The sequence below is a fragment of the Lynx rufus genome, unplaced genomic scaffold, assembly GCF_022079265.1.
Source record: "Lynx rufus isolate CCGP_SWC_20201006 ecotype Redwood Valley unplaced genomic scaffold, mLynRuf1.p SCAF_50, whole genome shotgun sequence".
Classification (NCBI taxonomy): Eukaryota; Metazoa; Chordata; class Mammalia; order Carnivora; family Felidae; genus Lynx; species Lynx rufus.
In genome coordinates this window covers 23864-160547 of record NW_025814868.1, presented here as the reverse complement: position 1 = coordinate 160547, position 136684 = coordinate 23864, and the positions used below count along the sequence as shown (strand labels likewise).

General features: G+C 52.4%; 9 protein-coding genes across 21 annotated transcripts; 3 read left to right on the top strand and 6 right to left on the bottom strand.

The window, feature by feature from the left end:
• Positions 1-14717: 14717 nt before the first annotated feature.
• On the top strand, positions 14718-16012 carry IFITM5 (interferon induced transmembrane protein 5). The gene is made up of 2 exons (XM_047100612.1): positions 14718-15000; positions 15500-16012. The coding sequence occupies exons 1-2, from the start codon at positions 14812-14814 to the stop codon at positions 15710-15712; spliced, it is 402 nt and encodes a 133-aa protein (XP_046956568.1). The 5' UTR covers positions 14718-14811; the 3' UTR covers positions 15713-16012.
• Positions 16013-18371: 2359 nt separating this feature from the next.
• Positions 18372-25126, bottom strand: PGGHG (protein-glucosylgalactosylhydroxylysine glucosidase). 3 transcript variants are annotated; one of them, XM_047100635.1, is made up of 14 exons: positions 24993-25126; positions 24058-24341; positions 23544-23754; positions 23033-23468; positions 21997-22116; positions 21432-21563; positions 21145-21256; positions 20828-20900; positions 20599-20735; positions 20340-20473; positions 20130-20225; positions 19855-19952; positions 19568-19779; positions 18372-19475 (listed from the first exon to the last, which is right to left on the bottom strand). In XM_047100635.1, exons 2-14 carry the CDS (start codon positions 24314-24316, stop codon positions 19420-19422), a joined length of 2076 nt encoding a protein of 691 aa, XP_046956591.1. In that variant the 5' UTR covers positions 24317-24341; positions 24993-25126; the 3' UTR covers positions 18372-19419. The 3 variants fall into 3 exon arrangements, with proteins under 3 accessions (XP_046956591.1, XP_046956590.1, XP_046956589.1); XM_047100634.1 differs by lacking the exon at positions 24993-25126 and adding an exon at positions 24658-24950; XM_047100633.1 differs by lacking the exon at positions 24993-25126 and having other exon boundaries at positions 24058-24950.
• A 2298-nt stretch (positions 25127-27424) lies between these two features.
• Positions 27425-33985, bottom strand: NLRP6 (NLR family pyrin domain containing 6). The gene is made up of 8 exons (XM_047100571.1): positions 33957-33985; positions 32867-33147; positions 32555-32593; positions 30544-32290; positions 29661-29753; positions 28353-28523; positions 28081-28248; positions 27425-27610 (listed from the first exon to the last, which is right to left on the bottom strand). Exons 1-8 carry the CDS (start codon positions 33983-33985, stop codon positions 27502-27504), a joined length of 2637 nt encoding a protein of 878 aa, XP_046956527.1. The 3' UTR covers positions 27425-27501.
• A 26684-nt stretch (positions 33986-60669) lies between these two features.
• Positions 60670-73579, bottom strand: PSMD13 (proteasome 26S subunit, non-ATPase 13). Of its 2 annotated transcripts, none has more exons than XM_047100598.1 (13): positions 73425-73579; positions 71526-71604; positions 68215-68294; positions 68075-68130; positions 67794-67837; positions 67518-67604; positions 65173-65344; positions 64124-64203; positions 63920-64045; positions 62311-62373; positions 62001-62081; positions 61697-61813; positions 60670-61129 (listed from the first exon to the last, which is right to left on the bottom strand). In XM_047100598.1, exons 1-13 carry the CDS (start codon positions 73517-73519, stop codon positions 61034-61036), a joined length of 1176 nt encoding a protein of 391 aa, XP_046956554.1. In that variant the 5' UTR covers positions 73520-73579; the 3' UTR covers positions 60670-61033. The 2 variants fall into 2 exon arrangements, with proteins under 2 accessions (XP_046956554.1, XP_046956555.1); XM_047100599.1 differs by having other exon boundaries at positions 68215-68249; positions 73425-73578.
• Positions 73580-73704: 125 nt separating this feature from the next.
• Positions 73705-92740, top strand: SIRT3 (sirtuin 3). 7 transcript variants are annotated; one of them, XM_047100552.1, is made up of 8 exons: positions 73705-74184; positions 78202-78349; positions 79348-79536; positions 79632-79864; positions 81431-81531; positions 86766-86927; positions 90606-90815; positions 92239-92740. In XM_047100552.1, the coding sequence occupies exons 1-8, from the start codon at positions 74130-74132 to the stop codon at positions 92257-92259; spliced, it is 1119 nt and encodes a 372-aa protein (XP_046956508.1). In that variant the 5' UTR covers positions 73705-74129; the 3' UTR covers positions 92260-92740. The 7 variants fall into 7 exon arrangements, with proteins under 7 accessions (XP_046956508.1, XP_046956512.1, XP_046956510.1 ...); XM_047100554.1 differs by having other exon boundaries at positions 73872-73948; XM_047100551.1 differs by lacking the exon at positions 73705-74184 and having other exon boundaries at positions 77946-78349.
• Positions 92741-93345: 605 nt separating this feature from the next.
• RIC8A (RIC8 guanine nucleotide exchange factor A) lies at positions 93346-99145 on the bottom strand. Its single transcript, XM_047100550.1, has 10 exons — positions 98970-99145; positions 98697-98744; positions 98022-98609; positions 97475-97566; positions 96564-96714; positions 95401-95496; positions 95171-95315; positions 94952-95096; positions 94485-94604; positions 93346-94133 (listed from the first exon to the last, which is right to left on the bottom strand). Exons 1-10 carry the CDS (start codon positions 99051-99053, stop codon positions 94013-94015), a joined length of 1590 nt encoding a protein of 529 aa, XP_046956506.1. The 5' UTR covers positions 99054-99145; the 3' UTR covers positions 93346-94012.
• A 1558-nt stretch (positions 99146-100703) lies between these two features.
• BET1L (Bet1 golgi vesicular membrane trafficking protein like) lies at positions 100704-104983 on the top strand. 3 transcript variants are annotated; one of them, XM_047100560.1, is made up of 5 exons: positions 100704-100855; positions 101995-102086; positions 102366-102422; positions 102566-102665; positions 103119-104983. In XM_047100560.1, the coding sequence occupies exons 1-5, from the start codon at positions 100837-100839 to the stop codon at positions 103139-103141; spliced, it is 291 nt and encodes a 96-aa protein (XP_046956516.1). In that variant the 5' UTR covers positions 100704-100836; the 3' UTR covers positions 103142-104983. The 3 variants fall into 3 exon arrangements, with proteins under 3 accessions (XP_046956516.1, XP_046956517.1, XP_046956514.1); XM_047100561.1 differs by having other exon boundaries at positions 100710-100855; positions 104828-104983; XM_047100558.1 differs by having other exon boundaries at positions 100714-100855; positions 102566-104983.
• Positions 104984-106429: 1446 nt separating this feature from the next.
• Positions 106430-109498, bottom strand: ODF3 (outer dense fiber of sperm tails 3). 2 transcript variants are annotated; one of them, XM_047100547.1, is made up of 6 exons: positions 109390-109498; positions 108792-108992; positions 108345-108446; positions 108045-108166; positions 107119-107259; positions 106430-106519 (listed from the first exon to the last, which is right to left on the bottom strand). In XM_047100547.1, exons 1-6 carry the CDS (start codon positions 109496-109498, stop codon positions 106430-106432), a joined length of 765 nt encoding a protein of 254 aa, XP_046956503.1. The 2 variants fall into 2 exon arrangements, with proteins under 2 accessions (XP_046956503.1, XP_046956504.1); XM_047100548.1 differs by lacking the exon at positions 107119-107259.
• Positions 109499-111188: 1690 nt separating this feature from the next.
• Positions 111189-112511, bottom strand: SCGB1C1 (secretoglobin family 1C member 1). The gene is made up of 3 exons (XM_047100569.1): positions 112457-112511; positions 111651-111850; positions 111189-111221 (listed from the first exon to the last, which is right to left on the bottom strand). The coding sequence occupies exons 1-3, from the start codon at positions 112509-112511 to the stop codon at positions 111189-111191; spliced, it is 288 nt and encodes a 95-aa protein (XP_046956525.1).
• Between the last annotated feature and the right edge of the window lie 24173 nt (positions 112512-136684).

Genomic DNA, 136684 nt, shown 5'->3' with positions numbered 1-136684 from the left:
TGCTGTATTTTGTCAAATGCTTTCTCTGCATCTATTGAGAAGATCATGAGGTTTTTGTCTTTTCTTTTATTGATGTGATGAATCACGTTAATTGTTTTGTGGATATTGAACCATCCCTGCATTCCAAGGTATATATCCCACTTGGTTGTGGTGAATAATTTTTTTTAATGTATTGTTGGAACCGGTTGGCTAATATCTTGTTGAGGATTTTGCATCCATGTTCATTCAGGGAAATTGGTCTATAGTTCTCCTTTTTAGTGGGGTCTCTGTCTTGTTTTGGGATCAAGGTAATGCTGGCTTCATAGAAAGAGTTTGGAAGTTTTCCTTCCGTTTCTATTTTTTGGAACACCTTCAAGAGAATGGGTGTTAACTCTTCCTTAAATATTTGGTAGAATTCCCCTGGAAAGCCATCTGGCCCTGGGCTCTTGTTTTTTTGGCAGATTTTTGATGACTAATTTGATTTCCTTACTGGTTATGGGTCTGTTCAAATTTTCTATTTCTTCCTGTTTCAGTTTTGGTAGTGTATATGTTTCTAGGAATTTGTCCATTTCTTCCAGATTGCCCATTTTATTGGCATATAATTGCTCATAATATTCCCTTATTATTGTTTTTATTTCTGCTGTGTTGGTTGTGATCTCTCTTCTTTCATTCTTGATTTTATTTATTTGGGTCCTTTCCTTTTTCTTTTTGATCAAACTGGCTAGTGGTTTATCAATTTTGTTAATTCTTTCAAAGAACCAGCTTCTGGTTTCATTGATCTCTTCTACTGTTTTTTTGGTTTCGATAGCATTAATTTCGGGTCTAATCTTTATTATTTCCTGTTTTCTGCTGGTTTTGGGTTTTATTTGCTGTTCTTTTTCCAGCTCCTTAAGGTGTAAGGTTAGGTTGTGTATCTGAGATCTTTCTTCCTCCTTTAGAAAGGCTTGGATTGCTATATACTTTCCTCTTATGACCGCCTTTGCTGTGTCCCAGAGGTTATCATGTTTCTTAATGAAAGTGCCTTTTAAATCAGAAAAAAAATTATAAACAAAAATACATTTATACCGTTTTTTTACATTTCCAAATATAGTTACTTCTATGGATGCCTATACTTCTTCCTGTGAATTTGAGTTAGTGTCTACTGTTCTTTAATTTCAGCCTAAAGAACTCCTTTTAGTATTTTTGTAGGCCAGTTCTGCTAGCCTAGAATTCTTTCTGGTTTTGTTTATCTGGAAATGTCTGAATTCTCCTTCACTTGTGTGGCTACTTTGGCTGGACATAGAATTCTTGATTGACTGTGATGCATCATGCCACTGCCTGCCGGTCCCTGTTGTTTGGGTGGGACATCACTTCTGGTCTTCCTGGGGATCCTTATACAGGATGGGTTACTTCTTTCTTGGGGCTTTCAAAATTCTCTGATTTTTCTCTCAGGAGTTGATTGTGTTGTGTCCAGGCCAGATTTCTTTGCACTTACCCTTTGTGGGCTTGTTGCACTTATTGGATATGTTTTTTTACCACATTTGGTAAGTGTTCAGTCCTTACTTGTACCTCTCTTCTATCACTCCTCTCCTTAGGGGATACCCTTATGCATGTGTTAGTATGCTTTATGGAGCCCTCCTCCTTCTTCTCCTCCTCCCCATCTCCCTCCTCCTCCTCCTTCCCCCCATCCTCCCCTCTTCCTCTTTCTCCTTCTCCTCCCTATCTCCCTCCTCCCCCTCCTCCTTCTACTCCTCCTCTTCCTTCTTCTCCTCCTCCTCCTCCCCATCTCTCTCCTCCTTCTTCTCCTCCTCCCACTCCTCCTCCTCCCCCTCCTCCTCCCTCCTCCTCCTTCTTCCCTTCCTCCCTCTCCTCCTTCTTCCCCTCCTCCCTCTCCTCCTCCTCCCCCTCCCCTCCTCCTGCCCTGTCCTCCTCTTCCTCCCTTCTTCCCCTCCTCCTTCTTCCCCCCCTCCTCCTCCCTCCTCCCCTTTTTCTTCTCCTTCTCCTTCTCTTCTCCTTCTCCTTTTCCTTCTCTCTCTCCTTCCCTCCTTCCTGTTTCTCAGGCTGGATAATCTCCATTGACTTACTTTCAAGTTCACTGACTCTTTGTCTACTGCCTCTATTATGCTGCTGACCTCTTCTGTGAAATTTTCATTTTGGAGGATACTTTTCCACTCCATAATTTCTATTTGTTTCTTTTTTGATGACTTGTATCTCTTTACTGATATTTTCTATTTGGTGAGAGTTCCTGCCCATGCTTTACTTTGTTTGATATGGTTTCTTGTAGTTCTTTAAACAGATTTCAGATAGCTGATTTATAGTCTTTTTTTTAGTAATTACAATATGTGGAGTTCCTCAGAGACAGTTTCTTTCTTTTTTAAAATATTTTCTTTTAATTTTTTAAGTGTTTATTTTGAGAGAGAGACAGAGAGTGAGCAGTGGAGGGACAGAGAGAGGAGACACAGAGTCCAAAGCAGACTCCAGGCTCTGAGCTGTCAGCACAGAGCCCAACCCAGGGCTCGAACCCACAAACCGGGAGATCATGACCTGAGCCGAAGTCAGATGTTTAACCAACTGAGCTACCGAGGTGCCCCTAAATATTTTTTTAATGTTTATTTATTTTTGGGAGAGAGAGATAGCATGAGCAGGGGATGGGCAGAGAGATGGGGAGGCACAGAATCTGAAGCAGGCTCCAGGCTCTGAGCTGTCATCACAGAGCCTGATGTGGGGCTCAAACCCACAAACTGTGATATCATGACCTTATAGCCAAAGTCAGATGGTTAACTAACTGAGCCACCCAGGCACCCCGCTCAGAGACAGTTTCTATTGACTACTTTTTTCCCTTGTGTATCAGCCATAGTTTCTTGTTTATTTGCATTTATCGTGATGCTTTGGTTGAAAACTGGATTTTATTATTTCTTTTTCACAAAAATTGGACTTTTAAACTAATATAATGTGGTAACTTCGGAAACCAGATTCACCCCTTCCCCAGGGGGGCTATCTCCCCCTTTTTGTTGTTATTATTGCTGTTGGTACTATTGTCTGAAGCAATTCTGTTAAGTCTATTTGCTTTGTCCTCTACGACCACAGATGTCCCTGATGAAATCTGTGGTGAGGTAATGTTTGGACAGAGATTTCTCACACTTCTGGAGCCAGTAGGCCCCCTGTCTTTGTCAGGGGCCCTGGGAGCATGCTGGGGCCTGCCTGGCTCCACCTTCACTTCCTCCTTGAACACAGGTGAGAGTGCGGAACCCTGCCAGGTCTTTCTTGAACATGAACATAACCCTACCCATGTTCCTGGCTTCTAAAATCCTTGGAATATGTTGGAGATTTTGTTGATTTTTCTGTTTTTTTTTTCAACGTTTATTTATTTTTGGGACAGAGAGAGACAGAGCATGAATGGGCGAGGGGCAGAGAGAGAGGGAGACACAGAATCGGAAACAGGCTCCAGGCTCCGAGCCATCAGCCCAGAGCCCGACGCGGGGCTCGAACTCACGGACCGCGAAATCGTGACCTGGCTGAAGTCGGATGCTTAACCGACTGCGCCAGCCAGGCGCCCCTCTTTCTGTTTTTTTTCCCCATTGAGGTGAAATTCACATAACATACAATAACCTTTGAAAGTGAACAATCTAGCAGCATTTAGTGTATTCACAATGTTGTGTAACCACCACCTCTCTCTAGTTTCAAAACTTTTCATCAACTCCAGAAAAACATCTTATACCCATTAAGTATTCAGTATCCACTCCCCTTTTCTCCCATCCCCTGATAACCACTAACCTGCTAGAAAGGTCTCCATGGAGTTGCCTGTTCCAGAGACAGCACATAAAAGAAATCATACAATATGCAACCTTTTGTGTCAAGCATCATGTTTTTGAGGTCCATCCAAGTTGCAGTACGTGTCAGGATTTGTCCCTTTTTATGCTGAATAATGTTCCAGTGGGTATATGTATCATGATTTGTTTATCCCTTCATCTGTTGTTGGGCATTTGGGTTGTTGTCTCCACCTTTAGGATAATGCTGCCATTGTCACGGGTGTATAAGCTTCCTCTTGGGTAATTACCTAGGGCTGGAACTGCTGGGTCACATGGTGACTCTATGTTAGGGTTAATGGCACTTTACATTCCCACCCACAGGGCATGAAAGTTCTTGTTCTTTCACATCCTCATCAACACATGCTATTTTCAGTTTTACTGGTAAAAGTCATCCTAATGGGTATGAGGTGGTATCTCATTGTAGTTTTGATTTGCATTTCCTTAGTGAGCAGTGATGCTGAATATCTTTTCATGTGCTTGCTGGTCATTTGTTTATCTTCTGGGGAGAAGTGTTGGTTCAAGTTCTTTGCCCACTTTAGAATTGCTGGAAGTTTTCAAAAGATCTCCTATAGACATCTCGTCCCCCAGCTTCTCCTCTGAAGCTCTCTGGTTACCTTACTGTCTGCCCCCTAATACTCTGTGCTGCCTCAAGCAGCCATGATGTTAAACAATTGATTGCTCCTGAAGTTTTTAAACAAACATCCAGGGAGAAAATGTGTTCACACTGTGCAAACTCTGAGTTAGGCCAGAAGAGAAGACCACTGTGACTAGTGTATCCCAGGGCGTCATCACAGTGCTCAAATAGTGCCAAGTCTCTGGAAAGAAACTCCAGACTTCTTTCCAGGTGCTATGGTCACCTGGGAGGTTTGGGGGCTGTTGGATTTTGTGAAACTGGGCAAAGGCAACCTCACTAACCTGGCCAGCAGGGGGAGCTCTCGCCACCACCCCCACTCTGGGCGGCCCTTGGCATTCCCAGAGGAAGAAGGGCACCTTGCTTGTGGTTTTGACATAACTAGCTGTCCTAGATTGCAATTCTCTGCTATTTTGCTGGTAAAATAACTGCTAGTTTTATTTTTAGGGTCAGCAGTTTTAAGTTACCAAAGGGTTGGTAGGAGTGGTTGATGGGATTATGGAGAGTTTAAACACCACAAAGTTCACTGTTCTTATAAAGATTCAGATTTTCTTTTATTTTTGTTTATTTATTTATTTTGAGAGGGAGAGGGAGAGTACACTAGCATGGGAGGGGCAGAGAGAGAGGGAGAGAGAATCCCAAGCAGGCTCTGCCCTGTCAGCACAGAGCTCGATGTGGGGGCTTGAACCCACAAACTGTGAGATTGTGGCCTGAGCTGAAGTTGGACACCTAACCGACTGAGCCTCCCAGGTGCCCCAGATTCAGTTTTTTTTCTTGATTAAATCATACCCAGATAGTGCAAACATTTTGCTAATTTCCAGAGTCCTAAAAAGTTTTATTCTTACAAGTTTTGCTTTTGCTCCTTCTTTTACGGCAGAGAGGATTTGGAGTGGAAAGTGTGTTTTACTTAAGCCTTCTAGCTGAAAGCACCCTCTATACGTTTGTAACCGTGTCCACCTTCAAATAACAGGTACTACTTCACTGATGGTGCAGGGAACTCATACGATGTGTTCCTAACTCCTCCCTCCCATCCCTCAAAACATTGCCGTCATTCATTTTGCCTTGTTTATGCAATAATAACCAACTATTGTCACCATGGTCACCGTAACCTAGGAGCTACTCTTGGTTTTAAGTTTATTCATTTATTTTGAGAGAGAGCGTGCATGTGAGCAGGGGAAGGGTAGAGAGACGGGGAGAGAGAGAATCCCAAGCAGGCCCTACACCATCAGCACAGAGCCCCATGCGGGGCTCGAATTCACGAGCTGCAAGATCAAGAGCAGAGCCGAAACCAAGAGTCAGATGCTCAACCGACTGAGCCACCAGACGCCCCCCCCAACAGTAGCTCCTCTCAATTTTCATTCAACTAAGAACAAGAATTAATGTTTTGTTTTACCTTTGTTTATTCCTTCTCTGAGGTACTTTCTTCATGGAGATTAAAGTTTCTAACCTATATAGTTTTATTTCTGCCTGAAAATTTTCTTTTAACGTTTCTTACAGGGTCTGCTAACAAATTCCTTGTTTTTGTTTGAGAAAATACATTTCACCTTCACTTTCGGGGAATAATTTCACTATATGTGGAATACTCCAGGTAAACGGATTTTTTTTTTCTTCTTTCAATGTTGTCTTTTCTATAGATAAGGTGTATTGGTTGTTTATCTGGCTGCTTTCAATACCTTTGCACTTTGAATATGATATGTCTTGGGCTGGGTTTTTTTTTTTCCCCATCCTGAAATATCCCCTTGTAATGCTTCTCCCCTTAAAGTCTATGTTGTCCAGTATTAGTACAATTTTTTTATTTTATTTTTTACATTTATTTATTTTTGAGAGGCAGAGAGAGACAGAGTACAAGTGGGGGAGGGACAGCGAGGGAGACACAGAGTCCGAAGTAGGCTCCAGGCTCCGAGCTGGCAGCACAGAGCCCGACATGGGGCTCGAACCCACGAGCCGAGAGATCTTGACCCGAGCCCAAGTCGGACGCTCAACTGACTGAGCCACCCAGGTGCCCCTCGACTTTTAAATGGAGTACTCCCTCAATTTACATTTAATATAATTATTATTATTTTGGGTTATGTTCCTTATGGTCTGCCTTTTCACATTATGTGTATCGTTTCATTTTAGCTTGTATTTTTATATACGATTTTAGCTATTGCAAAATAATGCCCCTTAACAAAAGCCTCAGTAGCGCAGGAAGACACATTCACTTCTGGTGTACCACACCGTAGGTCAGTAGTCATGGCTTTGCCTTAGGGTTGGTGCCGGCCGGGGGCAAGCCGCCTTCCTAAAGCATGTTTGTGGCCACAGCAGAGTTGCAAGAGGGCAAACCCCATACATAAACACTTTCAAAACACTGCTCACTTCACATCTTTTGATTTTTCATTGGCCAAAGCGTGCCCTGTAGCCAGGCCTAATGTCCGGGACAGAGCACCCAACTAGGTACCCCAGGCCATGAGGCTCGGGCCAGCTGGTTGGCAGCTCACTCGAGCCCCAAGGGTCCTCTGGCCTTTCTGTCCCACGGTCCTGCCATCGCCATGTCTGGCAATTATGGAATGAACGCCACTTTGTTGTATAAACCCTTGTCGGCGTTTTCTCTCCCCAGAGTGGACTCCCATCAGGAAGGCCACCAGCCGAGGACTGAGGGGCACGTGGTCAGGCCTCTGTCCATGTGCTTCTGCCAGATGTGTCCTTGGGCCCCTGGTGGACCCTGAGCACCGACCGGGGTCCTGCGTGACGTGCTGCCTGCTCCTTGCTGGAGGCTCTCTGCTAATGTCACTTGCCACCTACCAGTGCAACCTCCAGGTCTACTTGGACAGGGTCAAGTCCACTCTGTCCCTCCTGTTTACTGAAGCCTAGTGGAGAATCAGTCAAAAATGACATCATGGGGGCTAAAGAGAAGGGTTTTCTAAAGACAAAGAATTGTATTATGCGACAGTTTAGACTTTGGCTTATGAGCTGGTTTCAGTCATTTTTTTCCTTTTTCCCATCCTTCAGCCCTGGCTAGTGCATAGATCGACTAATCCTACACCAACGGAAAAGCCACATGGTGAGAAGAGCTTCTGGGGTGTTTCCAGGTAGGAAGCCTGCTGTGGCCCACAGGACAACGTCTGAGGAGTGGCCATGTTAAGGGAGCAGTTTACTACACAGCACAGCGTGGGGCCACACTTAAGCCCCCCACTGGGGCTGGGGCAGGAGCGGCTGGGAGACCCTTCAAGCCTCAGACGGGACCGACGTGGGCCTGAGAAAGGCCCCGGGGACAAGCATGGGAACAGTCTGGGCACCAGAGCAACTCCCAGGCCCCGCTCTCATCCCTGCCCTCCCACCTGCAGCGCCCAGCCCTGTGTGCCCAGACCGCGGGCCAGGGGACGGCACTTGTGGGCGTGGGGAGCCTGTGTCAGCAGCAGCGAGCGGGCTGTACGTAGCGCGGAAAGGGCTCAGGCGGTGTTTGTGGACACAGTGGCTCCGGCCGGAGCTGAGAGAGACGAGGGTCCACACGGGAACTGATCCAACTGTGAAGGGCTGAAGGAGCTTCAGCCTCCCTCCTGACGGGATCTGGACCCAATGTGACGGAGGACCCACGGGAGCCATGACCCACGGGCGCCGAGCAGTCACTAGGAGAGGGAATAGCTGGGCTTCCTCACGTTTCCATCCACGAGGAGAGCGCAGGCGTGTTTCACCTACATTTTCTCAGCGTGTGGAAGAGGCCCTGACTGCTAAGATCTGAGGTGTTTCCCATCTTGTTTGGGCCTTGACACGAAGCCGGCTCCTACATTCTCTCCTCTGTGCTCCAGATGAGCTGATGTAATTGAACCCGTGGAAGCATTTTAAGCCTGCGTACCGTGTGGCCTTAGCATGAGGCGGCTCTACCCCGCGAGTTCCCAGAGCCGCCAGCCGGAAGCTCGCTCTGGTTCCCGGGGGGAGGTGAAGATCTCAGACTGCCACTGGGCACAGGGCGGGCTCCCGGAGCCCCAGCTTCCCCAAGCACCAATGAGTGGGAAGGAGAAAAATAGCGAAATCTCACAGAGAGCCTGTTTTTGCCGATTCTGCTGGTGCGCCTCCTCCCATGTTCACCTGCATTTTGGATAACTAGCCTGTAGGTAGAGACACTTAGCTGTATGCTTAACCAAAGTTAAAATTTTAAACGTAAATAAGGTGCATTTTATGTTATATACACTTTACCACAATAAAAAAATTCAGTTGACTTTGGCAGTTTATTCATTGATTCAGTGGGGCGATAGATTTTGGAGTTCCTAACAATTTTCCCGCATGATTTAATTTTAACAACAACTGTGTTTCACAATTGGGACAAAAAAATCCCTTGATATTTAACAGTCAGCTCTTACAAGTTGGTAGGAGCTAAATGCAACACACTTCGCTACAGGACATTCATCAGACCATAGAAGACTCATATTCAGGGACCAACACGTTGACATCTTTGTGCTTGCCCCTAGATCCTGGGCGGGAGCAGAAGGATGGGTGTCGGGCATCGGTGGGTAGATGACATGGGGTAGTGTAAACTGTTTGATGTGGAATGTTGCGCTCCATCCTCTAATGCATCGGTGCTGGGCCCACTCAGAGCTCTGACTTGGCAGGTCTTGTACAACCCTGGTCACGTGGGCAACTCTGCCGCCAGGTGACCTGGTGGCCCACGTCCCCACCTGGCTGGCCCCACCACGCGATGGCTCTTACCCAGGAGGCCACTGATCCAGTGCAAGGATGAGCCAATCACCGTTTACTTCTATTCCCTTTCCTGGCCTGAGGAGCGGAAGCAGCCTGTTGGGACGGCCTGGGGGCCCACTGAGAGTTTTGATTTGGGTCAAGACCCCTTTAGAACTTGGCTTCCGTGTGCCCTCATGCAGTAACATTCTGCCAGTTTGTCATCTGTCATTCTTTTTGTCATTTTTTTTGTCCTTCTTAGCCCCCATTTTGTTGCTTTTACGTGTTTTGGCTGGTGTTTACACTGACATGCACAAGTCTTAGCTGCTCAGTTTTTTTTTTAATTTTCAAATGTTTTTATTCACTTTTGAGAGAGCAAGAGAGAGAGACGAAGCACAAGTGGGCTAGAGGCAGAGAGAGAGGGAGGCAGGGGGTCTGAAGCAGGCTCTGCACTGAGATATAACTGATGTGTCCCTTCTGACCATAGATGGAAAACACTCAGTGAATTTCCAGCACTCTGAATCCAGCAACATATCAGAAAGAGTACACACTGAGACCAAACGGGATTTCTCCCAGAAATGTAATGATAGTTTAAGAAGTAAAAAGCGATTATTATATTCCTCAAAATAGCAATTAATTACTATTAATTACTAGTATGAATTACTAGTAAGTAATTAAAACAGTAATGGCATGTGATCCAGTAAGTCCCCTGGGATCCCACTGGGTACTAACCCAAAGAAAATGAAAACACTAATTCAAAAAGATACATGCACCCCTACGTTCATTGCAGCATTATTTACAGTAGCCAAGTTACGGAAGCAGCCCAAGTGTCCATCTGTAGGTGAATGGATAAGGAAGATGTGGTGTGTATAGATGATGGAACATTCCACAGCCATAAGAAAAAAGAAATCTTGCCATCTGTGAACATGGGTGATCTAGAGGGTATTATACAAGTGAAATAAGCCAGACAGAGAAAGACAAATAGCATCTGATTTCAATTTCACTTACATGTAGCAGCTGAAAAACAAAGGAGGGGCACCTGGGTGGCTCAGTTGGTTAAGCCTCTGACTCTCGATTTCAGCTCAGGTCATTAGCTCACAGTTTGTGAGAGTTTGTGTCAAGCCCTGTACTGACAGAGCAAAGCCTGCTTGGGATTCTCTCTTTCCCTCTCTCTCTGCCCCTCCCCTGCTCTCTCTCTCTCAAAATAAATAAACATTTTAAAAAATAAATAAAAAAATATTTTTTTTATTCATTTTTTGAGAGAGAGAGCGTGAGCAGGGGAGGGGCAGAGAGAGAGGGAGACACAGAATCCGAAGCAGGCTCCAGGCTCTGAGCCGTCAGCACACAGCCCAACCCCAGACTCCAACTCATGAGCCACCAGATCATGACCTGAGCTGAAGTGGGACACTTAACTGACTGAGCGACCCAGGCACCCAAATAAAAGAAAATCTTTAAAGAAATAAAATAATAAAATAAGATAACATACAAATGAACAAATAAGCAAAGAGCAGAAACAGACTCATAAATACAGAGAACAAACTGATGATTGTCAGAGGGAAGGGAGGTGGGGGGTACAGGCTTCCACTTATGGAATGAATGAGTCACGAGGATGAAAAGCACAGGATAGCGGATACAGTCAATGACGTTGTCATATGTTGTGTGGTGACAGATGGCAGCTACACTTGTGCTGAGCCCAGCATAACGGACAGGTTTGTGGAATCACTACGTTGTACACCTGAAACCAGTTAACATTGCGTGTCAACTCTCCTTCAGCTTAAAAAAAATCAATCAGTATAATACTCCATATTAAAAGAATGAAGTAAAAACATCATGGGATCATCTCAGTTCCTGCAGAAAAAGTATTTGACAAAATCCAACAACCTTTCCTGATAACACACACACACACACAACTAGAAATAGAAAGGAAATTCGTCAACCTGATAAAGGATGTCTGTGGACAACTCACAGCTGACGTTACACCCCACGGTGAAAGACTGAAAGCTTTTCCCCTAAGATCCAGAACGAGGCCTCATCCTGGCTTCTTTTTCAGGTCGGGCACATCGGGTCCAAAGAATCAGGGGCTCCAGGCCCAAATCAAACTCTCACGGGGGCCCCTGGAACTCCCCAGGACGGAGGCAGTTTCCACTCCTCAGACGAGTTACCGGAAAAGAAAGAAAGGGTGGTTGGCTCATCCTCACATTGGATCAGTGGCCCTCAGGGTCAGAGCCGTGGCGGTGGGGCCAGCCAGGTGGAGACGTCTGCAATTGCCCCCCGCCCCCACCGGGAGAGAAATAAAGAACAGTGTCTCATCCCGAAGGGCAGCAGAAATCAGTGCCACCCTCAAACCTAACGGGTGCAGCGGTGCTGGCCCCCACCAGAGCCCCATTTCATTCACCAGTCTGACCCCCGGACCCAGGACCTTGGCAGAGACAGTGGAGTGCTGCAGACCGGCCCGGCGGGAGCCCCGCGTCGTCAGCTGCTGTGCCAGATGTAGACCCAGTGGTCCTCAGGGCTGGGGTGTGTGGACAGTGACCTGCCCAGATCTCTAAAGACGGACACGGGCCACCAGGTGGCAGACGTGCCTACCACGAGCAGGGCTGTCTCAGCCCCGCCAAGTCAGCAGGGATGCGTGAGAGGGTGGAGGTGGAACGTTCCAGATCAAACGGGCAGTTTGCACCCCCGTGTCACCCACCACTGCTGTGCACGCCTGTCCCTCTGCTCCCACCAGGGCTGCGGGGAGAGCCCCCGCGAACCCGATGATGGAGAAGGAAGATTTCCCAGCCCGGTGCTCCAGGGGCCAGCTCAGTGTGAGCAGAGCTCTGGACGGAGCTGGGGCTTGTACCCACACCCACCCAGGGTGTCCTGCGGTCTAATGCTCTACATACCCCCTCGCTCAAGGGTGTCCTGAGGATCCACGGGAAGGGAATGGTTCCTGGGAGCACAGCTGCAAGCCAGTTACTTTCTTTGGGCCCTTCGCTCAGAGGGTTCAACGTATTCCCGGTGTGGTTTCCTTCCCTGTTCTCAGTCTTCAGCTGGCACCTCCCGAGGTCTCAGAGTGTTGACCCCGATACAGGGTCCCATAATGTGCATCATACTCCACGTTGGGTACGCAGGCTCGGGTCTACCAGTAACACACCTCTCCCCGAGCTGCCCACTTGAGCAAGCAGAGCGGAGGTGATGATCCAGAAGGTAGCCACCAGATCAAAGAAGGGTATGAAGTGCTGTGTCGCCGTGGGTAGACTACACGGGGTAGGATGCAGGGCCCAAGGGCAGGCCTGGCGGTTCTGCCTTTCCACGAGTACACAGCCTCCATCCTGCTACCGTGGGCTCTGTGAGTTCAGGGCTTCCGTTTCCCAAAGTGGGAAAGCTTCCATCACATGACCCAACCAGGTACTGTTGGCCTACTGGCTCTAGATGCCACATGGACACCGGCTTTCTCCCAGCAGGGCCACGGACAAGGTCCCGGAGACGAGGGAGGGCTGCTGCTCTACATGGGGGTGGGGAGCAGGCCCCCTCTTGCCCAGTTTTGATGGTAAATGGGCATGTGCAGCACTCCTGCCCCAGGAAGAGTGTGCTGACCAGGCCCCAGGTCTGCCGGAGAAGGGCTCACATCACACAGTCATCTGCTGGGCCTAGCAGAGGTGGTGGCCGAGGGTGAGGTGAACGTGGGACGGATTCCAGCGGAGAGAGACGATGGCTTCTGTGTGGCCCTGAGACCAGCGGCAGCAGCAGAAGACAGCCCTTTCCACTCACCTCCTTCTGAGTCCCCCCCCCCCCAGGATGAGGGGACTACTGAGACCCTGGAAAGACCGCCCCAGAGCCTGTACCAACACCATGATGCACATTCAGACCCACTATGGGGAAGGAAGGGCTCACTGCCCCGGCTTCTGGGGGGGGTCACACCTCCTCTGAGAGGTACCCTGCTTCCCATGTCCAATTAACACGGTGGTGTACACACGGGGCCCTTTGCCCTGCTCCGGACATCTCGCAAGGGCCACCCGAGCTCCAGAGAGCCTGAGGGTTAGCTCTGGGCTTCACTGTGGCTTGGCTTCCCCTTCTCCTTCTGCCCTACCCTGCTGCAGCCCCTCCCTTCCAAGGGCTCGACCCCAACAACGTTTCTGTGAAGCATCCTACACACAGATCTCCTTGGGGTCTGCCTGGAACAACCTCGCAGGGCCTTAGCCATTAGCTATTAATCAGCCAATGGCCATTAGCCGTTGCAATGACTTCGGATCTCACTGGGAGTGAGGTGGGAGCCACTGCAGTGTTCTGAGCAGAGGGAGGATGTGACCTGTCTTCTGTTGTAACAGGATCACTCTGGTTTCAGTACTGAGAAGGTGGGGGGGGGCGAGTGTGACCTGGTCTCAGAGGTCATTCATCACAGGGTGATGACACTCGGCCTGCCCTGGGAGACGGGCCACATGGACTTGGTGTGGGCGACAGAGGGAGAAGGGGCGTAAGCCAATGCTTTTTGCCTGAACAGCTGGCTAGGCAGAGCTCCCGTCACCTGTGCTGGGAGACTGGGCAGAGGGAGAGCAATGGACTGAATGTGTCCCCCACAATTTATTTGCTGAAATCCCAGTGTCCAAAGTGATGATATCACGAAGCCGGGGCTTTGGGAGGTAATTGGGTCACGAGGGTGGGGCCTCATGATGGGATTGATGTTGTTATAAAAGAGACCCTACAGAGTCCCTAGCCCCTTCCAACACAGGAGCACACCGTGAGAAGTTGGCCATATTGTAACCGGGAGGGTGGTCTCCCCAGAATCTGTCCACACCGGCACCCTGATCTGACCTCCAGCCTCCAGAAGCATGAGGAACAAATCTGGTGTTTATGAGCCACTCAGTTGGTGGTACTTTGTTGTAAGGACTCCCACTGATGAAGACAGGAGGTTGGGGGACAGGAACCTGTGGTCTCTTGAGGAAAAGTTAGGTTGGAGACCTTTCTGAAAGCCCTGTTCCCAGGGTCAGCACTTAAGCATTGGAGTGGGGGGGGGGGGGTGGTTCAGCAGTGAAGTCTGGTCCTGTGATGAAAATGCAGGTCATTGGTACACAGATGGCATTCGGGGGGCTGCTGGACCCTCCAGAGGGAGAGCAAAACAGTCCTCCAAACTTCTGAGGACTCATGAGGACACCAGCAGAGGAGGCTGAGGAGCAGCTGCGTGCCCACCAGGGGAGAGGGTTCACTGTGGCACGTGATGCAACCATACGGCCGGTGCTGGGGCCTCCTGCATGCCTGACCCCCTAGCATGGCACAGCCCCTCTTGCGTCCCCCTGTGGCTCGTCTCCTCCCGCGGGTACATGGGCAGCGACTTCTGTATCCCCCCCCCCCCCCCCCGCGCCGCTGGACACTGGCGGCCCGAGGTGACAGGGCAGCGCCTGAGCTCTGGGTTCTGGGGATAGAGTCCAAGCCCGGTGGGTCTCCAGCCCGGCTCTGCAGCTGAGGCGGCATCGCGCCCACCCACAGCCCCGAGGTGGCAGCAGCTCCGAGGGGCGGGGTGGGGGGCGCGGTCTGCAGCCGGCGCTCGCCCCTTCCTTTCCGTAGCCCCGGGGGGCTCCCGGGGGCGGGGGGACGGGGCTCGCGCGGGGGGGGGGGGGGCGGGGCGGGGCCGCGCTCCCGGCTGCGCCGGGCTGTAATTTGTCGTTATATTTAGCGGGCGGCGCCGCGCCGGGCCGCGGGAGGGTGGCGGCGGGGCTATAAGCGGCCCTGGGCGCCCACCCTCGAAGCGGGAGCCCGAGCGAGGAGGAGACGGCGCTGGAACCCATGGACACGTCGTACCCCCGCGAGGACCCCCGGGCCCCGACGCCCCGCAAGGACGGCGCCGCCCACACGGCCCTCACTGTGGGGGCGCCGCGACCCCCACCTCGAGACCACCTGATCTGGTCGGTGTTCAGCACCCTCTACCTGAACCTGTGCTGCCTCGGCTTCCTGGCGCTGGCCTACTCCATCAAGGTGGGCTGGCGGGGAGGGGTGGGGCTGGGGGGGCGCTCTCCGGAGGGCCTGAGGGGCTCGTGGGGGGAGGGGGTTGGCGGAGGGGGAGCCGCTTGTCAAAGGGCCACTCCATGAGCGAGGCGCTGGACAAGCTCTCCACCTCGTGAGGGCTTCTCCTTTGAGGTCCCTCAGTAAGAGTCTGTCCTGCGGGGGGGGGGGGGGGGAGGGTCTAGTCCACCCAAAAGAACACAGAGTGGGTGGGGGCTTCCCAAGGGCTTCTCTTTCATCAGTACTTTCCCCATGCTGAGGGCTCCTGTAAGCAAAGCCCCTAACCCCCCCCCCCTCCGGCTTCACTGGGGGGGGGGGTTCTCGGCGTCCAGGGACTCCCCACCCACAGAGGGTCCTTGGAGCCCCACGCGGGCCTGGGATGGCTTCTGGGTCCACAGCTGCAGTGGGAGGGGCAGGAGGCAGGGCCCCCAGCGCGTGTAGAGACCCGGCCCTGCCACTCACTGGTCCACAGGCCCGAGACCAGAAGGTGGCTGGAGACCTGGAGGCAGCCCGGCGTTTTGGCTCCAAGGCCAAGTGCTACAACATCCTGGCCACGATGTGGGCGTTGGTACCGCCTCTCCTGCTCCTGGCGCTGGTGGTGACCGGTGCCCTGCACCTGTCCCGGCTGGCCAAGGACTCTGCTGCCTTCTTTAGCACCAAGTTCGACGACTCGGACTATGACTGACAGGCTGGGCCTTGTCCTCCTGCTGACCCACGGATCCTGACGCCAGGACCACCCCCCCAGGGGCTGCCCCAGGGGCTCCACCCTGACCCCCTGGAAACCTGACTCCGCCACAGGGCCTGATGCCCACTCCTCCCACCCCAGCCTGGGCACCTAATGCTGACCCTGAAGAGCCCTCATTTGGACCCCAGTGGCCTCACTCTAACCCCAGTGGTCCCCGCCCCCCTGACTCCTTGCCCCCAGGCCAGAACCTCCTGCCCCACTCACCAGACTCAGCCTGGATTTCACAATTAAAGCGTCTGGTTCTGGACAGTGCCTCCTGGGTTTCTTGCAGGGGAGAGAGAGGGTTTCTTCCTGAGGGGAGCTACCCCAGGGACCACCCAAGCCACCCTCCGCCCTGGACTGACCCCAGCACGATGGCAGGGTGACCTGTTCTGTCTGCTGGGCCCCAACTGTCCCCTTCACTCAGGCACTGGGTGGCTTGTGGCTTCTGGGGTGGAGGCCCCAGAGTATTTTAGAATGAAGTTTGGGAACTCAGGCTTTTGATCTCTGCTGCCCTGCCGGGCACTGTGGTTTAGCGGCCCCCCTTCCAGAACACGTGTGCCCTTACCCATGTGTGTGCACGTGTGTTAAGTGGGAGTCCCTGGGAGGACATCTTGGGTCCTCGCCCTGCATGTTTCTGTCAGTGGGTTGGGGGGAGTCACTCTGTCTGTCCCTGTGGCCCCTGCACTCCTCGCACTCTGAGAAAGCTTAGTCCCCACGGTGGGTTTCCTCCCTCCTGGGTCAGTGGGGCTGGACACAAAGACACACGAGCACACAGGCATGTCCTTGTCACCCATGCACACACTTATCACACAGACACACACTTGCATGAAGGGAGGAAACTGGGAGTGAGGACACTTTCTGGGCATCCTTGGTGTTCCCCCCTTCCCGGAAACCAGCAGAGCCTGGCAAGAGGAGGTTGCTAAGCACATGCACACACCCTGTGTGGCTGGGGATGAAGTCCCTTAGGCCTCACTGTGGCCGGTCCAATGACAGGGCAGGCTAATTGCAGGGGCCTTAACTGCCGGGCGGCTCAGGGTTTTGAGCACCCCACCCAGGGTTCCTTCCCCACCCAGGGAGCCCCCTTTGCCTACCCATCTGCCTGGGTTGGGGGTAGGGGTCTGTCTAGCTGCTGTACTTGGAGCCTCAGAGTCCCCTCTTCTCCCGTGACAGCCGACGACTTACCTAGCTGTCTCCACAGTGTGCCCGTAGGGATGGTGTCCTGGCGGCATGCCAACAGTAGCCCAGCTGTAAGCCGGAGCATGTGCTGCTCTGAGCCGGCCCCTGCAGTAGGGGTGTGAGCAGCCTGGGGCCTGGCCCCTGCTGGGTGCCGGTCCCAGGTTGTGCCAAGGACAAGGGCAGCGTGCCAGTGATTGGACCAGGATGGAGAGAGCGTGCCGACCCTGAGTACCAGGTTTGGCCCAAGAAGGGAGTGACCTGTGCTGGGTGCACAGGTTGGGAGTTGGCATCAGCTTGCATGTGGCCAGGTTGACGTCCCTAAGCATGGGATGGTCTGCTGCCCCCTTTGGTCATGGGGGAAGGTCACCAGCAGCCCTCCCTATCCCCAGACTGTCTCCTGGCGAGGCTGAGGGACCCTGACCAAGTTTAGGCAGTTGGCTGCCACCGGACCCTTGACCAGCCATGCCAGCACATGGGTACTGTCACCCTACCACGGCCCCCTCAGAGGGTCACCTCACTATGTGTACAGGGGACTCGTCTCCTGGCGAGGCTGAGGGACCCTGACCAAGTTTAGGCAGTTGGCTGCCCCGGCCAGCCTTGACCAGCCATGCCAGCACATGGGTACTGTCACCCTACCACGGCCCCCTCAGAGGGTCACCTCACTATGTGTACAGGGGACTCGTCTCCTGGCGAGGCTGAGGGACCCTGACCAAGTTTAGGCAGTTGGCTGCCCCGGCCAGCCTTGACCAGCCATGCCAGCACATGGGCACTGTCACCCTACCACGGCCCCCTCAGAGGGTCACCTCACTATGTGTACAGGGGACTGCATACATACATGGCTTATACACACAGGGCCACCTACCGCCCCACCTGATGTCTGCGCCCACATCTGGCTCCAGGGCCGCAAAGATAAGCATCTGCTCTGCTGGGCCAGTCCCCAGCCACCCGACATCAGCAGATCCACTCTGGCCTTTGCCGCACAGCCAGCAGTTGAGGGAGAGCCTGTGGGCGGCCAAGCGAGCCCCACCAAGGTGTTGGCTCTGTTCTCTGAGGTCACGTACCCTTGGGAACCAGCACTGCCGTGCGTGCAGCTCCACAGCTTGGAGGCCACGCTTCTTCCCATGTGCTGCTCCCTGCAGTAACCCAGAGACGAGCCTCGGGATCCCCGACGCCTCTGGCCACCTGCCTTCCCCCCCCTCCCTCACGTGGCTCTGTCCCTCACAGCTTGTCTGCCGGTGTCTGCTTCTTGGAGAACCTGCACTAACTCTCCACCGAGAACAGAGAGCGCACAGGGGTTGGCCAGAGCGAAGTGAGAGTGAAGGGAAGTGGCTGGCCCAACTGCTTGCTCTAAGTGAGCAGGTCCCTGCGCCTCTCGATCCGACCCATCCATCATGCAGCCCTTGCTTCCAGAAGGAAGGAGCGTACCAGCTTCTGAGGGCAAACTTTTCTCAGCACGCAACTTTAATTCCTCGGGCTCTCACCAAGACTGTGGTGGCAGATCTCATCTCACTCTTGAGAAATTCCCAAGGACCCAACGTGGGAGTGCCAGCTGGGGGGCTGAGGCCCCAGGGGGAGAGGCTGAACAGAGCCTCGGGCCATGGGCAGCCCGTCAGCACAGATGGGCCCAGGCCTGTGGCCTTGAAGCCATGCACACTTGGCCCCAGTTCTGGCTGGTCAGAGGGAAGATGTAAGGTCTCGCTCTGCAGCCCATCCCCCTCTCTTCTTGGCTGAGGAAAGGCCTGTGATGGAGACCATCCAACCTGACCGAAGTGGCCCAGGGGCCGGAGCAGCCAAGGGCTGAGGATGCGGAGGGTCCACGACAGCCCGAGAGCCCCTCGGCCCCACCGTGCCCGACCCCATCTGTCGGACACACCAGGTTCCTTTTTGGTCTGCAAATGAGAATCCTGAGGGATTCTGCAGGGGACTGAGCAATTCTGCCTCATGCCCCACCCCTGCCATCCCGCACACTGAGGCCCGCATCTGTCTCTGCCTCCTCGGCAGAGAGGAAGCCACGCCCCCAACCCACCCTGAGGCATCCTGGGGAAGGGACAGGTGCGGCAGGTGTCAGCCACAAAGGCAGGCACAGATGTGGCTGAGGAGGCCATTGGGGGAGGGGCTCAGGCTGGAGGCAGACCTTCTTAAACTTTGGGCCAACGAATTCAGACCTTCCCTGTAGCCTGTGAGCCTGAGTGCTGGTTGGAGAATGGGCGGGAGGGAGGGACTCAGCCGACCAGGAGGGTGTTGATGAGGGTGCAGCCAGCTGGGGGCGCCCACAGAGGGAGCGGGCAGATGGGAGGACCCGAGACATCCCCGAAGCCCTGATCAGTCAGGTGCAGTGGCCAAGACAGCGCCAGGGCAAGGGAACTGGTGGGGGTTGGAGGACCCAATGGTGTCCCACAGGGGGTCCTGTGGGTTCTGGGGCAGGTGTCTAACGTCTTCCAAAAATTCTCCTAGGAAACTCTTGGAGAACAACTTGCTGCCTCTGCTTCCTACGAGAGTGACCTCTGTATCCGTCCAGCTGAGGAGGGAAAGGAGACTCTGTACCCTGCAGGGGGAGGAGGGCATTTTGAATGGGGGGTTACCCTGGGGAGGTGACGTGCTCTGCACCCTTGGGTGAGTCTGGGGGTGGCGGCCTACCTGGGAGCAGGGGGAGTCGAGTGTGTGATGGCCACAGCTCAGCCTCCAGCAGGGGGGCCCAGGGCCCTGCCCGGGTTTTAACCTCGATCGTCACTGAGTCCTCGGAGAAGGAGAAGTCAAGCTTGTTCCCTTGGTAAGAGATGCCGTAGATGCGTACCCCAGAGACCTCTGCCAGACACATGGGGTCGAAGGTCATGCCAGCCCCTGTGATCCTGGGGGGAGGGAAGAGTTTCATGAGGAGCGGGAAGGTAGGGGGCTTGCGAATGTCCTGTCACAGCCGCACTCACCTGAACCCCGCGAATCCGAACAGTGCTGCCTGCAGGAAGCCCCCCATGCCCGTCAGGAAGTTCACAGCGCCGGACCCATCTGCATTCTCTGTCCACACCTGCCCGTGGAAGGCAGTTAGTGCACTGACTCCCAGGACATGGGCGCCACGAGGCTGCTGCCCCTGTTCCAGAAGGGTCCTGACCCTGTGGTGACTCCCCCGTCCCAAGGCTGGGCTCCCACTCCTACCGCCAAGGGGCCCGGGTGGGAGGCAAGTGGGGTCAGCTTGTGAATTGACCTTGAAGGGCTCCGTGATGTTGGCAAAGCTCCTCTCCAGGAGGTCCTGCGCCCGCCGTGGCTCCTTCAGCTCCATCCAGCCCACTGCAAACATGCTCTGGGGCCAGAGGTCAGAGGTCAGAGAACACACTGGGTTGAAGCCCACTGCGTGGGGAGGGAAGACAGAAGCTAGTGAGGACCGCCCCTCCCCCACACCCTGCAGTCTCCTTACCCAGGTCATGGCAGGGCCCTTTGGGGACGTCACGGCCTCATAAATCTCTAGGTTTTTCCTGCGGGTATGAGGACTCAAGTGGAAAGGGATGGGGTATCCCAGGAGCACGACATCTGCCTGCTTCACCTCTTCTCCTGTGGAGGGACAGGTGCTGCTCACGGGGAGACAAGCTGGTGGGGGCTGCTCAGTCAGGTTGGGGGCATCCAGTCCTGTGGAGGGGGTGGGGAAGGGGCCCCAAGGCAGCTCCAAGTACACTCACCAGGCTGGTACCCGTCAAACTCAGGGTGGAAGTTCCGCCTTGGGTCGAAGGGCACCTTGATCTTATCGGCCACCGCCAGCCACTCACTGGGGACAGGCTGAGCCAGGTCCTGGGCCAGGGCAGCCGCAAAGCGCAGGCTAGGGGTAGACGTAGGAAGGGGGGGCTCTAGCCTTAGCCCTCCAGGCTGGCTCCCTGCACGTGGAACTTGGGCAGGGGTCTTGGGTCTGACCTGTTCTGGACCAGGACGTTGGTGTACGCCGAGTTGTCGACCCCCGGATGGTACTCGTCGGGGGGCATGACTCCTGGGCACACGAGTGCAAGGAGGTGCTCAGCGCAGGGTCTCGGGGATCTGCCCCCGATGCCGGTGGCCAGGGTGCGGTTGGCACCATCGGCCGCCGGAGATCACACGCTGAACTAAAGAGCATCCCCCTGGCCCACCGGTCTGTGGCCACCCACTCTCCCTGCCGTGGACATCCACGCCTCCCCTCCCCCATAAGCAACCCCTCCCTGTGACCGTCCCTCCCCCCCCCCCCGCCGTGCCCTCACCCTTCAGGTGGTACTTCTCCTCCTCAGGGCTCCACTCCACACGGCTACACCAAAACTCAGCCACAGCCCTGACAACGTCCCAGCCACCGGCCTCTCGGAAGAGCTGCAAGTCCTGGGAGAGCGGGAGAGGGTGGGACAGAGGCCACGCCATCCACGACTGCGGTCCTCACTGGTCCCTGCATGTCTTGTCAGTGCCCACCCTTCTGAGTGCCCAGCAGTGAAGGCCCGGCTCCAGGCAGGAAGTCATGGCCACGTCGGGGGGCTGGTCATACGTGCTGACGCCTCACCTGGGTGGCGTGGTAGTAAAGCTGGAAAGCCAACACCACAGCTCCGTTTATGTGAATTTCCTGGGTCCCATAAATGTCCTCCGGACACACCTCCAGACCAGAGCCCGCGCTCTCCCAGGCAAACTTGGCTCCCTGCGGAGTTGGGGGGATGGAACAGGCTTGACTGTTCTGGGCGTGGGGGCACAGGGGTAGTCCACCATTGCCAATACTCAGCCTTCAGCCAAGGAGAACGGGGGGTCACTGACTGTCCGGGTGCCCTCATGGGGGCCTGCAGGCTCTGAGTGCCCAGTGTGTGCCCCTATCATAGGCCAGGTGGCTTTGCCCAGTTTCCCTTTGTGCTGACCCTGGGCCAGGGCAGTAAGGGGACTCTAGGTGAGCCCCGGCCAGGCTGTTGTTGCTGCCTCTACGGCACAGGCTGAGGGGTGCCGTGAGCCTGTGTAAGAATCTGGGAAACCCAGCCCCACCCAGAGAGGAACCTGAGGTGAGGGGTGCAGGCCTAGGAGGGATGCGGGGACATCAGGCCCTTCAGGGGGCCCTGTAGCGTGGGCACCCAGGTCCCCCTCACCTGGTAGCCCAGCCTCCGGGCATTGTCTAGGGCCCCACCCAGCGTCCGGATGCGGTACTCCAGGAGGGCCCTGGCGGCCTCTGGGTGGAACATCAGGATATTTGGGAACATCCAGAGATCCTAAGAGCACAGCCAAGGGCCCCTGGTTCAGGAGCTCTCGCTCCCTTCTCTCTCCCGTCTGCCCACACTCTGCCCTGGCCAGAGTCAGCACTGCTCCATGCCGCCTCCCCAGCAGCCCCTCTGTCTCCTTCCAGCTTCTTCCTCTGCTGCCCACCCTGGCTCCATCCTGGGCCATCCACACCTGCCCATCCCACGGCCCAGTCTCCAGGCCGAACGCTCCCCGGGCCCGGGGCCCGGCGCAGCACTTCCCCTCCCCAGCAGGCCTCTGGGTCTGCCCCGGAGCTCAGGCCAGAACCTGGGCATGGGCAGCCTGGACGGGAGTCTGCTCTGTGGCTCACTAGCTGCCCGACCTAGTGAGCGACTCGGCTTCTCTAAGCCTCACCAGAGTGGGCCACAGCATTGGCTGCTGAGGGGTTAGCACCCTGGGTCCCTCCCGTGCCCAACGTCCGCCAAGTCCCAGCCTCTCCTGGCTCCCACTCCTGTCTGAGGCCTCGCCCTCTTCTACCCATGCTCCACTCAGCAGCTAGACTACACCTCTGTCAGTGTCACTCCCAAGTTAAAGTCTCCATGGCTAACCCTAACTACCCCCCCCCCCCCCCCGCCCTGCAGCTGCTCCTCTTGCCGTGGTGAGAGCCCCTGTTGCCCTGGCCAGATGGCACACACCCTCTGAGCTCTGGTGTTTGTACCTTCTGGTCCCTCTGCCCGAGTCACTCTTTTCCACCAAAGTCCTGTACGTGCCACCTCCTCCAGGAAGGCTCCCCTTCTGCCCTGGCCTCTGTGCCTCTCCAGTCACAGTCCCCATCCCAGGTAGGGCAGAGACAGCAGCCACACCTGTGCCCGCAGCCACGGGATCCCCCGCACCCGTGTGCTGCCCCACCTGTGCATGCTGTGTGTTGGGAGGTAGAACAGTACATACCTGGTCCCAGAAGACATGGCCCCAGTAGCATTCCTCTCGGCTCCCATTGGACAGGCCCCCAGGGCTGAGGCCATGGCTGGCGTACCCTGGGGCCCCCGGCTGGGGCAGCGCACTGAGCAGGTAATAGAGGGCACCACGCAGGGCCTGGCGCAGAGGTAGGGGCCCCACCACGTCCAGGCCACAGCCAGCCCAGAGCTGGGCCCAGGCCTGGGCGTGGGCAGGGTACAGAGCGGCCCCCGCCTGCAGCTGCAGGGCCTCCGTGAGGCAGGCTTGGGCCTCCGCCTGGCTGCCGCCCACCACGGTCAGGAACTCCCAGGTCCGGTCTTCTTCGCTTTCCCCGAGGGTCAGGGCTGGGGGCACTGGTGTCCATAGCATGTGTACCTCCTGCTGCGGCCCCCCAGGTTGCTCTGGGGTGAGTGTGTGGCCACAAAGGTACCTGCAAGAGTGCGGCCATGTCTAAGGGACCAGCTCCCTCCTCGGTCTACCTGGCCAGCCCTGACGGCCTCCTCACCGGGCTCCCTGGAAGTCAGGACCCAGATGCAGGTGAAGGTCCGGGCTTTCTGGGGAGAAGGTCGACTGCAGCAGCACCGTAATGGGCCGGCTCTCCCCGGCCATGCGGGTGATGGACACACTGAAAGCCAGGACGTGAGGCAGCGTGCGGTGGGCGTAGAGGCGCTGGGAGGCCCGGAAGCTGGGGCCCTCTAGAGTGTGCAGAAAGGAGCCTGGGGAGGGGCAGAGGGGGTCAGGGCAACTCACACGCCCCACTTAGGACCCCCGAGGACAGTTACCAAGCTACCAGCCCCTCGGCAAGGTGGATCCGCCCTCTGAGCCCCAGCTGCCCCATCTGGGAAGCTACAGCTGCAGACGGCCCCACGCGCCAGTGCCAGCCAGGTCGGGAGGCCGGCAGGGCTGAAGCCCTCGTCTTCTCTGTGAGCCAGCATCCTGAGTTAGGAGGTGCTGGGATGGGACTGCTGTCGGTTGCCGCACTCACCTCGGGTGTGGGGGAGCGGGACAGTGGTGGCTACCTGTATTAGTGTCCAGGGCAAAGGTCTTGGTCAGCTGATTTCCGGTCTCTGCAGGGGCCTCCAGCTGGACGTTGAGGGGACTAGGCAGAATGGCCCGGTGTGTGTCCCCACAAGCCCCATTGTACACGCCGCTCACATGCAGCGTGTCGTGATACACACGCGTGCCCAAGTATGTGTTGGTCACGGTGGCCAAGAGCCGGGGGTCACCGGGCAGAGAATGGGCACTGAATACGGTGGGGTCCTCGCTGGCATCCTCCATGGAAAGCCTTGCTCAGCAGATTGGCCTGGAAAAGGGGGAGTCAGGGGCCCCCACAATTGGCCGGCCTTGTTCCCTCTTCTGACTGTAAACCCCCAGGCACCCGCTGGAACTTGGCGGATGCCTCCGAGAGCTGGTGGGAGGGGTGTGGGCCACCCGCACTCAGCCCTGATTTTCCATAGCCCTTACTTTTGAGCCACCCCTGGAAACACCTCCAACCCTGAGAGACGCTCAAACCCCTGATGCTGATCTCCAGAGACCCAGTGAGTCCCCAGATTCCCACCTTCAGACTTCAATTCGAACCCTGCCAGCTCTCTCCAAGCCGCGCCCCCACAAGCCCAGACCTGTTAGTGGGGAGCTCGGAGGCCTCAGTCTTCCGGGCCTGGGGGAGGGGCGCCGTCGCCGGGCGGGGAAGCGGCCCGAGCTCTGCGGCGCGGGCTGGGGAGGAGGGTCTCTGGGCCACACCGCAGCCGGCGTATCCCCAGGCCCCAGCTCGCTCGGCGCCGCCCCTTCCAGGCCGGAGGGAGAAGTCGCGGGCGCCGCCGTCTCGGCCGGAAGGCCCCGCGATCCCCGCCCCCGGGCCCCAGGGCGGAGCAGCCGGTGTGCGGACCCGGTGCCCCCGGCGCGCCGGCGGGCCTCCCGGGGAAGCCGCGCGGGCCCGCACAGTTTGAACCCTGACCTCAAGGACGCGTGGAGGGACGGCTGTGAGAGGGGCAGGGGCCTCTGGTGTGCGATCGCCCCTCGCCGGCCGCGGCTTCCTCCCTCCCGGGTCTCCCCTTCCGGGGAGTGGCGCGGGTGGTCCTCCTCCTGCAGAAGTCCTTCTCTTCGCTCGCTCCGGCTCTTCCTCATGCCCTGCCCCGCCCGTCGTACCCCCAGTCTGCATCCCCCGCCTGGGCCCTCTAAGGCGGCTAGGCCACGGGTCGGTCTCCTAGCCTCTCTGGCCCCGCGCCTGACCCAGATGTCTGTGCTCCACCCCTGGGCCCAGCAGGAGATACTCAGAGCCAACGTGTGCCTGGAAGTCTGCTCTTCCTGTGGCCTCCCCCACTGTCGGCGATGGGGACTCCACCTGTCCAGGTGCTCAGGCCCCCGTGGTCCACCCCCTCCACTTCTGTCCACAAATCCTGTTGTTCTCCACTTTCCACGGCTTGTCAGCTCCATCACCCCCACTGCCACCCGGCCACCTCTGAGAGCAAGCCCTCCTCTTGGATGGACAGTCCACACACCCTACTTATGCTCCGCCCTATATGGCCCTTGTTAACACAGCCACAGCCACCCTGAGAGTGCCTTCTGCTCAGAAGCCTGCAACGGTGCCCGCCCCCACCCAGAGGGCAGGCCAGCTAGCATCCCTGACCACCTGCTCCCCACCGGCCCCCCTCACACCTCTGCCAGGCCACTGCTGCCACTGTGGCTTCCTTGCTGCCTCTGCAACAGTCCAAGCATGTGCCCTGTTATGGGCTGAATGTTTGCGTGCCCCCAGATCATCCATTGAAATCTAATTCCCAGTGCGACCATTTTGGAAGTGGGGCCTTGGGGAGGTTATTAGATCAAGAGCTGTCAAGAGTGGGATTAGAGCCCCTACGGGCAAAGGCCTGAGACCTAGCCCGCTCTTTCCACCCTGTGGGGACACAGCAAGAGGAGAGCGCTCTGCAGACGGGAGGAGGGTCCTTGCCAGACACTGGGTTGACTGGCACCTTGGCCTTGGACATGCCAGCCTCCGGAGAAATGAATGTCTGTGTTTGGGAGGCCCCCCGGTTTGTGGTCTCTTCCAGCAGCCTGAGTTGGCCAAGACACTCCTCTTCATGGCTTTTGTACTGTTCCTTTGCCGGGAACACTTTCCTTCGAGGTACCCTCAGGGCTTGATGCCTCACTTCCGTCCTGTCCTGTCCATAAGACATCCCTCCCTTGTAACGGGAAACCCTTGGCTCCACGGTCTCCTCCCACTTTGCCCTGCTTTGCTTTCCTCCAAGCATTTGTTGGTGGCTGTCTATACCTGTTTACTATCTGTCTTCCTGCCAGTTTCAGGAAGGCAGGGATTTTTGTCTGTTTTGTGGAATGAAATGACTGGACTTGAGCTATGATTATGGAAGGAAATTTCCCCTAGAAGTGAAGGGGCTGACTCCCATGCTTCTTTCCCACCTGGACTGGGGTCCCAGGAGCTGGCTAAGCCCTGCAGTGTTGAGCAGAGAAGACCTGAAGATTCAGGGCCTGTCTGCCTCTCCCCCTGTCCATCAAAGACAGGCCTCACCTCAGAGCTCCCTGTAGTAGGCTGTAGCCCTGAGTCTCAGTTTCCTCATCTGGGAAATGGGGAACACAACCCCACCCCACACAGATGGATTGGGGACCAAAGGAAAGATTGTGAGCACCCGTTAGGATGCTTGGCCGCATGCAACACAAATCAACACCAAAGAATCCAAAGGAGAATGTATTATCAGCACATGGACGTGGGGACAGGCTGCTTGCCGCCCCTTCCACCACAGCTCCTACCCGGAGTCCAGTCTGCTGTGGTCTCCCCCCTCCCCTGGTCTCCATCTCTGAAGACCTAGGCAGTGAACGGACACCATTGGGCTGGCACCACACAGCCTCGGGGATGGCTTCACTTCCGATGCCAAGACCCAAGTTCCTGGGGAGGAATAGTGACCTGCCTGCCTTTGGTCAGGGGTCAGCCTCTGCTTGATCCCTTGTGGCCAAGGGCAGAGTTGTGGGGCTGTGAGGCCCACAGTGCAGATGGGGATGGGATCAGTGAAGGAGTTGCTCTGCACTGAGCACACCAGGTCAAGGCCAATACGTGGCAGAGACTTGATGACTGGGAGCTGTCAGCATTATTGTTGCCGGGGGTATCTGCAGGGTGATGGCTAGGGGGCCCCAGGAGAGGTAGGTGGGTGGAGCAGTTGGTGGGGGGGTTGGGGCAAGAGGGCTCCCTGGGTGTAGAGAACAGAGACAGAACCTGTGCCCAGGGTATGGGGGGAGAGGCATGGCCTGGGACACCTGTCCCCGACCAGGTAAGGGACCATGTGTGTCCTTGCCTCTCACCTGCCTGCCCAGGGCCCCTCAGGCTCAAAAGGGCGGCCCGGAGCAGACAGCAACATCCTCCTGCCCTTGGGATGAGGACATCTATTCCACAGGGCTGACCAGAGTCCTCCCCCTGGCATTCAGGGCCTCAGAGGACACAGTTGAATCCCGTGGGAGGCTTAGGGGTGACTTTCCAGCAGGGGGTGTGTGATGACCAGACCCGGCTTTGCCTTCTTCACCTCCCGCAGCTCCTGCAGCGACTGCGCACTCAGCTTCACAGAGGTCAGACTGCGGCCATGTGTATGGACAGAAGTGGGAGTCGGTTGGGGAAGCTGAGGTCAGGGCTGGGGGGACAGTGACAGGAGAGCAGTGTGGGGGCAGTGATGGGGCTGTCAGCCTGGGCTGTGCCAAAGGCACACAGTGACAGAGGTGGTTAGTCAGGGGTGTCAGAGGTTGGGGAAAGAGGTTAGGCGGTGGGGGCCAGAGCCCTTGGGGGAGTAAAAAGGTGTTGGGATCATTGGCCCAGACTTGCCATGGGCCCCGGATGACAGATGGACATTTGGTCTGGCAAAATGGTTGAAGCCGAGGGCTGGGGCTAGGACTTTTTGGAGCATGGGTCTCCAGGGGCTGGGTTTGAGTGTGGGCACTCGGGGAGCCCCGGGAGGAGTTACTCTTCAGGGTCTAGGGGAAGTCCCCAGGCACCCAGCCCAGTCGTTGAGAGGCCGAGTCCCCATCCCCCTTTCCGCCCCTGTGTCTACCTGAGGGTCTGTAGGCGGCATCCTGACTGCTGTAGGACTCTACACAGGTAGGTCACCACGGGTTCCGGCAGCTGGCAGTCACTTAGATCCAGGGAGGTCAACGCGGAGCTCTGGCTGAGCGCGCCGATGAGGTAATGAAGCGCCTCCTGGAGGGTGGGCTGCTGCACCCTGGGAGGGACGGCCACCCTCAGAGGCTGCTGCCAACCGCCCCCCTACTGTACCGTGTCCCTCCCCCTCCCCCCCCCCCGCCCCCCACCAGGCCAGGTCCTCACCTGAGCTTCCGCACCCGGCACTGGGGCCAGGCCAGGCCCTCACTCAGCACACGCAGGCCGGCCTCACTGAGCCCGTTTTGCAGGAGGCCCAGCTCAGTCAGGGCGGGGGCCGCCCGCAGGGCCTCAGAGAGGTCTCGGCAGACAGAGTCAGACAGTTTGCAGCGGCACAGCCTGTGGTCAAGAGCACATGTGTCTGTCTTCAGTCCCCTTGGCCGCTTTACTGTCCCCACCTCTGCAAACTGCCCGCTCCTTGGGCGGCTGAGGCTCTGTCTGGAGAGGCGCTGGCTCGACAGGAAGTTTCCACTGTCCTTTGTTACCCACCACACGTGTCCCTGGGGAGCCTTGGCCACATGTGCCTGTGCATGCTGGACTGCACTCCACTTTTCCTTAGGACACTATTCTCTACCAGCTGTTGGATGAGCCAATGCGGATCTTACTGTCAGCGTGTTTAACTGCATGTAGCTGAGCATCGGGTTAAGGTGGCCATGGTTTATTCATCCAGCTGGTCCCTGACGATGGGGAATTGGGTGTTGTTTCCACCTTTGTTGCCATTATAAATACTGCTGTGATGAACACCACGCGTTCAGTTTAGTGGCAGCATTGATGGGCCAAACGCGCTGATCACCTTCTTGGCTCCCAATGTTTATCTCCAGGTTGCTGGAACGTCATACCAAGCGAGGTGACCGTGTCACCGTGGCCATAGGCTGTGCCCATCTCACTGTGCCCCACCAGCACTAGCTCCTACAATTTCTCTTACCTTCTGCTTACTTGGTGATAAGGTCACATACTCAGTGTTGTGCACCCACTGCTACATTAACTCTCATACCAACCCTCTGAGGCGGAACCTTCCATTCCATAGAGGAGGAAACGAGTTCAGACAGACTGACTCGCCCAAGGGCTCGGAGGCAGGCAGCCTGGACTTCAGAGCCTGTGCCCTCAACACCTCCCTCCACTGCTTGTAAGAGCCCAGAGGGACTGCCCATCACTTTCCAGTAGCAACTAGTAGCCTTCCTTCGGAAGGAAAATTTATTCTGGTCTTCTTTACCTCCCCACCCCCAGAACACTCAGCAGCACCATGCTTCGCACTCTAACGGGGCCAAACCCTCCCTCCTAGCCCCGGGCCACACCGCCTCCTCGCTCCTCCGCGCTACGTGGGCAGAGCCCATTGGCCCCAGCACAGGACGCCAGAGGCCACAGGCTCTCAGCCTGTCCCCTCTGCCATGTCCAGACAGGGCTACCCCTCTGCCCCTGCCCAGAGTACCCTGCTCTGCATCCCTCCAGGGGGGCCGTGGGGGCCTGGTCACTCACGTCAGGCTGCTCAGACCGCAGTGTTGGTCAGTCATGGCCTCAAAGAGCGAACGCAGTGGAGAGGCCTGGGTTTTTTTCATGGTGGCTCGTGAACTGCCAGGAGAGACAGCAAGGTGAAGCCCACTCGTCCCCTCCCAGTCCCCACCTCTTTCCTGTGGCCCTGAGTGTCAGAGCTGCCTCCGCTCTCCACCTCAAGCTGAGCCAGGACCCCTCCACCCTCTTTGCTCCAAACCCAGAGTGAAACCACTCATCTGTGGCCCCATGCAGCTCCCCGCTGAGGCAGTCTGCCTGAGTCCAGTGGGGGGCATGTCACCCACATCCCATGTGGGTCTGTATTGCGCCTGCAGTGGGCGTCCCCAGCCCCGGCCCGTCAGCATCCTGACATTCATTATTTCAACAGATGCTGAGCTCTGGGTCAAGTGCTGGGTTGGAGTTAAGTACACAGAAGACTTAGCCCTGAAGGAGCTCAGGATCTGGCGAAGGGTAGACGTCATGGCATACAGTGGTTAGTGGGGCACTTCTGGGGCCAAAGGGGTCCCAGGCCAGCTGAGGGAGGCTGGGAAAGCATTGAGGATAGGCAGCAGACAGAGTGTTCTGGGTGCACGGCACAGCAGGTGCAAAAGCTCAGGGCACAGCCGGCGTGGTGTATTCCATGCTAGGAATGGATGTGGATGGCTGGGGGTTGGCATGGCAGGACAGGCGGGGGAAGATGGACATAAGGAGCCGCCTTGCAAGGGGGTGGGCGTAACCAGCCCTGAAGTCCTGCTCTCCTCTGGGGGACAGGCTTCCCCTGCTCAGACGGAGACTCGGCTGCACTGGCACACGCGCCCCCCTGCCCCCGCCCCGCCCCCTCCCCCAGGACAGTCTTGCCCTGTAGACTCACGAGCTTCCGCCCAGGCTGCCATGCAGTCGTTTCATCAGGTTCTTCTTCTTTTTCTTCTCGTGTGCGGGGGCCAGTCCACAGCTAACCAGCCGCAGGGCCTGCCCCTCCGGGCAGCACCTTATGCAGTAGCTCAGGACCACCACATCCATGCGGCTTAAGCACACCCGCTCCAGCGCCAGCTCAGGGAGGCCACGCAGGGCCTGGCTCACAAAGGCGCCCTCCTGAGTCTCGTACAGGCAGTACAGCAGCTCCAGCACGTAGTTGAGCTCGTCCTCGTCCTCTTCCAGCTCCTCCCTGCCCTCCGGCGCTTCCGTCTCTTGGGTCCCCTCCGGTGCCGCCCTCTGGTGGCCCTGGTCCTGCACCCACCGCAGGACGTCCTGCTTCACGCGCTCTGAAACCACGCAGCCGAAGTGGCGCTCGACGTCGCGCATCCGCTCTGTGTTCAGCAGCCCGAAGAGGAAGCGCGTGGTGAGCGCGAGGTGGCCGTGCAGCTCGGCGTTGCCCCGCAGAAGCGCCCCGACGCTGTCAGCCGGTGCCCGGTCTCCCTTGTCATCCAGCAGGTAGGACAGCGCGGCGAAGAATTCCTGGAAGCTCTGGTCCATGAACTGGTAGGTGACCTCGGTCTCCAGCACGCCCGGCAGCTCTTTCTTGCTGAGAAACAGCCTCTGGATTTTAGAGCCGCGAAGTTGCAGTCTTTCCAGGTCCTTCTCCGCGAACTGCGCCCTGTGCCCGAGGAGGCCTTCGCGGGCCAGGCGGCACAGCTTCCGCAGCTCGCCCTGCACCTGGGGCCCGTCGGCGGCGGGCGCCGAGCTCAGGAAGCTGGCGACGAAGAACAGGTACACGGACGTGGTGGTCTTGGAGGTGCGCGACAGGTCCTGGCCGAGGTCGAGCTGCTGGCGCAGAACCGTGCACACGATCCAGCACACGAAGGGCACGAAGCACAGCGCGAACAGCGTCTCGTTCTCCTTCACCGAGCGGTAGGCCTGCTCCGCCAGCCACTCCTCCCGGAAGAACTTGTGGAAGTACTTCTTCTTGTCTTTGTCGGAGAAGCCGCACACCTCGGCGCACTGCGGCGAGCACAGGCGGCTCTGCAGCCTCCCGGGGGCCGTGGCGCGGGCGGTCACCAGCAGGCGGGCCCCGGGCAGCAGCGTCTTGCCCATCAGCCCGCTCAGCACCCGCGCGCCCTCCGCCTCCTCGAAGGGGTCGGTGCAGGGCGCCGCGTCGGCGGGCGCGGGCGGGGGCAGCTCGTCCGCGCCGTCCAGGATGAAGAGCAGGCGCTCGGCGCGGGCGAGCAGGAGCCGCACGGGGGCGCTGCGGCCCGGGCACTGGTCGAGGATCAGGCCGGCCAGGCTGCACGTGCCCGGGCGCTCCAGCAGCTCGCGGCAGGGCAGGAAGAAGGCGAAGTCCACCTGGCCGTGGTACAGCTTGCCCGCCGCCCAGTCGTACAGGATTTTCTTGGCCGCCATGGTCTTGCCGATGCCCGCCGGGCCCTGCAGCAGCACCGTCAGAGGCCGCTGGCCCTCTCCGTCGCGGCCGAACAGGCGGTTGAAGGTGTGCGTGTCGGAGCGCCGCGCGCGCTGCGTCTCCCGCTCGTCCGCGGGCCCCAGCGCCCCGTCCACCGACGCGGCGCCTTCGCGCGCGATGAGCAGTTTGGTGAAGCGCTTGTTGATCTTCACGGAGCGCGCGTTCCTCTCCTTCACCTTGGCATGCTGCTGCAGGACGTGCTCTCTGTACTTCTTCTTGTACTCTGGCGGGGGTGGGGGGGTGGGGGGGCGTGTCCGCTGACCCTCGCCCGCCGCCCCAACCCCCTGGGCTCAGGTCTCAGCCCTCCCCCACCGCCCCCCCCCCCCCCCCAGCCAGCCTTGCCACACAACTCTCCCCCGGGACCGGCTGTCGGGAATCTCTGAGCGGTGTAAAGGACCCTCGTGCTGCAAACCTGGGGGTCTCCCCCCACCCCCGCCCCCGCCCGCCGACAGCTTGGGTCTTGTGCTTCCCGCCGACAGAGACCTACCGGACACGGAGAGCAGCGAGGAGGAGCTGGGGCCGAGCCCTGGAAGGGAGAGCTGTGGTGAGGCCCTGCCGAATGTGCAGGGGGCTGGGGGGGGGCGCAGTAGGGAGTTGGGGCTACCCCTCAAGAGCGCCCGGATCCGAGAGCCCTGGGGCCCCTGGATGTGTGGGTGGCGTGCTCTCGGGCGCGGGGGAGGGGGGCGCGCCGGGACTTTTCTGGGGAAGCGGGAAGGACGGCGGCCGAGGCCCAGACTCTGCCTCCGGCGGGAGCGAACGGAGGCGCGGGGACCCTGGCGACCCTCCAGCCCGCGCTCACGCTTCAGCCGGTCCTCCTTGAGCTGCTCCGCCACGTCGCGGATGTCAGCCCTCTTCAGAGTCTTTCGGGTCACGTCCAGCGCAGGCTCCGGCCCGTAGAATTGGATCAGCTCCTCCACGAGGTTCAACGCGTCCGCGCCCTGCAGCCGCCCCCACGGGATGCTGCGGCCATCCTGCGGCGCGTCCCGCAGCTTGTGGCGGAAGCGCTTCAGGTGCTCCTGGCTCAGGTTCTCCAGCGCGCGCTGGAGCAGCTCTCGGGCTGTGGCGGCACGGAACTCCGCGCTGGGCGCGGTCGGGAGGGGTCAGCACATCTGCGGCGACGGTGACCCCGGCCTTGCCCCGCCGCCCCCCACAGCCTCGGCCCGGGCGTCGGGGCACCCACGACGGGCAAAGGCTCAGATGAGCCCCCATCTCCCCAGCTGACTCCAGGCCAACGTTTGGTAGCACCCAGCCGGGAGAGAAGTTCTTCCCTCCCAGGACCTCGGTCGGGGGCGGGGGGTGGGGTGGGGGCAGTGTGGGGGCGGGCGGTGCTCTGTCCTAAGGCTTTGCCTCTGACGGCGGCGCTGCCCCTGGTTGTGACAGAGGTCACTGGGGGCAGGCGCTGGCCACCGCTGACCCAAGCGCTGGGGGACCGCCTTCCCGCCCTGCACCCTCCTTCCTGTGTTCTTCCACACACCTGGCCAGGCCGGCTCAAAAGCCTAAGATGAGGGTGCCTACAAGGGCCTGTGCTCTGCCCTTTCCTCCCTTCTTTCCCTTCCCTTCCTTGGGAGCCTGGGCGGAGAGCCACACTCACCACCCACACCGCCCACTCTGCGTGCCTGAGTTCCCCATCACACCCATCTCACTGCACCCTTTGGTGGCCCAGGCTGGGCGCCTTGCACCAGGGGCTGAGTCTGAGTCCCTGGTGGGGAACAGACACCGAGGGTGCCTTCTGTGCGAATAGAGTCCCTAGAATCCTGAGCCTGGGAGGTACTGGGGGAAAGCTGTGGATCAGCTGTGTGAAGCCCCAGGGAGTGGGCAGAATGAGGTGAGGCCCCCACAGGCTGGGGCCAGCCGCTTCCCGTGTGACCACCCTGAAAGCCAGCACTCACCCGGACTGGAAGTCCTCTGGCTGGTCCATGGAGTCTGGCCCTTAGGACTGGCACTGAGGGGCAGGTGTGGGGATCAGAGAGGTTATTTGTCTCTCCCTAGGTTGATTAGAGCCGTGTTCTAGGGGAGCTGTCCAGCCCCACCCATGCCCCAGACCCGAGTGGCCTAGCTCAGCCAGCGCCCAGATGTCAGTCCACCAGTCACCAAGCTCCCAGACTCAGGCACTGGACGCACTCCCCCTTTAAGAGTTCTGCGTGCTGACCTTTGATTTTCCTCTAATCCTTGTTTCAGTTGGTGTTCTCTGAGAACCCATAGGGCGTGGCAGTGAGGCACAGCTGTGAGCAGGTACCTGCAGAGTAGGGTGGATGGTGTGAAGAAAGGGGCTGGCTCAGAACTAGGCCTTCAGCTTGGAGGCCTCAAGGTGGGTTAAATTCTGAAGGCAGGAGTGAGGAAGGGCTTCTTAGATGGAAGGGACACTGGGAACGAGGGAGGGACTGGCACAATGTTATCGGAAAGGAAGCTGTCATGGGGGAAAGGGAAGAGTTGTGTGGCTTCCCAAGCCTGGCTTGAGCAGGCTGGTGGGAAGAGGTTTGGAGGTGAGGAGTGTGTGTGTGTGTGTGTGTGTCTGGGTCTGTCTATGTGGCCACTTTATACTGTGTTTGAGTGAATGTGTCTGTGGTCAGCTGAACAATAGGCCCCAAAGATATCAGGCCGTAACCCCCGGAATCTGTGAAGGTCCCCTCACGTGCCACAAGCAGCTTTGCAGATTGAACTCGGGGGCTAGAGATGGGAAGATCGTCCTGGGTTACCCAGGTGGGCTGTGAAGGCCATCTCAGGTGTCACACGATAGAGGCGGAGGGAGATTTGGCCCAGGAGAAGGCAACGTGACTGTGACCCGAGATGCTAGACTGCTGGCTTGGAAGTTGGAGGAAGACGCCATGAGCCTAGGAGCGCCAGGAACAGAGCACTGGAGGCTGGAAATGCGAGGTGAGGACACACCCTCTAGAGCCTCCACAGGAGTGTGGCTGAACCAACACGGGGAACTCAGCCCAGTGACACTGATTTTGGACTTCTGAACTTTGGAGCTGTGAGACAATAAATGTGTGTTGTTTTAAGCCACCAACTTTGTAGTATCTTGTTAGAGCAATCATAGAAAATGAACACAGTATCTCTCTGAGCATTTCTGTGAAACTGTCTGCAAGAACAGGTGTTCTGGAATATTCACTGCCTTCCACCCATTGTTTTTAATTAAAAAAATTTCTTAATGTTTATTTATTTCTGGCGGGGGGGGGGGGAGAGAGAGAGAGAGAGAGAGAGAGAGGGGGAGAGAGAGAGAGAGAGAGAGGCAGAGGGCAAGTGGAGGGGGGTAGAGAGAGAGACAGAATCTGAAACAGGCTCCAGGCTCTGAGCTGTCAGCACAGAGCCTGACGCAAGGCTCGAACTCAAGAACCACAAGATCACGACCTGAGTCGAAGTCAGACACGTAACCAACCAAGCCACGCTTTAAAAAAAATTTTTTTTAATGTTTATTTGCCATAAGCCATCCCTGTGTTCAGTCCTGCTTCCACAGGAGCCTTGAGAGCTGCTCCCTGGGGAGAGAGCCCAGAGTCCTGGGAGCCTCTATTGCCCTACCCCCTCCACCAGGAGGGGACCCACAGAGGCGCCCATTTAGCCCTAACTTTTTTTTTTTTTTTTGTCTATTTAAGACAAATAGATCCCACGTCTCCATGAGGAGGGCTCAGGCTTTCAGAGGTATGGATCTGTTTAGCCACACTCACATCTACCCCAGGTAACCCCCTCCCTCTCTTCTACTCCCTGAATCCCCCCCTTGACTGCCCTCCACACCAGGCAGCTGCCTGGACAGGGCGAGGTTGGCAGCAGAGAGGCTGGAGGGGCTGCCGCCAGCACACGAGGGTGGCACTTTGTGCTTTTAAAGGATGTTTGTGAACATGAATACATCTCACTGTTCCCACAGAGCCAGAGAGGTGGGGCCAGTGTCCAGGCCTTCTGTGTTGAAGCAGCCTCAACCGGGTCCAGCCCAAAGCAGGGACAAGACCCTCACTCCGGGCCATGGTGTGGGTAACACCCAGCAAAGCAGAGGAGTGGACTGGGTCTCCTGGGGGTCAGGGTCCTGGGAACAAGCCCTTAGCAGAGTTCGGCCTCAGCTCTGGGAGAGGTTGGGGTGTGTGTGTGTGTGTGTGTGTGTGTGTGTGTGTGTGTGTGACTGTCGTGAGTTCTGTATGGGGTCCCAGCTCCCTTGACCTGCGGGCTCCTGACTTAGCTTCTGCAGCGTGCTGGGATTCTGCACAGGCAAAACGGCAGCAGGTGTGGGCGTGTCCCGGCCTGTGGACAGACTGCGGGCCCCGCACAGCTCGGTGGGCATCGCAGGGCCCTGGGTCGCAGCCTCACCGGCAAAGACCCCAGTGTGCCCCCCGTGGACGCCTCACTGAGCCCCACTCCAACCCTGAGGCACTGCATACACGTTCCTCCAGGCAGAGAGAGATGTCCCATGTCGGCCCATGCTGTGTTTCCCCTAAACGCACATTCACTTTCCCTCTCCACAGTATAATTTCTCAAAAGCAAGTTCTCTACAACCGCACTATCTGCTTTTCATTATCACTTCAGACAGAAAGTGTCACCATCAAGAGCACAATCTCCTAGCCAGACTGTCGGGATCAAATCCTGCTTCCACCATCCCATAGCTGGGTGACCTTGGACACTACGTAACCTCTCTGTGCTTCCGTTTCCTCATCTGTAGAATGGCATGGTAAAGGCACGTCAGTGCTGAGGGCAGAGAGGAGAAAGCCTAGCCCATTCTAGGCACTGGCTATCACCACCTCTCAAGTTCTGTGGAAGGCCCCTCACAGTTTTCTGTGTCACCAAGAACATCCCAATTTCTAAATCCACTCCAGTTCTGACCGTGAACTCTTCCTTGAAAGGCATGCTCTTTTCCTTTTGTCAGAGGAACTGAGGGGGGCATGTCAGACAGAGGGAGGGTGTGCATCTGCCATAACCAGCATGGGAAGGGCCCTGAGGCCGCTGATTTGGGGATGTCAAGGTCATCCCCATACCCTAAGATGGACCCTCCGTGAGTGCACTCTGTACCCCATAAACTCTCAGCCGCTGCTGATAACAGCCCTGGAAAAAGCTTTGATGATGGGAGCCGGTATCAGGGAGCCTTGCCACGAACTGAGCCACGGAAGTATGGGGATGAGGAGGGGACATTGGGAGCAGGTGTACGGGTGCAGATGGGGGGTGGAGAAGGCCAAGAGAGAAAGGGAGAAGCAGGTGAGAAAAGGAGATACAGGTGGCAGCGTGGCCAGCAGTGATACTGGACTTGTGTCACTCCAGCTTCAGCTGCTGAGCAGGGCCACTCCCAAGGGCACAAGTTTTGAAATCTTGAACAAGTAATTAAGACTGCATTGTGAAATTCCTCAAAGGTCTCTCGCACAGGGATTTTGCCACCCAGGAAACCTTTGATCATTTCTTCCTCACTCCCGCATTTTGTCCTCACGGCAGCTGCGAACGAGGTCTCTCAGGAGTTGCCCACACTGCCCACTCCTTCTTCGGGGCCTCCTGTCCCCTTAGTTCTCCTGCCTTTGAAAAGCCTCGCTCTAGAGCACTGGTGCCCTCAGCAGAATGCTTCCTCCTTCCCTGTTCTCAGCATTCCCCTTCATATCTTGACCTCAGAGAAAGAACCATTTCTGGAGGAATGGGTAAGATGAGGAAAAAATGAACCTATAGCTGACCCCCTCCTCTTGTGCCAACAAATTAGATAACTTGGATGAAATGGACAGATTCTTAGAAAGTCACAAACACACTGACTCAAAAGAAACAATCTGAATAGATCTACAAGAAGTAAAGAGATTGAATTAATAATATAGAAAAATTCCCACGAAGAGAAGGCCAGGCCCAGATGGCATCACTAACGATTCTGTCAAATATTTAAAGCATTACTAACACTCCTTCACAAACCCTAACAAAACATGTAAATGAAAAGAATATCCCTCCCCCCCCCAATAAATAAAATAAGGAAAAGAAAAGAATACCTCCCAATCCATCCTGTGAGGCCATACTACTCTGATACCAAACCAGGCAAACACATCGCAAGAAAACTAAAAGACCAATATCCCTGATAAATATAGACACAAAAAAATCTCCAACAAACTCCTAGCAAATAGAACCATCAATGTATAAAAATAATTATAAACCATGGCCAAGCGGAACTTATCCCAGTAGTGTAAGGTTGTCTTGACATTCCAAAGTCAATTAGTGTAACAGGGGAGTCCTCTCTGTACCCACCCAATAGGAGCTGGCCAGGCAGCCTGGATGGTTCTCACTCCCCTTTTGTCTGATGAGGGTTCTCATTGCAGTGAGTCTGTTCCTTTTATACCCTTGGATGCTGGGGGTTCTGGCGGTGGATGTCCTGTCTCTTAGCCTTCAGCAGGTCTGGTGGCTACGAGCTCAAGACCAAGGAGTCAGCAGGGCTGGTTTCTTCTAAGGCATTTCTCTCAGACTTGTAGGTGGTTGTAGGTGGTGGTCTTCTTCCAGGGTGTTCACATGGTCTCCCATGTGCAAAATCCAATACAGATTTTAATACATCCTCACCTACTGAGGGAAGGAAGATATCCAGCCCCAGCCCTCTCTAGCCTTCCTGTCTCACTCAAAGAAGAATTTTGAAAGAAGGCAGAGGGGAAGAAAACACTCACCTTACCAAAAGAAGAACAAAGGTATGAATTACATCAGATCTCTCTTAGAAATCATGCAAGCAAGAGGAGAGTGGAATGAAATATTTAAATTGTTGAAAGAAAAAAAAAATCCACCTACCTAGAATTCTGTATCCAGTGACATTATATTTCAAAAGTGAGGGAGAAATAAAGACTTTCTCATATAAACAAAAACTGTGGAAATTTGTCACCAGAAGACCAGCCTTGAAAGAAATGTTAATAGAAGTTCTTTAGAGAGAAGAAAAAGGACATGGGTCACAATTCAGCTCCACATAAAGAAATGAAGACGATTGGTGAAGGGACAAATGAAGGTAAAATAAAATATTTTATTTTTCTTATACTTAACTGATCTATCAGTTTATTCAAGATAACAATTGCAATATATTGGATGAAAATAGCTCTCGAGTAAGGGAAATGTGTGATGGCAACGTTATAGGGGATGGGGGTGGGTCGGAATTAGGGATACCCTGTTGTAAGATACTTGCACTACTGGTGAAGTGGTATTGTGAAAATATATGAAAGCAGATTTAGATTAATTATAAAGGTAAATTGCAAAATCTAGGGCCACCACAAAAGCATTTTAAAAGAGTATAATTGATATGCTAAAGGAAGAGAAAAATCAGAATAATATAAAAATACTCAAAACCTGAGAAGCCAGAAAGAGAGTGGAAGGAAAAAAGAACAAGAAAGAGAGACAAAGGCATCAAAATAGCAGACAGTCACAAATATGGTAAATACGAATTCAACTATATCAATAATCAGTTTAAATGTAAATGACCTAAATGCCTATTAAAAGAGAGACTATCAGAGTAGATAAAAAACATGACCCAACCCTGTGTTGTCCACAAAAAGCCCACATTAAATATAAAGACACAGATAGGATAAAAGTAAAGGGAAAGAGAAAGACACACCAGGCTAACACTAATCAAAAGGAAACTGGGTGGGTGAAGGTGGCCAAAGGTACAAATTTCCAGTTATGAGATAAACAAGCACTAGGGATATAATGTACAACATGGTGACTGCCATGAACACTTCTGGATGGCATATATAAAAAATGGTGAGAATAAATCCCTAAGAGATCTCATCACAAAGAAAAAGGTTTCTTTTCTTTTCTTTTCTCTTTTCTTTCTTTCCTTTTTTCTCCCTTATTTTGTATGTACGTGAGATGATGGATCTTAACTAAATTTATGTGGTGATCATTTCACAATATATGTAAATCAAATGATTATGCTGTACACCTTAAACATACAGTTTGTAAGTGTGTCAGTTATATCTCAATAAAACAGAGAAAACTGGAGTAGTTTTATTAACTTAAGACAAAGCAGATTTTAGGACAAGGAAAATCATCAGAGATAAAGAGGGACATACATAATGATAAAAGGGTTAATTCTCCAAGTAAACATAGCAATCCTTGATGGGTAGGCACCTAACAAGAGTGTCAGATACCTGAGGAAGAAACTAATAAATTTCAGGAGAAATAGATGAATCCAGTTTTACATTTGGAAACTTCAACACCCCTCTCTCAGAAATGGACAGACCCATAGTTGGACTCAACACCATCAATCAACTGGATATAGTAGACATCTATTGACTGCTTCCACCACCACCAACAGAACACACATTCTCCTCAAGCTCATGTGAAACATTCATCAAGATAGACCACATTCTGGGCCATAAAACATACCTTAACGGAATTAAAATAGCAATCAATAAGAGAAAGTTATCCATAAAATCTCCAAATATTTGGAAATTAAACAACACACTGCCCAATAACACAGTGGTCAAACAAGAAGTCTTAAGAGAGTGTTTAAAATATTGCTGCCTAAATGAAAATGAAAAAAAAACTTATTAAAATTTGCAAGATTCATCTAAATCCATGCTTAGAGGAAAATTTATAGCATTGCATGCATATATTAGAAAAGAAAAATGTTCCAAAATCAATAATATAAGCTACTACCCTGAGAAAATAGAAAAAGAAAAGCAAATTAGATGCAAAGTAAGCAGAAAAAAAAAAAAGAAATAGTAAAAATTAGAGCAGAAATCAATGAAACTGAAAGCAGGAAGTTAGTAGGAAAAAAAATCAAAGAATGAAAAGTTATTTCTTAGAAAAGGTCAGTAAAACTCATAAGCCTCTAGTAAGACTAACCAGGAAGAAAAAGAGAGATAATGTACAAATTATTAATATCAGAAATAAAAAAGGGCCATCACTACAGATCCTATGGACATTAAAAGGATAATAAAGGAATATTATGAACAACTCTATGCTCACAAATTTGCCATTTTAGATAAAATGGATCAATTCCTTGAAAGACACAATATACCAGAACTCACACAAGGAGAAGTAGATAGTATGACTATGTGTGTATCTACTAAAAAAGTTGAATCACAAATTAATAATGTTCCAAAACAGAAAGTGCAAGGCCCAGATGTGTTCACTGGTGATCTATTAAACATTTAAAGAGGAAATGATAACAGGTCTACAATCTCTTCCAGATAATACAAGCAGAGGGAATACTTCCTAGCCCATACTATGAAGCCAGCATTGTTTTAATACCAAGACCAGACAAAGACATTACTAAAAATATTTTTTTTAACAAATCTCTCATGGACATAGATGCAAAAATCTTCAACTAAATATTATCAAATTTAATCCAACATGTGTAAAATTAATTATACACCACAACCAAGTAAGATTTATCCACATACGCAAGGCTGATTTAATATTAAAAAATCAATTAGTGTAATCTATTACATCAACAGGCTAAGAAAGAAAAATCACATCATCATGTCACATCATCAAATACGGAAAAAATATCTGATAAAACCCAACACCAATTCATGAGAAAAAGTTTCAGCAAACTAGGAATACAGGGGAACTTCCTCACTTAATAAAAAAAGATCTGCCAAAAACCCTACCACTGATATCCTACTTAATGGTAAGAAAGCAGATGCTTTCCCTCTAAGGCTGGGAATGAGACAAGGAAACTCTCGTTCACCACTCCTAATCAACCAAGGAAGTCTTAGCTTATGCAATAAGACCACAAAAGAAAATAAGGGTATACAGATTGGGAAGGAAGAAATATACTCTTTTTTTCCCCCACACATGACATTATTATGTAGAAAATTCCAAAGATTAAAAAAACTGCTGGACCTAGTAAGCAATTATTGTGAGGTTTCAGGATGCAAGGTTAATATATATGAGTCACTTGCTTTCCTATACACCGGCAATGAACAATTGGAATTTGAAATTAAAACATAACATTTACATTAGTACCAAAAAAGGTAAACTACTTAGGTATAAATCTAACAAAATATGTACAAGATCTGTATGAGTTGAAAGATTATGTGCACACAAAAGCTGCACACAGATGTTTATAGCATCTTTATTCATAATTGCCCAAACTTGGAAGTATTTGTTCTTCAATAGGTTAATGAATAAACAAACACTGGGACATCCACACAATCGAGTGTTAATCGGTGATAAAAAGAAACAAGATATCAAGCCATAAAAAGACATGGGGGAACCTTCAAGGGTATTTCTAAGTGAAAAAAGTCAGTCTGAAAAGGCTACATAGTATGACTTCAACTCTATGACATTCTAGGAAAGGCAGTAAAAAGACCAGTGGTTGCCAGGAGTTGGGGGGAGGGAAGGATGAATAGGAGGGAACAGATTTTTATGGTGCGTGACACTATCGTGGTAGACACATGACATTATGCATTTATCCAAACCCACAGAATCTTCAGCCAAGAGTGAACCATAGGGGCACCTGGGTGGCTCAGTCAGTTAAGCATCCGACTCTTGATTTTGGCTCAGGTCATGATCTCATGTTACAACATGGAGGTGCCTTGAAAACATGTTGCTCAGTGAAAGAATCCAGACACAGAATGACAAGTATTGTATGATTCTACTTGTACGAAGTGTCCAGAACAGGCAAACCCACAGAGATAAGAAGTAGATTAGAGGTGGCCAGGGGTTAGGGGAGACTGGGAGTGACTGCTAATGGGTAAGGGGCTTCTTTTTGAAGCAATAGAATGTTCTAGAATGGACTGTGGTGATGCTTGCACAACTCTATGAATATACTAAAGACCACTGGATTATATACACGTTAAATGGGTGGATTTTATGGTATATAAATTATATGTCACTGAAGAAGTTTTAAAAACATTAATTCCAGTTTGCAACCTCATAAGGGGTCTTCTAAGCAGCCTTAGTTTGGTGAGCACATGTGGTGTGGGTGAGCCTGGCTCTGTCTGGACCCCGTCAGCTTGTTGGATCCCAACAAGGCCTGAGCAGTGGGTGGCAGGGCTGCCCCCTCCCACAGCCACCTTAAAAGACCATGTCACCACAAGCCCATGGGAAGTGAGAAACATGAGGGCACGTCCCCTCCCTCCAAGGGGGAGGCCAGGGTTTGCATGTGTCACTGCCACTCACTCTCTGGGCCACTTTCTCGCGGGGCCACACTCAGCTATAGGGGAGTTTGGGGCATGTGCCCGGCCTAAATCTCATGACTGAACACACTCCATCGTAAGTTTGTTCTCCCAAAAAGTTATGATTCCAAGCCACTATTCCCCTCAACCTTGAGTGTAATCCAGGGACCGCTATGGCTCACGCTGGATGAATTGCCTCCAGATCCAGCAGCTGGTCGTGCTGGTGCCGTGTTCCCTGGCTCGGGTGCAGGACGATTTCAGGTCGAGGTACCTCGGGTTATCTAAGTTAGGTTCAATTCTCCAAGAATCCCCTAACAAGACCCACATTCATCTGAATAGCCTCATGATTCAGGGCTCACATCCAGTCCAGAAACCATCAGTTCAGCCTGGAAGCCTCCAAGAAACAGTGTTGTTCCGTGTTTCAGCTTCTCCGGAGGAGCAACACAAGGGTTTATGCCCATCACTGAGCAACCTTTTTCTTGAAGAAACTCTTTGGGTAATTTCTCTCTCTGCCTGAAGTTCTAAGCTCAGGGCAGTAGCTGAAAATTCCCCTCTGGTCCTCTCTCCTCCACTCTCCTGTCCGAGGCCCCCAGAACCCGTTCTGTCCCGTTCACTTCTGCAGCCCCTCCCTCCCTCCTCTCACTGCCCCCTCCCCTGCATGCTGATACCCACACTCCTTCCCTGCTAGGTCTCTCTGTCCTTGGACTACATTTCTCTTGAGGGGCGGCACAGAAGCCCCAGCATCACCACACCTCCAGATGCCCCTCCCAGCAACCTTTCCGACACAACTGACCTCCTGGAGCCCCAAAGGGAGTCAGATGTGGCAGGCCCTGCCAGCTGCTGGCTCAAGACCCATTCTGCCCTTCTTCCCCACCAACAGAGCCCCACTTTGTGTGGGTGAGTCACAACAGTGTGAATGTGCTTAGTGCCACTGAGCTGGGTGCTTGGAGTCGGTGAAGACGGTACTTTTTATGTTGTGTGTATTTTATCACAGTTTAGTAAGACAAAGAAAGTGAATGTATCTATAATCCGATTAATTATTAGCACATTCTCCCAGATGGGTCAGGAAACATGGTCTCTGTTGATCTGGGAAGGGCTGTTAGCAGGTCCTTGAGAACAGCAATGCTATCTCTCCTTGGCAGAATAGGGCCCATAAAATGTTATCAGGTTTTTCACGCACTGACCCTTACCACCTTCAGAGAGCAGGTGTCTGCCAGGTGCCTGCCCCAGACCCGCCCCGCGCCCACAACCCACCCAACCCCCATCAGAGCCTGGGCTGGTCAGAACCCTGGAATCCTCCCCAGGCCTAATTAATCACTGCCTTGCTGACAGCTAGTGGGGCGCCTTCCACCAGCCTGGGGCTCCCAACCTTTGGCCACAGCACCCCCCTTGGGGAGGGAAAGGCAGCTTTCTACTCTTGCCTGGCTCCCAGTTTCCTGCTGATCTCCGCTGGCGGAGAGGTCTTGCCCTGGGGCCTTCTGTGGGCAGGGTTTGGTGGAGAGTGGAGGGTTATGGATGGGGTACAGCTTTCTTATGAAAGGTGGCCTGGACCCACAGTTCTAGGGGACAGACCCCACTTTGTTGCCTCACCAGAGGGATGAGAGGGGGTGCCCACCTTTGCCAAGAGAACAGGAGGCCTGGCAGAAGCACAGAGCTAGGTGACCCCTGAAACATAGAGGCAAGAACCCCTTCCTTGAGAGCTTTCATGGCTGCTGAGGCCATGGAGGGGGTAGACACAGCGAAGTTCCTGGGGCTTAGCTGCTGCACGTGGGGAGCCCACCCAAGGCCTAGCTCTTGGCCTCCTCCTATCGCAGACCCGTGAGGGGCCCCTGCCCCCACCTAAGGATTACATGCTGCCTGCGGTGAAGGGCGGATGGCTCACCCTCTCCTCTCCCACGACAAGACCCACGATGTGACTCGCGCAAGCACACAGCGGACAGAGGTACAGCACTCTCTGCCTCCTCTGCTCAAATGACACTCCCCAGAGGCCACAGGCCCTTCCCAGCTACCACCCCCTGCCAGGAGGGTCTGGCTCTCCCAAGTCAGGGTCAGAATCTCAGGGAAAGGGGACATGTGCAGTTTGAAGAAGCTATGTCAACATTTCACCATGCTATTCATAACAGGGGAAAACCACCCATCTGGCAAACCCCAGAAAGTGAAGCTTGACATAACACTTGTGGCTTGTGGGGGCGAATGGCAGGGTCCTAGCTCCCCTAGGAGCTGTCACTGCTCCCAGTTGACACCTGCCATGCATGACAGGGGCATGACAGGGGCATGTCTTCTCCTCAGGAGCTTGGTGGAGGTGGGGGACAGTCCCCAGAAGCCCTCCCCGAACCCTCAGCAGCCACCCTATAGCACAGCTGGGCCTGTCTGCTGTCCCACACCCACCTCCTTGCTTCTCTCTTCTCCCAAATAGCCCAGCTCTGAACTTGCGCATCACAGCACATCACCTGCCACCCTATTTCCAGGGTCCACTAATCTCAGGCCCTTCTCCTTTGCTTCTTTGACATTTTAACTGCTGGACCACTGTCTTCTCAAATTCACTCCTGTGTAGCTTTTGTTTCAAAGTCAATGCACACCATCTTTCCAGTGCCTTTTCCTCCACCATTTTGACCTCTCTTCCCACGGTCCCATCTTTGGCCCTCAGCCCTCAGGTCCCTGGTAACCTTCAGACGGAACCCACAGCTGCTCCCACAGTCCCTCCCCCACCCCTCACCCCCCCCACCTTTTCACAACCCTCACAATACCCCCTATCCCCACGGCCCTCACACTGCCCTCCCCCCATCCCCAGGTGGCTCCTCCCAGCCCTGTCCCCACTGCCAGTTCACTCCCCACGGACTACTTCACTTACCAGGACCTCCGTGCCATGAATCCTATGCCACTGGCCCTTGCCACTCGTGTTCCCCGCCCCCCACGCTCACACCCCACGACAGTCCTGGACCTCTTCTCCCATGGTTCTCATTCGGCAAAACTGTAACTGACCCCACGTCTGGCCAGTGCCACTGAGCACCGAGCAATTATTGAAAAGTAATCTAGTTTAAAGCTCTGATAGACCCACTCACCGTAGTGACCAGGAGCCTTGAGGGCCACAAAGCTCACTTCGTGGCTCACTGGCCCCTGGCTCCTCACCTGTGCTGACCCTGTGCACCTGCGACCCTCACCCGCTGCGGTGGTCACATCCCCACCTGCCCCAGGGCTGGGCTCCCGCAGCCTTTCTGACCCCCTTGCTCTTCTGGGCCACCCACTAGCAGGCAGATGCTCTGCTGATTCGCTCCTCCCCCTGCTGCAAACACCCCCTCCCCACCCCGCACCCCACCTGCACCCCAGTCTCTAGGCGGAGCTTCTGTGTACCTCCCCGCCACCTCCCCAGGCTCGCCCCCCTCCCGCTTTGTGCCCTCTCCCCTGGCTGCCCCTCCCCACTTTCACTCCTCAGACCCCCACCCAGACTCGTGCCTTTAAACCACCCCCCCCCCCCCGTTTCCGCCCAAACTCCACCCTCTCTCCTAAACTCCAACCTCAGCCCACCCCCGCGTCCCGCAATTTCAGTCGTGTCCCAAAGCGAATTCTGAGTCTTCCTCCCAAAGTGTGCTTCACCTGTAACCCTCGCCATCTCAGATGTTCCGGTCGCTGGGCCAGAGCCCCGGCTTCGCCCTGGACCCCTCTCAGTGTCCAACCCATCGTGACGTTCTGTCGGTTCCAGGACCCCCGCCCGACCCCCACGCTGCCCTTCCTAACTCCAGCGGCCTGTTGCCGGAGCCCCCGCCCACCAGCCACAGTGGGCTCGTGAAAGCCCACGTGAGGTCACACCCTTCAGCGTGGTCCCCCTCGTGCCCCAGAATGGAATCTACGGGCGCCTCCGCGGACCTGCGCGCTGCAGTCCCACCCTAGCGGGCTTCTCAGACGGGTACGCGCCCTCGCCCCCCCCCCCCCCCCCCCCGCTTCCTTCCGCCTTTGCTCAAGCGCCCGTTCTCAGTGACCAAACCCTGCCTGCGGGCCGGCCCTGGTCACTGGCGCTGTCCCCCCCGTGTCCCCCACAGACCACACCCCCCTCTAGCGCGCCGCATCCCTCAGTACTGCTGCAATCACTCCCGTTCGTCGCCCCGCGTTGGGACGGTCCGTCCCGCGCACGCGTGCTGAGCGTCTGGAACGGAGCCCGACACGCAGTAGGCGCGCACGCCGCGTGTCCGAGCGCGGGAGCGCGCACGCCGTGGTTTCCAGCAGGCGGAGGCCGCGCGAGGGGGGGGAGGGCTGCGGTCTACCGAGTTGGCGGCTGTCGCTTTCGCTTTCTCGGCTCGTCCGCCTGTGTCTGTGACCTGCAGCTCGGTCCTTCTCAGAGCTGATTAGTCCTCCATTGCTGGGTGTGACTTGCTGGTATTTTCCCGAGAATTTTCGTGTCTATGTTCATGGGAGAGGTTTGCCTGTGCTTTTTAAGTTTTTAAATCAATGTCCTTGTCGAGTTTGATGAACAAGGATGTGTTTGCTTCACTAAAAAAAATGGTTTTTGCATTCTCTGGGAAAGTTTGTGCAAGGTTAGTACTATTTCTTTCCCAGAAGTTTGGCAAAATTCACCAGTGAATTGGACTGGGGCTTGAGTTTTCCTTGCGCGAAGGTTTGGGTAGAATTCACTGGTGAAGCCATTGGAACCTCAAAATTGTTCTTATTTTTCTTCTGTTGGTATGTTTCCTCGCGACTCACTGTGTTGAGAATTTTTATCTCAAGTGGGTGTTAAATTTTGTCAAGTGCTTTTTCTGCATTTGTTGAGATAATCATATAATTTTTATCTTTCATTTTGTTAAAGTGGTGTACCATACTGCTTATTTTGGATGGTGAACCACCATGGCATCCCTGGAATAAATCCCACTTGGTCGTGGTGTGTGGCCCTTTTAATGTATTGTTGACTTTGGTTTGCTAATATTTTCTTAGCATTTATGTTTTGAAGGATTTAGGCTTCTGTGTTCATCATTTTTCATTATGGAAATTGATTATTTGTGTCTTCTTTTGTCTTGAATAGTTATACCTGAATTGTTTTTGGCTTTGTTAACCCTCTTTTGTCCATTTATTTTTTTAGTCTTATATATTTCTTTATTCCTTTTACTTTCTTGGAGCTTACTTTGCTATTTTCCACCTAAATTATTGAGAGGAATTCTTAGATCATTGGTTTTCAGTTTTTCTCCTTTTCTTTTTTTATTTAAAAGTTTTTTTTAATGTTTACTTATTTTAGAGACAGTGAGACAGATCACAAGTGGGGGAGGGGCAGAGAGAGCCTGAGACAGAACTGGAAGCAGGCTGCAGGCTCTGAATTTTCAGCACAGAGCCCGACGCGGGGCTCGAACCCACGAACCATGAGATCGTGACCTGAGCTGAAGTTGGACACTCAACCAGCTGAGCCACCCAGGCGCCCCAGTTTTTCTCCCTTTCTAATGTATATATTTAAAACCATAAATTTCCTTCAAGGCATGAGTTAGCTACATCTCACAAGTTTTCATATACTGTATTTTCATTATATTTTATTTTTCATTATTTTTTATTTTTAACGTTTTATTTATTTTTGAGACAGAGAGAGAGCATGAACGGGGGAGGGGCAGAGAGAGAGGGAGACACAGAATCGGAAGCAGGCTCCAGGCTCTGAGCCATCAGCCCAGAGCCCGATGCGGAGCTCGAACTCATGTACCGCGAGATCGTGACCTGAGCTGAAGTCGGCCGCTTAGCCGACTGAGCCACCCAGGCGCCCCTATTATTTATTTTTAAATGTGTTTTTCATATATCCTTTTTCTTTTCTTTATGTTTACTTTTTTATTTTTGACAGAGAGAGAGACAGAGCATGAGTGTGGGAGGGGCAGAGAGAGAGAGAGAGAGGGAGACCCAGAATCCAAAGCAGGCTCCAGGCTCCAAGCTGTCAGCACAGAGCCCGACGCAGGACTCGAACTCACGGACCGTGAGATCATGACCTGAGCTAAAGTCGGAGGCTTAACTAACTGAGCCACCAAGGTGTCCCTCTTTTCACCTTCCCTCCTCTCCCCTCCCCTCCCTTTTCCCTTTTCCCTTTTCCCTTTCCTTTCAACCATTTAAAAATGTAAATAAACATTCTTTACTCACAGGAGATACCAGAATAAGGTGTGGGCTGAGTTTTCTCAGGCCGTACATAGTTTGTCAGCCCTTGAGATGGCATGCAGTTTATTGCGCCCAGCTGGGCTCCTTTCCTCAGTGTGTGAGACTCGTCCATGCGGTAATGCGGCTTGGTAGTTTGTTCCTTTTCTATTGCTGAGTAGTATCCCCTTGTGATGTGATATGGTGTATGCTTTTTAACTTGCTTTATTCATTTAATAACCAATGTGTTTTGGACATCTTTCCATGCTGGTGTATGTAAATATAGTTCATTCTTTTCACTGTCATCATTGTAGAGATGACCACAAGTTATCTAACCAGTGCCCTGCTAATGAAAACTGGATTATTCCCATCTTCCCTTACTATGACATTGCTCTATGAAACAACCCGATGCATGAAAATGTGTACAGTCAGGTCAAGAGCTTATTCATGTCACTTCCACTCAGAATCATGTGGCCAACCCTAACAGCAGGAAGGGGTGGGAAATGTGCTGGGAGCCGATCCATCCAGCCTTCCTGATGGCACAGCCCGGGCAGCCGGCGGAAGGGCAACGCACAGCGACCCTCCGAATGGGAAGCTACTGATATCCCTCCTCTTACTCATCATGGCCATCCCCATGGTCCAATTGGCACTGATGATTCAAAAGAAACCCATGGGGGCAAACTCGGGGATATTTTCTGGGGATGACCCCCAGGACAAAAAAGAAACCTTATATCCAGCCGGTGCCACCCCCGCCTGCCCGTCCCCTACCTAAAGGAAGGATAGCCCCATATGTTTCCCAGCCAGGGAGGGGGGCACACGGGTTCGAAAGCCCCACTCCGGCAACAAAGCAATGTCTCTATGGCTACGAGTTGCTCCAACCCCTAGGCCCACTTGGCCCCCAGGAGGCATTCCAGATGGTAACTGGACCCGGTGGGTTAAGGTACAGAATGGTTCATTAGTTCCCAGGTATACGTTGTCTCTCTGGGAGCGCATAAGGCGTGGGTTCCCAGCCCTCTTGGCTCCCTCCAGGCACCCCAGACCAAAGCGAATACTTTTGTTCCTTCTACCGCAAACAGTTCAAAGGAACAATTAAGAAGTCATGTCCCTGTAAACGTTCCACTCGAGGTGTTGAGAGCTAGATGACCTTTCACGAAAATAGCAAAGCAAATGCTTTATAGACTATAAATAAACGTAGATACATAATGAAAATAATATGAAGAAATTACTCGATAAGCAAAGGCCAGGAGGGAACGTTACAAGAAAATAACCATGAGGTTCCTTGATGGGCGATTACACAAAGGAACGTTTTTAGAGTTAGGTAAAGCCGAGAAGCGTAGGTGACGCACGCTACAAGGAAATCGCTAACAAATATAACGCCAGGCTTGCCACAGTAAGGCGGCCGGTCGGACACACTGCTGTCGTGTCCATTTGTTATTCTCGCCGATGCCGTTCATCCTTCGGGAACCCCTGGACCTGCTGGGGCTGGACTCCGGCAGAAATGCAGTCCAGCCGTGTACCCAGGAAGGCAGTTTGCTACGTTACTCATTAGAATTTTCTGTTGAGTTGGCTTTCTATTGCTATATACTTTGGGGATATACATCTGTCTCCCATGCACCCCTCTGAGGAACTACTTTTCCAGCTAGAGCACCATGCTGTTTGCAGTTTCTTTGCCTTTATTCTTACAGACTCTACTGGGGTCAGTGCCTTTTCCCCACTCCCTTCAGTGAGATTGTTTCATATATGTAGAATATGATTAGATTCTTCTGTCACATACTGCATTCCGTCCTGGGAGTCCCTGACATCCTAATGATACTTTAAAATTTGCATACATTAGGGGCACCTGGGTGGCTCAGTTAAGCATCCGACTCTTAATCTCTGCTCAGGTCATGATCTCATGGTTTGTGAGTTTGAGCTCTGCGTCAGGCTCTGCACTGACCTGCGTAGAATTCTCTCTCCCTCTCTCTCTGCCTCTACCCTACTCATGCTCTCTCCCTGAAAATAAATAAATAAATAAGCTTAAAAAAATAAAATTTGCATACATTAATGTTCACTCTGTACTGTGAAGTTCTATGAATTTTGACAAGTACATGTCATGTGTCCACTGACTGCCCAGGTCTTGGTTTCTAGTGCTAGTCAACCAATAAAAGGGATCAGGGCTCTTGGCTTATTTCAGGACTGGGGCAGAAAATATGCAAGATGAGCCTGGAGCATTTTATCATGCAAGCAAGTAAGGAAGTATCCAGAACAAACAAATTAAAAAAAACCGAGCAAGCTCCATACCGATAAGGCTATGTATGCTAAAAGGACACAGGAGCCAAAAGAAGGAACTCTCAATGCCAAACCTGGAAAAATTTGAGCAACATAATAAAGTAGTATTGATTATGATCCAACACATAAAACAAAGTCCATGAGTTCATACTGATATAAATAACGAATAAACAATAACAAGTGAATAAAAATAAAAAGTAATAATAAGTGGGAGACAATATTCCAGGCAAAAGAATTAAAAATAACTTATGCAGATACTCCACCCTCAGGAGGTGGCGCTCTTTACGTGCAGGCTGTGCAGAGGGACCTCCTTCCAAAGAAAGCACAGGATGGGAGGGGGACACTGAGCAAACCGCGGTAGAGAAACCGACAAGCACACTGCAGCCCAGCACTCCGGGTCAGCATCACGGTGGCAAGTCAGGTGGATCTTGTGTACCTCTGACATGATGTGATGAAAATGGAACTTTGCCTCTGTGGTCATCCTCCCAGACCCCGTAGCCCCAGCCTAACCACGAGGAAAACAGACAAATTCCAATACTGGGGCATCCTACAATATGCCTGACCAGTCGTCCTCCAATCTGTCAAGGTCATCAAAAACAAAGAAAGTCTGAGAAGATGTCACAGCCCCGAGGGGCCACAGGAGACATGACGACTGAATGTCATGGGGGTCCTGGGTAGGGTCCAGGGTGAAGTCCTGGAATAGGAAAAGGACATTAGAGGGAAACGGAGTAAATCTGAATAAAGTGTGGACTTTACTTAGTTTCTGATGATGCACCAATCGTGTCAGGGTTCTCCAGGGAAACAGAATTAACAGGATATAGATGGTTATAGATATAGATTTATTATAAAGAACCGGCTCACACGATTGTGGAAAGAGAATCCCCAAGATCTGTAGCCGACAAGCGGGAGACCCAGGAGACCTGGTGGTGAAGTTCCATTCTGAAAGCGGCAGGCTTGTAACCCTAAGAGAGCTGATGTTTCAGTTTGTATCTGAAGGCAAGAAAAGACCCATGTCCCAGATCAAACAGTCAGGCAGGAGGAGGGAAGGGACAGCATTAATAAGAAACCCACAGGGGGTCCTGGGTGGCTCAGTCGGTGAAGTGTTCTGGGCTCTGTGCTGACAGCTCAGAGCCTGGAGCCTGCTTTGTATTCTGTGTCTCCCTCTCTCTTGGCTTCTTCCGCTGCTCACCTGCTCGCGCGCTCTCTCTCTCTGTCTCTCAAAAAAGAAAACAAAACAAACAAACCGGCACAAACAGCAAAACAGGGCTTCAACTGATTGGATGAGGCCCACCCACACTGGGAAGAGTTATCTTCATTCAGTCCACTGATTCACATGTCAATCTCATCTAGAAACACCCTCAGAGACACATTTGGAAAAACCTTTGATTGAATGTCTGGTCACTGTACTGCTCATTCAAGTTGAGACATAAAGGTAACCATCATGTAAGATGTTAATAATAGGGGGACTTGGATGGGGGTTATATGGGAACTCTGTACTATCTTCAGAATTTTTCTGTAAATCTAAAACTGTTCTTAAAAAATTACTTTTAAAATGCCAGAACAATTTGAGGGGTTCCTGGGTGGCTCAGCCAGGTAAGCATCTGACTCTTGATTTCGGCCCAGGTCATGATCTCACGGTTCTTGAGTTTGAGCCCCACTTGGGCTCTGTGCTGACAGTGTGGAGCCTGCTTGGGACTCAATCTCTCTCTCTCTCTCTGCCTCTCATCCACTTGTTCTCTCTTTCTCAAAAGTAAATAAATATTTAAAAAAAATAAATAAAATGCCAGAAAATTTTGAAATGAGAGATTCTCTTGCTGACCTTGAAGTAGCAAACAGGATGTTGTGAAGTACTTACAGAGGGAGTCATGTGGCAAGGATCTGAGGGAGGCCTCTAGGCGGTGAGGACAGTCTCCGGCCGGCAGCCGGCCAGCAGTCAGGACCTCAGCCCTCCCCCCGCAAGGATCTGGGTCCTGCCAACAAGCAGTGACCCCGGCGGAGGACCCTGAGCCTCAGACGGGAATCGTGGCCCTGTGACCCCTTGACGCCAGCTGGTGAGACCTGCGCGGAGGACCAGCAACCCACACCTGGACAGCTGGCCCCGCCAACACGGAGACAGTGAGCGCCCTGTCCTGAGCTGCCAGGTTGGTGACGATTCGTTACACGGCAAGGGAAACTTACATGTCAGGTAACGATGGTCTGAAATGTTCCTGCTGTTACCATCAATGACGTGTCTGGGCTGCATTAGGCATCACTTAATATGGTGTGCATTAGAGAAAAGAAAGTGTAATAAAGTTTTATTTTCACTGCCAAAGGTGAAAGGACAGAACACCTAAAGGGCTTCTCTTCTGGCACAGTTCTGCCGACTGTGTTAGTCAGGGTTCTACCTGAGAATCAGGACCAACAGGGTTTGTGTGTGTGTAGGGGGAGAGATGGGGTGGGGAGGATTTACTTTAAGAAATTGGCTCCTGTGATTGTGGAGACTTGGTAAGTCCAAACGGTGCAGGGTGGGCTGGCAGTTTGAGTCCAAAGGCCATCTGCTGGCAGTTCCTTCTTGCTTGGGAAGGTCAGTTTTTGTTGTTATGGCCTTAAATTGATTGGATGAGGCCCACCCACACCACGGAGAGTAATCTGCTTTATGTAAAGTCCACCCATTTAAATGTTAATCTCGCCCAAAAATCACCTTCACAGGGACATCCAAAATAATGTTGGACCAGGTATCTGGGCGTCACGGCCCACTTGAGCTGACACATAAAATGAGCGATCACACCAAGGGCTGTGGGGGTGTGAGCTGCTGACTGCTGAGCACCAGTGTCTCTGCGTGTATCCCGCATTGGGTGGGCCTGAGAGCTGAGCTTCCGGGGAGTGAGTGCAAGAGTGGGATGTAGGAAGAGGCAGCTGCCCCCCCCCCCCCCCCGCCCCGCAAGATTCTCTACCCCTGAACTACAAGTTTTCAGCAAATCCTGCTCTACTTACTTAGTGGAAGTGTGTTTTTGTAGGTAAAAGGAAAGGGCTGAGTTTTGCAGCCTGGGTGAGATTTATTTAAAAAAATCTTTAATGTTTATTTATTTTTGAGAGACAGAGCACGAGCAGGGGAGGGGCAGAGAGAGAGGGAGACACAGAATCTGAAGCAGGCTCCAGGCCCTGAGCTGTCAGCACAGAGCCCGGCGCGGGGCTGGAACTCACGGACTGTGAGATCATGACCTGAGCCGAAGTCGAATGCTTACCCCACTGAGCCCTCTCAGGCGGCGGGGTGTACATTTAGTTTCGAATGAATAGCATGAAGCGTCCAGTTTTTATATAACATAAAATGGTTCTCAAACTTGTCTGTGCATCAGAATTTCCTGGGAAGATTATTGTAACAGGCCACTGGGACCATCACAGAATTTTTTTTTTATGTTTATTTTTGAAAGAGACACAGAGACAGAGAGAGAGGGGGGGACACCGAATCGGAAGCGGGCTCCAGGCTCTGAGCTGTCAGCACAGAGCCTGACAGGGGGCCTGAACCCATGAATCGTGAGATCGTGACCTGAGCCGAAGTCAGACGCTCAACAAACTGAGCCATCCAGGTGCCCCTAGAATTTCTAACAAGTTCCCAGGTGATGCTGATGCTGCTGGTCCAGGGACCTTACTTTGAGAACCACTGTTTTATGTGATGAAATAGATTTCCAATGCAAGAAAAACAATATGCAAATGTTTGCGTGCATGTGCATTTTTTTCTGGGTCCCTGAGGCTAAGAACCTTTGTCTCGCTGTCAGTGCCTCTCTGGTTTCTCCAGCAGCTGCTGTGGTTCCGAGTATGGACACAGGGTGGTGCCATGTGCCCACAGTGTCTACCCCAGACCTTGCAGGTGGCCTGGCAGCTTTGAGAGGGAGGGTGTGCACAGGTGTCCCCGGGGCAGCAGGGACAGGTGGAGGGCAGAGATAGGTACATGCTGGATGTGGCTGGATGCAGGACACGAGGCTGAGGATTCGGGAGACAGAGGTACTTCTGTGTTGCCTTCGGGAGCTCTTCCTGATGCTACTTCTGTCCAGGACAGGCCAGGGACAGGCCTGGCTTGTCCCGAACCCTGGGCCCGCTCCCTCTTCAAGCCATGGTTTCTCCTGCTGTTACAGGGGATTCATCCAACCCTCCAGCCCTCAGAGCCTTTTACTTTGTTGTTCAATACGACCCCCAACTTGGCCACCACGCCCTTCTCCATGGCTTGTCTCATTTCCTTCCGGGTGGAAGAAGGCAGCCCAGGACACAGGGCGGTGCTCTGCAGAAGCACTGTGGCCACAGAGCAATGAAGGTAGAAGCCATGCCAGGCTCCCCACCTCTGGTAGCATCTGTGTGGGGTCGGGGCGGCAGGGATCTGTGCAGGGTTTGTTTTGAACAGGTGGTTCTTGGGACTAAAAACCCAGTAAGGTTGAGGCCTGAAGCCCACCACTGCAGGTGGTGGACTCCCCGGAAGCTGCGTGAACACAGAAGCGAGGGAGGCAGGTTTGTGCTCGGGAAGGCTGGGAAGGTTAGGCATGGAGGGTATGGATGGAAAGGAGCTGAAGGTGAAAGCTGGTGTAGCATAAAAGTTTGAGGACATCTCTCTCCCTTGGAGGGCAGCCCCAGCTCCCCTGTCCCAGCCCTCACCAGGGCCTTTCTCATCTGGTGCTGGGCTGCCGTCCTGCAGCACAGTAGCACACGCCCCCCCCCCCCAACCCCCACCCTTACACCCCTGCCTCCTGAGCTGGGAAGGACGGATAAGGCCTTCCTTACAACCACGCCTGGATGGTTGGGGACAGCAGGTCTTTTCTGTGAAAAAAGAAACACCGTAGGCTGGATGATTGATCATCTGACCCGCAGCCTTATTCCTGACTGGACCTATAATTAAAGGTTTAGGTGGAAGGGATTACTCTAGAGGAGGGGCAGAGCCCCCCACGGCCTAAGGCTGACATCGGGACCCAGCTGCTGGAGATAACATTCAGGACACACGCCCGCCTCCAGCCTCCAGGGACTTGGCTCCTCACTGGAAACCAAGGCACAGGGAGACAGTGGGAGGCGGGGTGGGGCGCCCAGAAAAGAGCCCCACAGTTGGAACGAGGGTGGTTTCCAGGGAAGGACAAAAGCGAAACTAGGATCCTCATGCGATGTATTCGGATCATCAACCCACCATTTGTAGACAAGCGGATTGGGGTGTCATCATACCTGGTGAGGACGGTGACCGCAGCCGAGTCTGGGGGCTGAGGGACCGATGTGGTCAGATGGCCTGCTGCTTCTCGGCGACTGGCCTGTGCCCACACTGATCAGGTCTGGGCTGTGACCTTTACTGCCGTCCACAGTAATCAAGGTCCTGCTGACAGTAGAGTAAAGCCCTGCAGTTTCCCCTCTCAATCCAAGCCGATGCCGGCTGTGACATGAGAACTACACCTGTCCTCCCGACCCCATCCATCCAGGCCCCGCTCCCATCCCTCCTTTCCATACCCCAACCTATTCTTCCAACATTGACTGGAAATCTGCCAGGCCCCAACAGTTCTGTGATGAGCCCAACAAAGTCCTTGCCCTTATCGGGCTTGTATTCCAGCTACATAAGCAGACCACCAACCAATAAGATGTGTCTGAGGAGAGGTCGTTTGAACAGGGCCTGACTAATTTGGAAACATGAGGCTGAGGCACCAGTGTGGGTGGGAGTGAGGTGTGGCTGGGACCAGGCAGGCAGTGGTCAGACCCTTTAGGCCTTGGAGGCCATGAGAAGGAAGTGGGTGGAGTCTCTGGGGGGGGGGGCGGCGCTGAGCAGTGGCAGTGGCAGGCCCTGGTTGTTCCTGAAGGGCTGTCCTGGCCACTGTGTGGGACAGTCTCAGAGGACACATTCAAGGTTGTACGGGGGGAGGGTGGGGTGTGGTGATGTTGGTGACCTGGTGGGAGCGTGAGCACCCGAGGGAAACAAGGGTGGTGCTCAGACATTTGGGCTGAGCAGCTGGGAAGGGACAGGGTGGGGCACTCACTGTAGAGCCTCAGGAACCCCACCAAAGAGGGGGTAAGGGTTGGCGTCGGTACATCCTAAATATCGTGACTGATAAGCCGCCGGGGTACAAGGCCAGATGAGGTGTGAAGGTGGGTGGAGAGACAGCGAAAGTCCTGGGGCTGTCAGGGGTCACGCAAGATCCGGACAAGGTGGAAGGAAGAGCAGAGGCTCAGCATCCAGCAACCTAGGAGAAGGGCTGGAGAGGCCGCTGGGGACTTGACCTTGGCATGTGACCCCCTGGGGCTCAGGGCCACGGCACTCCTGGGCGACGGGAAGTGGGGTTGAGCAGCGGGTTGTATCTGGTCACTTCTGTTCTCTCGGAATCAGCAGCAGGGTCTCCAGTGAGGGGGGAGGGTTTGTACAGAGAGAAGGTGTGAAACAATCTCTCAGTAGAACAGATTTGCCAGGAGATGTTTGCTGTGGGAAGAAACGAGTGACCCATTCTCTGTAGAAGGGAAGAGAGGCAGGGAGGCTCCGAGCTCACACAGGGCTTGTGGGTGGGTTACAGGCCCACTACCCCAGGGTTGGTGGGCAGCGCGGACCCAGGACATTTGGCCCTGGGAGCCTTTACCTGCATGTGGGCCAGGAGGCAAGGGCCTGAGTGTTGCCCACCCCCCGCCCCCACGCCACCTCCCCGTCCCCGAACTGGCGTGCACAAAGTATCTGCTGATCTACCGTGTGCCGTGACTAGTGCAATGACGGTGCAATGGTGACTGTCTAGTCTCGGAACAAAGCTGTCAGCGTTAGTGACAACGCCACTGAAATCAGCCGCCAGGCTGCTCTGACCCACCAGTGCCGCGCGCAGGTGGAGTGGGGCTGCATCGGTCACGGACGAGGAGGCTGGGCAGCTCCGCCGGGAACTCCCGAGTTAAGAGAACTTAAAAATAGCTCTATGCACCGTCCTGCCAGCTGACACCCCAGATATTTAAGGCTCACTCTGAAATGATGTCACTTTTCCATTCTTGCGCTCCCAAATTCCCTGACTTCCCTGGCCCTGCTTCTCCGAGCGCCTTTCTCAGAGGAATGAAGGCCTTCTCCAGGTGATGTCTGCCTGCGCTACACAGGGCCCGAAGACCTCGGGGGCCACGGCAGGGGCAGTGCTGGCAGCCGCCGGTCTGCGCGCTGGCTCTCCCCACTTCTGAGCGGGCGTGCTTTCTGCCAAAGCACCACGACGGGAGGGGACAGCTGCAGTGCTCCCTGCCCCCTCCCCCGGAGCTATAAAAAGCCCCAACACCCAAGTGAGCAGAGGACACGCCGAGCAGAAGTGCAGAACTTTGCTGGACACGAGGAGCTCGGCTCAACGGCCATGCTGAGGTTAGCCTCCGCCGGCAGGCTGCTGCCAGCCCCCCGGGGCGGCTGGGTGCTTCCCAAGGCACACGTCTCCGCCAAGCCAGCCAGAACACCCACTTCTCCCATGGTGAGAACCTCCAGGGCAGCAGGGGGGCTGACCCGAGCAGGTGGAATGGGCAGTCCTGCGCTGTTGTGAAGATGAGATAGGTTTGGGGGCAGGGCACAGAAGGCCAGGCTGGTAAAGGAGAGGGGGAATGTCCTCTCAGGGGTGCAGCTTCTGGAGGTGATCCTGGTGCTAGAACTCAGTCCGTGTCTGGGACAGTGTCCCCACTCCAGGAAGGGTCCTTGCGGTCACTACCTGAAGGCCAGGCTCCCAAAGCAGTCAGCGGAGTTAGTTAGGGGAGGGTTTGTTCTCAGGCCCCGACTCGCCTCCTGTCAAATGAGGGGTGCTAACCGCTGAGCTTGAAGGGCGCTCGGTGTCTACTCTGGCTTCACCACTACTGAAGGGGAAGAGTGGGCTGCCTGGAGGGTCAGGAAGCACACAGGGGAAACATGCACCCCAGTCACCCTGGGGCTGCAGGAGAGCAGACAACGACCTGTTTTCAGCGTCAATAAACCAAGGTCTAGAAGGTCATCTGCCCAAGGTCAGACCGTGGGTGTAGCCTAAGGGCCCAGCTCTGGGCTAGCGTCGCTGAGGCTGCTGGGAGGTGAAACCGAGAGGAAGAGTCCAGCCCGGCATCTGACTCTGTTTTAGGAACAGGGAGCGATGACTGGGCCCAGGCTCTCCTTCCGGAGGAAACCAAGTGAAGGGGACATATGGCTGGTTCTCCAGAACCTGGCTCCAGGTGTGCGTGCACACACCTGCACACAGAGCGCAAGGGGTCCCCTCTCCTCCATCCAGGCTTCTGAGCAGGACCACCATTTAGGGAAAAGGGCCCTGCAGTTGTTTACACAACCCGAACCTCTTCCATCCTGCACAGCACCGGACATGCTCTTGTCTCCTGGTAACTGGAAGTGAGGGTGCTTGTCACGCAAGGTCAGAAGGAGTTCAAGGTCGAGGGACACATGGCCTGGCCAGGCAGGCTCTTGGTGCGGGGGAAGGGGGCTAAGATGAGAGGTCCCGCTCCACAGAGACTGGAGCCCAGGGCTGCTAGCCTGGTCTCCACAGCAGCTGTCCAAACTGATGACTACAGTGGTCACTGCTGGCACCCCGCAGGCTTTTTCCATCTGACGCACAGGAAGTCTGGGGCTGGGCCAAGGGTCCCACCGGAGCAGAGGGGGCGGGGCAGGATGCCTGTAACTCTGGACCTGCTGCTCTGGTTAGGACCCGGGCACAGAGGGGCAGGTAATGGCCTTCCTCGATGACCTGGGAACGACCCTGGTAACGGCCCAGTGCACTCACCCGTGCTTCCCTCACCCAGGAGCAAGCCATCGGGCTCTCGGTGATGTTCCTCAGCTTCCTGATTCCTGCAGGCTGGGTCTTACACCACCTGGAGAGCTACAAGAGAAGCTCGGCAGCATGAAGGCTCTGTGGTTCCAGCTCCAGGCACAGGATGAAAGATCGCATTAAACCCTTCCCTTCACCTAGTGGTCACTGGTGATTCTTCTTTGTGTACGAGCACCCCCGCCCCCCGCACACTCAGCACGGGGCTGAGGGCTGGCTGGGTGGGCATCGGGTGAACACCATGTCTGAGCCACAGCAGACAGGACTTGCTCTCTTGGCCACGGGGCCCACGGCCCTCTGCACCTGGCTCTGCCCTGTGCCCTGTGTGTGCAGAGACGCCCCTTGCCCAGGGCAGGAGTGGGGGGCCGAGGCCCACTCCCCACCGAGCCCTATCTCCCCCATCTCCTGCGTTTTAATCTCTCCAGGCCCAGGCTTGACATCAAAGCTAAGACCGAGGAAAAGAGAACCACAAAAAGGACAAAACAAGTGCGTTTATTACAGGAACATTCTCAAACGACACCAGAGATATTCACACAGGTGGATGGGATGGAGACGAACTTCTGAGTGGTGTCCCCACGCACTCAGGGTGGCGCCTTCTCGCTCCTCGGGGCACGTGCACGCTCACGCCTGCCTGGTCACCAGAGACTGGTGACCCCTCCCCACTGCGGGCTACAGGAGACCTCCACAAAGGAGGCTTCTATCTGTGGCCGCGCACCCCATCGGTGACAGTCCTGTTCTCACAGCAGGAAGAACAGTTCCCGTTCCACAAACACAACCCCACCCCCCACCCCCATTAAATGCAGATGGCCTCAGCTGCCACACACGGGCCAGGTGGGGGCGCTAGGTGAGGATGTCGTGGGCCTGGTGCTCCACCAGCATCTCCATGCTCCTGACGTCGGTGCACCAGAACTCCAGGCGGTCCTTCATGCCTGCGATCTGAGGCAAACCAGGACCACACGGTGTTAGGACACTTGGGAATCACAGCACCCGACGGGGCGGCTGTACGTTTCCAGCCAATTCTTTAGGGCAGCACTAACAAACAGGGCATCGGAGCTGGGAGAGTGGGCTACGTGAGACGGGCTTATCCCAGTCAATTCTTATCACCAGGACATTAAAAAAAACTTGCATGAAAGAAAACAGGCAAGAATAGAGGAAATCCACAGGATTAAATTTAAAGCAAATACGAACAAGATGGATCTGAGCTCAAACCACAGAACTAGGAACGCATTTGATCAGAGCACCAATTTGAAGATTAAAAGGCAGCATCAGCACAACCAGCCCTGTTATTACGATAAGCTTTTAAGTGCAGGGTTCAAACCCCAGGCTTGCACTAAATTAGGTTCTTTGAAAAACCCTCAGTCCCTACAGCAGTAAGATATTCTCTGAAATCCCTTTGTCAATACCGCTTTCTTCCTAAATGGCTGCCATCCAAGCGAAACTAAGACAGCACAGACACAATCCAAAACACCCACAAAGGTGAACTATGTATTCCAGTCACATTACCTGTTGCAAATCCAACACGCGGGGCTGCACCCAGGTCATGTGAACCCGCTTATCCACTTCATCAATACTGCCTTTCACCAGCCCCACTGAGAGCGCCTTCATCACCAGCAACTCCACCTGTGCAGAGAGGGGCTCGTGTAAGACACCCTGAGGCCTGCGAGTACACACCAGCCGGCCCTGAAATATGGGGGAACAAGACACTGTCTTTTGTGGTCTGGAGTCTAGGGAGCCGTGCTCACAGGAGCCCTGACCCGTCCAGGTAGCAGCTGTACCACTGGACCATCCAGAGTCCAACAACCTGTACCTCGTTCACGGTGATTTTAGCACTTTTGGCAATTTCTTCAAAAGTGAGTTGTCTGTGATTGGCAGGTCGTGTGAAAGTCATCTGAAAAAAAATTTTTGCTTGTTAACTACTTTTCCAAATAGAAATTGTCAGAGAACTGACTGATAGGAACGTTTTTGTCAATACTTGCTCTGAAAACCTAGATCTTATTAGTGAACCACACACTAAACTCTTCCTTTATGTTAGTCGTGTATCTCATTAAGAACACGCTTTCCACACTTAGCTTACGGCAGTCGTTCGCACAGCGAGCGGTTCCTGGGTGCCTGCTTACCTCCATGAGGCACAACAGCTGAATTTTCCTCAGAAGCTGGGCTTCGTTGGCTGCCAAGTCAGGCTGTAAAGTAGAAAGCATCAGTTACCCAACCTGGGCTTTGAAATTCTACAACAGAGCGAACACAAAGAATCTTTGCAGGTCCAAACACCTTACGCTGAAGATCACGGAGGCTCACTTTTCTTAGGAAACCATTAGAAGGTGCACCCCGGAAATGTCATGCTCCCACACAAGGCATTTACGAGGTTTACAGACACCAGGGGGCACCTGGTTTACAGACACCAGGTGACTTGGCACAAAGAAAGGCAGGGAAGGACCCATCCTGTGCCTGAGCAGGTCCAAGTGTACTGCCTGCTCCGTCAGCTCTGTGTAAGGGGAGCCTCTGAGGAACACACTCCTTACGCTCCAGGGGCTTGTTCTGAACTGAAAGAGCAGGTTATTAATTTATAATGAAAACCGGCCTTATCATGAGAACCATGCCCTCTGCATGACCTGTAGTCACCCTACAGGTAGGTCACAGGTCACTGCTGAGCACAGAGACAAGAAAGGAGAAGGGGTTACCGGATTCAAACATTTAGGAACTCACACCCCAACACAGGCAGAGCCAGCAGGGAACTGGACAGGTCAGGCTTTTCAGAAAGAGCCCACTCGCCCCAGATGGGCTCTTGCTGCCTAGACAGGTGCCGCAGGCACACGGCTCTAGTTTTCTTAACTTTCTACGGCTAGCCATCTTTCTTTCCAAGCGGCACAATTTTTTCTTTCAGAGATCAAAATACAGACTACAGTTAGGATCGACTGGACTTGCTTTCTGCCTCTTCACAGTCCGTTTGTATCTACTCGGCTCTGTTATGTGTGAATTCTACAAGTTTATTTTGAACTTTGAGAAAACTGAAGCTTTAGAAAAGTACGAACAGTAATACAACCATGATCCCTATCACTATGAACATTTTAGTAATTTTCCTTCTCACAGTTTCATTTGAAAAAGAATAAACTTACTATTAAAGCTCAGGTCCTTGTTAAACACCTCTCCTCCCTAATTCACACCTCCCAGAGGCTCCACTCCTTGCCCGGCGCCCTCTCCCCTGCTACCTCTTTTCCTCTGCATTGATTGCCCCGCCATCCCCTGCACTGACCCCTTCCTCCCATCAACTGCTTCTGCCCTGCGCAGACCGTCCTGCCTTTCCTCACCCTGGGCTCTCCCCGACTCTCATCATTCACTCACTTGAGCCTCACATACCCTACTGCAATTCAGCAACATGCTAAAAGCTTCCTTTTCCTCTGCTGAATATACTCTTCTCATATTCTTCCCTTGGCTAAATTCCACTCACACCTAAGGTCAGACACAGAGCATGGCTTCTTTGGGGCAGTCCTCTGTGATAGCCCGTTCACCCAGATGACACTCCCCTATTCTATCAGAGTAGCTGAGTTACTACTCTAACTAGCCACTTAACCATCTGCTCTATGAGAGCAAGACTGGCTCGTCTTAGTCTCCTGTCTCCCCAGCGGCTGGCGTGTAGAAGGTGCAAGTCAACATCTGTTAAATAAACAGACGCAAGGAAGGAGAGCCAGGAGCATGTAGGAGTGCTCAGCCGTCCTTCCCATGGCTGACCTGCTGGCCCCAGGAGGTCTTCAGGGTCTGGAATCTCTCTACGTTGCCACTGTTAAAGGCATAAAGGGTGTCAATCAGCCACTGGCGGTCGGTGTTCCTCAGTGATTCCAGCACAGGGTGCATGAGCTGTGAGGACGAGACAGTTAGCTGGCAAAGAAATCAGTCTCCCCCTTGTTAAGAAATCTGTGACCAGGGTCCACTTACGAGTTCTCCAAAGTTAAAAACTCCCTCGCCAAGAAGTCCTGCTAGTCCCAGCGTGAAAGCTCTCTCCTGCTGCTCAGACACTACGGCAACAACACATCTCCAGTGACACCCCAGTTACAAGAATCAGTCCTGCTTGGCTTTAAAACTCTCATAAAAAAGAAACCATTCCCTGTAATGGTTATATCACAAAGCCTTAACGTTAGTCGTCTCTTTTAAAGTACCGTATCAACTCAAGTTATACCTGGAACCGCATACACAGGTTTTGTGGGAAAGACATTCATTCACTTATTTCTACCTAAATAAGTGAATCGATTTACATTTTCAGCTCATCTACTTCCTGGAGTAGCAGGTTCCTTATACCTCTTGTTTCCTATGGAAGTGATACCTCTCATTTATCTGAAAGTCCCCTCATTCAGCCTCTTTTCAGACTACAATCTTCCTTTCCCATACAACAACTCCCTATTCTCTTGACCACATTAGCTGTGCTTTCCAATATATTTTTCTTGAGCTGCAGGAACTGCATCTAAAAACTGCACTAACATCTTTAGGCGTCGCTGGTCTCCACAGCTTCAATGGTGTACTGTGAGAAACACCCAAGAGGCTCAAATTTCTTCTTTAAACACATACTCCTCGCACTTTCCCCAAAACTCATTGTTCATTTTGCTTTGCAAGTGATTTTCGTAAGTAAGTTACTCCCCTGGGTCTTGTGCGGTTTTTGGAACACGACTCTCAGGTACAGGGTGGCGGCGCGCCCTTCGTGCTGTAGGGGTCGAGGGACTTGCATCGCTGCGCTTCTCACCAAGGCCTCTGACTCAGAGAGCCGGGAAGACTGGGGAAGGGACGGTGAAGGGCTATAGGGTGCAGGCTCATCTCAACTCAACGCTGAAGGCAGACACCTGTAAAAACTAACGCTCTCATGGCTCTTTCCAGCCTATCACCACGTGGGCTTTCCTCAACAAGGGATAGATACACTGGAGGAATTTCTGAGGCCTGCTACCACGCCCCGAGAGTGAGCTCCCATGACACGGACTCTAACGGCCCCATGTTACCTGGAAGATCCTTGATGTCGACACAGCCTAGAAACCGCAGAGCATCTTTGTAGTAGGATGCGTGGTTTCCGATTGTTTGATAGTATTTACTAGAGAGATCGTAGAAACGACTGTGAACTGATGTCACGCCAGGAAGGTTGTTGAGCATCTCTTCAACGTCTTCAATTGTCTCCTACGTGCAGGAAACAAGATCACCTTTCTTTGTAACTTAAGACATTTTTAAAGAAATGTATGACAAGATGAAAAGCATAAGCCACAAAGATCGATAGATTTGAGTACATTAAAATGGAAAACTTCAGTTCACCTAAAACACAGAAAAAAGAACAAAGACAAGCTATAGACTGGGAAAAGATATTTACTGCACGCGAAACCCACGAGGGCATATGGCCAAAGTTATATAAAGAACTCTTACGAAACAACAAGTGGCAAGCAACACAGAAAAAATGAGCAAAAGAAAAGATGTTAATGGCAATTTACAGAAGTGGAGACATGAATGGAGTGGTCAATAAACTACCAGCAATCAAGAAATGCAAATTAAACCCCCAATGAGATGGCATTTCACCTCCATCAGATCGCCAAGAATTAAGTGGTCTGAAAATACCAAGTGTCGAAGATACGGAGCTCTGCAAGTGCTCGTACGGTGCTAGGGGAGTGTGAGCTATCTTGGAGAAAAGTTTGGCAACATCTAGTAAAAGTGGAGGGTATACACCTTATACCTGTAGCCTCACCTCCAGGCATATGTCCCGGTGAGATTCTGCCCATGTACACAAGGAACCAGGCATAGAAATGCTGATAATTAACATCACTATTCGCAGTAGAAAAGAGAACCTTGAATCCCTTCCATAGGAAGGAGACTGGATATGCAGGCTATGAGACAGTTACACAGTGAGGTACCAAACAGTAAAAATGAATTGGTCCCAGGCACCAACACGATGACTCAAACCTCACACTGAGCCACCAACTGAAAACAATACTACACATCACTTAGACCTGCACATCCCCATCTAGTGAGCATCAGGAAACACACAAGTACGAGGAACACCAAGCACGTGTGCGGGAGCACTGCTGGTGCAGAAGCGTGCACGGGGGCCCAGCAGCTCCATTCCCAGGTTGCTTCACTCCCTGGCTGGGCAGGGCACGTGGATGCCCACGACAGCATTCTTTATAGTACTTTATGGATTTCAACACGCCTTAAATATTTCCAAGCAAAATGTAGTAAGTATGAATGCAGGCTAGGACTGGGCAGGAATAAGAAACAGTAAGTACAGGGACACCTGGGTGGCTCAGTCGGTTAAGCCTCCGACTTCGGCTCAGGTCACAATCTTGCGGCTCGTGGGTTCGAGCCCCGCATCGGGCTCTGTGCTGACAGCTCAGAGCCTGGAACCTGCTTCAGATTCTGTGTCTCCCTCTCTCTCTGCCCCTCCCCTGCTCACTCTCTGTCTCTCAATAATAAATAAACATTGAAAAAAATTAAAAAAAACAAAACAAAACAATAAGTAGTATTATTTTAGGGCAATGAGAACATTAACACTTACCCTGATATTTTCTTTAATATTATGGTTACCAAAAAACCCCAAACCAAGACCAAAATAAACACATGTAGTCTCTGGTTCAACAAAGAGGACTGACAACATAAGTTGGTCTTACTGCCACTCCTATCCACATCTGTCTCCCAAAAAGCACTAAAATTAAAATAAAAAAGAGACGGGAAACTTAACAATGATGAGGAGGCAGAGAGGGTGGAGGAGCAGCGTACGATATGACCTGTCATGGTAAGTGGGCCGACACCCGGATAGTGAGAACCTGGGTGCCGGGGACAGTCTGAGGCTGTCTGGATGCGTCCTGCTGATGGCTGTGCTCACCCAGGACAGTGCTCTTTCAAGGGGAACAGGCCTCGTACCAGCAAGTTACCCTCAATAGTTTTGAAAAACAAAAACTACACACACAGAGTAATAGGGCAAAGAAGTGAAATGTCCACAATGGGAGTGTGAGGGAGGGGTATAGGAAAGTTCTTTGTGCTATTTTTGCAACTTTTCTAGAATTTAAAGTTACTTTAAAAGTTAAAATGGAAAAAAAGGATTTTTCTCCTATAGCTCCAAACAACTTTTTATTTATTTATTTTAAATGTTTAATTTTTGAGAGAAGGTGAGCACAGCAGGGACAGAAAGAGAGGGAGACAGAGGATCCAAAGCAGGCTCCGTGCTTTTAGCAGACAGCCCGATGCGGGGCTCAGGCTCACGAACCATGAGACCTGAGCCCAAGTCGGACGCTCAACCGACTGAGCCACCCTGGTGCCCTTCTAAACAACTTTTTAAACCCAAGGGAATCTCTTATGGCAACCTTACCTTTGTAACCTGTAGGTCCCCGATGTTTAATTTCAGAGCTCCGATTGCGGTTTTACACAGGATCACTGCCTCATCACTGCTTTTCACCTGAAGACGTCAGAAACAAAAGAACCTGAGAAGTGTGGGCAGGAGACTAACAAAGCAAGGCCATCTGCGTACTGGCTTAACTGACATGATCAGAGACACAGCAGTCTCTAAAAGGTGTGCACAGCGACCACAGACACAAGCTGTAAGTCACACGTATTCTAAAAGTCTTGGCCCAGGCTTCACATTTACCTTTTCACGAGTCTTTTCCAGAAAAGTAAGAGCCACATTGGGATCTAGAAAAGGCAGAACAATGTCAGAAGAACCACCATCATAGTATCTTTAGAGACCGGTTCCTACCAGTGAGGACACTTAGGTAGGACAACCTTTAGGGTTAGACCATAACTATAATAAAAACCTAACTTAGAATCTGGTATTTTCTATCAAAATGTAAAAGTTCAATTAACTTACATTTCAAAATAATTTGAATTACCACTTGGATCTGCTCCTTTATGAAATAAAGTCAGACTCACCAGTCATCTGTCTAACTACATGAAGAATGATTTCTACCAGGGACAAAGGATTCACCCTGAAATAAAAACCACCGGTTTTTGAGTGTCAGTAGTATCAATGTTTCCATGTTCAAAGTCAAAAACTGACAAAGGTATTTTACCTGTGTTCAAATTCACTGATGAAGTTTTCATAAAGCTGTGGAACCAAAACATGCAGAGTAATTACAGGATGTCTTTCATTCTGCAAAATCAAACAACCAAAATGCCCACCATATAGCAGGCGTTGCAGAAATGTTTGCGAGTTGATAGGAGACCCATATTTGGGCTTATTAATCACGAATGGATTACTGAAAACAGCTGTGCTTTTTTTTTGGAATTAGATACCTGACCTATAAGGATCTCATAAAGACCAATTCCTAGATTCTTTCTCCAAAGTACTCTAAGCAAAACAAACTATCTGTTTAAAAGATTCACTAACTTTCAGATTTTAGAAGATTTTAGGCTATATTGCCAAATTTACAAGCCATTCAGCAAACACTTGATCACTTACTCAGACCTTTTGCCAGGTACTGCAAACACAGAATATGTAAAATAAAAGACAGGCTTTCAAGGATTTCTGGCTGAGGAGAGCAGACTCATAAACAAAGAACTGGCAATATTGTGAGTTTACAAGCGAGGAAAAAAACAGCACACAGGTGGACCAACCCAAAGGAGAGGTTCCAAAAGTTATTCCAGAAATGGTGATAACTGAGTTTTAGGGAAGGAAGAGCAGTTAGACAGGTGAACAGATTTGGTACGGGGGAGGAGGCAGTTGGGAGAACATTCCAGCAGGAACAAACGTGTAGAAGCACTGAAGAAAACACTGCGCATGTGTTAGCAGCACTCTGATGGACACAGAATGGAAGGCACTGGGGCTTGTCCTTGCCCTGAGGTCAAACCTGAACCAGTGGAAACACATGATCACACTTCTGCTTTATAACAAGACTGGGGGGAAGGCGGGGGGAGGGAGGGAACAGAGTGAGGGAGCAACGGCAGTTAGGGTGGACAGAGGGTCTGAGAGGTTTGCTGGTCACAGGGAAGGGGAGCTAAATGACTTCTGAGCTATGGCTGGGTAACTGGGCAAACGGAGCACCCCATGTGGGCAAAGTGGGAAGAGGGAGCCTCAAGATGAGGTCAACTTGGAGAAGTAGAGTCCACAGTTCCTCTGGGTTATGAAGACAGAAAGATGGAAATGTCCCCGTGAAAGAAAATGTGGGTATATGCCCACACACTGTGGGATATTATTCAGCCATAAAAAGAAGGAAATCCTGCCATTTGTGACAACATGAATGAAACTGGAGGGTGTTTTGCTTAGTGAAATAAATTAGAGACAAATACTGTATGACCCACTTCTAAGTGGAATATTAAAAAACTGACCTCATAGATACAGAGAACAGATTGGTGGTTGACAGAGGCAGGGGGTCGGGGGGTGCAAGAAATGGGTGTGAAGGTGGTCAAAAGGTACAAACTTCCAGTTATAAGAGAATTCCTGGGGATATAACTTATAGTATTGTAACTATAGTTAACAACACTGTGTTGTACGTTTGGAAGTTACTAAGAAAAGCAGATCATAACAGTAGCCATCACATGGGGTGCCTGGGTGGCTCAGCAGGTTGAGCATCTAACTCTCGATTTTGGCTTAGGTCTTGATCTCACAGTTTGTGGAATCGAGCCCCGTGTCAGGCTGTGTGCTGATAGCGTGCAGCCGGCGTGGGGTTCTCTCCCTCTTTCTGCCCCTTCCTCGCTTGTGCTCTCTCACTCTCAAAGTAAATAAACTTAAAAACTGTCATCACAAGGAGAAAAAAAGTGTGAGATGGATGTTTAGTAGACTCACTGTGGTTATTTTCCATATAAACATATACCAAATCATTACGTTGTATACCTTAATAATGAAGAGAAATATGCCAATTATTTCTCAATAAAACCTGGTGCGGGGGGTTATGTGTGTGTGGGTGGGAAATGTCCCTGAAGCAGCCAGTGAGTTATTTAAATCTGGCACCCAGCAAAGAGCCATTTAAATAAAATGGCTTTTTCATTACAAAGGACTATTTTAAAGATATCTTCTCCAATAAGAGAGTATTTTCAACTTTTCTGATACCCATTTTAATTTATGGAATTACCTAAACCACAAACCCCTCCAAAGAAAAAAGAAACTCAAAATTACTACTGGTGACTGCAAATTCATGAATACTATCTCTCTGAAAGTTAGCTGGGCTGGGTCCCAACAATTTTTAAAGGTTTACTTGCCCACTGAAATAGTAAACTCAAATCTGCTGACCTAAGTGTTACGTTACCATGGGGTTGAGGAAATATTTTGCTCCGGGTAGAAAGTGATTTAAAGACAAGAAAGCAAAGGTTGGAGAGGAATAATCATGAATGTCCATTGCTATGATATAGAACCTTAGGAAACAAATTGTAAGATAGCTCTAATTTATCATTTTTTCCACATAATCCAGAAGACAGAATGCCAAGCAAAATCTTTAGGTTTACAGATGAATATAAGTTCCTTTGAGTAGTAAAATGTCCAATTGGCAGATATAAAACACAGGAAAATCTTTAGATCCCCAGTCGTGGAGTAAGAAGGTGGTAAGCTTCACTGTAAACACATATAAAGTAATGTATCCAGGGCAAATAACTCAAGTTATCACGAACTACCTTTTGGTTTCCATGCAGGCATAAATCTCGGATTCTTTCAGAATCCAAGAGAAAGGCATCAAAGAGAAAGATGTCAGCGAGAGATTTCCAAGAGGAAGAAACTACCAGTGAACAACTGGTGGGGGTTTGTCAGGGAGTGTGGGGAAGGCTGGGGCAGAGAATATTTTTCTTTCCTTTTTCTGTTGTCAAATGCTAAAAGTGCTACACTACAGAGGATTCCCCCCAAACCTCCCCACCTCCAAGTGAAGCAGGAAAGGGGCTCGATCTTCCACACTACCCAAGAGAAAGCCTCTGGGCAAGCAAGCAGAATCAGTGGGAGTGGAGGAAGAGGTGCGATCAACCGTTACCCGTAAGATTCCTGCGGTTATCTTCCACTACGTCCTACCCTACCCCCCAAATGATTCTGAACTTTCTATTTCTGAATAAGTTTCCAAACGCACAGTAAGATACAGGGCATGCTATGCTATAAGACGGCATTTCAAGCTGGGATTTCAGAAGAAGCGAGACTGTGTTTGAAGCCTCTTCTACCACTTGTTAGCTGTGATATCTGGCAAATCACTCAATCCCTTAGTGTTAGCTTCTACATCAAGTAAGTAGGATTATCTCCCAAGTTGTCACGAGGAATAAACAAGTAAACGTACAAAGTCCTTATGAGACTACCCGACGTACAGTGCCTGCTGAATAGTTATAGTGTGTTATTACTACAAAGCCCACCTATTATTTTTGAAAGTCCTTGAGCAAGTTTATATAGTCTGACCTAGCATGGCAGATCATTTACCTTAATGAGGCCATCTCCTTGGGCAAAGCATGGGTCCTGCACAAAATCAAGCACCTGAAGTGTCAGTTGATGCCACAACCTGAAAAACATAAGGCTCTTAAGACCTATGAACCAATATCCAGTCACAGACACCTTCAGCCTTGATGGTCCTATCACATAACACATATTAACTGGTTTCTATTTGTAACAGGAAGACAGCTAACACAGATGCTACTAAACCTGAGTTCTTCTCTTGGTTCTGCTGTTCAGTGGTGATGTCACCCTGGAGAATATCTTAGATTACCTCAAAGAGTTATTGTGAGCTTTGACTGAAAACAAGAATTTGGGATCACACACATATAAGCTGAAATCCTGGCTCTTCTACTTAGTAGTTGAGCATCTCAGGGAAGGAGTTTAGGTGAAATTGTTTCCTCTCTTGTAAATGGGATGAATGAAGGATTAAATGGGCAACTGAAGGGCACCTGAGTGGCTCAGCTGATTAAGCATCCGACTCTGGATTTCGGCTCAGGTCATGATCTCAGGGTTCCTGAGTTCAAGCATCACATTGGGCTCTGTGCTGACAATACAGAGCCTGCTTGGGATTCTCTCTCTTTCCTTCTCCCTCTGTTCCTCCCCCGCTTGTGTTCTCTCTCTCTCTCTCAAAATAAATAAGGGGCGCCTGGGTGGCGCAGTCGGTTAAGCGTCCGACTTCAGCCAGGTCACGATCTCGTGGTCCGGGAGTTCGAGCCCCGCGTCAGGCTCTGGGCTGATGGCTCAGAGCCTGGAGCCTGTTTCCGATTCTGTGTCTCCCTCTCTCTCTGACCCTCCCCGTTCATGCTCTGTCTCTCTCTGTCCCAAAAATAAATAAACGTTGAAAAAAAAAATTTAAAAATAAATAAACTTAAAAAAAATTAAAAAAGCAAATGGACAAATCAATAAACCCTCTGGAAAAACGACAGTACATTCGAAACCAAACTCTAATTTTTAAGAATGCACAAAAAAAAAAGAAAAAAGGAAAAAAGAAAAAAAAAGCTTTGAAAAATACAAAGTGCAATTATTTGCCAAACACTAAGAATTTTCTCTCAAAAACGCTAATAGCAGAAGGCCACTGAACATCATGCAAACATGTATTCATTTTCTACGTAAAAGGCATTATGCTCAACGCTAGGATTCTTAACAGGGAAGTTATCACAGCAAGTGTGCTCTCCTGTGGAACAATGCTAGCAAATTATTGTAGCCACTTAAGAGGTCAGTGCTGAGCAACAGAGAATTTGTCATAAAACTCATCTCGTTATAAAACTCAAACTCAGAGCTCTTCTTAGGGGCACAAAGCCCAAGATGAAGTGCAATGGCAAGTAGGAACCGGGAGTGGGGAGAAGCGGCTGAAAGCAGAGTGTAACCACTTGCAGAATCAAAAGGGGAAAAAACTAAAAGTGCACTTGTTTCTGGTTTATCCGCTGCAGACCGCTGAAAAACGGCACGGAGGCCGTCGACTATACGGGGCAAGTGCAAGACACCAGGATCTGTTATTCGGCACGGATGGCAGCCTGACCCTGAAACGGTGTTTGCTTGTTTGACTGGAATCAAGGGCGGAAAGCCTTCAAAGCCCTGAACCCTTTTCATAAGAGCAGGGGAAGGGAGTTCAGAAACCCAAGTCCCAGCCCCTGAGTCAGGAAGGCAGGGAACCCTAGGCCCCAACACTGTGCCTATGGCTCTGCTCCTCAGTCCTCGGGGGCTGTCACCCCGTCTTCCTCCACAGCCTTGCCGCCCCGGGCTCCTCGGCGCACCTCCCCGGCCTAGCCTGCCCCCACTCTCCCCACACGGGTCTGGGCACCCTAAGTCCACAAGGTCCCGCCCCTCCCCGGCAGCCCCCTCGCTCTCCCAGCACTGGGGCCCGGGGCCCCTCGGCTGGGCGCTCACTTCTTCGTGTAGAGCTCCTCCAGACGGTGCCACACGGCGGCCTGGCCGGGCCCGGAGCTCTGGCTCTGCTGCAGAAAGCCAGGTACGTCCTTCATGACGGCAGGAAGACCCTGGGACAGCCGCACTTCGGAGGTGTCAGCGCCGCGGGGATGGCCACCGGAAATGCTCACTCACTTCCGGCGCCGCGTCGCGCGAGGCAGGCCGGGAGCGTCCCCGCGGCCTGCGGCGCCCGCTGGTTGTCAGGGTAACTGCGCCCTTGCTTTGGAAGAAATTCTCTGCAGGGTTTGTACCGGATTTCCCGCGCAGCTGGCTGTGCCCTTGAGTACGAGGGCCTGGTGGCCCTGTGATGGAGGGCCATCGACAGGCTTTGTGGCCTCGGCCTTTGTGACCAGCAGTTTCTCGTCTCAAACGGGGACCATAATAACAGTAACTTCCTGGACTAAGTGTAAATGTAACTCCTGGCGGTAGTAAGCGCTCGCCAAGTGTTACCATCACCCTCCTGATTGAAAACGGCGGGACAGCAGGTTAGAGAAATGCAGGCTCCTTGTTTGGTGTCCAGGGCCAGAGGCGGGAGCTCAGCAGGCTAGGAAGCCGCCCCCACCTGGCGTCCATCCCAACCTGGGCTCGCGGGGAGGGGCGCGCGGCGGAGGCGGACACGTGGCCCTCGGGGACAAGGTCGCGAGCGGGCGGCGGAGCAGCTGGGACATGGCACGGTGGGTTCGGCCTGCTCTTTGCGCCCTCAGGCTCTGGGGCCCGGCAGGTGAGTGGGCCTCGGTCGGTGGGCGCGGGCCGGCAGCCTCTGGGGTGGGGCGCGGCGGGCAGGGCCCAGGGTGGGGACGAGCACCTCCGCGCAGGCGAGTGGCTGCGGTTCAGTGCCCGGCGAGCGCGGGCGTCGTGCTTTCCCTGCGTGCGCGGCGGGGCACTGCAGAACCTGAAATGTCAAGTTCCTGTTCACGCAGCTCAGTGGATATTCCAGAGGCCGCCGTGGCATGTTTCTTGTTTCTTCTCACGGGATTAAAAAAATTCTTTTTTAATGTTTATTTATTTTTGAGAGAGAGAGAGAGAGAGAGAGAGAGAGCGAGCGAGAGAGAGAGCGCGCGAGCGTGTGCGATTAGGGGAGGGGCAGAGATAGAGACACAGAATCCGAAGCAGGCGCCAGGCTCGGAGCTGTCAGCACAGAGCCTGATGCCGGGCTCGAACTCACCAATGGCAACACCATGACCTGAGCCAAAGTCAGATGCTTAACCAACTGAACCACCCAGGCGCCCCTTCTCCTGGGTAGTTTTGATGTGTATAAGCAACACTTGTATGTTCATAGTTGACACTTTGTACCTTGCCTTTTATATTTAGCAATATGTCTTGGGAGTTACTTTCATCTCACACATAAACGCTTTCTCAGTCTTTTATACTGATCTGTAGAATTCCTTTTTTTTATTTGTTTTTGTTTCTGTTTTTTTGTATGACTTTTTATTGGAACCACCAGATCTGCCCCAACGAAGAGCTCCCCAGGCCCTGCCGCGCCTTACAAGAAAGGGCTTAGGGTCAAGGAGGAGGGAACTGTTGCTCCTGTCCCCACAGAGGGAGGTCAAGATCTAGCCTCCGCTTCTTGGTGACCATTCAGATTCCTCCCACTGCCTGTCCCTGCTGGGGAAACTGAGGATGCACCGCCCTGCCCTAGGTTGGGGGTGGGATCTGTAGAATTCCATTCTATTGATGCTTCATAATGTATTTAATAATTTTCTTATTTAAGTAGTTTGTAATATTTAGTTATTAGGAATAATGCCGAGGTTCATTGTTTGTACTCACTTTTTGGATAAACTCCTAGTAGTGGAAATCCTGGGTCTAAAGATATATACATTTTTATTGTTCCCCATGCAGTAATTGTACATTTTGGGATCTTTGCTGCTAACCTTAAAAATAAAATGTTAGTTATTGCCAGCAAAATGGATTTATTCAGGAATAGCAGAGAACTCCAAATGAAGACTAGAAAGCTATGGCAAAACCATAGGCAAGTCCTAGGCACAGAGGAGAGAAATGGTGTTTTACAGAGGAAGGGGGATGGGGCTTGGGAAGTCTGTTACAAGCAAAAAGTCCTGCGAAATAAACTGGGAGCTGGAGTGTAGTGCTTCTCATTGGCTGGGCTGGGCTGGCCTCTCATTGGCTGGGCTGTGATGGTCCCTCATTGGCTGGGTTGTTGGGGGAGAGGGAGGGGAGAAAAACCCTCCTTCCTCACCCGGGGCTGTGAAGCCCAGGTTTTTTTCCCCATTGGGAATGCAAAGGGCTGCGGGGAGTGGGGGGGGGGGGGGGAGTGAGGGGGGGAGGGGGGAAGTGAGGGGTGCGTGTGAGAGCTCCTCCTGTTGGTCTCCACCGCGTGTCAGTCAGGTTTCCTTTACATCATTGCCTAGAAATTGAATATACATATGGGAATGTCTTAAAGGCCCACAGTTGTTAAGAAACTAACTTAAATGCCCAATAATGAATTAATACTTAAGTAATGGTACATCTACTTGATGCAACCTTACACAGCTACTAAATGTTGGTGAGGAGTTTAATAGATACCCAGGGGTTTTTCGTTTATCCAAGAAACCTTTATTGTATTGGCCAGGTGTCCCACCAAAGTAACTCAGTTCTGACTCTACCTGCCTGAAGAAAGCACCACAGGTGAAGGACTCAGTCCCACAGCCCGCCCCCAGTTCAGACGCCAATCCAGGTTGTCTCCTGTGCTTCTGACTCACCCCTGGAAACCAGGGGGTTTCCATGACCCCCTCCTCTGGTTCTGTTAATTTGCTAGAGCAGCTCACAGAACTTGGAAGACAAGTTGACTTACTAGATTGCAGGTCTATTACAAAGAATATTAAAGGATATGAATGAACGGCCAGATGTAGAGATACATGGGGTGAGGTGTGCAAGGGTCCCTGGACCCTTCTGCACGTGATTCACCAACCTGGAAGCCCTCAGGACCCCCTCCTTTTGCGTTTTTATGGAGGCTCCAAACCCTCTAATCATAGTTGGCTCCTCCTGGCACCCAGCCCCTATCCTTAGGGCTCTTCCAAAAGTCTCCTCATGGACACAAACCCAGTTGTGGTGTAAAGGGGCTGTTTATGCGGAACAAGACACCCACTTCACCCTCATGGCTCCGAAGGGACTTCAGGAACTGAGGACGGGAGACCAACTGTTGTAACAAAAGATGTTCCCTTTTCTCTTAGAGACTCCAAGGGTTTGGGGATGAAGACCAAAAACATATTTATTATAAATCACAATGTTACAACTTTAAAAACAATTTTTAACATTTATTTATTATTGAGAGACAGAGAGAGACAGAGCACGAGCATGGGAGGGGCAGAGAGAGAGGAGGAGACACAGAACCTGAAGGAGGCTCCAGGCTCTGAGCTGTTAGCACAGAGCCCGACGTGGGTCTCGAAGCTACAAACCCAGCGAGATCATGACCTGAGCCAAAGTCAGATGCCCAACCGACTGAGCCACCCAGGCGCCCCATATTACAACTTTTTAAATTCCTTTTGTATTTCTTATAATAAGTTGCATTTGGGAGGAATGTAGTAAATTTTTTGAAGGAAGACTGTAGGGGAAGAATTGTTTTAGATGCTGTGTAAAGTGGGGTGTTTAATAGGTAGAGCTTGAGCCAGATGATTTTCTTTTCTTCCCGACCATCTGGCCAGTTTTCTTTAGAAAATTTCCTTTGGAAACCTCCTCAACTTGCACTCAGAAGAACTGCTTGACAGGTGCTTTCATGCAAGTCTCCGATGCAGCAGACCGTCCTTTAGGGTCTGTGGGCATCTCTGCAGGAGTGTGGGGAGGAGGGGAAGCACTGTGTTCTCTACTGTATTTTCTGTACTTTCTGCTGGGAAAGATCTGCTATAGATCTTCTTAATAAGCAAGATTGTAAAGAATCATTTCCTGCTCTTGACTTGAGCCTCTGAGGCTCAGGGTGTTTGAGTGATGATGGGACATCAGAGCCAGGGCTCTGATTCTCCTTTGGGTGCCCTCAGCTCTGCATGCTTTCCTTTGTCATGTTCCTCGTTCCCTTTACTTACCTTTTAGAAATCTGTTCTTTTGAAAACCAAGATGATGCTTTGTATGCTGGGAGAGGCAACGGCACAGAGGCAAGTGGACCGTGAGCAGCAAGCAAACCCCTGACCCCAGAGTGGAGTGTGCAAGGCAGCACAGGGTCACTGCAGGAGAGGAAGGGGTGTCAGTCTCCCTAAAAGGAGCAGGAGCCCGACGAGGGCAAAGTGATTGCTCACTGGGGTTCAGCAGTGGCTTCATGAAGGAGCCTGACATTTGGTCCTGGCCTTGCTGTGGGAGATTTGGACATGCTGAGGTGGAGAAAGGTCATTCAGGCAGGAGCCGATTTTAGGGCATATACAAGAGCTAGGGAGTCGGTTGTTTGGCTGAAACGGGGGGGGGGTGGTATATAAGAGGGCATAGTGGGGGCTGAAAGTGTCACTGGGGTGGGTATGCTGTGCTAGGGTGGGGAACAGAGCTTCAGGGGAGACCTGAATTGGTTTCGTAAGGGGCAAAAGAACACAAAGACAACATGCAGGAGAGTAAGTTAGGGCCACACTCCTAGAAGATACACTCTGAATTGTCCTGATGTGTATCTGAGATGTGCTTTTAGGGTGCCTATTTCTTGCCCGTATCACAAAAGAGTAAAAGAAACACTCCCGGCTTCCTGTTTTTATGTCTGTATTCACTTTAGACTCATCACTCATTTGGGGAGGGTTGTCGGTTCCATCTGTTGAATCTCTTTTCCCATCAGGGTGGAGGAGTCTCTATACGGAAGTCAGAGATGTCCCGGGGAAGGGTCATCAAGGGCCTTCCCCTGGAAGAACAGACGCGGTGGCCGCCAGCCTTTGGGGTGTGAGAAAGGCGTCCTGTACAGTGGGGCTGGCAGCCCTGAACTCTGGGTGAGTTGCCAGGAGATGTAGGAGTCACGCAGCTCGGTTAGACGCCAAGCAGGGGCCTGAGCGGCAGATCAGTAAACCCGGGAGGCCTTACCAGGCCCATGTGAGGTGCGGCTCTGGTGCCCCATATTTCCCCAGCTGCAGCCTCACCTCAGTGGGATGTGTTCAGACCGTGCTACCAGCTTTGTGTTAGTTGTATTGCTTTTTTTTTTCCTTCCTGTTGCTTTCTGAGCGTCCAAGTCCTGAGGCCTCGCTGGAGCCTGTGATTTGTTTATTGTGTCTGGCTCTTTTTTCCTATGGCAGACCATCTCCTATTCCTGATACTTAGCCCTGTGAGTGTTTTGGCTCCTGGCTTCTGCGGGTGACTTGAGAAGTCTTCCGGTGCTTTGCAGAGAGAGCCTGGGCTGAGTGTGCCCACCCCCTTACCTTGGTTGTGGGGTTCCTTTGGCAGCTGCATAATATGAGCAGCTTCCTGAACAGCTGCAGACGTTGAAGATCAAGTCTCTGTGGCAGTGTGAATCCCTAGCTGCCAGGGCATGTTTCTTTCTGGAATGGTCTCTAGAACCACTTTTCCTCCTGATAAGATTCGGTGTAAAGCCTGGGACATTTAGCTTTCTTTAAAGGTCACTGCCTGTTTGTCACATCTCCGGTGTGCTACAGTGTATGGCTCTGCAGAGAGCATGTCCAGAGCCCCCCACAGAGCCCCCACACCTCTGGTGAGCAACCCTCTTCTTTTCGCACTGGCATTGGGTAACAGGAGTTAAGACGTGACGCATTCCTTGTTTGCACAGGTCTGACCTGATTTTTTTTGCTCCCAAAGAAGTTTTGATTTTTAAGTTGAGACTTCTTTCTCTTTCAGCCCAGTAGTCATCGATGATGAGGAAGTGATCATCTGGGGGGACAGGAGGGAAGTGTATGGTCATTCTCCATGGTGGGGGTCATGGCAGGGCTAGCATGAGCTTGACTGTCACAGTCACCTGGCCACTCTCCTTTTCTGTCAGCATTACAGGTGGAAGAAGACCTATATCTTCTTCTGCTAGTGCCTCAAGCATCTTTGGAAGCGGAGGCAACGGCAAGGAGAAGCTTTTTCTCCAGGACATAGCTGAGCTGATTCGAGCCGGAGCCTGCCGGAAGGCAGTGGCCATGGTGGGGGCCGGCGTCAGCACGCCCAGCGGCATTCCGGACTTCAGGTGCCCTGCAGTGCCTAGCTAGATCCTCCCTCGCCACCCTGGTCCGCTGCACGGCCCGCCTCACGGGGCTCAGGGCGTCTTGCCCCTCCTTGCAGGTCTCCGAGGAGCGGCCTGTACAGCAACCTGCAGCGGTACGACCTCCCATACCCTGAGGCCATTTTCGAGCTCACTTTCTTCCATCACAACCCCAAGCCCTTTTTCGCTCTGGCCAAGGAGCTGCACCCCGGGAGCTACAGGCCCAATGTCATACACTATTTCCTCCGCCTGCTCCACGACAAGGGGCTGCTTCTGCGGCTCTACACACAGAACATCGATGGGCTCGAGAGAGGTGAGCTCTGCACCTGTCCATGCCTCTTCTTCTGCAGGGACCGCTTCTCCCCTCCCCTGTGACTCATTTCAAGCCGGCTTGTTTTGCCTTCATCCCTGACAGAAATGTCCACTGTGTGTTTAAGGGCCACTGTCGGGACCTCGTTGGTGGACCTGACGTCTTGGCATACTTGTTGGGCTATGAGTTTTGGACAGAGCTAAAGGTGACAATTGAGAGCTTTAGTTTGCTAATCTGATATGACGATTTCTTTTTTTTTTAATTAAAAAATTTTTGTTAATGTTTATTTATTTTTGAGACAGAGACAGAGCGTGAGTGGGGGAGGGGCAGAGAGAGAGGGAGACACAGAATCCGAAGTGGGCTCCAGGCTCCGAGCTGGCAGCACAGAGCCCGACGCGGGGCTCGAACTCACGAGCCCCGAGATCGTGACCTGAGCTGAAGTCGGACGCTCAACCGACTGAGCCACCCAGGAGCTCCAGTGATGATTTATTTTTCAAGAAACTTATTGTGAAATGTTTTGAGCACAGAAAAGTAGAGAGAACGTAACGAGCCCTCACGTCCTCCTCACAGCCAGTCCTCACTTCATCTGTGTCTTCTTTCCCCCACCTTTTCTCTCACCCCGTTATTTTGAGCAGATCCCTCACATCATAAACTTAATCTGTAAACAATCTGTAAGTACTTCAGTGGGTAACTCTAGAAAATAAAGATTTAAAAATCATAACTACGATATCGAAGAAATCACTATTAATGCCTTAGAATTACCAAACTCTGCGTGTAATGATTTCCCGACTGTCCCGAGGGCGGCCACAACCAGTGATTCACAGATCGTGCTGGCTGCTGACCGCATCTTAGAGAAGCATGGCTGAGCCTTTCTCTTACGGGCAGATTCCCACGAGTGCTGACTCTTAGTGAGCCAGCATCCGCTCAGCCAGGCTGCAGACATCTGGTGATTTGAAGAAAGTAGTCTCCTCAACTCCAGGAAAATAATTCCTTGCCAGAAGGATTCTGCAGCTTGCAGCCCCATAGGCAGCAGTGGAACCCCCGTGGGGGCGACCTCTTCTTCTGGAGTTGCAGCAGGCAGGCCCGTGCGAAGGCGCGAGCTCTGGCTTGTGGGCTGTAGCGTATGGAGATTTATGACCATGGCGGGGATAGCGGAAGCCACTTGCAGCTGGGACTGTCTGTCCACCCACAGCCCAGAAGCTGACAGTGGGAACAGACAACTGTCATAATAAGTTACCTCTGTTTTTCTATAGTTTTTTGGAAACTGTCTTTGTACTGTTTTTTCACTTTTACTGGGTATCTGTAAGATAGAAAATGTTTTCCTAGTTATTAAATATAATTTTATCTGAACTTACATCAAACTTGACAGGCCTCATTTTAACCTTGGTTTGGCTCCATCGGTGCTCATTCTGGTCAGTGGGGCGTCATCTGGAGGTGGTGGAGGCAGGGACACCAGGCTTGCACGAGGCCTGTGACTGCCTCTGGGGACCTGCCAGGCTCGGAGCCATGCTTGGGGGCCTGTGCACCAACCCCAGAGCCAGCAGCACTTTGCTTTGGCTTGAATTTCAGTGGCGGGCATCCCTGCCTCCAAGCTGGTTGAAGCTCACGGATCCTTTGCCTCTGCCACGTGCACTGTCTGCCGAAGGCCCTTCCCAGGGAAGGACGTTTGGGTGAGTTGTCATGCGGGCAGATCTCTCCCTTCTGCACTCCGCGGTGGGAGCGATCTGGAGAAGTGACGTTTTATAAGCGTTGTATTAGAAGAACAACAGAACAGTAATGGTGTGAAATGTTTTTCTTTGTTTTTAAATTGGAAAAGTAATATATGCCTGTCAAAAATTAAGAGAGATGTGGGGAGATAAGGCATATGTAGGGAAATGGGGAAAATGTATTTCCCTTCAGCCGATTCCTATAGCCCACTTTAACAGTTTGGTATGTAATGTTACAAGCCTTTAAAAAAAAGGGGAGGGGCGTGGCACCTGGGTGGCTCAGTCGATTAAGAGACTGAGTCTTGATTTGGGCTTAGGCCATGATCTCATGGTTCATGAGTTCAAGCCCCTTGTCAGGCTCCGTGTGGAGCCTCCTTGGGATTCTCTCTCTCCCTTTCTCTCTGCCCCTCCCCCACTCCTCTCTCTCCCTCTTTCTCTCTCACAAAATAAATAAATAAGCTTTAAAAAAATAAAAAAAAGGTATATATAAACATACATGACCATATCTATGTACCTACAACACACAGTGACAAATTTTTTTTTTTTTTTTTTTTTTTTTTAGCTACAGGATTATTAACCTTAATCTACAACCTGCTCTGTTACAGAACAAAATTTCATGGGTTTATCGTGTCACTAACCACAGCTCTGCTTACCGTTTTTAGTAGCTAGAGTAATACATTTAGCCATTCACCTACTGTGGGACATTTTTTGATGTTTGTGATTTTTACTATTAAAAATAATGCATCAGTGACACTGATGCTTATACCCTTGTGTACTTCTGGCAATATTTCTGTAGGATGGGTTTCTCAAAGTGCAATAGGACAAGCTGGAAAATTTTAAATAAAGATGAAGGTCTGAAATATTGATGAGGTATAGGGCCTTGTCTTTGACTTTTCAATGATGTGAAATTCACATAACCGTAAAATTAAACATTTTTAAACCTGTTTTTTTTTTAAGTTTATTTCTTTTTAAGAGAGAGAGAGAGAGAGCAAGAACAGGGGAGGGGCAGAGGGAGAGGGAGACACAGAATCCAAAGCAGGCTCCAGGCTCTGAGTTGTGTGCACAGAATCTGATGTGGGGCTCGAACTCACAAACTGTGAGATCATGACCTGAGCTGAAGTTGGATGTTTAACCAACTGAACCACCCAGGCGCCCCCGTAAAATTAAACATTTTAAAGTATGTAATTCATTGGCATTTAATATATTCACAGTGTCGTGCAAACACCACCTCTGATTCCAGAACATTTTCATCACCCTAAAGGAAAACCCTTTACCCACTACTCAGTCAATGCTTCCCAGCACAATCCCTGGCAACCACTGATCCGTTTATTGTCTCCATGGTTTTGCCTTTTCCAGAATGTCAGAGTTGGAATCATACAGTGAGCAGCCTCTTCAGACTGACTTCCTGCACTTACTAAGATGCATTTACATTTCCTCCTTGTCTTTTCATGGCTTCATAGCTCATTTCTTTTTAGTGCTGAATAATATTCCCTTGTCTAGATGGACCACAGTTTATCCATTTATGTACTGAAGGGCACTTTGGTTGTTCCTAGGTTTTGGCATTTATTAATAAAGCTGCTATAAACATCTGTGTGCAGGTTTTTGTGTGGATATAAGTTTTTCAACTCATGTGGGTAAATACCAAGGAATCTGATTGCTGGATTGTATTGTAAGAGCATGTTAGCTTAGTGCCTTCTAGTGTGGCTGTACCATTTTGCATTTCCACCAGCAATGATGAGAGCAGCATCTGGTGTCGTCAGAGTTCTAGAGTTTAGCTGTTGAGATAGGTGTGCGATGGTATCGTCTTATGCAATTCCATGATGACGTAAGTAATGGAATATCTTCTTTAAAAAAAATTTGTTTTTGTTTTGGAGAGAGAGCATGAAGTGAGGAGAGGGGCAGAGCGAATATTAAGCAGACTCCGTGCTCAGCAGTGTGGAGCTTGATGTGGGGCTTGATCCCACGACCCTGGGATCATGACCTGAGCCGAAATCAAGAGTCTGATGCTCAGTCGACTGAGTCACGTAGGCGCCCCATGGAATATTTTTTCAAATGCTCATTTGTTACCTGTATATCGTCTTTGGCGAGCTGCGTATTTAGTTCTTTGGCCCATGTTTTAATTAGGTTGCTGATTTTCTTATTGTTGAGTTTTAAGAATTTTTTGTGTATTTTGTATAGCAGTCCTTTATCAGAGGAGGATATTCTTTATCTGTGGAGGACAGGGAGAGACCAAAGAGGTGGCCACTCTAGGTTTGTAGGTGGCAGTTTAGTAAGTAAGAGAACTTATGTGCGAGGCTCCTCCTGGGCAGCAGCAAGACAACCAGATCCCTGCACCCACCTCCACATCTGACAGGTTTATAACGAGGCCTTAACTGGGCTCGGTCACGTCTACTGTGCACATCACCACCTCCAGGCTGTGTCCTTGAGCAGTCTCTGGGATGGGGAAGGCAAGTGGAACCCTCGTTCCAAGGACGGGGGAGGGGGGAGTGAGAAGCTCCCAGGTGTCGGGTCCAGGCCACAGGTCAACTGGCAGTTTCGTCTTTTGGTGACCTTCCCCAATACTCAGTGGTGATTTCTTGCAAGTATTCTAGCATCTTGCCAAAACTTAGGCATCTGTTTCTTTAAATCCCTTCCAGGATGTTCCTATTAGGATGCTTTCATCCAGTGTTTGGCCTGACCCTCACCAACACGCATGTGGACCCATTGATATAAATCTGAGCACTCAGATTAGTAAATTTGAATAACTATGTTAAATTCTTCAGCAAATTTATGGGGTCTCAGTCACTTTAGGAAACTCTTTCACTATGGCTCAAAACTCAGCCTTAATCCAGGCAACGTAAGCAATGTGGTGTTCTTCGGGACCCCCAGCAGAGTTTACTGTAGAGGGGTAGGTATTAATAGGCTTGGGAGAGGAGGGGTGAGGAGAAGTTTGGAGGGAAAAGGAAGCTCAGCAAAAGGGTTAGAATGAGAGATGGGTAGAGGGGGGTTGGGGACAGTGAGGAGAGAAGAGAGGGAAACGGTGCCAGAGGCGGGGCCTGAGCGCAAGGCCGCCCCACCTGTCAGGAGACAAAGAAGATGGGGAGGGGACAAGGCCTCAGAAGCCATGTGGCCATCTTTCAATTGTTTGCCTGCCTCGGTTAGTTTACAAGTAGTAATTTGCAAAAAGGCAGACTTTGAATCCAAAAACTGTTCGGAAGCCTCAAGGTATCAATGAAAATAAGCATCCAATTCAGTTTTGACAATTTTAGAGCCCATGGCTGTCCGATTGAGTTGTGAGGAAGGGAATTTTGGGGAGCTCGAAAGTTCCCCATAATGGCCATTGAAGTTGTAAATTGTTTTTTGTTAAGTTAGTCCGTATAAGAATGCACATGAGGAGGGAGCACAGTTTTTAATCATGGAACCGGCAGGGCTCCCAGAAGAGTGGGGGCAGGGGCACCCTCAAAGCATTTTGATCACTGGGATCCCATTTCCCAGAGGCTTTTCTCCAGAGCAAAGAGGAAAATTCCTGAACAGCACAGCCCCAGTAGGAATAGCCGGGCTCTAGAAAGGAGTCAGACAAAGGCCACATGAGTACTCTCTGAAAGGATGAAGCCTTAGAGCAGGTCCTGAATAAAGTCTGGAGAGCTCAAAACAGAGAGTGAAGCGCAAATCCAGGCAAAAACTCACATTCAAACCCCAGGGTTGGTGAGGAAGCAGTGAGCCCAGCTGGCGCTGAGGGTGCTGGCACCTGTTTGTTTGTTCACCAGCCTCAGTCGCTGGGTGGGGTTGGGGATGTGTGTGTGGGTCCTTCCTGCATCCCACTTACTAGGATGGATTACATCACCTAGTAATGTTTTCCTTAAAAATAGCCCTTTCGGTTATTTTACCAGGGAAATGGGTTTATTCAGGAATAGTAGAAAATTGCTATTTGGGACAAGCAAGCTATGACAAAACTGTAGGCAAGTCCAGCCAACAAAGGAGAGGGACATTATTTGATGGAGAGGAGGGAGGGAGTTTGGAGGGGCTGGAGAACCAGGTCATGGAGTTGATGTTGTCTTGCTCGCTGAGTCACTGGAGTGGTTGATTAGATGTAGGGGAGGTGGTGCATTTCTTCCCTGGTTGGGCCTGTCATTGGTGGTTCTCTCCTGTTGAGGGTTCTTCTGTTGGGTCTACAGTTGACACTTCTTTGTGTGATTGATGGTGAGTGGTATGGCTCCTTCCAGCCTCCTGAGTCCACATTAGCAAGGTCTCCCTGTATTAATTTTCATAATGCTCAGCTGTTTGTTGAAGAGGAGAAATTTGCTTGACTGTGCTTATGTGAGTCTGCTTCTAGGGTTTCTGGTCTGGTCCTTCACTAGTGCCACAGTCTTGATTCCTTTTTTTTTTTTTAAGTTTTTATTTAAATCCAGGTTAGGTAACACACAGAGTTATATTAGTTTCAGGTGTGCAATATAGTGATGAAACACTTCAATACATCGCCTGTTGCTCAACACGAATGTCCTCCTTAATTCCCATCCCCTATTTAGCCCATCTCTCAAACCCCTCCCCTCTGGTAACCATCAGTGTGTTCTCTGTAGTCAAGAGTCTGTTTCTTGGCTTGCTCCCCCCCTCTTTCTCCCTTTATTAAGAGCCATCTTTTATTTATTTGTTTTAAATTTATTTATTTATTTTGAGAGAGCACACATGACTGGGGGAGAGGCAGAGAGAGGGAGGGAGGCAGGCAGAGAGAGAGAGAGAGAGAAAGAGAGAGAGAGAGAGAGAGAGAGAGAGAGAGAGACAGACCCAAGCAGGCTCCACGCTGTCAGCATAGAGCCCAATGCGGGGCTCAAACTCACAAACTGTGAGATCATGACCTGAGCTGAAAACAGGAGTCAGATGCTTAACCAACTGAGCCACCCAGACACCCTAAGAGCCATATTTTATTTATTTATTTATTTATTTATTTATTTATTTATTTATTTAAAATTTATTTATTTTGGAGACAGAGCATGAGCAGGAGAGAGGCAGAGACAGAGGGAGACACAGAATCAGAAGCAGGCTCCAGGCTCTGAGCTGTCAGCACAGAGCCTGACGTGGGGCTTGAACTCACGGACTGTGAGATCATGACCTGAGCTGAAGTCAGACGCTCAACCGACGGAGCCACCCAGGCCCTCCAAGAGCCATCTCTTAAAGTGTGTTGTGATACCTTCCTTGGTTCATTTTCTATTTGTGTTACACAGGATGAAGTGATGGTGGACAGGATCCCCCGCTGTCCAGTCTGCACTGGCATCGTGAAGCCCGACATCGTGTTCTTTGGGGAGACACTGCCCCAGAGGTTCTTGCTACATGTGGTTGATTTCCCCATGGCAGATGTGCTGCTTATCCTCGGGACCTCCCTGGAGGTTTGTCCACAGGCCCAGTGGTGGGCTGAGTGTGTGGGGAGGAGGCTAGGAAGATAGGGTGGAAGAGGTGGGGCTGATGGGCCAGCTCCAGATGCTCTCAGAGCCCCCTGGTGTCCCAGATTCAGAAGATGAATGGGTTCATCTGGTGCGGAAGCAGAGGTATTCCCGGCCTAGGGAGTGGAAGCCTGGGCAGAATGGGGAGGAGGGAGGATGCTCAGCTTTGGAGGTGCTGTCAGTGTGGGTGGGGCACAGCATGTGAAGGGAAGGGAGAAGGGAGGGGTGTGGACAGGTAGAGAGGGACAGACTTCCCAGGCCACATCACAGAGGCCAATTTTGTGCTAGAAGCAGTGATAGACTTGAAAGGATTGGACCAGGGACATAGCTTGTGCCTCTTGGGTCAGAGAGAGATCGTTGATGAGTGGGATGGGGATTGAAGCAAGATGTCCAGGAGGGCTAGTCCTCAAGAAGGCAGGGCTGTGGGCACAGTCCGACCACGTGACTGAGAGAGGGCAGGGAGAGGGACTGGCTGCACCAGGGACAGGGGAGGGAGTGGTCTGGCTGTCTGTGGGTCCTCAGGGCATTTGTTGGTAAGGAGGAATTTAGAGGGAGGGTGCCGAGCTCAGTTCTGCACATGTGTGTTTGAGGTGCCTGGGAGAGACTCATGGACACATTCCAGAAGCTATTCTGCATCTGGATCTGGGGCTCAGGAACTTTGTAAAGGAATCAAGAGCAAGAATGAGACCCTGCAATGAGCTCTGCCTAATGGGATGTAGGCAGCAAGGGCCAGAAGGGCCAGAAAGGCCTGTATTCAGGGCCCGGGCAGCCACGGAGGCCTAGAGTGGTGTGCCCGCTGTTCCAGTGCTTAGGGCAGACACAGTAAGATGGTGTAAGCAAGTGACACAGTTTTAGATGACGGCAGCTGGAGAAGTAACAAATGGGACAGGAAGGCTGGGAAGGGTTGTGAACTGGTCGTGATATCAACGTGGTTGGTTTGCACGGCCGAGTCAGGAAGGTGACCTTGGAGCTGAGGCCAGGGAGATGCAGGTGTCAGCTGAGGGTGTCTGGCGGTGGAAACTGCCCGTGACCAGCAGTGACAAAGGTCTGACCTCCCGACCCTGTGGGTGCTGTGTCGTGAGTGTGCCATGGTGCACGGTGAGGTGGTGGGAGAGCCAGTAGAGGCCTTGCAGGTGGTGTCCAGGTGGCGACGGTGGTTGGCCAGGTGACGCTGCAGAGGGCATTGGCGCCCAGGTGTTTAAAGGAACACTGGGTGGGAGAGCGTGGACCCCCGCAGGGCTCCGGGCTTGTGACCTGAGTGACCACAAGGATGGAGCTGGTTCCCTGAGACTGAGAAGCCTAGTGGGCAGGTTGGGGGATCTTGGCCTCCGGCACACCGATTCGAGGGCTGTTTTGGGCTGTCGAGTGGATGAGGGCGGTGGGCGGGTGGATTGCTGCATCTGGAGTCCAGGAAGGAGCAGAGGTATGACCTGGGGTGGCGCAGTGAGCAGCCGGATGCCCACCCTGGGCCTGGTTGGAGGGCTGGGCCTAGGGGACAGGCAGAGGGCCAGGGCCATGGTGCCAGCGGCATGTGGTGCTGAGTCTGGCTGCCCTGTGCTGGCTACTGGCGATGGACATTGGGGCCACCAGCCCTCCCATATTTTTTAAGTGAAATGAAAATAGCCTTTCTCTTTGATTCTAAAAGTACCACATGCTTGTTTTTAAAAATTTACACATTAGGTAGAGATGCAGAATGAATTAAAGAATCTCTTCTGTTCTACCAGCACCGTGAGTGTTTTGCTGTGTCCTCACAGGCTTCTGCGCTGCACAGATGTGGTGATCTTAACCAGAAGTGCAGAGAGACCTAGCTTGTCAGCACCCCTAGTGTCCCTGACAAATGCCGATACAAGGTTCCAGTCGGGAGCCCCAAAGCAGAGTGCTTGTCTGTAAGCACTGAGCAATCTGCAGTGTGGCTTAGACTTTATCTCATATGCCGCGTGGAGGAAATATTAATGCACTTGGTTATGGATCACCCCTCCGGATGTCACTGAGGTGTGACATAATATATGGTATATAAATCATGTGACGTTTTCTAAAATGTGAAATATTTTGAATTCTGGAACACACCCAGATCCAAGAGTTTTTTTTTTTTTGTTTTTTTTTTTTTACTTTAGGGAGAGAGAGTGCACACAAGTGGGAGAGGGGCAGAGGGAGGGAGGGAGGGAGAGAGAGAGAGAGAGAGAGAGAGAGAGAATCTCAAACAGGTTCCATGCGCAGTGCAGATCCTGACGTGAGGCTCGATCCCATGAACTGTGAGATCGTGACCTGAGCCGAAATTAAGAGTTGGGTGCTCAACTGACTGAGCCACCCAGGTGCCCCTGAGGCCTGAGAGTTTTAAGATAGGGATGACAGATGTATGACAAAATTTATTGTTGATGGGCAGCAAAAATAGTAGATTTTATATTAAGAATGATGTAGTGAATAACCACATTCATGTGAGTACTTTTGTAGCAAAGAAATATTGAGAAGTTGCTTTCCAGAAAGATACACTAATTACATTGCCGCCAACAGATGTGGGCCATTTTCCCACATCCTCACTGACAGCAAACATTACCTGTCTTTAAGTTTTCATCCATCTGATTGGCTAGAAAGAAATAAGTGTGTATGTGAGAGAGAGAGAAAGGGAGGGGATATTTAACATGTCTGTAATTAAGAGTGAAGTTCGTCTTTTCATGTTTATTGATGACCGTGTTCTCATTGGATTGCATATTTGTATCTCTTGTCCATTTTTCATTAAATTATTTTCTTAGTTGGTCTATAAATTAGCAATATAAATTCATTAAATAAAATGTTTATAAATTAGTTTAGCAATTAGAAATATAAACTATTTGTCACATGTAAATATTTTTGCAGTTTGTTTACGATGATAAAGTTTAAAAAATTATTTTTCTGCATAGTATTTTTATGTAGATGATAATGTGACAGTATTACACAGTCAGACCTGTCATGAGTTTCCTTTGTCTGATCTGACTTCACTATCAGGCCTGAAAAGTCCTTCCCTACCTTTACTTATGAACCCTAAACTTTCTTTAAGAACTATTTTGTTTACATTTAAACCTTTCACTCATTTGAAATTTTTTCAATGAAGGCAGGAGTTGAGCATTTTCGTCCCAGATAATGATCCAGTCTCAATACCATTTAATAATCTGTTTCTAATTTCTAATGGAAATTTCACTTGGAAGCAGCATGAAGAAGCCCAAAGTCACCGAGTTAGGACTCTCTGGAGGTCTGGATGGTGAGGGCTGTGGAAAAGTGGGGCACCCTCTCTGCTGGGCATGTCAGGAGCCCTCTGTGGGGCCAGGTCCTTGCTCCCAGGGAGCGTGGGTGGCCCAACCAGATGCTGCTGGGAGGAGGGTAAGGTGGAGCATAGTTGCTGGAGCTCAGATGTGCCTGGGCAGAGAGACCCACAGAGGCCAAGACATGTGGGAGGCAGAAAGAGGGACGCGGGCAGGAGGGAGGCTCGGGAAGGGAGGAACCCAAGCATGGAGACTAAGCTGACAGTGTGACGGGAAGAAATGAAATAGGTGGTGAGTCTTCCCTGTACCCGAGGTCTTACTGTCAGTCTGTGTCCCGAGGGGCTCAGAGGGTGGGCACTGTGCTCCTCACTTTTGGGCAATTTTTCAGGTAGAACCTTTTGCCAGCTTGTCTGAGGCCGTGCGGAGCTCGGTGCCCCGACTGCTCATCAACCGGGACCTGGTGGGGCCCTTTGCTTGGCGTCCTCGCAGCAGGGACGTGGTCCAGCTGGGGGATATGGTTCACAGCGTGGAAAGGCTGGTGGAGCTTCTAGGCTGGACAGAAGAGTTGCGGGACCTCATGCGGCAGGAAGCCGAGAAGGTACGGACCGTGAGAGGGTCATCTCCAGGGCTGCCTTCCTCACTGCTTGGGGGTCTGGGCCCACCTGGTGTGGAACCCTGTCTGGCTAAAACAGAACTAGCAAATACTGGCTGTTCATCCCGTACCGGCCGCTGCCCAGGGCCACCTCCGTGTGGACATGAAGAAGGGATGCTAGATGCCTGCTCTCCACTGGCAGAGCCGTGACTTGGTCCCGGTGGACTGGGGTTGTCCTCGCATCACAGAGCAGCATTGCCTTTTGTCCCTAAAATAAAGCGGCACCAAACAGCTCCAGGCCAAGGTGTGGCTCTGAGCCGAAGTTCGAGGAGCTGAAGTCTGTGCCTGTGTGGTGTGGGATGAAGCCCCCCTCGGGGAGGCTTTCGGGAGATCATCAGTGTGAGAGCCCTTGGCCTGACAATGTGCTGAGGGTAGAAAGCCAAAGACCCTTGGTACCTTCCAGGTTTCAGACCTGTAACAAGTGAACTTACAGAAAATGCAGTTTCCCATAAGAATCAGCATGTGTAGCCTTGATGTGAGAGGTTGTTTTCTAAAGGAGGCAGCATTAAGCATTTGAAGTCCGTTTGTCTCACAGAGACAATCATGTGACAGTGCCCAAAGGGGACGGGGCAGAGGTCTGGGGACAGCCTTACTCTTCAGCTGTGACTGCCTCAGGTCTCAGGGCCGTGGGTCAGGCCTTCCCCTCACCTCCACTGGCAGTAGCCCCAAGCAGCTGGTTTCTTACCAAGTTGAACCCAAGAGAGAAGAATAAGGCTTATTAAGGATAGGAGACTTCACACTTTGTTTCCACACGCAGTGGACATCATGGCCATGGTTTTTTCTAGCCTTCCACTCCAGAGTTTGGCTCTAATGGCTAACATGTAGGCTGGCGTCACTCGTCATCTCAATTGAAATACCAGTTATGCTGCTCGGTCGTTTGAGGGAAGCAGAGAGTGCAGGTAGCACTGAAGCGTGTACCTCACACGCTGAGAGGAGGGTAGATGCCCTGGTCAGACCCGCCTGGTCCCACTTCCATACAGGAACAACACTAAGTCACGTGGCCCCGGGGATTTGACCTGTGCATTTTCTGGTCTTACAGAAATCTATGTAAAGTGGGTCCTGGTCTTAGGGGTTTATGTATTTAGAAAGAGGTGCCATCCAAGAGTAAACGTCAAGGGACGGGCTGCAGTCCAGTTTGGGTTGCTTTGCCAAATAGTGCATAATCTTGAGCACGTGAGCTCCAGAACATTTCACATGGTTACTTACATGAAGCCCTCCATTTAGCCACCCAGTTTTGCCCAGCCCTGCTGGCATCATGCTACTTTGGCTCAACAGCAGCACAGGCAGAGGCAGAAAAGCTTTTGTTTTATGATAGTTCAAACCCAGGCCCTGAGATCTGCAGGACTGATTTCCCTTCTTTGTGTTCCAGCTCAATGGACGGGACAGATAGGGTGATGGCTGGTCCCCCCACCACTCCCGGGACCAGAAATGGTTCCATGGAGTCACTGCCCACCGCTAAGGAAACAGTTTTGGCTGGACTGGAACCTGCGGCCTAAGGAAGAATGAGGCTGCCCAGGTCATGGGCTCTGTGCCGACCAGTCATGTTGTGCTCACACCACAGGCCACCTGTCACACTGGCACCTTTCTGCTGTTGGGACTCTTCAGTCTGCTGAGGCTGACTGCAAAAGCTTTCACAGCTTGAACTCAAACAGACCAACGGAAAGCCCCGACTGGATCAGCCATGTGTCCAGGTCTCCATCCGAAGGGCTCGGCATCTCGGTCTGTTAGAAGGACCCAGTCTCTGGCTGAGTGGCCTTAGTCACTCCCAAGGCATGGTCCTGGGTCCCAAGTAATAGAATAGGGTCCTTTAGTATGTTGGTCTCCTTGGTAATGTTATTTTTAATTAAAGAAACTTTATTCATTTCTGGCATGAAATAAACTCTTTGGTCTCCTTAAGGGAATACAGGTGTTAACAGTGGCTGTAGAAAGGGGACCTTGAGGGGTGTGTGGGCATTCCTCCCACTAGAATAACCCAAGGATGGAGAACGTGCCCCCGGATTCACCCTGGAGGTGAGCCCAGTGCCACTTCCCACGGAGCACCAGCACCCCTCGCGGAAGGGCGTCAGGCCATGTTCACTCTGCTCCGGCATCTAACCACCCCGTCCCCACTCTCCACCAGGCCTTCCCAATAATGCCTCTAGGATTGACATCTAAGTTATGGAAGGCCTTAAGTCATTTAGAAACCTTGGCTGGTCCCCAGCCAGACATGTTCTCAGGCCATACTTCCTGCGCCTGCACAGGCCCCTTCTGCTGGGGTTGCCCCAAGGCCCAGCATGGATAGCACCGCCAGGCACATCATCCTGACCCCTGGCTCCCACCCTGCGTGTGCTCCCTTGGGCGCTGTTTCACCACCTGCCGTGCGTTTAAGAGAGTCCTCAGAGAGGGTCTGGTGGCCTCCACAAGAACAAAAGACATGAATGATGATCTAGGAAAAGGACTGAATTCTGAGAACAATGAAATTAATTCCTCACACACATTCTTGCTCGAAACTCTTTATTCCAAGATATTTCAGTGATGCTTTGTGGTACACGACAGAAATCCAGACTTGTGGTTTTACGAGGTGCGTTTCCCTTCGTGTATTTGTCTACGCCAGTGGGAAGGCCAGGATTCCACTGTCACAACCAGTGAGAGCTTGGCTGCTGTGGACACTTACAGTAGAGTGCTGAGCGAGGACCAAGAACGCACAGGAGGCTCCCAGTCCTGAGCTCAGTGGGGACAGAAATAGAGCATACCTTGAAAGTACATTTCTGACATTAGGATACGGGGTCCTAGCAAGTTCTTTCCCTGTCAGCTGCAGCGCCTGCCTGACACAGAAGCTCTGGGCCGGTATGCCAGCCCTGGACATGCTTGCCTGTGCATGTGCCCATGCTCAGCTCCTGCCCCCAGGCAGCAGCCTCTGCACACATCCTCTTGGCACACGAGACCACCTCATCTGTGGAGATCACGGTGGAGTTCCCAGAGTTGCAGCAGGACAAGGCCCTCACAGTCCTAAAGATAAGAAATTGGACCAGAGACAAACCATTAACAGAACTTTGGAAGTAAAGAGAAAAGGGTCTCCAAGCATGGCTTCCCTGGGTCACAGTCCCAAGGCCATCTCTGGAAGCAGCACCAGTTCTGAAGGGGGAACAGAAGAGTGGGTGTCCTCAGTCGGGGTCTGAGTCGGGTTCCGAGGAGAGCTGCCCTTCCATGGTCTCACAAATGGCATCCTGCAGGGATGTGAGCTGACCCCGGGGACTCATCCCCATAGGCTGGATGACTCTGTGCCTGTGGGGGAAAAGCATGGTGGGGAAGGGGCACGGCATGTGGGGCAGAAGTCGGGTTCACCCCTGGCCAAACAGGCCTGAATCCAAACTGCTACCCAGTGGCTTTGAGACCTTATGCACTCTAGAATTCTTATTTCTCCAGGTCTCAATTTTTGTCATCTACGAAACAAATGTAATACCAACCGCAAGTCTAATCCTTTCCTGGGGCATTTCCTGTTTCCGACCTTAGTAACACAGCCTTGCTAAGCCCAACTTTAACCCCACTTCCTGGCGCTCACAGGACCGGACACGGGTCCTGGGCTTCTGTTCTCCCTTCTCCCAGCTGTGGGCCCCTCCTTGACACAACACGTACCTGGAGAGCTTGTCAAACATGTTCACCAGCTTCATGGCCTCATGTTCCTTCTGCTCCTCTGTCATGCCCTCCATGGGGTTGGGCGGTTCTTCCTCCACCCTCCCGGTCACTGGGTTTATGCTGCTTCCCAGGGGAGGGATTGTGGGGAATGCATTAGCGACTCTCTAGGACAGGAGGCGGCTGCATGGGGTGGGTGGAAGCAGGGCAGCCACAAGAGGGCTCTTTCCAGGAGCAGCAAGGACCCAGCCCCTGCTCGGGGGATATCCTGGTCCCCCGACTGCCTGGCCCCACTCAGCCCACACTCACAAAACATCCTGACATCAAGGCAGGTTACTTATGCGACCCGTGCCTGACTCCCAAAGAGTTCAGCCATCTGTCATCTTGTCCCACCCACCCTGCGAGTCCATATGGGTGTGGGAACAGGGACCAGGGTGAGTGAGAGGAGCCGAGGGTGTAGGGGCACACACCTGGCCTTGGCTTCTTTGTACTCCTCTGTGTCCGTGTCCTCGTCCTCCGAATACTGGCCCTCAGGCCGGCCCCCAGCCATGAGGCCCCTGGCAGCCAGGAGGCCAGCAGCGTTCCCGTAGCCCGTGTACTTGATGAATCGGGGCACTGAGAAGCAGGGCAGAGATCAGTGTGTGAGGTGGCTGGGAGGGATAGGCGCTGGGCCAGATCCTGCCACTCACCACTCTCCGAGCACAGGACAAACAGGAACTCAGCTGCCACTCTCTTCACATCAGTATCCAGGTGCGTCATGAGGCGAACAAGCTTGTTCCGCAACAGCTCCCCGACCTCGGGCCGCGTCCTCACGTCCCGCAGTGGGGGCAGCACCTGGGGAGGCAGCCGTCCCTCAGCCTGGGCCTGCAGCAGCTGGGGTCTGTAAGCAGGGTCCCGCCCCGGCCCCTGTGCCCCATACCTGGGCCTTCAGGAACTTCCTTGCAGGGCGGTGCATGCGGGCACACTCCGTCAGCACGCTCAGCACGGGGGCCACGCTCTCTTTCAGCCTGTGCGTCTGCAGAGGAGCCTCTGTCACCGGGGCTGTGCCCCCACCTGACTTGAAGTGGGGGGGGGGGGGGCAAACACACGCACACCAGACGGTCCTGGCAGGAGGTGCTCAGGAAGTGGCCTTGCCCTGGTTAGTCAGCTGAGGGGCCAAGACTGGGCACATTCTTGTGAATTTGTGTGAATTTCAAGAGGGCCACAAATGGAACTTAACTTAGGATGCACTCACATGCTCTGTGACCTGGGGCAAATAACTCATCTGCTCTCACTTCCTCGCCTACATACCAAGGTTGCACGGGAAATACAGAGCATTCAGTTATTAGCACACCACTGGCACATGACCTGTCCTCAGAAAACAACAGCCAAAACACAAAAAGAAAATCTCTATTCTGTGGGCTTCATGGATCCAGAGAGCTCCTGTCCTTCCCCGGCCTTCTCCTGAGTTATCTCCCTGGACCCCAACCCCAGCAGCAGCAGTGGTAGGGACAGTCACAGCCATCACATCCAATGCCAGGCGTTTGTACTCCAGCTCACAGCATATATGCGCGATGTGGATTCTGGAGGTGTCCGTCTAATCCCACTCCCTTGCACTCTGTAGCTTGTGTGATGTCTGCAAGCTCCCAGAGAAGCTGGTCAGAGGTCTGGCCAATGTCCTGTGTGCAGGCCCAAGAACCAGGGAGCCTCTGGCTCAAGATGCCTGTGGGTCCCTGCAGGGATGCTTGTTCCCACGGGCCACCTGTGTGCAGCAACACTGAAGTTCTACAGTCACAAGCAAGGGCTGAGACTTCTCAGATCACTCAAAAGAGATCCACAAAGAGATCTAAAAGGTAAGTACTTTGTTTTAAAACTCGTGATAACCAACGAAATGAAACCCTTCAAATATGTGTGTGAGGGTCCCCATATTTCTCAGGGAGGAGGAGTCTGGTGGCTGGACCACAGAGCAGATGGAGAAATTGCCTGATCACACTGTCAGGCTGATCTCCACTTACCAGTGGGTACCGTGAAAAAGCACGGACCACAGCTGCTGGGGAAAGTCAGAGCCACTGAGGTACCCACACGGTAGGTCCCTCTGCCCACCTGGTGCAGACGCTTTTCTAGGAAGCTGAGGAGGACATGAATCACATCCATGTTTGCTCCCAGGAACTCCAGGGAACCTTCGTGTGGCTCCAGGGTAAGAAGGACGTCCAGACACTTGAGGGGCAAATTTCCCAAGAGGTTCACTGTGTGGCTGAAGACAGATGGGGGAGAGGGGCTTGGTAAGTCTGGTCCCCCTGCACAAGTACAACCCTTGGTGCCCCCTGCAGAGGCCACATGTGACGTGAACTAGCATCCAGGGACTTAATGGCCAGCAAGAGGCCAGAACTTAGAGTAGGACTACCCTCAGAGGCTCATCCCACTCAGTGGGGTGAGTTCCCAAGGAAAGGGGCACCCTCTGTCTGGGTTGAAGCGCCACAGACACTCTTGAAAGCCAGAACCTGGGGGCACCTGGGTGGCTCAGTCAGTCAAGCGTCTGGCTTCAGCTCAGGTCATGATCTCACAGTTCGTGAGTTCAAGCCCCACATCGGGCTCTGTGCTGACAGCTCGGAGCCTGGAGCCTGCTTCAGATACTGTGTCTCCCTCTCGCTCTCACCTCCCCTGCTCGTGCTCTGTCTCTCAAAGATAAATAAACATTAGAAAAAAATTAAAAAAAAAAAAGCCAGCCAGAACCTGCCTAAACACAGGTCATGGAGAAGAGAGGTGAGTAACCACGTTGCCCTGTAGATACCACACTGCCTGTTGCTACCACCCAAGTTCCAGGGACACGTTCCTGTCCGCAGATCCAGACACTTGTCCTGATCACGTAGTACCGTAGAGACACACTGATGTCTGCTCCCAGCCAGACAGGTGAAGACTCTCTAGGGTGGAGCCTAGCCCACAGCCAGAGCTGGGAAGCACTGTTCACACACGCGAACACACTTCCCTTCCATCTCGAGAGGCCGCACCCTCACCCGTGAAACTCTTCTGTGCGGTCTCCAGCAGCAGCGACCATCATACAGTGCCGCAGAATAGTCCCCAGGTGCCGATAAAGGGCAGCATCTTCCTGACCAAAAAGAAAGGTGTTCTTGTGAGAGGAAGCACCGCTCCAGGATCATGTGCAGAGACCATGCATCTCCTCTACTTGCCCTCTTCTACTCTACCTTCGGAGTGTTTCTGTGATCAAGAACGTCACTAAGTCCTCTTGGGATGAAGTCACAGAGTACTCTAGCCACATGGTCACGGCCTCATGGTGGGAAATCTCCTACAGCCTCCCCACGCACCAAACAGCCCTCCTGCTAGGCTGGAAGAGCCAGACATGCCCTCCACCTCTCTCAGAAATCTTCTCCAAGGCTCCCTGCCCAAAACGTGCATCTCCTTGCCTCCTCCCGATAAGCTAAGAGCTCCGCCTGCCCTCTCCCCATCTGATGCCCGGAAACTTGCCAGTATTCCTACAGGCAGACAGATCCAGGAAACGTCCACACCGCTAAGCTCTACCCACGGACTCAGGTCAGCCCTCACCTCATCCACTTCCCTCTTAATGGAGTCAAAGGTGATGTTGAAGAGCACTTTGAGGATCTCCATGGCCCGCTCAGTCTCCTGGGGAGGAAGGAGCTCAGGAGGGCCCCCATCAGGGGTCATTCCCAGTGTCAGCTCCAAGGCAGCAGTCAGCAGGCGCACCCCCTGCAACTCCTGAAACAGCTGCTGGCGCGCATCAGTGCGAAGTGCCGTGAGCAAGAAGAGGAGGCGCAAGTCAAAAAACTGGACTTCGTGTGGGAAGCTGCTCTTGTGATACAGCCCCACACGCTCTGCGAGCCTCACCACTAGGCGGGCTTCTGCGGCCAGCACCTGTGCCACCGGGCTGCTGAGCACGAGGTTGCACAGGCACTTAAGGGACTCGAGTACAACGTCCATGTCCAGAGGCTCAGGGACGGACCCCTCCAAGGCGATGCCAGCATAGGAGGCAAGTGCCTGCAGGCTCTGGCGGCTGGTGAAAGGCTCCAGGCAGCTGCGGTCTCTGGTCAGGATGCGGATGCTCTGCAGCCAGGTGACGCGGCGGGACGGTGGCAAGCCCCGCTCCAGAACCGCGACCAGCAGCTCCGCCAGTCTCTGTGGGCAGGAAGAAGAGCGGCTCCACCAGGCCCCTTTTCCCGGGACCTCCCATCCCTTCCCCTTTACCCCTCGGTCAGCACCCACCTTCCTGTCCTCCTGTTGGGCATCATCAAACGTGAAACTCTGGGAGTTCTGCAGAGAGACCCAGGGGCTCAGGGGCACAGATCCACACCAGGCAGGACCCGCGCTCCGTGGATGGGAAACAGACGGCGCCCCGCCCCACCCGCCCAGCGGCGAGCGCACCCGGACTCTCTCCCGGTAGCAACTCCTCACCGACTCGGCGCCCCGCCCGCCGCGCTCGCGCCCCACCCTGCCCCACCTCTTCTTTCGTGTACCACGTTCACGGCTCTCGCTCACCTCCCGGTTGTACGTGCGCAGAGCCTCCATAATCACATCCTCCTCTCCCGTCTCCACAGCATCCGCAACCACCCGGGGCTCCATGGCGCCCCCGGGATACCGCGCCGGGCGGGTGGGAGAGGCTTGGCTTTGCGACTCCAGGATGAGCCCGCTCGCTCCGCCCTGACTCGCCGCGCGAGGGAAGCCGGGATAGGGGTGCGCGGCGCCGCGGGGCGGGGCCAGGACTGCGCGCGGGGGAAGCCGGGACCGGCGTACGCGGCGACGCGGGGCGGGGCCTGGGTTGTGCGCCGGGGAGGTCGGGACCGGCGTGCACGGCATCTCCCTCGGGGCTGTATTAGGGCTGCGCGCGGAGGAATCTGGGACGGGCACGCGCGGGGCTGTGGGGCGGGGCCGGGGCTGCGCTGGGAGAGGCCGGGATGGGCGTGCGCTGCGGCTCTGGGGTGTGTCAGGGCTGCGAGCTCCTTAAGGAGGCGAGACCTGGACCAGCTGACTGGAGCTTGAAGATTTTGCCCGGAGTTAGCTGGGGTTTCAAAGATCCTACTCGGTGATCGTCCGACTTTGGGGCCGAGTAGCCTCCGAATCTAACAGGGACCCCTGCTTCTTGGACTGGAATTCCCAGCAGGCGAGGACCTCAGCCCGCTCTACCAACCCCTCCCATCCACGCCCCTCTTGATGGACCGAACGAGTGGAAGTCGAGGGGAAAGTCCAGGTGGAAAAGAAAGGACTTTGCAGCCCGGAGACCACCTGATGTAGTAAACAGGGGTTTGAGTGCCTACTGCATGCGAGGTCCCTGCTTTCGTAGAGGTTGTGTTCCAAAGGTGAACACAAGGAAACACGGACAAATAAGACGCCGATAGGCAGCCATAGTCCTGTGATTTAAGAAAAAAGGCGGAGAGCCTGGTGGGCCGCAAAGGGATCTGATGAAATGCCACTTTTGGAGACTGGACGATAAGAAGTGATCTGGGGGAAGGTCATGCAAAACAAAAAGAGCAGATGGGAATGGTCGTGGTGGGAGAGAAGCAGACCTCCTTGAAGCTTAAAGAAAGGGGAGAGTGGGGAGGGGTCAGGATGAAGGCAAAGCATTATCTTGTGCAGCAACTTCCTGGGTGTGTAACCCAGACACAGTCTGGCCTCGACTCAGCTCCCTCTTTTGAAAAGCAGAGATGGTAGAAATTCTCGTTTCAGTGTGTTGTTAGGAGGACGAAATGACACAGAGCAAACGCTCCAGTAGGGTGGGGAGGTATCCACTGCGCAACAAGCCTATGTTGACTATCTCCTTCGCACCGCGCCCTCAGCGCCCGGGTGCAAAGGCAAGCGCCCGGTTCCTACTGTCGCCACCACCCCCACACTCTGACCCTTCGTCTGGTTCATTTTCCTTCAGAGTGCTTTCACCCCTGCATCTTCTGCAGCGCCCGCTCGCCCCAGGCCTTGATCTCCACTGTCCCACCGGCAGTAACCGGGGCCGGGACTCCCACCGCAGCCTGGCGGAGGCGGATGCCCATTGAGACCCCTTCCAGCCTATCTCGCCTGATAAAAGGCCTGGGAGCGCTTCCTACGGGGGACCTGACCCCGCCTTCGGCGCGGTTGGCTGGTAGAAGTGTCTGTCAACGCAGTAATTGGCAGGGGAAAGCACCAACCAGCAAGCCGTCCCCAGAGCCGACGGCCCGTCCCCTCCCCTTGTCCGGCGGCGGAACAGACCTCAGGCGGGTTCGGCTCCCATCACGTCACCCCGGCGGCCGGACCTCGGCCGGAAGTCGGCGTGCCCGGGCGGAAGGGGCAGGGCCGGAGGGCCCCTCCCGCTGCTGCGCCACGTCCGCGGAGTCTGTGGCCGTGCCGTTGACGGAGACCCCGGCCGGGGCCGGGAGCGATGGCTGACTGGGCGCGGGGTGAGCGCGGGGGAGCGAGCCGGATGGCGGCGCGGCCGGCCGTGGACGATGCGGCTGCCCGCTGGAGCCGCCTCCGCCCGCCCCTGCCCCGCTGAGTGGCCGCGGCGGGGAGAACTGCCGGCGGGCGGAGCCAGGCTGCGCGCGGGGGGAGGGGTCTCTGGGGCCCTGCGGGTGCTCCTGACCCTGCGAGGTCGTTCTGCCTGGGGCCTCTGGCGGGCCACGGGCCACAGGTCCCGGAAGCTGGCGTGGGAGAGGAGGCTTTTGCGTGGTGGGGTGGCCTAGGCTGGCCCGTCTGCCCTCGGGGAAGCCCCTGTTCTCATCTGGGATTGGGATGCTGATGGCCTGTGTCGCTGGGCTCTTGTAACTGTTAAGGGGTTAACGAACATGAAGTGGTTGGCAGGACGTTAACAGCCTTTCTTTTGGGGTTTGTATTCATCAGTGATTCCTAAGGCTGTGCCTCGGTGGCATATTAAGGCATCCTGGCCGCCGCAAAATTGCACTCCGAACTTGGGGGGAGATGGTTCCCACCCACCTGATGTGACAGATTCAGCATCACTAGTCATGGGTCAGGGCGTCCTGTAAGGTGTGGGGTGTAGAGGTGAGCAGACCTAGGGCCTGCACTCAGGATCGACCTCAGCCCCCACTTTTGGGTGTTGGGAGCTTTGCGAATTTGTTTTCTCTTTGGTCACTTGTCATCTCTTCAGAACCCAGTTCATGGGCCATCCCTGCCAGGGCCTTTGTGCTTCCCTCCTGGGTGCTCTTCCTGCCAGAAATAACTATCTTATCTATCCTTATGATGCCATCTATGGAGGGATCGTGCAGGTTCTGTGACAATATCAGAAAGTGCTAGTAGGACTGTACCCCTTTGGGGTGCCTAGATATGTTTACAGGACACGTGCTCACATGACAGGTGCTCACACGCACTATCCTTTACACAGCCCGTCATGTGTGACGTCCATGCACTGGATCCCGGGTTAGGGTTGGGCCCGCTCCACAGATGTGAGCTCAGTCCTCTGAGACTTCCAGCATGGCTGGGTGGGATTGGAGTGAGAGCCCTGAGGCCACAAAGGGCTGACATGCAGGGGTCAAGGGCAGTGCTCACAGGTGGATGCTCCCCCTCAGACTCTCCCTTCTCGCAGCTCAGAGCCCCGCCGCTGTGGAGGAGATTCTAGACCGGGAGAATAAGCGGATGGCCGACAACTTGGCTTCCAAGGTCACCAGGCTCAAATCGGTCAGTGGTGGTCGTCCCTTCACCTCCACCTAGCACCCTGGAGTGGGGACCAGAGGGAGGGTAGAGGCTGGGAAGGGCTTCACGTAGTTCCCATCTTCCTTGTCTCATCCATGGCAGCATCCATCCGTGTGAGGTCCGGGTGACACCTGAATCCTGATCTCTGCTGGTGGTACTGTGTCTGGCAGAGTTGTTGGCAGGGACTGCTGGTCTTACGGGGGGTCAGGCGCCATCCAGTGTCCCTTCTCTGGCCTGACCTTGCCCCCTCTGTGTCCTGACCAGCTGGCCCTGGACATCGATAGGGACGCAGAAGACCAGAACCGGTACCTGGACGGCATGGTAAGGGTCTGCAGTGTGCGCGGGCATCGCGGTCAGCTCTGCCCCACACCGCCTGCTGTGCAGGCTCCCAGCGTGCCTGCAGCACCTGCGTGTCGGTCGTGGAGATGCCCCCCTGTGTGACTGTGCTGGGATTCCTCCCTCAGGACTCGGATTTCACAAGCATGACAGGCCTGCTCACAGGGAGTGTGAAGCGCTTTTCCACAATGGCGAGGTCTGGGCGAGACAACCGGAAGCTTCTATGTGGTATGGCTGCAGGCCTGATCGTGGCCTTCTTCATCCTCTCGTATCTCCTGTCAAGGGCAAGGACATGAGCCACTAGGAACTGGCTTCTGTGAGTGCCCGGGGCAACCAGGGTCTCCCCCTGCCTGGTGTCCTGGGCTCCAGAAGACCTACGTACAAAATACTCCTTTGAAACGATGATCGTGGCTTGGGAATCTTTTTCCTGTGTGACTGGGAGTTCGTGGCTTCCTCTGACCCCGTGAGCTCATGTTGGCCGGTCCCATGTGTGTGAGGGTCTCTTTCCCTTGGAGAAGCCAAGGCCCAGCTCTCTGTACTGTTCCGGGTGTTAGAGGCTCTGGCAGAGCAGGTCTGACCTGAGCAGCTGGGAATCCTGGACATGGCTACCTGTGGCTAGCAGCCTTCCCCTGTTCCTTGGGGCTTTGGCGTTTTAAGGCTCTGTCCCGTCCTTGTCTCTAGGTCAGGCCACATCTGAGATCTGAGGTGCCTGGAGCTGACACAGGAAGGGGGTGTGGCTGTGAACTTCGAGCACCATTTCTACTCAGAGATGGCAGATACTCTTGGCTAGGGCTGCTGGGCATGGGTAGATCAATGTTGAGGGTTCCGCCCTGAGGCCTTGCCTGCCCTCCGGACCGTCGGGAAAGGGCAAGGGGCCGTGGATGAAGGAGTGGACTGCAACCTTGGCTGGAGGCCCTGGGCCCTCCCAGTCCTTCTGGATCTCACAGTCTGGTATCCAGAAGAAACTCCCTGTTTTCTCAGGATTCGAGAGCTACCCAACACCAAAGGTGTATTTCCGCGAGACCAGACCTTTAGAAGCAGTTCTGTCTGGCATTTCAGAGTCAGGCAGTGTGTGTGTTGAGGGGGGCACCTTCTGTGGGTCAGGACAGGAGGCTTCCCTACAAGGACTCTCTTCGTAGGACCTGTGGGTCGCTTCTGGAGTGTCAGCAGGCAGCTTCCCATCCACCAAGCGAGGCCCTTTGACAGTGACTACCACCTTACTGTGGGGACGCTTAGTTATTCTCGCATCCCTCTGCAGACTGCCCTCCATGCCCACCCACCGTTTGTTCCCTGGGCCCTCACGGCCCACTTGGCCAGCCCCATGTTCACACAAACCGAACCACAGGCCCAGCTGGACCAGCGGCATCTCACCCGCTGGTGAGATGTGGTGAGGTGTCGGCACCCTTGCTTGTGCACAAATACATGTAAGAAACGACTCATTGGCTCTGTGTCCTTCCCCGTCTTCTGTCATCCCAGTTACTCCCCTTACTCCCTGAAGACTGTTGGCGCCCTGTCCACCTCCTTGCCCGGGTCACACACATTGACCACACATCAACTCTCTTGGCCCTACCTTGCTCTGGTCTCCAGCCCTGGGCACTGCCCCTGTGGCACTGATGCCTGCCTCCCCTTCCAGCAGGATTGGCCTGTATCCTCATATGGTCATTCCATTGTACCTGCTGGCCCTCTCAGCCTCCTGGAAGAGGAGGATCCCACCTTCCTACTTCTGAGTGTTCTGTTCTGACTGCCTCTGCTCCTCCAGATGCTCGTTTCTCATCCAGTGAGGTCGGCTTACATGCCTCCGTGTCTCTGGGACTTCACTGTTCCCCCTTACTCCCTGGCATTCTCAGGCTCCCGTGGTCCTGCCTCCCTTCCCAGTCGCCACACTCTATGGCTTTGACTTAGTCCTCTGCTCATCTCACCTTAAATCTTGCCACGGGCGCGTGCCCACTGGCCACTGTGCTGGCAGCTGCCGAGGGCATTGCAGACACACCCTCACCCTGCATCCCCCACTCTGCCTGGGTTTGTGGTGCTGACTTCACTTTCTGAGAACATGCTCCATTGTGGGAGCCACACCACACTAAGCGAGCTGTGCCTGCTCGTCCTGCCATGGCAGGCTAGTTTCCATTCTGCACTTGGGTGGTCTTGCTGAGTGTTTTCTGCTGTCTCCCTGAGACCTCCAGCTGTAACGTTCTCTCCTAAAGTTTCCATCTCTGCTGCCAGCTATTTTGGGGTCTGGGTTTTAGTTCCTTTCTGATTGACCTTTTGGTCTCTCGTTCTCGTTGCACTGGGATGGATTCCGTGAGGGGGGCCTGGCCATTCTGCCAACCTGTCAGAGGCTTCACCCTCTTCCTGCTCAGCCTTGTGCACTCAGCACCTACTTTTGTGCCTAGGCGGGGTTTGCTGATGTTGGTGCCTGAGACTAGTAACCCAAGAAGGACCCGGGGACCCAGTCTGTGCCAAGGTAGCTGCCAGGCTCTATCCCGCAGTTCAAGGACAAGGCGTTTACCAATAAAAATTTGGAATAAACAGTTTCATGGTGGAGTAAACACTGTCTTTGGTGTCCTCATTTCTTTGGGTGCTTGAGAGTTTCATCTGGAACTGACTCAGTCCACAGACAGGCCATGGACACTGCTGGTCCAGACCCCACTTCTTCCCTCTCTCGTTCTGCCTTGTCCCTGTACCCTCCCTCCCTCCCTCACTTGGCCCCCGCCGCCCTAGGCAGGTAGTCACAGGCTTACCACTTTCTCTGCCAAGTTTCTGTAACTCAGATAGGGTGATGATAGTATTACTCCCAAGGGTTAGATGAATAAATGTGAGGTGCTCAGAACACCGAACCTGACGTGGTTCCTACTGGGCCAGGGTCAGCAGCCATATTGTGCCCTGTGTGGCTATGGCTGGCAGGCTCACGGGGACAGCAGGCAGGACCACCCATCTTGAGGTCCTCCGCGACCTCCCCAAGATCAAGGTGAAACCCAGACTCCATTCCTCAAGGCCTGGCCTTAGACTCCAGGAGGCCTCTAGAAATGTCTGTTTTGGGCCTCACTCAGATGCCCCCTTCCTGGTCCTTGTCCTCTTGTGCTTCCTGTGTTGCCTTTGCTGCATAACAGATCACTTAAAACTTAGTCACTTACAGTAATTTTTGTCTTGGGATCACTGTGGTTGGAATTTGAGACCCGCATGGTGGGGACAGCTCTCTGCCTAGAACATTAAGGCTTCAGCTGGGAGACCCGAGGCCAGGGCTGCTGTCACCTGAAGACTTGCTCACATCCCCACTGGTTGATGCTGGTGTGAGCTTGCGGTCCAGCTGTGCTGGCTGCCTGGATGTTGATGTGGCCACACCACTTTCTGGGGGCACACCATGGTGTGAAGTGAGCGAAGCGAGGGGGATACACAGGCAGAAGCTGTTTCCTCTCTATGTCATGGCCTGGCGTCAGGAGTATCACTTTATTCAGGGTGATCACAGGCCCTAGTCCAGATTCAAGGTGGGGACCCAGATCTCATGGGTGAGAGTGAGTCATGCAGGCAGAAGACCACACATAGGAGGGGATAGGTGCTTGTGTGACCATCCCTGGAGTGTACGACGAAATGCGAGGTGAAGGGGCTGAGGCAGAATTAGGAGGGTGGGCGCCCGAGGGTCCCAAGCCCTCCTCTCTGCTCAGACCCCAAGCCCTGGAAGCCAGGGTAGACCCAACAGCCTATGTTGGGGGGGGGGGGCTTTCTGAAAAAGCTTGATTCTACTGTCAAGACAAACCCATTACTAATGGGATCTGTGGTTTATTAAACATGTGGGCACAGCAGGAAACAAGATTAGCAAATGGGAAAGCAGCATAGAAAAAATAACTGGTCACAACTGTCCAAACAGGTATGCTCTGCCCTACAGGGCCAGGCTGGCCACAGCCCAGCTTGGGGAGGAGGCGTCCCTAGCCCGCGGCCCAGATGTGGGAACATGATGTGCAGAGGCTGTGGGTGATGGGGTGCGGTGGGGGCCAGGGCTATTCCACATCCACCACGAGGGGCATCATGTAGTCAGAATGTTTGATGCCGAAGGTGACGATGGGGGCACAGGGCTTGGTCACTGTCACCTGGGGAGGAGAGGCTGTGAGAGGCTCTGGCACCCCTGCCCCTGCCTGACAGGTTCTGCCCTCCCTGGGGCTAGAGCTGCTGACAGTGGCTTCACTGTCCTTCCTGAGCCCTGGGCCAAGGTGACCAGCGCCAAAGCCACACTACTGGGTTTGGTGAGTGTTCTGCACACTAACTGTCACTGGTGTCCAGGGAGGCAGGACCTGCCAGCTGGGGAAATGGTATGTCAGGAAAGCCTAGCATTCTAGGGATGCATGGACACTGTGCCCCCCACAGGCTCACAGGCCCTTCCCCCCCACACCCACTCTGGGCTTGCTCCCCAACTACTCCTCTGGCCTGTGCCTCCCCCTGCAACCAGGCTGTGCCCCTGCTGACTTCACACCCCCGAGATGTATCCGCCAACAACTCAACCACACAGGTTGGCCTGTGTTCCCGGCTTCCCAGGCTGTGCCCCATCACCCCTTCTGAGTGGTGCCCCTTCTCCCCCCCACTGGGTTGTGACCATCCCTATGCTCTCTGGGCCATGTCACCATCCCCACTCCCTCCTCACTGTAACTCCCCACCCCTCATGCCACCCCTCTGGGCCCTGCTCTTCCTGGACCTTCTCAGGGCTGTGGGCTCCTGGTCCTGGCTTGAGGGTCTTGTCCCCTGGGGGCTCCACCCGGGCTGCCATGGTGTATTGTGGAGCCTTGAACTTCGTCACCTGCACATCCGTCTGGTGGTAGGCTGCAGGACCTGGGGTCTGGAAGGTGAAAGAGGCTCAGACAGGCTTGGCCTGCCAGGGCACGTGATCCCAAAGGGTAGGCGGCCAGCATCGGACAGTGCGTTTCAAGCCTTGAGTCACTGTGTGTCTGTGTGTCCAAGGGTCCCTTCTGTCTCCAGACAACAGTCACACTGTGGGAGACCTTCTCTGTGTGGGACATTACTCCTCTACTGAAGCCTCACCACGGCGATGACACCTCAGTGTGTCAGTCCCAGGCTTGTCCCTTTGGTGTGTGCAGGAGAGGCCCCTTTGCAGCTGGGATTCTGTCCTGTGGGATTTGATGGCCATGGGCTGGACTGGCAGGGTCAGCAGTGCTGTGAAACCACTTTGGAAGTCTCCCCAGGCTCCTCAACCTCCTGAACACATGGCCACCTCAGGGCCTTTGCACTGGCTGTTTCTGCAGCTGGAACCCTCCTCCCCCAAATATCTCACATTTTACTCCTCTCCTTCTTATTTTCCTGCATGCCACCTTATCGAAGGCTGCTCCCACCCTCCCTGCAGCACTCCATAAATCCCTTCCTTGCTCCACTCCCCCGGCACTGTTGCTATCTCCGTCCTTGTCCATTGTCTGCCCTTCCTCACCCCAGGAATGTAACCTGGGGGTGCAGGGGACAGGGTGGTGCCATGAATGTGGCAGACACCGGAGGGTGAAGAGCTGATAGGTTTCACTCTGATGGGACTGGGTTCTGGGGAGGAAGGGCCAGATGGACTGTCTCTGGGGGATGAACAGTGCTGTGCCCTGGGTGGGGGGGGGGAACCCTTGCCTTGTGAAGGTCGTCACTGAAGCTGCCCAGCTTGCTGCGGCCTTTGATGGAGAAGGAGGGTTGGGACGCCTTGCCAACGGTGTGGGGCCCCATGACCACAGGCAGCATGTAGGCGGCAGGGCCTGTGGGGCGCACAGGCAGTGAGTCTCAGGTTGGACAGAATCCTGCATGCAGAGTCTTAGCTCCTTTCCTGAAGTTTGCCACTTCTAGGAGTGCAGCCATCAGGTTACCCTGTCTCACCTCCCCCACCCCCCGGGTCCCCACCCTGGTTGGATGTTGGCTATCAGGGCTGGTGCACACCTGGGGTGCTGTCCACTCGGAAGGTCTTGGTTCGGGCAGAAATGGAGTGGCTGGGTGCTGAGTCAAACACGTGCTTGGCCGATTTCTCTGGAAAGTAGTCACCTGGCTCGGGAGAAGAGCGGAGGGCGTGCTGGGAGGGGATGGTGACCGAGATTGGTTAGGGGTATCCCGGAGTTGCAGGAGTGGGCGGGACAGGTGCAGCTTTGGAGGGGGAAGGGCAGAGTCTGGTGTGGGCCTGGTGTGGGGACGTAGGGCAAGAAAAGCCCAAGTTAGAACTGGGCTTGAGGGTCTCCGAGGCTGCTTTGGGCCTGGTGGTGTCCCTCGAGAGGAAAAAGAGGGGACAGGAGAACCAGGATGCCTGTGCTCCTTCACACCTTCACCTGGACAGGACGTGCAGTGGCCACCAGCAGGGTTGGGCAGGTCTGCGGCTGGGCCAGGCTCACTTACCGGGGCCAGGGGTCATGATGGTCTTGGTACAATAGCGCCCCAGGATGGAGTAGGCAGGGCCAAGGTCCTTGCCAGTCCTCAGTATCTTGGGGTTCACGCTGTAGCGGGGCCCTGGGGAGCAGTTCTCTGCCAGGAGCATGGGGGCCCCACGGAAACTGTAGGCTGGTGCACGCAGCTTGGTGGGTGTGTGCTTCACAAAGCCTGTGGGGCAGGGGTTCTGAGCAGCCCGGAGTAAGATGCCGTCCTTCTCCCCACCCTATTGACCCCAGGGGGTTGATGGGCTGGGAGTCAGGGATGAGCCCCCAGCCTTCCCAATGCCCTCCCTGCTCTGAGCCTCTCCAGGCCCACCCCCTGCCCCCACTCAGACCCTCCTTAGGCCCACCTCAAACTTTCCCTAGACCCTCCCCAGACCCACCCCAGGCCCACCCATGCCCTCCCCAGACCCTCGTCAGACCTCCCTGACCCTCCCAGAACCTCCCCAGACCCGCCCCATGCCCTCCCAGACCCTCTCCAGACCCTCTCCGGGCCCATCCCGAGCCCACCTCAGAGCTGGCTTCTTCCCCTACCCCAGTCCCATCCCAGGCTCCCAGGCTCTTACCCGTGGTGGGTGGAATCAAGTACTTGGGTCCTGGGCTGCTGTAGAGGGCCATGATGGGCCCCCGGGGGCGATGGGGCCTCCAGGTGCCCACCCATACTTCCTCTGCCATGGCTGGCTGTGTCCATGGATGGAAGGGTGACCAGGTGCTGGGAAGTCCCAACTCCCCACCCTATCCCTGTTTTGTCCCCACTGGTGGGCAGAACTGCAGGCCACAGCCTCCTCAGTAAGGTCTTGAGCTGGGGCCTACACAGAGGTTATGCTTGGAGGAGTGGGCTTGCTCTGCCCTCACCAGCCTCCAAGAGGAGGAGCATTAGACCCTCATGCACAAGATGGGAAGGGCTGTCTCCTCCAGCCTCACTGACCACACTTCCCCGGCTCTGCAGGGGCTCTGGGTAGGTTCCTCCTATTCAGGGGATGCTGGGCACCACTGGGCAGGGAGTGGTGGGCAAAGGTGGAAAACTTCTTGGCTGAGGCTGTGCTGTGGGGCAGGGAGAGGGCCACTCCAGAGGGGCCCTTACCTCTTCAGTCCAGGAGCTGCACTCAGAGCAACCTATGGACCGGGCCTCCTTGGAGGTCGTCCCGTCGCACCGGCCTCAATGCCAGGCAGTTCCCAAAAAAGGGGCATGGAAAGGAAGGCCTTTTCCTCTCTCTCCTCTTCCCAGGGGGCTTGGAGAATTGGGTGGGGGTGGGGAGAGATCCTGGCCCCTGAGCTCTAGAATGCAGCTCTGTGGGACAGCAGGTTCTAGATCACTCTCTGTATGATGAAGACAATGGCCTCTGCCCAGGGGACCCCCACCCTCACCAGGCATGGCTCAGGTCAGGACTTTGCTCTGCTCCTCACTGTGGTGGGTAGGGCAGAGGCTTGGAGGGTGGGAAAAGGGACAGTGAGGTTCTGTACTGGAAGGTGAGGCCACAGGGCCCAGAGCTGGAGTGGCCAGAGAGCAAAGGTTGTGAGGGGCAGAGATGAACCTAGTCAGCCTTGCTCCCAGTGAAGACCACTGATCTGGGGAAACTGAGGCACAAGAAGGCTCCAGCAGTTGGGATCCTGGGTGAGGGTAGGGTCAGCGCTGGTTGGGGAGTTTGGGGGGTGGCGCTGAGCTGCTGCCCTTCTGCGGAACCTTTCCAGACCCTGCTCTCCCTCCTGTGCCACTGCTGGCCATGCCCACCCCTTGACCACGGGTGTCCTCAAGACCAGGTGCACTTTCTTCTCCACTTTGTCAAGGTTCCTCTTGGGGATAGGGCTCGGGTCTGCACGTCTTCCAGACAGACTCTTTCCTTGGGTGACTTTAGGGGGAATGCTTTCAACCCCTGGACCTGTGCCAGGTGTATATTGTGGATATTTATTGTCTTGGAATGACAGTCTTCAGACGCAGAAGGCCCCCAGCCTGACCTCCCAGTTCTAGCCTCATCGTCGGCCTGGGGCTCTTTGCCCTGCCTCCTCTGACGCACTGGTCCTGCACCCCACCGCTGCCTCTGTAGCCCTTCCTGCGTCCAGTCCCCTGCCTGTCCGTCTTGCTCTGTCCGCCTACAAGGGGGTCTGGTGGGTCTGCCCTCTGTGTGGGGCTACTTCTACGTGCATGCTCTGCGGACGTGACCCCGTGTCTGTGAATCCGCATATCCGTGCGGTTGTGTCCCTGACTGTGGGGAGAGACAGGAGCCAGAGCCTGAGCTGCAGGAGGCTTTATTGATTGAACAGTTTTATGATAAATTTACACGCGGAGAAGTGGTAATGGGGCAGTGTGGCCATTGCTGCTTGTGTAGCTGGTCCTGTGGCTGCTTGGAGACATGACTGGGGTCCGCTATGCATCATCTTGACTGCCCAGCACCTGCACCTGGAAGGCAGACAGGTGTGGGCCCAGAGGGCTGGGGGTCCCATACCTGGTGATCGATAACTAGAAAGCCCCATCCTGTTGGGCGGGTAGGCCCAGGCCAGCCCCTGGAGGACCGTAGGCTCTGGCACACTTCAGCCAGTCCCCTCCTAGCAACGGCGGAAGTGGTGCGTACTTGTATGTGGGTGTGCCATATGCATGTATGTGCTCTTAGGGGAGGCTGAGGCTGCTCTGGGGGAGTGAGGTCTGGGATGTCCACTTCTGCTGACTGAGGCAGGTCAAGGTGTCTGTGGGGTGGTGGCTGTATTGGGGTGATAATCAGGAGTCATGGCATTTGGTGGAGGGCTAGTGGGGCAGGGCTGTGTGTCCTGCTGGGGCTGCGGACCTTCAGGGAATGGGGTGACCCCCCCGCCCCCACCCCAGCCTTGGTACCAGCAGCTTGATCAGCTCCGCCTTGTGCATAGGCTGTAGGCCGTCGATACAGGACTTGAGCTCCGTCAGTGCTGCCTTGGCATCTGCATTGACATCATACTTGCCAAGAGGTCCCTCATATAGCTCCTCTGGGGACCCCACCAGCAGCGTTTGCAGGAAGTCCATGAAAAAGTCACTGTTGTCATCCCCGATGGCCAGCCCTGTGAGGTGGGGGCAAGGTGACACCAGCACAAGAGAATTCCATTCCAGCCCACCCCAGACCTCCCAGCACTCCAGCCTCGGCGGTGTCCAGAACTTCTGCATCAGTGCCCACCTCACTTGCCCCAGGTGTGCCCCCATGATCACCCTGCCTCACCTCCCCCAGGTCTTACTCCATAATACCCCCTAACTCTACCTGGCCACAGACCCCGCCTGTCACCCCTAGCCTCGGCAGCGTCTCCCACTCTGGGGTTCCCTGGCATTACTAGGGAAGGGGCGGCAAGACCCTAATGTGGCTGGAATTCACCCTCTGAGTGAGGTTGGCTGACCTGGGGCTTGGAGGGTTGGGGTCAGGCTGGGCTGGGTTGGTGACATTGGGCTTGGTGACGCTAGGGCTGGGGCAGAGGTTGGAGCTGGGCTGGGTGGGGACTGGGGTTGGCGGGAGCATCGGGGGCATCTGCCCACATCTGTGTTCTGTGATGGAGGCCGGTCGGGCACCTAGGAAGGCCGCCGCCCATCCTTGTGAGGGGCCTAGTGCCTGGGTTTTAGCCCCCCAGGTTCCTGTCTGCCCCCCACACATGGGCCCTGCTGGAAGCACACAGACTCACCGCAGGAGCAGAGCAGGGTGAGGGCCACCAGCAGGAGGGTGCTGCTCCCCTTCATGGCAGATAGCAGAGCTCCCTAAGGAGCTGCCTCTGCAGGCTTTATGCCCCACAGGCGGCACCTGGCCTGGGGGCGGGCCCAACCTGCCCGTCAAGACCTTGGCAGTGAGAGCACAAGTTGGGCAGCCAGAGGTGTGTCCTCACCCTGGGCCCCCATGGGTGTCAAGGAGCAACAGGCTTGGGGTGCTGTGTGAGGGGCAGTCGGCTTGTGGTTGAGTTGAGTGGACGTGGGAGAAAGTCAGATGTGAGGTCGCTGAGGAAGAACAGTGGGGGCTGGGGCATCACGGGCCTCCGGCCATGCCTGGCTTGTGGCTGAGGGTGACAGGTTCTGGGGTTGGGCTCAAGCCTTTCTTTTTGGCTGGGAATCCCTGCTCTGCTCAACATGCCTCAACATGCCACTGGGGCAGGGGTAGGGGACTTCCTGGCCCTGAGAGTCTGGGTAGTGGGAGATGGGCCCAGGGCTGCAGGAGGCCCGAGTGGATAGCAGGGTCCAGGGGGTGGAGGTCGCCTCAGAGGGACTGAGGCGAGACGAGTCAGGCCACGCCTGGGGACTGGTGGGATTATCCCATCACGGCAGGAAGCGAGGAAGGGTCACCCGAAACATATTTTCCTTCTATGGCAGGCGAGCCCCGGGAAGTGTAGGATTTGGGGGAGATGGTTCTATGTTAGAATGGAGATAGGAGACTGAGACACCTGGGCGGCCAACCAAACGGGCCCAGGAGTAGCTATTCCTGTGTGGGGCCTGGCCCCTCTCCTGTCCCCTGCTGCCACCTGGTGGTGACTGATGGCATCCTGCTGGACTGCATGCTCACCCTCAGGGTGCCCGTGAGGGCTCAGGGGTTTAGCCCCTGGCCAGCCCTGGGGGCTCCTCATTCAGACTTTGGAGGGAGGTGTGGGGGAGGCTTGATTACCATGGTGACTTTGTCGCCCTGTCCCTCACTCACCTCCACCTGGTCCTGAGTCTGTCACAGACACCAGACCCTTGTCCTGTGTCCTCCTGAACACAGCTTCTCAGCCACGCAGGTGACTGCAATTCTCTTTGCTGGCACACAACAAAATCCAGAGATGGTCTAACCTGTTCATACACATAATTCCAAAAATACAGGACAAATAATGTGTACTGAGATCACCTGTAACAAAACAATGTGGCTGCATCAGTGAGACTGTACTCAAGGCAATGTGGAGCCCCGGTCCCCAAAGGCCCCAGGGGTCGTGGCTTCTGGGATGGCTACTTGGCAGCCTAGTGGACACACAATGTTACATTAGCTTCAGGAGTACAACACAGTGATTCCACAATACTCTTACTCAGAGCTCCCATCTGTCCCGTACAAAGTTATTACAATGTGACCGGCTCTATTCCCTGCGCTGGGCTGTGCCCATCACCATCCTTCACTCACTGGTCTCTGGCTGCCTGTTGTGTCACCTGGGTGGATGTTTAAAAGTGCCAGCCCTGGACTTTGACGTAGCTCAGAAGCAGTGTCCCCGGGGGTACCACCTGGGCTTCTGTTGTTCTGAATCCCTCCAGATGATTCTGACCGTCAGGCTGGGCTCTGATGGAGACCAGTCCACCCAGCTTTAATTCCTCTTCTCCATTTTCCTCCCACCTCTCCAGAGTGTTGTCCAGGTGGAGGTGGACTGGGTACCCCTCTGGCTGCACTTGGATCGTGGCTTTTCTTCTTCCACAAACCCCAGCCCCTGGAAGCACAAGCTGTTAGCAGCCTTTCCTGGGCAGTGTCGGTGACAGAATCTCCAACCATCTCCCAGTTGATGAGGACTTGAGCAGTAGAGTCAGTCTTGCTCATTACCGATCGTGGTGACTTTGCTTGCACACACCTAATCCACCTAGGTTCTAACCCCCTTCTCCTGGCCACCTCACCTTTCCTTCCTTCAGTCAGCCACTGCCAAGCTCATTCCCTGGCCTCCACAACACCAATGGCTATGTTCCTCCACTTCTAGTTCAAGTGCCCTCCCTCTGACTACGTCCTCTGTTCCTCAGCTTGCTGCCTCTGGTGCCCAGCCTGGCTGACCGTCACAGTGCACACACACTTCCATGCCCTGGATTCACGGCACCGCCATTATACCGCACCCCTCCCTTGCTTGCAGCTGTGCTCCCTCCCCTCTCTCCCCTCCCCCTAGTGCTGGATGACTCCACCTCTCTCCTTCCACCTACCAACTCAGCCAACCTCTTGTCAAGACTTCACCTTGGGTGGGTCCTTGGTGCTGCCCATGACTTCTAGGTCTCCAGGGTGGGTGTCCTCACATCCTTTGAGATGGCTGCTTATCACACCGCCCCTCTCATCTTACCTTCTCGGCCTTGACTTGTATCTCACTGAGAAACTGAAGAAATCAGAAGAGAAACTACACACAGTCCCGACACTGCATCTACGTCTGCCTTTCTTTGCAGGCATATATCTGTGTGTCTTCATGTCGTATGCAAGGACCTGTCTTCACACACCAATGGCAACGCAACAAAGTCCTCCCCAATGGAGGACTTGCTGCCCCTCTCTCTACAAATCAGGGTTTTATCTCTACCACGTCATGCATGTCAGCATTTATTATGCTCTAACATCACCCGATTTCAAGCAAAATACAGCAAAACACAAGTGCCTCCTCTTGACACTGGTGATGGAGGCCACCCCTTGGCCCTTCAGACTCTCGCTGCTCTGCCGATTCTGGTTCGGTGCCCCAGGAGGCTCCCAGCTTCCGTTTTCTGGTTGGGTTTGGCTAACAATTGGGGGCAAATAGGTTCAGCATCCATTAACATCCTCATTGCAGCAGTGTCTTTATTTGACGGAAAATTATATTTAAAATGTTCAATCAAAAAACTCCACATCTTATTGGTTCATAAGGTGTTTGGTTACAGTTTTCACAGATGTGCAAATGCCAAAATAATACTTGTTAATAATGGAATTCATTATCACAATCTGCATGAGCCTCTGTTCTTCTGGTTTTTTATTTTTATTTTATTAATGTGTATTTATTTCTGAGACAGAGCACGAGCGGGGGAGGGACAGAGAGAGAGGGAGACACAGAATCCAAAGCAGGCTCCAGGCTCTGAGCTGTCAGCATAGAGCCGGACGTGAGGCTCGAACTCACAGACCGTGAGTTCATGACCTGAGCCAAAGTCAGGCGCTTAACCAACTGAGCCACCCAGGCACCCCTGTTCTTCTGGTTTTTTAACATTTATGCGTGCTCTCTGACCTTATGTGTCTTAATGAAAATGCATGGCATTCTGTTCTTGCACGGAAATATTAATATCTTTAAATGTTGAGGATATTAGATAAATCAGGGAGTCAGACTGTCTGATTCATGATGTTAATGAGCTGGGGCCACAATCCTTCATTTCTTGCCGAAACGCTAGGAGCCCATCCTCGTCAAGCATTCTCAGCTGGGCCCCTCCCCTTGATAACTACCCTATCTAAAAATGCATCACCAGTTGCTTATGATGAGCTTCCATTTTGTACAGAATAAAGAGAATAATCTTGAATTTAATGTGTCAGTTGTTAGGGAAGTCACAATTTTACTGCCTCTTTAAGCACACTGCTTGGGTCGGATGTTTTTCAGGCAAGACATTGTCATTAAAGAAGGCAGGGCTTTGACTAAGATCCTGGTGCAAGTTCATCATTCCAGGCAGCTGCTCCAGACCATTTTTCTCACTGCAGCTGTGCCGTCAGGGCTCGCCACACAAAGCTCAGTCTCCAAACTACACCTGTTGGCAATGTTGCTGTGCGTGGTTCAAATTGGTTCAGAGCTAACAGTTTTGTTGGCAATGAAGCTATAAACAAATTTCTCATTTTGCATCATCATCGTATTCAAATGACACATGCATTGTGTCATCCATAACAGTCCATCAGGCCATGATGGAAAATCTTTTGGTAGTTTCATTTATTCTGACTTCTATCACTGAACTTCTATTTCACTAACCAGCTCCTTGATGTGCTGAGAAGTGGTGTCTTTGGAAAGTTGTGCCCAAGCTCTTTCTATGCCACAGACACACCCAATATTTTCAAGCGATGACTTTGGTGCTTCAAGGCTGTGACGCAGTCTTCCATGAACATGTCAGCCTTCATGTATACTTGTTTGGTAACTTGGTACCAAGGTACCACTTTGTCAAGAACCTGAAAAGTACTGGTTTATGTATGTGAAATATTACAAATCTGGTGCTGCCAGCTTCTCAACTTAATACTCTCTCTCTCAAGGAATTTGGTTTGGAACCAATTTACTTATGTTTTACCTGTGACTGTGGCTCCAGTGCCGATAGTCTCATTGCCTCAGCAGCTAGTCTGTCACCACAAGTAGCACACTGCAGTTTCACCCTTTTGCTGTTAATGAACATGGGACCAAGTAAACAAGAGACTGTTCTCCCAAGTTCAAAGAACATGAACTCTGCCTTTGTTTCTTTGGGATTGCTTTAACTGTCATCATGCGATTCACTCTTCCTGTCCCATTCAGAAAAGCGGCACCTATTCTTGGCAGTGGAAATCTCAGTGAATTGTGCTTTCCTAAGTTAGTGTTAAAGTAGAAATTAAAAAAATAGACTTGAATAAAAAGATAATTAGTTTAAGAGAATACAGAGACAAATCATAGACTGGGAGAAAATATTTACAGAGAGATATATCTGATAAAGAATTGTTATCTAAAATATACAAAGAATTCTTAAAACTCCACAGTAAGAAAACAACCTGGTTAAAAATTGGGCAAAAAATCTAAATGGGCATGCCATCAAAGAAGATGTACAGATGGCAGATGAAGAGAAGTTCAACATCATATGTCATTAAGAACATGCAAATTAAGACAATATGAGATGCCCCTACACACCTGTTAGAACAGCCAAAATCTCAAAACATAGACGACACCAAATTCTCTAAGAGCCAGGGTCAGGATCAGGGTTTAGGGTGTGGTGATGTCTTAGGGTGATTATCTGGGCGGTCTTCAAGAAGACAGACCTGGGGTCCTTGGATGCTACATCTGCCAGGGACCCCTTCAGGCAGCCAGTCCAAATTGGATCTGACTGTTCTAGGTCTAAAGTTGCTGCCTGACAATGAGAAAGAATGAAATCATGCCATTTGTATCAACGTGGATGGAACTGGAAGGTATTATGCTGAGTGAAATAAGTCAGTCAGAGAAAGACAGCTATCATATGTTTTCACTCATATGTGGATCTTGAGAAACTTAACAGAAGACCATGGGGGAGGGGAAGGGGAAAAATTACTTACAAACAGAGAGGGAGGGAGGCAAACTATAAGAGGCTCTTAAATACAGAGAACAAACTGAGGGTTGATGGGGTGTGGGGAGACGGGAAAGTGGGTGATGGGCATTGGGGAGGGCGCTTGTTGGGATGAGCACTGGGTATTGTATGTGATGAACCATGGAGATCTACTCCCAAAACAAAGAGCACATTTTACACACTGTATGTTAATCAATTTGACAGTAAATTATATTAAAAAATAAATAGATAAATAAAAAATAAAGTTGCTGCCTGAGAAAGATTTTTGGGGTTGTATGCCTCCACCCAGAAGGCAAAGCAGACTAGCCCTGGTTCCACAGACTTGTAGGGCACAGGCTGCCCTCTGCAGGCCGAGGGGGTGTGTAGTGTGCAAGCTGGGCGGGTCCAGGGAGCTGGAACAGGGCAGCTGTAGGGACAGGCCATGCCTGTCCCAAGGAGCTGATTATTTGGGGGCACCAGACATCTGCCTGATTCCAAGACTTATCCTACTCAAATGCACACATTTCCCCTGAAGACAGAGCTGGAGAAAGGTGCACTGCCTTGCCAACATCAGACTCCACAAACTTGCTGGGGTTTCCTCTGATAAAACAGCTGGGAGCACTGATTGCTGTGGAAGTCAGCATCCCCAGCATGCGGTCGGTTCAGATGTGGGCTGACTGATGCCAGTTTAAATCTGCCACTGTGAAATGATTTTGGGGGGTTCACTGCCTCCTTTCAAATGGTTATGCACTTTGGTGGGGGCAGTCTGAACTCCACTGACTTGTTGGGTCCTGGATGCACCAGGCTGGCTGGTCAGTGTGTACTGTGCATGCATCTCCCACACAACTATTTACCCAGGGAATCTGTACAGAGAAAAGTTCAGGAGAAGACTGGTCTCAGGAGCGGGCAGTTGAGGATGCATGGAATCTACCCATTTCCAAGCCTGAACCAACACAAATGACCTATTCTCTTGAAGGCTGAACTGGAGGAGAGTGGACCTCTTTGTCAGGATGCAGCTTGATTGACAGGCTTTGTTATTGTCCTATAAGAGATGCTTGTGAGACTTGAGGGTTGAAGAAGCAAGGGTTAGGGTTAGGGTTAGGGTTAGGTGTTATGGGTTAGGGTTAAAGTTAAGGTTAGGGGTTAGGATTAGGGTTAGGGATAGGGTTATGGTGTGGTTATGGTTAGGGTTAGCGTTAGGTCCCAGGAGGCTCCAGGCACTGAACACACAGTGCAGGAGGGAGGGTCCCAGTCAGGATTAGAGTTTAGGTTCCCAGGCCACACAACTCTATGGGCCACCGGTCAGGTAGGCCTCAGGAATCCTCTTGGGCAGCTGCATCCGGGCCTTGGAAATGATATGGTGATGTTCCACTTTCCATGCTGATTATTTTGCACTGCTTCTCGAGCCCGTGTGTGTATTGTTGTCAGACGTTGAAATTGGGTCCCCATGGGGAGAGAGCCTTAGCTAGGGTTAGGGTTCGGTCCGGGGACGTCATCAGGGCCGAAGCGACTCCAGTTTCGTGATTTCCCTCGAGGGGTGAATTGAGCGCCCATGCGAGGGTGTGGGTCAATTGTAGGGTTAGGATTGGAAATAGGTAAGGTTTAGGTTGAGGGTTATGGTTAGGGTTACATTTAGGGGTACGGTGAGGTCCCAGGAGGCTCCAGGCCCTGATGCCACAGGAAGGTGTGTGTCAGGTGCAGGGTGAGTGTTAAAGATGAAGTGAGGTTTAAGTTCAGGTGTATATTGAGCGTCACTCTTAAGATTAGGGTTTGGAGACAGGAGGCTCCTGGCACTATACCCCTAGTAGGGCAATGGTCTCCCCACAGGGCTGAGTGGAGGGCTCTTGTGAGTGTCCCAGTCAGGCTGAGTTTGGGTGTCAGGGCCACTCCTCAGGCCTCATCAAGTCCCCTGTGAAGCTCCTTCTTGTCTTTGGTAATGACATGGTGATGTCCAATTTCCATGCCGAGTAATCCTCCTCTGCCTCTGGGCCCCAAGTCCGTCGTGTCCTCAGACTTAGGTATTGGGTCCCCATTGGGAGAAATCTTTCAAGGTTAAGTTTCGTTCCAGGGACATTGCCAAGGCCAAAGCGACACCAGTGCCGTAATCACCCTGGAGGGCTGAATGAGGGTCCATGCGCTGGTGTGGGTCAGGTGTAGGTTTAGGTTTAGAGTTGGGGTGAAGTTTAGGTTGAGCGGTATGCTGAGTGTCACGGTTAAGTTTAGGGTTAAGTCCCAGGAAGCTCCAAGCGCTGAAACTCCAGCAAGGTAGTGGTCTTCCCGGAGAATTGAGTGTAGGCCTCATTGGGTGGGCTGTTCAGGCTTAGTCTTTGTGTGCCAGGGCCCGTGTGTGTCCCATCTTCAGTTGGGCCTCAGGAGCCCCCTGGCGCAGCTCCATGCGGGCATTGGAAATGTCATGATGATGTTCCATGTTCCACGCCGAGTAATCCTGCACCGCTTCGGGCTCTTTGTTTGTGGTGTTCTCAGAGATAGGAATTGGGTCCCTTTCCAGAGAGATCCTTAACTAGGGTTAATGTTTGGTCCAGGGACTTCACCAGTGCTGAAGCAACCCCATTCCTGTGTGTTGTGAGCATTAGGGTTTGGGTTTCGGTTTGGTGTTAGGGGTTAGGGTTATGGTTAGGGTTGGTGTTAAGGGTTAGCGTTAGGGGTTAGAGTTAGGTTTATGCATTAGGGTTGGGTTTAGGGTTATGGTTAGGGGTTAGGGTTTGGAGTTAGAGTTAGGTTCAGGCGTTAGGTTTGGGCTTGGGTTAGGTTTAGGGTTAGGTTAAGGTTTGGATTTGAGAGTTAGAGTTATGGTTAGAGGTCTAGGGTTAAGGTTATGTGTTAGCCTTAGTGTTAGGGTTTGCTTTAGGTTTAGGGTTAAGGTTAGTTCTGGTCTTGGGTTAGGGTTAGGGTTAGGGGTTAGGAGTTTGGAATAGGGGCTAGTGGTAGGGTTAGTGTTGGAATGTTACGGTTATGGTTATGGTTAGGTTTATGTTTATAGTTTTAGGTTTAGTGGGTAGAGTTCGAGCGTTAGAGTGAGAGTTTTCGGGTTTGAGTTATATGGTTATGTTTAGAGGGTTAGGGTTAAGGCTTTGGTTATTTCAGGTATGTTTACCTTTACGGTTCGTTTTGTAGGGTTAGGTTTAGGGAGAAGGGTCGGGGCATGTTTTAGCGTTAGGGTTATTCTTGGGGTTAGGTGTTAGGTTTAGGTGTTGGGGTTTGTGTTGTGTTAGTGGTAGGGCTAGGGCAAGGAGTAGGTCATGCTTGCACACTCACTTTGAGCCAGAGGTGTTCATTTGTGGAAACCACCCTTCTTCTTCAAGAGGTTGTTCATGCTATGGCCCCAGTCTCTCTTCACTGGAAGTTGTTGTTGCCTCGCCCCATTTCAGCTTTGCTCTGGATTGTTTCACAGCGTCATCCCGCCCTCTCTCGGTATGGTAGGATTTCACGTACTGCCCCATCCCTTTTGGTGCATTGGGTGCGTTCTCCCATGCGACCCTCCTCGCCCTCTGCATGCAACGGTATTACCCATGTACGTCGCCACTGCTTAGATTGGCATTAGTGATGCCAGTATTAAATCTGATGTTTCATGAATGTCTCTTTTCACTCTCACAGCTGAAGTTAAGGGTTATGGTTAGGATTAATATTAGGTGTCAGTGTAAGGTTTATGTCATGCTCGCAATTCCACCTTGGTGCGGGAGGGCTTCTTGAATGTGTCCCATCTGCACCCCTTTATCCACGATGTAGCAGTGATATTCCTTTTAATTCAGATGTTTTCTTTGGCGCCTGGGTGGCTCGTTGGGTTAAGCCTCCCACTTCGTCTCGGGTCATGGTCTCTTGGTTTCTGGTTTGAGCCCTGGGTGGCCTCTGTGCTGGTGGCTCTGAATCTGGAGCCTGCTTCAGATACTGTCTGTCTCTCTCTCTTTCTGCCTATGCCCCACTTGTGTTCTTTGTCTCTTTCAAAAATTAATGCACCTAAAAGCATTTTCAATCCAATATTTCCTGGATGGCTCTTTTCACTTTCATTCTTGAAGAAGCAGGCGTCTGTCTCGTCCATTGTTCTTTTGTTGTCTTTGGCATAGCTGACGACATATACGACATTTCCCCAGCCAGCCTCTGGGATGCGCAGCATTTCTTCTAGCAGCCGGACACCTCTCATCCACTGTAACACTGCATTCCTCTAGCGCATCCCACATGCTCCCGGAAACTGGACTGTAACTATGGACGGTAGCACTGTCCCATAGTCTTCTGATGGTATTTCAGGAGGCTCTTCATTCACATCTTTGGTTACCTGAGTGTCTTCTGACATCTTCTTTCATTTTTCCACTAGGCCGCTGCTACGACGCCCAACAGGGTACCCGAAGCAGAGAGGGATTCAGGAGCAGCCCAGCTACCACTTGGCTCCCACAAATGGTTGCCTTGGAACTCTTTATGGAAGAGGAGAAAACACCACCACCACCACTGTTTCATAACTCTGCACCGAATGTGGAGACAACAACCACCCACCCGCAAAAGGAAACTCTGGCAGGGTACATGTATCGAACCTACGGTGTTGGTCAAGTATTTTGGATCAATAAGTGAGGTTGTACTTTTGGTTGGTAAGTGTACATCTAATCCCTTGGAGGGGATATTATTCTCTGAGGTCACCGCAACCTAAATTGTTGGCCCATGGGGAGATGTGTTGTCCCTATCGGTTGTATTGATGTAGTCTCTTTAGGCCAGTGAATTAAAGTTCCATAGGGTCTTGTCCTATTCCCGCCTCTTCACGGGAAGGTCCATTTCACTGATTGGAAGAGACAGTAAAACCCTCATGTGGCCATTCATATGAGTCACTATTTAGGGAACAAGTGATTACGCTACCTTTGCACGGTCAGGATACCATGGCCGTTTCACGAATGTACCTGGGCAGGCAGGCAGGGCCTCTAAACTAGAAATGCTAGAGGTGATTTTATTGGTGAACACGTGGGATTTGTGTTTGCTGAGTTCCTTTTACTTCTTTTCATCTTTCCCTGATTGCCTATCTGTGTTGGGTCAACAATGGTTTGATATTGTCTTTACAGTTAGTTTATTTTTATCTTATTGTTAACTATCCATGGTTATCTGCTCTGATAGAAGCTTATGCAAGGACAAATACTTCTTGTTGCACATACTAGCATTATTGCTTCTATTGTGAAATTCACCCAGTCGTAACTTAGGAGTTGGTTGTCTATTTTTGGTATTCAGATCTTAAGATCATATACCAGTGCCTGAGCCCTACTATGAACGCTCATCGCCACAGCCCTAACAACCACCTACAGTATGCAAATCATATTTTTTGCCCTTCCAGGACAGCCTGATACACCTACTTGGCGATGCAGGGGTGTAATGTTCGAACCCCTCATCGGCGATGGACGGGTGTCATGCTAGCACTCCCCCTTCGGCAAGGGAATAGTGATGCCACTACTAAATCTGACATTTCCTGAATAGCTTTCATCACTGTCAGAGCTGAAGAAGCAGTCATATGTTACAGTTAGGGTTAGGGTTAGGATTAGAGTTAGAGTTAGGGGTTAGGGTAAAGGTTAGGTCACACTTACATCCCCCCTTAGGTGCGGGAGGGAGGCACTCATGCACCTTGCCACCCCTCAGCATGGGAGGGGGTCATCCATGTGCTGAGCCCCCCTCAGCGAAGGAGTGGTGATGCCACTATTAAATCTGATGTTTCATGGATGGGTCTTTTCACTTTCATAGCTGAAGAAGCAGCATCTCTTATGATGAGGGTTAGGGTTTGGATTACCCTGAGGGTTAGGGTAAGGGTTAGGTCATGCTTGCACCCCCTGTTTGGCAAGGGAGGAAGGTCACACCTGACCCCCGCCACCCTCGTTGTGGAAGGGTGTTCAGGCATGCACCCCGCCCCCCCCCACCACAGGAGGGAGTAGTGATGCCATTATTTAATGTGTCGTTTTATGAATGGCTCTTTTCACTTTCACAGCTGAAGAAGCAGGCATCTCTTAAGGTAAGGGTTATGGTTAGGATTGCCGTTCATGGTTAGGGTAAGGGATAGGCCATGCCTGCACCCTCCCTTGGAGTGGGAGGGTGTTCACACATGCGCCACGCCCCCCTCATCTCGGGAGGGTGTTCACCAATACGACCCGGCCCCCTTCAGCGGGGGGTGGGTGTTGACGTATGCGCCTGCACCCCTCTGGTGTGCAAGGGTGTTTATCCATGGGCACCACAACCCTAGGCGAGGGAGGGCATTTGCCCATGCGCTCTGCCCTCCTTGGCTCGGGAGGGTGTTCAGGTATGTGCATGAACCCCCCCCCACACACCCCCCGGCGTGGGAGGTGGTTCACGCATGTGCCCTGCCCCTCTGAGGCGCTGGAGGGGGTCACCTGTGCACAGCGCCACCACTCAGCAAGGGAGTAGTGATGCCACTATTAAATCTGTCGTTTCATGGATGTTTTCACTTTCACAGCTGAAGAAGCATGCATCTCTTAAGGTAAGGGGTAGGGTTTGCATTACAGTTAGGGGTTAAGATAAGGGTCAGGTCATGCTTGCTCCCCCCGCCCTCAGCGTGGGAAGGTTTCATGCATTACCCCACTATCCTCAGCATGGGAGGGTGTTCACCCTTTTGCCCCGCCCCCCCGCAGAGTGGTAAAATACTGAAGCATGTGCTCCGCTCCACTTCTGCTGGGTAGGACTTTCACGAATGCATAGATCCTCCCTTCGGGACAGATTGTTCGCACATGTGCACCACCACCCCTTGGTGAGGGAGGGTGTTCACTCATCAGCACACCCCACCTCTGCCCGGGAGATGATTCATGCATGTGTCTTGCCCACCTCAGTATGGGAGGGTTTTACGCATGTGCACAGCCCCCCGTTGGTATGGGAGGAGGTCACCCATGCTGAGGGCCACCTTCAATGAGGGAATAGTGATACCACTATTAAATGTGACGTTTCATGAATGGTTCTTTTCACTTTCACAGCTGAAGTAGCAGACAACTCTTAAGGTAAGGGTTAGGGTTAGCCTTACCATTAACAGTTAGGGTAAGGGTTAGGTCATGCTTCCACACCCCCTCATCACCAGAGTGTATTCACGCAATGGCACCGCCCCTCGGAGCAGGAGAATATTCGCGCATGTGCCCCGCCCCCTTCAGCGTGGGACGGTGTTCACACATGCGCCCCATCCCCTTCCACCTGGAAGTGCGTTCACGCATTCGCACATTTGCACAACCCCCCACCCCAAGGTGAGGGAGGGCATTGGCACATGTGCCCTGTCTCCCTCCGCATGGGAGGTGGTTCACACATGCTCCTCACCCCCTCGGCAAGAGAGGGTGTCACCCATGAACAGCGCCACCCCTCGGAGAGGGAGTAGTGTTGCCACTATTAAATGTGACATTTCATCAATGATTCTTTTCTTTTTTTTTTTTTTTAAATTTTTTTCAACGTTTATTTATTTTTGGGACAGAGAGAGACAGAGCATGAACGGGGGAGGCGCAGAGAGAGAGGGAGACACAGAATCGGAAGCAGGCTCCAGGCTCTGCGGGGCTCGAACTCACGGACCGCGAGATCGTGACCTGGCTGAAGTCGGACGCTTAACCGACTGCGCCACCCAGGCGCCCCTCAATGATTCTTTTCACTTTCACTTCACTGCTGAAGAAGCAGGCGTCACTTAAGGTAAGGGTTAGGGTAAGCATTACATTTGGGGTTTAGGGTAAGGGTAAGGGTTAGGTCATGCTTGCTCCCCCTCTCTGCACCAGAGGTGTTTCACTCATGCTCCCTGCCCCGCTTGGCACGTGAGGGTGTTCATGGGTGCGCACAGCCCTCCCTTGGGGTGGAAGGGTATTCTCACGCACAACCCTCCTTGGCGATGGAGGGCGTTTGTGCACGCACCCTGCCCCACTAGCGTGGGAGTTTGTTCTCGCGTGTGTAAGGCCCCACCTCCAGGCAGTAGGGCATTCACCTATGTGCACCCCCCCCCCCTTTGGCACGGGAAGGTGTTGACCTATGTGCCTTGACACGGCAGCATGGGAGAATATTCACCCATCTGCCCTGACACCCTCTGTGCAGGAGCGTGTTCATGCATGCGCACAGCCCCCAGTCAGTGAGGGACGTATTCACGCATGCGCACAACAACCCCTCCATGAGGGAGGGCATTCACGCATGCGCCATGCATCCCTCCGCAAGGGAGATGGTTCAAGCATGTGCCCCATCCCCACTTTGGCACAGGAGGGTGTTGACCTATGCACCTCGCCCCTTCAGCGCTGGAGGGTGTTCATAGGTGTGCACAGCCCCCCTCATGGCGGAAGTGTGTTCACGCTTGTGAACAACCCCGGCTAGGGGAGGGATGGCGTTCGCTCATGGGCCCTGCCCAATACAGGGGGTGGGGGTGGGGGGGCTGTTCCACATGCGCACAATGCGCCTCCTCAGCGAGGGAGGGCGTTCATGCATGCTCCCCGCCCCCTACCGCAGGAGGCTGTACAGGCATGTGCACAGCCCCCCCCTCCCCACTGGCGGGTATTCACACATGCGCACAGCCCCCCTCAATGAGGGAAGGCATTTGCACATGTGCCCCCCTCCCCTGGGCAAGGAAGGGTGATCAGGCATGCGCAGAACCACCACCTCAGTAAGGGAGGCCGTTCACGCATGCGCCCTGCCCCACTTAGCACAGGCGGTAGTTCAGGCTTCTGCCTGGCCACCTGTCAGCGTGTGAGTCGGTCACCCACGCACAGCACCACCCCTCAGGGAGGACGTAGTGATGTCACTGTTAAATGTGATGTTGCATAAATGGTTCTTTTCACTTTCACAGCTGAAGGAACATGCATCTCTTAAGGTTATGTTTAGGGTTAACATTACCATCAGTGGTAGGGTAAGGATTTGATCAAGCTTCCTCCCCTGGGGCATGGATTTCCAAGCATTAGCATGTCTCCCTTTGGCACGGGAGCGTGTTCACCCGTGCGCCCAACCCCACTTTGGCACAGGAGCGTGTTGACCTATGCACCCCGCTCCCATATCGTGGGAGGGTATTCACGCCCGCGCACTGCCACCCCTAGGAACAGAAGGGTGTTCACACATGTGCACAAACCCTCTCATTGTGGGATGGTGTTTGCGCAGGCGCCCAGCCCTCTCCACAAGGGAGATGGTTCTCATATGCACCATGCCCCCTTGTCATGGCAGGGTGTTCAGGCATGCGAACAAGCCCCTCTCTATGGGGGGGGGGTGCTTTCGCGCATGTGCCCCGCAACTCTGCGGCGAGGGAGGGCGTTGACCTATGTTCCCTACTCCCCTCGCCAGGATGGTGTTCACGCATGTGCAAAGCCCCCCCCCCGCCCCGCCCCCCCTCCCGCGGAAGGGTGTTCAGGCATGCCCGCCCACAGCCTCCACTCTGTGAGGTAGACCGTTTGTACAGGCGCACAACCCTTCTTCAGCGAGGAAGAGCGTTCGCGCTTGGCCCCACTCACCTGGGCGGGACAGGTGTTCACACATGCGCAGAACCCCCCTTGGCGATGGAGGGCGTTCCAACATGCGCCCCACCCCACTTGACGCCAGAGGTGGTTCAGGATTCTGCTTTGCCTCTGGTTGGTGTGTGAGATGGTCACCCATGCACAGTGCCACCCTTCAGGGAGAGAGTAGTGATGTCACTATTAAATGTGATGTTTCACGAGTGGTTCTTTTCACTTTCACAGCTGAAGAAACACGCATCTCTTAAGGTAAGGGTTAGGGTTGGCACTGCCATAAGGGGTAGGGTAAGGCTTAGGTCATACTTCCTCCACCCTTGGTACGAAAGGTTTTCAAGCATTAGCGCGCCCCCCCTTTGGACAGGAGGGGGTTCACACATGCGCCCTCCCACGTCAAGGGAGGGGGTCACCGTTGCGCCATTGTCTCTGCGATGGAGGGGTGTTACTCATGTGCTCTCCCCAACCTCCGCGCGGGAGGGGATCACGCATGTGCCCCTTCTGCACCCCTTCATCGGCGATGTAGCGTTGATGTTCCTTTTAGGTCAGACGTATTTTGCGCTGTCTCGGCTGCTCAGTGGATTAAGTGTCCCACTTTGGTTCAGGTCATGGTCTCACGGTTTGTGGGTTCGAACCCTCGCTTCGCCTCTGTGCTGATGGCTCTGAACATGAAGCCTGCTTCAAATACTGTGTCTCACTCTCTCTCTGCCCCTTCCTCACGTGTGTTCTGTCTGTCTGTCTGTCTCTCTCTCTCTCAAAAAAAAAAAAAAATGAAGCTAAAAACATTTTAAAGCAGCTCCATCCGTCTACTTGTCTTCTTGTCCTATTCCCACCTCTTCACGGGAAGGTCCGTTTCACCGATTGGAAGAGAGTAAAACCCTCGTGTGGCCATTCATATGAGTCACTATTTAGGGAACAAGTGGTTATGCTACCTTTGCACAGTCAGGATACCACAGCCGTTTCACGAATGTCCCTGGGCAGGCAGGACCTCTAAAACTAGAAATGCTAGAGGTGATTTTATTGGTAAACAGGTTGGGGTTTGTGTTCACTGAGTTCCTTTTACTTCTTTTCATCTTTACTTGATTGCCCATCTGTGTTGGGTCAACAATTGGTTTGATATTGACTTTACAGTTAGGTTATTTTTATCTTATGGTTAACTATCCATGGTTATCCGCTCTGATAGAGCTTAGGCAAGGACAAATATTTCTTGTTGCACATACTAGCATTATTGCTTCTATTGTGAAATGCACCAGGTCTTAACTTAGGAGTTGGTTGTCTATTTTTGGTACTCAGATCTTAAGATCATATACCAGTGCCTGAGCCCTACTAGAAGGCTCATGGCCACATCACTAACATCTGCCTACAGTACGTGAATCATATTTTCGACCTTCTAGGACAGCCTACATCAGCAATGCAGGAGTCTGACACTTGCAGCCCCTTCATCGGCCATATAGATTTGTCACATCTGTGCCTCTTCCTGGGCCAGGTAGGGGTGAGCCACCTGTGCCCCTTCATGGGCTATGTAGGGATGAGCCGCCTGCCACCCTTCATGGGCCCTGTAGGGGTGTGCTGCCAGCACCCCTTCATGGCCACTATAGTATTTGTACTGTCTGTGGTTTCAGGGACCCACGTGGGGTCTCTGGACATATCCCCATGGATAACGGGGAGTTTCTGTAGTCGTGTTCCTCTGCATTACATCTCCCCACAAGAACCTCCTCTCCAGATAAATATTACGGGATCGGGAACCACTTTTCTTTGCACTTACTTCCTAGTGGAAACATCTTGCCTTTGCTTAGCACAGCCACTTTGCCCTCTCTGCCATCTCCTGGAGGTTCCCTTACCCTTGCACTGCTCTTCACTCACTGCTTTTGGGTGTGCTGTCTGCCTTCTGTTGCAGTCTTGCAACAATGGTAATTTGCACCATGAGTGGCCATGGAAACCACCTGGAAGTGGGACTCTGGGACTGGACTGCTCTTCTGTCTGGTAGACATACAAGTAGCTTCCTTGATGGCAGAAGTGGATACTGGTCATTGGTGGTAAGAGGTGATTTCCATTTGCTCACATTACCACTAGTGCTTGTGTGGAGTGATGGAGGACAGCACGCTGGAGGATCGCAGGTGGAGGTGTCACTGTGGCCATGGGGGGGCAGTTAGAGAGCCTGTCTGGGGTCAGTTTTGGGTGTCTGGGGTATACGCAGGAAATAGGATAGTTGAAAGCAAGGGAAAAACGTCAGAAAACGTATGGCCTCCTGAGGTGAGTATCTTGTGTTTGTTGCCAAGAAAAGCAGCTCCCCCCTCTCTGAGGAATATAGTCATACCCCACCCCTCAGGACCCCTAGAGAAAAGGTTTCAATGGCTTCACCTAAGACAATACTGTCATGACCGAGAGCAGTGATCTTCAGGCTCCACGTCTACCATCTGTGCTTACTTCCTGGAAAATAGCGGGATTCCAGTGTGCTCCAAATGGAGGTGTGGGATCAGGTCCACACATGATCAGGTGCCCATGCAGGGGAGTTGCAGGGTATTACCACTTCGCACTGGTAGGAGACAGGGGCACGAGTATGGAAGTGGGTGCAAAGAGTATTACACCCAAGAGGGTGACATACGATAGGCCAGACATGGATACACGGTTCTTCCTGCAGGAAATGTAATTTAATGTGTTGCCTGGAGAACTGGGAATGGTCATAATAATGACTCAATGGCTTCCTGCAGTCAACTAGGTTGAAATGCTAGAGCTTCCCTGAGTTCCTCAAAGAAGGAAGACTCCAAAGTCCGAGGGAGATGGGAATGGGGGCCTGTTGTGTGCACACCTGCTCTTTTATCACAAACTTGGTAGCTTATTAGAACAAAATCATGTTCTCTCAGAGTTCTGGAGGCCAGGAACCCAAAATTAGCTTCACTGAGACTAAGGTGTCAGCAGGGCTGTACTCCCTTTGGAGACCCCAGGGCTCTGGGGGACGGTGTATCCCTTCCCTCTGGTAGCTCCCGGTGGCCACCAACCTCCCTTGGCTTGTGACCACATCACCCCAGTCTGTCTCCATGGACACAGTGCCTCCTCTTTTGTCAAGTCTCCCTTTGCCTCTCTAAGGATGCTCGTGATTCCATCTACGGCTCACTCAGACAACCCAGGACTCAAGATCCTTAACTAGATCCCATCGATGGGAGTTAGATTCCAGGTATTAGGACTTGCTTTCTTTGAGGCCCATTGCCCAGCCTAGTACAATGTGTCCTTCCATGGGGAGACAGTCAAACCATGCTATCCCCATATGGTGTGGTGATCACAGGTGAACAGTGCCAGGGCACGCACTGCTGACAGACACTGCAGCAGGACTGAATCTCCGGAGAATTATGCCCAGAGGGGAAAAGCAAATCCTAAAAAGTCACATGCTTTTTGATTTGATTTGTATAATATTCTCAAGGTGACAAAATCATAGATATGGAGAGCAGATGAAGGATTGCCAGGCATCACAGAGGTGATGGGTGCAGGAAGGAGGTGGGAATGTCTGCTGTAAGAGGACAACATGGGAGTCCCTATGGAGGGCTTGATGCTCTGTTTCTTGTGTGCATCAGTATTGAAATGCTGGCCATGATCCCGTTCTACAGGCAGAGAGAACGTAGGGCATCTTTATCGTGTTTCCCAATCACAGACAGTCCCAGCAACCTCACAGCTGCCCACCTTGGTACATCTATCCCCACAGCTCTGGCTGGTATCCCTTTACCACAGTTGAGTCACGTCCCTAAGGGAGGAAGCCATCTCTCATTAACATGCCTCCCACACCGCTTCCCTCTCTCCTGCACACCGGGGGTTTCCTAGGGACCTGGCCATCCTTTGCACCTGCAGCTGTTTCTCCCAGCCCACAGGGAGCAATCACTTCCCATCCAGCGCCACCTGTTTTGTCTTCCTATGCCTAGCATTGCACGTGCCGGTGCCTTCAGACCTTCCCTCGTTGTCTCTGTCAACTGAGTCTGAGTGAGCTTCCTCTCCCACTCGTCCCTAGTTCTCATCTCATTAATGAACGACACTCACATCACTGAAGCTCACAGTGAAGTCTCAACCCCCAGTATGTGGACTATGTGGCACCATTTTACGGACACACTTGATTACTCCCTTTCTTTAAAAATTACTTCCTTCCTCCTCCCACCACCCAGGCCGCGGCTCACCAGTGCCCGTGTTGGTGGGTCTTCATCTTCTTCCTGCCCCCGATCTGCTTTCAGTCCACCCTTACTCTGGTGTGATCTCAGCCAGCTTCAGGCTTCTATCTACCAGCAGCTGGGGCCTCCAAGTCTTTATGCCCTGCCCCCAGCTCTTCATGTCTCCAGATGCCTGACTCCAACTGTGCACCACACAGGTGCTACCCTCCCCAGACTCTGCTACCTCCCTGTAGGCATCTCCACTTCCCCTCCCCTTGTTTACTGGGCTGCTGCCACACTGGCCCCTCCCTGCTCCCTGAGAATGTCAGGCACATACTCCTGCTTCAGGTCTTTGCACTCACTTTGCCTCTCTCTGTCGGGAATATACTTCCACGTGCCAACATGACATACTCCCTAGTTTCCGTCATTTCTTTGCTCTGACATCACCTGCTCAGTGGAGTCTCTGCTAGCTCTCTATCTAAAACTGAAAACTGCTCCTTCCCCTACCTGAACACCTGATATCTCTTCCCCACATTCCTTTTCTTCCGGGCCCTTGGCATCATCTGTTTTTCTTTCTTGCTTGCTGTCTGTTGCCTGCTTCAGTCCCTGCCAGAATGTTGGCTCCATGGGGTCCACAGACCAAACTAGCTTTGTTTAGGGCTGTTTCCTTAGGGCCCTGGAACAATGCCTAACTCCTTCAAAAGCTCAAACACCATCCACTGAGCAAATACATGTTGGGATTTAGTATTAGTTTGCTGGGTCCACCATCACAAAGTACCACAGACTGTGTGGCTTAAGCAACAGAAATTGATTTATTCCACTGAAAAAGCAGAATTAGTTAGTACGTATATCTTGCTGCTCCTAGAGAGGAATTGTCCATGCTCCTGCCCGAGGCCAGACCCTCCATCGTTACATTAGATCCCATTATATTCACGACCTTCAATTCTTTCCCCCTTCCTTAGGATGTTGGCAACTCTCACCTCCTTGGCTTGGTCAACTTTCCTCCCTTGACTGCATCATCCCCCAAAGCATATAAACATGTTATTGTTTTTCCCCTAAGAAAACTATTCCTCTCCTGATCCCAAGGGTCATTCTTAGATACCATTCCATGTTTCTGTTCCCCTTTCTCTGCCAAAACCAGAGATACATTCATTGTTTCCAGTTTCTCTAATCCATGATCTCTAGAAGCTAGTCAAATTAGGCTTCTTTTTTTCAACTTCACCAAAGACCTCCATATTGCTAAGTCCCTTGGGCAATACTAGACTTCTTTCTTTATTCTTGGTCTTCATCTTACTTGACCTATCAATAATATTTATATCAATGCAAATGTTCCCTGTTAGGGACTGAATGTTTATGTCCTACCCTAAATTTATATGTTAAAACTCTACTCCCCAATATGATGGTGTTGGGAGGTGGGACGTTCGGGAAGTAATTAGGATTAGATGCGGTCATGAGGATGATGTCCTTAGGGATGGGATTAGTGCCCTTGTAATGAGTTATGAGAGAGTCTGCCTCCTTTCTCTGCTTCTGCCACATGAGGATACAAAGAGAAATCTGCACCCCAGAAGAGAGCTCTCACCAGAACCTGAACAAGATGCTCCTTGATCTTGGACTTCTAGACTCCAGAGCTTTGAGAAATAAGTTTGTTTAGTTTATAAGCCACCCATGTGTGGTATTCTGTTATATTAATCAGAACTAAGACACTCTCCTTGAATCAGCTTCATCACTTAGCTTGCAATATACCACATCGATCAAGTCCCGTCTACCTCAATGTTTTCTTTGCTGGCTCCTGTTGTCTCCCCAAACCCTAAATATTGGAGGCTCCACGTCTCAATCCTTACATCTCTTCTTTTCGCTGTTATCACTCTCCTAAATACCTTTTCCCCTGATGACCCTCAGATTTAAATCACCAGCCCAGACCTCCCCGTGAACTGCCATCTCCTATTTTTCCACTTGATGCTCTTGCTTGTATGTCTAACAAACGTCTCAAACACATTATATTCAAAATCGTGATCCTCTTACAACCTTCTCATTCCAAAGTCCTCTTCCCATAGTAAATATAAATTCTGGGGCACCTGGGTGTCTCAGTTGGTTAGGCGTCTGACTTCAGCTCAGGTCATGATCTCGTGGTCCATGAGTTCAAGCCCCACTTCGGTCACTGTGCTGACAGCTCAGAGCCTGGAACCTGCTTTGGAGTCTGTGTCTCCATCTCTCTGCATCTCCCCCACTCACACTCTGTCTCTCTTTCTCTCTCTCTCAAAAATAAATAAGGATTAAAAAAAGTTTTAAAAATATATAAATTCTATTTTTCCAGGTGTTGGATTTTAATATCTTGGAGTTTTTTTTGACTCCCCCTTTGTTTTATACCCTACCCTCATATCCAGTCTGTTAGCAGGTACTGTTTGCCATACTTTTAAAATATATCTAAATCAAACTCCTTTTCATCCTCTCTGAAATTACCACCCTGGACCAAGCTACCACCATTCTTCATCTAGAGCATTGTAGCTGCCTTCTCATTGTTTCCTGCTTTATCCCTCTTTGACTCATAATTTTATTATTATTATTTTTTTAACAGAGAAGCCAAAATGGTCCTTTAAAACTGAAGTATGACTATGTGACTCTTCCACTCACAATTCTGCATTGTCTTCCAGCTCTCTTGGAATAAAACCTAAAGTCATTACCCTGTGGCTTATGCGATCTTATATTATCTGCCCCATCCTTGCTAGTCTTTGATCTTAGATGCTTGACCTGAATTTTTCTTGCTTTATTGAGATATAATTGACAAATTATATTATGTGGGTTCAAGATGTACAATGTGATGATTTGGTACACATATATATTGTGAAATATATATTACCACAGTAAGGTTGGTCAACACATTCAACACCTCACACTGTTACCTGTTTGTGTATGTGGGGTTGGGGGTGGTAAAAATACTTACTCTATTAGCAACTCTCAAATACAGAGTACAGTGTTGTGAATCATTGTCTCCATGCTGCACAATACCCAGAACTTACTCATCTTGTACTTGAAGGTTTGTGCACTTTGACCAACATCTTTCCATCCCTAGCCTTTGGCAATCACCAATTTGCTCTTGGTTTCTATGAGTGAATATGACTTTTTTAGATTCACAAATAAGTGGTATTATACAAGACTTGTCTTTCTCTGTCTGACTTATTTCACTTAGCATAATACACTCAAGGTCCATCCATGTTGTCACATATAGGAGGATTTCCTTTGTTATGGCTGAATAATATTTAATTATATATATGATATTCATAATTACATAGCATATATCCATATTATATATGATATATATCATATGATATGACATATCATATTATATATATAAAACACACACACACATATAGATGTGTGTACACACACACACACACACACACACATCACATCTTTATCCATTCATGTCTTGGCTATTTTGAGTAATGCTGCAGTGAACATGTAGGGGTGGATATCTCTTTGAGGTATTGATTTTGTTTCCCAAGAGAATAAACAGATTTGGTTGTACATCCAGAATGGGTTTGCTGGATCATATGGTAGTTCTATTTGCTTAAGTTTGTTTGTTTGTTTGTTTGTTTGTTTGTTTATGCCATCTCTACACCCAGCGTGGGACTCAAACTCATGATCCTGAGATCAAGAGTTGGGTGCTCCACTGACCGAGTCAGCCAAGTGCCCTGGTAGTTCTATTTGCAATATTTGGAGGATCCTCTATACTGTTTGCCATAGTGGGCATACTAATTTATATTCTTACCAGCAGTGCACAAAGGTTCCCTTTTCTGTACATTCTCACCAACACTTGTTATCGCTTGTCTTTTTTAATAATAAGAATCCTAACAGGTGTGAGACCATATCTCATTGTGATTTTGATTTGCACTTTCCTGATGTTAGTGATGTGGAGCACCTTTCACGTACCTTTAGGCCACTGTGTGCCTTTGGAAACATCTTTGGGAAAATGTCTAAGTTCTTTGCCCATTTTTAAATTGGATTATTTGTGGGTTTTGCTACTGAGTGATAGGAGTTCTTTATATATTTTGGATATTAACCCCTAATTGGACATATGATTTGCAAATATTACCTCTCACTCTGTAGGTTCACATTTGATTTTGTTGACAATTTCCTTTGCTGTGAGATGCTCCTTAGTTTCATGTAGTGCCACTTGTTTATTTAATTTTTATTGCTTGTGCTTTTGGTGTCACATCCAAAAAATGTTGTCAAGACCAATATTAAGGGGCTTTTCCTGTTGGTTTTCTTCTAGGAGTTTTACAGTTTCATGTACAACATTTAAGTACTTTGAGTTAATTTTTGTGACTAGTATAAATGTGAGTTCAATTTCATCCTTCTGCATGTAGCTAGTCAGTTTTTCCAGCGCCATTTATGGGAGAGACTGTCCTTTACCCATTATATATTCTTGCCTTCTTTGTTATAAGTTAATTGACCACATATGCGTGGGTTTATTTTGGGGCTCTTTGTTCTTTTGGCCTATGTGTCTTTTTTTTTTTATGCCAGTACCATAATGTTTTGAGTGCTGTAACTTTGCAATACAATTTCAATCAGGAAGCATGATGCCTCTAGCTTTATATACTTCCTCAAATTGATTTGGCTATTTGGAATCTTTTGTGGTTCCATACTGACACAGAACCAGGCTGGAACGCTGGAGGAAAATCCAAGCAGCACTCGGAGATCTTTGTGGATCGGAGATTTATTTAACACTGGTGGGCTCAAAGGAGACTGTTTCTCCAAAAATCTGAGCGCCGAATGCAAATGGGGAGGGTAATTTATAGTCATCACCTTCCACGTCTGTGGGGGCTTTCCCGTGAGCAGCAAACAAAGGAAGAAGAGCACAGAGGAGGGACCTCCAAGCCAGAGACCAGAGTCTGTTCTAGCCCCATCAGCCATCTTTGGCATACTTTATTCACTTCTGCAACAATACAAATTTTAGAGCTGTTTTTTTCTATTTATGTGAAAATGCCATTGGAACCTTGATAGAGATTGCATTGACCTACAGATGGCTTTAGGTACTGTGGACATTTCAATGGTATTAATTCTTCTGATTCATGAACATAGGATATCTTTTCATTTATTTCTGTCTTCATTAATTTTTCATCAAAGTTTTATAAGTTTCCGTGTACAGCCCACTGTCTCCAGAAGTGTGGGTGCTACTGGATCCTATAGAGTATGTAGATCCTTCAAATGGCCCTGTGGCCTATAGAGGAAATGGGGGAAATTTCCTCTAATGCCTAATATACAGACAGGTATAGTTGGGGAAACCCACACAAAGGAACTCAAGTTGCTATTCAACCCAATACTGACACCATCTAGATGGAAACAGGAACAAGCTAAGCAGTCACTGGGCTGAACTCAGAGGGGTTTCACTGGTAATCACTCATGA

What these genes read in the sequence shown, in the direction of transcription:
- SIRT3 (XM_047100551.1), top strand. Translation starts at nt 78,123, where the DNA reads ATGTCTGTATTCACTTTAGACTCATCACTCATTTGGGGAGGGTTGTCG. An exon ending in CATCGATGGGCTCGAGAGAG is followed by an intron (nt 79,865 to 81,430) that starts GTGAGCTCTGCA and finishes CTTGAATTTCAG; the next exon opens with TGGCGGGCATCCCTGCCTCC. An exon ending in TCCTCGGGACCTCCCTGGAG is followed by an intron (nt 86,928 to 90,605) that starts GTTTGTCCACAG and finishes GCAATTTTTCAG; the next exon opens with GTAGAACCTTTTGCCAGCTT.
- IFITM5 (XM_047100612.1), top strand. Translation starts at nt 14,812, where the DNA reads ATGGACACGTCGTACCCCCGCGAGGACCCCCGGGCCCCGACGCCCCGC. An exon ending in CGCTGGCCTACTCCATCAAG is followed by an intron (nt 15,001 to 15,499) that starts GTGGGCTGGCGG and finishes ACTGGTCCACAG; the next exon opens with GCCCGAGACCAGAAGGTGGC.
- PSMD13 (XM_047100598.1), bottom strand. Translation starts at nt 73,519, where the DNA reads ATGAAGGACGTACCTGGCTTTCTGCAGCAGAGCCAGAGCTCCGGGCCC. An exon ending in TGGAAAAGACTCGTGAAAAG is followed by an intron (nt 67,605 to 67,793) that starts GTAAATGTGAAG and finishes TGACGTCTTCAG; the next exon opens with GTGAAAAGCAGTGATGAGGC. An exon ending in GGGACCTACAGGTTACAAAG is followed by an intron (nt 65,345 to 67,517) that starts GTAAGGTTGCCA and finishes TCCTGCACGTAG; the next exon opens with GAGACAATTGAAGACGTTGA.
- SCGB1C1 (XM_047100569.1), bottom strand. Translation starts at nt 112,511, where the DNA reads ATGAAGGGGAGCAGCACCCTCCTGCTGGTGGCCCTCACCCTGCTCTGC. An exon ending in CACCCTGCTCTGCTCCTGCG is followed by an intron (nt 111,851 to 112,456) that starts GTGAGTCTGTGT and finishes CCCACCTCACAG; the next exon opens with GGCTGGCCATCGGGGATGAC. An exon ending in CGGAGCTGATCAAGCTGCTG is followed by an intron (nt 111,222 to 111,650) that starts GTACCAAGGCTG and finishes TCTGCCTTCCAG; the next exon opens with GTGCAGGTGCTGGGCAGTCA.
- PGGHG (XM_047100635.1), bottom strand. Translation starts at nt 24,316, where the DNA reads ATGGAGGATGCCAGCGAGGACCCCACCGTATTCAGTGCCCATTCTCTG. An exon ending in GGAGAAGTACCACCTGAAGG is followed by an intron (nt 20,901 to 21,144) that starts GTGAGGGCACGG and finishes TCGTGTGCCCAG; the next exon opens with GAGTCATGCCCCCCGACGAG. An exon ending in TTCGGATTCGCGGGGTTCAG is followed by an intron (nt 19,780 to 19,854) that starts GTGAGTGCGGCT and finishes CCCTCCCCCCAG; the next exon opens with GATCACAGGGGCTGGCATGA.
- NLRP6 (XM_047100571.1), bottom strand. Translation starts at nt 33,985, where the DNA reads ATGGACCAGCCAGAGGACTTCCAGTCCGG. An exon ending in CAAGGAGGACCGGCTGAAGC is followed by an intron (nt 32,594 to 32,866) that starts GTGAGCGCGGGC and finishes TCTCCCTTCCAG; the next exon opens with GGCTCGGCCCCAGCTCCTCC. An exon ending in CTCGCTGCTCTCCGTGTCCG is followed by an intron (nt 32,291 to 32,554) that starts GTAGGTCTCTGT and finishes CACCCCCGCCAG; the next exon opens with AGTACAAGAAGAAGTACAGA.
- RIC8A (XM_047100550.1), bottom strand. Translation starts at nt 99,053, where the DNA reads ATGGAGCCCCGGGTGGTTGCGGATGCTGTGGAGACGGGAGAGGAGGAT. An exon ending in TGCGCACGTACAACCGGGAG is followed by an intron (nt 98,745 to 98,969) that starts GTGAGCGAGAGC and finishes GTCTCTCTGCAG; the next exon opens with AACTCCCAGAGTTTCACGTT. An exon ending in TTAAGAGGGAAGTGGATGAG is followed by an intron (nt 97,567 to 98,021) that starts GTGAGGGCTGAC and finishes CTTTTTGGTCAG; the next exon opens with GAAGATGCTGCCCTTTATCG.
- BET1L (XM_047100558.1), top strand. An exon ending in AGGTCACCAGGCTCAAATCG is followed by an intron (nt 102,087 to 102,365) that starts GTCAGTGGTGGT and finishes TGTCCTGACCAG; the next exon opens with CTGGCCCTGGACATCGATAG. An exon ending in ACCGGTACCTGGACGGCATG is followed by an intron (nt 102,423 to 102,565) that starts GTAAGGGTCTGC and finishes TTCCTCCCTCAG; the next exon opens with GACTCGGATTTCACAAGCAT.
- ODF3 (XM_047100547.1), bottom strand. Translation starts at nt 109,498, where the DNA reads ATGGCAGAGGAAGTATGGGTGGGCACCTGGAGGCCCCATCGCCCCCGG. An exon ending in CATCATGACCCCTGGCCCCG is followed by an intron (nt 108,447 to 108,791) that starts GTAAGTGAGCCT and finishes CTCCCGAGCCAG; the next exon opens with GTGACTACTTTCCAGAGAAA. An exon ending in GAGCCCACAGCCCTGAGAAG is followed by an intron (nt 106,520 to 107,118) that starts GTCCAGGAAGAG and finishes TCTCCTCCCCAG; the next exon opens with GTGACAGTGACCAAGCCCTG.